Source organism: Lepeophtheirus salmonis, chromosome 13 (genome assembly GCF_016086655.4).
Source record: "Lepeophtheirus salmonis chromosome 13, UVic_Lsal_1.4, whole genome shotgun sequence".
Classification (NCBI taxonomy): Eukaryota; Metazoa; Arthropoda; class Copepoda; order Siphonostomatoida; family Caligidae; genus Lepeophtheirus; species Lepeophtheirus salmonis.
In genome coordinates this window covers 44,819,813-44,963,991 of record NC_052143.2, presented here as the reverse complement: position 1 = coordinate 44,963,991, position 144,179 = coordinate 44,819,813, and the positions used below count along the sequence as shown (strand labels likewise).

Below are 144,179 nucleotides of genomic sequence, written 5' to 3'. Positions count from 1 at the left end.
TTAAAAAAAATTATTTTTGGTAAACTTCCAGAAGGATCCTGTCAAATACGAATAAGATTAGGTAAACTTTAAAATTTTGTCTATCAATTAGCAAAATAAAAATAAAAAAATCTATCAACTGACCTAGACACTATTAGACTTCCAAAATTGTGTTTTCTAAATCACAAATTTATTTTGTAAATAGATATAAATCACTAATTTAAATATGGCTACGTATACTTTATTTTGTCAGCTACAACTCTGTGTAAAAAAAAAATCGAGTTATAATACTTTTCATACATTTAAACTCGAATTTTTTGAAATTGGTGATTAAAAAAAGTTAATTTTCGTCAAATTCTGGAAATCTCCCGTAAAATACCGGTATGATCCGGTAAACTTTAAGACTTTATTCATCAAATAGCAAATTTTTAAAAAATCGATCGACTGACATATGTAAACATTATTGGACTTGCAAAGTTGTGTTCACAATGACTGATAAACAAAATAAGAAAAAATGAAGAGACATCATGACGTCATCTATAATAAAACCTTCAATCGAAAGTGTGATGTTATATTATAATGAAGTGTGTTCGTTTGTTATGTTTTTAATTATAATTTTTCTTTTAATGGACATCTAGACGACTCAAATGCACCCATGTCCGTGGAAGCAGAGGTAATAGATTATCTTAAATCTACCCCTGAGATGGAAAGCCTGTACCATTTTCCAAGAGTTAAAAAAGTGGCACTCTTGTATAACGCTGCAAGACGTAATATAATTATTATAAACTAATAATTTTTGAAATAACCTTTTGATTTAATGAAAGGTTGCGTTGGTATATAATTAGTAAAATAAACGTAAACAGATGTGCTTAGCTATAGGATGTGGCATCTACCTATATAAACATAAAATTCAAAAGAACAAGTGACGTCATTTTCGGCTAAGAACAAGTGTAATAACTCGGTGTTTATCCAACATATGGAAGTAATTTGGTACATACATCAGAGGAATCTATTTAAAGTCCTTGATTCAGTTATTTTTGATTTGTTTTTAACCTACCTACCATATATTCATACTAACTAAATCTATTTCAAAACTTTACGCAGGCATAATAGCATCATGTCATTGGGGAAACATGAAAGTGAGAAAATTCAAGGGACCAAAGTTCGAAGCTTACTCACGAACCCTATTCAATTTAAAAATAAATAATTATCGATTCTTGAATTGAATTATAGTCAAAACAATTTCCCAAATCCATCATTAATGATTTAAAGGGGCTATATAATATTAACTATTGGATGTCAAAATAGGACCGACAAATAGAAGGACTTAAACCTTACTGTCTATAAATTTGCCTTATTTTATCATATATGACCAAAAATTTATTAAAAATACGTTATTACATCCCTATACAATCTGAATTTCATATACAACTGAACTATTATAGTAGAAGTAATAAGATATTTGTATCCAATTATCCTATTTTTTTTGTCCCTTACAAATCTAACAATTTTAAGGATTATTAGTACACATTACTTATGATTTAATCTAAATATCACAGTTTATCATTGACATGGAATATTGTTATTAATTAATTAAGTTAAGTCTCTTTATACATTAATTTATTTAGACATTTGATGGAGTTTTATCAACGTTGGTTGATAATTTGTACATTTTATGATGTAAAAATCTAAATTTCGACCCCCAAGGTGGCGTCTCCTTCAATAATGATGCAATTTATGACGTCAGTGAAAATACTCTATGTAGCTTTAACTTTTACCTATTAGACAAAGTGTCAATCGCTTAAAATCAGAAAACCGTATATTGTCAAGAAACGATCCCAGTGTCAATTTTGCCTAATGCATATTTTTGAATGTGGATAACTTCCCTGACACGAATATTTCTCGTAATATTATACATATACTATTGCTACAATGAATGAATGGTAAATTACTGTAATTATGATAATATTCTTGGGAAAAAGAAGGATTCAGATTGGTGTCAATTTGGAGATATAATTTCCAAAAAGTACTTATTTACATGTTGTATAATATATGTTGTACAAAACGACTATGGTACAAATAACATAATATAGAGAATATATAATGCCACATTCCAAGTCGGATATGAAAATTTAATAACTTAAAAAGGGGGATCTATGTGGTTATGAACATATGAGTAGTAGTTGATGAAAATACTAGGGGAATTGAAAGAAAAGGTGAAATGAAGAAAGAACCCCTTCTTTTTCATTCAAAACACTTAATTTTCCACTCTGAAGGTCTGATATATCAAATAATAGTGGATAAGAGTTAGAAGGAAATATTTATAATACTAAATATAAAACTAGGTAGCACCAAGTAGAACCATACACACCAAAATATTGTAAATCAGATGAAAAAATAAATACAAAAGTAATGTTTTTGAGACGATTAAGCTTACATTTTTCTTTTTCCAAGAGTCTACAATATTCAACGTACATTCAAACTCGTAGTGTTGTACAAGAGGACTATGATTTATGAGCGTTACAGCTTTTAGCACCACATGTTGATTACTTGTTTAGAAATACAATACATTGATAAAGTCACAAAGTTAATGTTTTGTTAGACCCCCACATACTCACTTATATGGTATCTCGCAATCTTTCCTTCAAAAATAAAGAGAACAAAGGCATAACATAACATTTTGTAGCTAGGTAATTCTGAGCAAATTCTTCACCATTGTGAAATAGTTAGTCAAGGAACAGTTGTCTAGAGTAATTAGGTGTCGACAAATAGATAAATGTTCTTTTAAAAATATGAAAGATAACTCCCCAAAAAAATCTTCAGTGTTAAACTCCATTTTTCATGAGCACCCTCGCACCTAGCTACTCGATACTTTGACGTTCTCTCATCAAGAATAGAGAATAATAATTATAACAGCTGGAGATTTTTTTAAATATGATATTTGATATATATGTCAAATAGCAATTTTATACAGATCTTTCTGTATATTAAACTCCTTCTTTATCTTTATACTGTATAGGTAAATAATATACATCAGTGAAGACTATTTACAACACACCTTGTATACACATTCAATGCTACATGCAAAACACCTGCGAGAATTCATTAATATTCATTGACATTGCTAATTCTTAGATACGAAATATGTTTATGATATGCATCAGGGATCACTATATACGGGGTTGTCCACGATAAATTGGAACTACTTTAAACTTTATCCAGATCCATAATGTGGATATTCGGGGTTAAATCATACTAATATAAAAGGTTGCGTGAACAATACACTATAACTTCCACCACAATTGTTTTGACAACAAACAATAGTCATCATGGAACAAGCAAGGAGAGACGCCATCCTCGAATTGGCTCACGCGGGACACAAGCCCTCTGCTATCTACAAGCTTCTTAACTACCCCAAGACCACGGCGTACCAGGTCTTCAATGCCTGGGAGGTTGAGGGGAAGGTCTGCTACAAGGCCCACAACATGAGAAGTGACCGAATTCGCACTCGCCTCCAGAAGTCAATTAAGGCTTTGCCGGGGGCTTCCTTGTCCAGGTTGGCCAAGAACCGTGGAGTGAGCAAGCAGCTGGTCTCCAAGGCTGTGAATGAGGACCTCGGGTACAGATCATACCGAATGGCTAAACAGCACATCCTCACGGCATCCATGAAGGCCACCAGGCTCACCAACGGTAAGCGTCTCCTCAATGACCTGAAGAGCCATGAAGGAAGAATCATCTTCTTCTCCGACGAGAAGAACTGGACTGTCAACAGAAGCTATAACGTCCAGAATGACAGGTGGCTTGCCAAGGAGAGAGAACAGGTCCCTGCGGTCTTCACCACAAAGTTCCCGGCCTCCGTGATGACCCTGGGTGTCATCTGCAGCACCGGTGAGGTGATGTCTCCTTTTTTCTTCAATCCCAAGGAAAGGGTTAACGCGATAAGGTACTGCGAAGTCATGGAGGAGTTGTCATCCCCTGGAGGAAGGATACGGCTGCTGGGAGGGAGTTCATATTCCAACAAGACTCAGTGGCCGCACACATCGCCATGAGGACCACTAACCTCTTCAACTCCCACGACATCACTTTCTGGGATCGCAACACCTGGCCCTCCAACTCACCCGACCTCAATCCGTGTCATTACTACTGGTAGGGGAAGTTGGAGAGGGAGGTGTGCAAGGTCAGCCACAAGAGCATCGCGTCCCTGAAGGGCTCCATTACGAGGGAGTGGAATGCTGTCGATTCCGCGGAAGTCATCAGGGTATGCAAATCCTTTAGGGGCAGGATGGAGAAGATGGTGGCTGCTGAGGGAGGACATGTTGAATAAATTTATTGTTTAATATCATATCTAACTTTTTCATATTAACAAATACACTCCAAATTCCATTTTTATCAAGCAGGTTGAATTTTAAGAAGGTTCCAATTTATCGTGGACACCCTGTACACTACACCTTTTAACCACGATCGATTCTACACACAAAATGCCTGCAATCGATTATATACATTAATCACGTCGTTATTTTTATTGTATCACGCAATCTTTCATCCAAAAATAAACAGAAAAAGGCCCAAAATCCTCTGGTAGTTAGCCAAATAAGGCAATTCTACCAACAGCTATTTATATGTTATATACTCGTAGACTATCAGTGTCATGTTACTTCTTCACCATTTTTAAAATAAATTACATACGTATAATCAAAATCTACATAGTATTTTATTCGATATTGTATTATAATATTGCTGAGTAATATTTGAGTAAAATATTATGATTAGTTATTTTATTATTTCTATTAAGAAAAAATCTTCATAGAAGAAATAAAATGGCCAAGATATAGAATATTATACAAACGACGAGGGATCAACAAGAAATTGTATTCCTGTTCTTTTGGAAACGGAGCATATGTAAAGAATAACTGATTACATTCTGTATTTATGAAAAATAATAAATTATGAAATAACCATGATGATTCAAGGGGCAGCTGAGAACAAAATGCAGAGGGTATTTTTGTGTTGGCAAGATAAACCCGCGTAACACGTTTCTATTTCTTAGTTCAAAAATGCCTTTCTCATCAAAAACCTAAACATACATTTATATGCTCTCGGTCATACAGATGAACTTAGTTTGATTAATATAGATAAATCAATAATTGTTAATAATCGTTCACAGTTTCATAAAAACGATTTGAATTTGCCGTTCAGAACGCTGATAGGAGGAATGGAAGTGGACAATTCGATAGCTAACAACAAAATACTCCAAATTTTGTGTGTTATAGTGAGGTAATGTGATGCTTTATGTGCGTACATAAATAATAGTTGTAGTTTTATGTCAATTAACCAAGGCTGTACATGGTTCAGGTCCAGCGGTTCTATAGGTCCCGATCTCGGTTCTTTTATTTCAACAGTTCTTGGTTCCTATTTATACAACCTAAGTTTAGTAATAGGCATTTAAAACAAGAGGCGTCGTTAGAAAATTCGGTGTCAGGAAATGATATTAGACACAAACAGGGCCGCAGCTATTTTATACACAGTCTGCGTTTTGCCCCAAGTTCCAACAGGGGCTCCGAAAACTAAGGTTGCTTATCAAGACAATGGTTTTCAATGTGGGAGACACGTAAGGGGAGGCTGGGGGCAGAAAGATGGAGAATGGATGATCGCTTTCAGTTAAAAATACATAGTATATATGTATTGTATAAAGATACAGGGAGTGGGGATCAAGTTGTCGCCTAATTTAAACTTTGATTACTTGAAGACAACATTATCAAATAAAAAACCGGTTACCTAATAGGAAAGCTATTCTTGTCAGCTAACGATACGTAGTTCAGTTAGCATCATGCCGTCATCATATGAGGAGATAAAGAGCTATAAGTGGAACGAGGAGCTTTCGAGATCCGCCGTAGTCATGGCATTGGTTAATAATGGAGGTGAAATCTCCAATTCAATGATTGCTTCAACCTTAGGAGTGAATTTACGGACTGTTCAGCGTATCCGTAAGAAGCTAGAGGACACTTGGGATGTTGATGCCACCATAAAGAGGGCACCCAAGGAGGAGGGCGCCGACAGGAAGGTCAGGGACACCGACTTTGTCGACAAGGTGAAGAAGATGGTTGAGGATGACCCTACCAGGTCCATGAAGGCCATGGCGAGGGAAAGGTTGGTTGGAGACAGGCCCTGGGTGTGGCAACATGACTCAGCACCCTGCCATGTATCCAAAATCTCCATGCAGTGGTTAACCGAGAACTGTTATGACGTCGTAACCAAGGATTTGTGGCCTCCTAACTCTCCTGACTTAATCCTTTGGACTATTTTGTCTGGGGCTATGTCGAGAGACATACCAACAGACATCCCCATAGCACCAAGGCCAGCCTGATGGACTCCATCAAGGTGGTATTCGTCAACATGGACAATGAGATGGTCAGAAGAGCCTGCGGCCGGTTCAGAGGCCGTATTGAGGCCGTTATTGATGCCAACGGTGATTATATCAAAGAATGGCTACTCTATACCTATATGCTCGTCATAGTTTTGATTTTCAATAAAAAAGTTAAAAAATGTATATTTTGTGTTGTTTTTTGTAGAAATATTTTTTTGGCGACAATTTGATCCCCGCTCCCTGTATATTAATGTAGATGGATCATGTCATAGTAAAGTTTGGGAAACCTGGGGTAAGAAATATTATAGTTATCATATTATAGGGGCCTGACAAGCTTAATAGCGGACCTGGATTCATAATATACCATTTATTCACTCATTTATTCTCTTTCATTTACACCGTCTGGTGCCTAATGCAACTTTGTGATCCATAAGAAGCCCTTAGCTATTTGTAGCTCAGATATAGCTGTATCACACTGGTGACGTAAAAAAATCATTGGAAAATTGTTTATTTTTTATAATAGATATATATTTTATTTTCTTTATACATATTCCCAAGTTCCATATGAAGTTATATAGAAGAACAAAATCACAAGAACCGAGACTGATAAGCTATATATTGGGGTCTTGGTTCGACTTTGTCGCTCCGGTTCTAGAATCGAAAAAACCCCTTGAACTGCAAGAAACTCTAGACCAATAAAGGCACAACCTTGAAATCAAGCGAGTCATTTATTTGTACATATTATGCATACATATAGAGAAAACAAATTTTTTCTTAACTTCACTTACTAGCTAAGTAGATTAACTTATCAATCAGTGATGCAGTATCTTGAAAATGGAATAAAATTACCTACATGCATTATTTATGTGTTTATCATTATATTTTAAATATAATTTAACAAAAGTTTATTTTGTTATAGAAGCTCATAAACTTTTCAAAAAAAATTTTATATCAATGTGTATCTTATCATAATATAACTTTCTGTAGGTATAATCCTATTTATACATATAGGTATATAAGCGTATAACGGTATACATTGGATATCTTATACTTCGTTATTTTTATCTTATTTTAGAAAAATCCCATTCTTATTGTTTCAAATTTGTACATAGATAATGGGGATCCAAAAGCTTGACTATATCACGAAAAACGTGATTTCTATGGAATCGAAAAAAGACAACTCATAACCAAATTGTAATATGCTTGAATAATATATATTTTATTTTATATAGCAGCGGCCTCAACATGCCGGTGAACACATTGGCTGCTCTTGACAATGAAGTCCGTATCCATGGCGTACCACGCTGTCATTATGGTAGGTCGGAGCTAATCCGAATATTGATGAGAGGCTGTGGAGACATTCTTCTCCAAGACGTGCTAAGCTTCCAAGTCCATGAGGTTGAGGTCAAAGCTATAGGAAAGCCATGTTGTGGAAGGCTAGAAGTCCGCCATATTGCTTCTAGAGAAGTTTTGGTTCTTCTTGGCTGTATTGGCCTGCAATGAACTTCTTGATGTTGTAAAATGTAGACAGTTCGGATGAAGATGTCAACACTCAGCTGAATAGTCTGCACAGATACTGGAGTGGATGATTTTACAAACAGGTTGCCTTTTTCTTATTTACTCCAACATCTTTACATTCAGAGACATGGTATAAAAACTGCATGCTGATTGGCTTGATTTTTCCGATTATTGAATTAAATACTGATATGCCTTTATGCCAAGGAAAAAAAATCGTAGCTAGAGTCAAGAAATTAAAAATATAGTAATCCAACAATATTTACAGATTCAAGTTTGTAGCAATACATTTTTATAAGCATAATATTATCCTACAATTGACCAATATATCATTCTATGTATGTACTTGTCCTTGTTGTGATCAACTCCTCGGGACCGTTTGTCCCTAGTTCAGGCAACATCTTAATGAGTATTTTTGCCTGTCCAGCCTTTTCGGCAGCCATCAGGGAGTCCTTACAAAGCCTGGAAACTGCTTTAGCCACTTCATCGAACATACCTTTAAAAAAGTAGTCTTTAGTAAAAAGAACATTTTAGAGTTTTAGTACGCCTTTTTTTGTAAACATCCCGTTCGAACTTTTTGCCGAGATAGATTTAGAAGTGAATTCAGTTGCTTAGTACAAATGAAATACTTTTAAGTGAAAAATGATGTTAAAGGAAAGACGGTTAAAGTTCCAATCCGTGCCGGTATGACCAACATCATAAGCATGCTCTCAGTCAGGGACTAAACGGTCCGGAAGCCTAGGAAACGATTGAAAGCTAGAAATAACATTAAAGAGTAACTTTGAAGGGGTCAATTAACAAAATTAACTCTAGAAGCTGTCCTAGAGGCTTTTGAAGCCTATCCAGGAATGAAAATGACTAAGCTGACCAAGAAAAAAGTGATTTCCATCTCCACAATGTCAGGAGTTATAAAAATTACTGGAGGTACCTCCTTAAGCCTTCAAAAACAACCTTTATTTAGTCAGTTCTAGAAAAATATTAATCTCCAATGCTGTAAACACATCCTGAATGATTTAATACATCATGGAAACAGGGTATTTTTATTCAGTGATGAAAAACCCTTCACTGGTGATCCTGTTATTAACAGGAAAAAGAATGTTTAAAAAACTCTTTATAAATTCTAGGAAAACAGGATTCCAAGAAAGAAACCCGTTTCCTGTCCCTCCAGACCGTCTGTTTGCTGACTGAGAGCAAGTTCATAATATTGGTATGACCGGTGCAGACTAAAACAGGAAACCTCCTTTCGTTGGCTTTTAAGAGTATTTATCTGATATAAATACCTGACTTCACTTCTAAAACTATCTCATCAAAAAGTCCGAAACAGATGCTTAAAAAAATGCCTACAAAACCTCATAAATTTTCATTTAATTGAACATTCCAAGATTTTTCGAATATTGTAAATATTTTGAGGGGGTCAGATCAGGTGAATAGATAGACCAAAAGTTTTTATCTCTTTGCACCATTAAGGGAAATAAATTGCTTAGTGGACTGGGAGCCATTCTGCCGTCGAATTATTTCTGACACGGGTAACAAAATCGCTCTACATAATTTTTTTAATTTAATTACGCTAAAATTAATGAGATTCTACTTCTGAACCACCAAAAAAGCTTTGAATCTCAATAAAATAAATTATTTTAAGAGGATAAGTAATTGAGAATCAATAAAACGATAACGAGGATATTATTGATTTTATTAGAAAGGACTCAACGTTTATTTTGAAATTCATCAATATTTAAGAGCAAAAATATATTTAATGGATGTATTTACATACATATATTGGGCAAAGTTTTATCCTTTTAATAGAAAAGTCTAATCTCCAGACATATAAAACATATCAAAATAAGAATTTTTTTGGTATGAATTTCTATGCATATCTTTGAAATGTATCAATATTGTCACTAGTAATTTTCATAAGTGTACAAGCAAATAGTCCTCTAAAGACATTTTGAATCTACATATTGTAAAATTATAAATTAATAGCTGGTCAAAGGTTTGTCTTATGGTATTAGGTACGTATATTATTTATAATATTAGTGGTTGTTTGGTTTTATATTGGATCTCTAAATCGTCAACAATATACTAATTGATAAGAAATACATAATTTCATAAAAAATTTTGAAAGTTACATGTCTCATTATATTACTCCTACTTGATATGCTTATTACGAATCTATAATAAGTTTATCGTATAAGCCTTACTTTTTCAAACAATATTTTTGTATATGAATAAAGAATCATTATTGAAGTAGTATAGAAGTCAAAGTTCTTTTTTGAATGAAAAATAATTATCTGCACTTCAAATGAATTCATTTTATTGAAAAACAAATGAAAAACCTAGACGTTTTTCTTTCCAAATAAAATCCTTCAAAAAAAGTATTTTTTTTTTCTCCTTCAAATTGCATTTTCTTAAGATAATTGCAGATAAAATATAAACCCCTTTTTAAAATAATCTTCAAACTTAGCATAAATATGTCCATGCTAATTTTTTAGTGATTTTTTAAAATCAAAAGTAGGCTCAAACCTATAAAATAAGTAAAAATACTCAAATATTTCAAATAAAAAAATCCTGAAAAACTAATTTGTAATAAAGCACTCCTAAAATTAGATATGGATCTTAAAATATATTATGATGTTGCTTCAGTATCGGACAAGAAACAAATATCGGATTTTATAGAGCTCTAACTAAAATTTACAATAGAAATACTATATTTTCCACTCTATTATTTCTATAATAGGTTTCCACTTCAGCAACTTAATGTAGATTAATTATGGTGACGTTTATCATAAATTTCCTTTCCAATATTCGATGCAGCAAAATTAGGAAAAAGAGATATGTATGCTTCGTGCTTATATCGCATAGTATTAATAGTATTCAGACTTCAAGGCCGCGATATCGCATCGGAAGGGGAAAAGTTGTATTTGGATATCACTAGTTTATAATCATTCCATAAGAAATTGGGACACTGTGATTATTTTGAAAGCTTTAAAAAAACCAACTTTATTAACGAATTGCATTTAGTATTACCATTTGTAGCCAATTTATTGGCATAATTTAAGGTATTATATTGCTACACTTTACATTAAAGCCAAACATATTAACGAATGGTGGAAAAATGTTTCATTATAGAGATGAAACTGTCAATATTTGCTACTATAAAGATAGATTGAATGGTGGATAATACGTCAATCATGTAGTTTATGGATTGTGTGGTCGATATATACAGAGTAGATAACTCTTATTATATTCAATTCAATTTAACAAAAAAAAAAAGTTTCTAAATTGATATATTGATAAAATGCCATAAAACTACATAATAAGTTTATTTATTCATACAGAATTGTGTTTTTATTTTTCATCTTGAGTTTGAAGCGCGTATATTAATGCATAGGCAACTCAAGAAATGTATGAATATTAGCCATTTTTAAGTATTTTTTCTGAGCATAAAAATATGTGCCCAACATATTTATAGATTTACACATCGAAAATTTGGTAACATTGGTGTTGGATCGGTCCTCAGACTGATTTCCTAATCAGCATATTCCCCTTTCAGTATTTTTTTATCGGGGCTTCAGTTCTATGATCCAAGGTATCAGCATATAATTTTAACTCCTGGCTAGGATTGAAGAATATCAAATCGAAGATAATAATGGATGATAGCCACACACCTCTTACTTTAAACCTAAGGTATTTTGTCTCATTGAAGGAGGTTATGATAAAACTTAAAATCTGAATTAGTCACTACGTCATTTCATCTGCAGTACTTAGTATAAAAAACTCATAGGGACCAGTCCTTTAAAGAAACGACCTGATTGGACTTATTTATACGGATCCAACACAAGGTAACATATTTCTTTACGTGTGAAAATAAAAATGGAATTAATTTTATTACCTTAATCCAATGCCAAAAAAGGATCGTAAAAATTTAGAAACTCTTTTTGTATAATCAAACCAATCATACAGTATTTATTTCTAACAAACTTTAAAGCATTTGAAAACTTTTTTAACCCATAATAATAAAAAAAAAAAATGACCGATTTCCTTTTTGAATTTGTTAGAAAAAACAAATATACTACTTGCAAATGATTTTAGGGGGAAATAAATATCCCATTTATAGAACCAAATAGTAACTATAAACACCATTAGCAGGATTTATGTATCCAAACATACTTTTAGTTTGAAATTATTTTCAGGAAGAGAGTACACCTCATTGCCTGTATTGTATCACGCTACATTTTCTTTAAAAAAATAATTAAAAAAAAATGCCTGAAATCATCTGGTAGTTAGCTAATGAGTCAATCCCACCAACGGCTATTCATAACTTGGGTACTCCCAGACTAACATTGTTCAATTATTTCTCCACAATTTTTTAAAATTGATTATATACTCGTATAAATATTTCATAATATTCAAATCTTACATATTGTAAACTGTATTATAATATTGATTTGTAATATTTAAAAGCGTAGCTATATTTTAACCAAAAATTATTAATGCACAAATAATAATATGTATATATGGATTCTTGTCCTTTTGAAAACGGACCATAAGTAAATATGTACAATTTATTACTTCGTATATATATATTGTACCCCTGTACAACCACATATATTTTTCTTAATAATTCATATTATTGTTACAATATATTTATAATATTGTTTATTGATATAACTAAACAATCTGATAAGGGGATTTTGGTACATCTAAATTTATAAAAGATAATTTGCAGTTTGGTAATGATACAATTCATTAATTTCCTTTCTGGACAGGTATTATTATAACAGAAACTATATTATGTTTCCAATATATTACTAGGGTCAAATGATCCCATTTTTGCCTGTCTGGATTCATTCATATAAAAAATATTTCGTGGTCTCTAGTTGCCTTCTGAAGAAAAAAACAGATCATGTTATTATGAGTCTTGCCGTAAATATTACCAAGTGACAGAGTACTGACAATTACCAATCCCTTAAACCATCCATCTTAAAACTTCGAAGACTACCCAATAATTGTGTAGCCGTGATCTTTATGTCCTATTAGTATCTAGTATCTATTTTCCAATCCTCTTATAAAATGAAAACAACAGGCTCATATTCTCTTATATAATTCCTCCGCTAAAACTCTCTCCCTCTCGAATCTTTTACAAAGATTAATATTTGATTTGTCCTGTAAGAATTCCCCCACAAAATCTATTTTGTCCTTAATTGACGTGTTAGCAAGGCATTGAAGCCTTTCATTATCTTTTACCGATTCGTACCATTCCATTATTTGTAGTGTCTTCATCGTCAACTCCCAGTTTACCTCTGAGTTTATCTTCGAAAGCGGAACTTTGTATATTTATGAAAAAAAAAAAAAAAAAAAAATATGAAATGACGTATCAAGTCATAAGTGTCAGCTGACAACATAATTCAAAGAGTATTTTTGTTCTAGGGATCTAACACAGTAAGCAAATGATTGACTTTGAATCATCAATAGTTTTGTTCTCTATCATTTGCCGTATTAGCTCCCCAAAGTACAAATACCCTTTGAATTATGTTGTCAGCTGACACTTATCACTTGATACGTCATGGCTATTTCATATTTTATTATTTTTCATAAATATTCAAAGTTGCAAAATTAATTTTTTTACGTTTTAATTCGATTTAAGAAAGTGGTTCGATACTGAATAAGCACATACTACAAAGTAAGCTGAATACTTTTGATAAAATAATGAATTGGTGAGAGTTATCATTTCAAATACATAAACATTTTTTATGAATCAAAAATAGTTTTAGATATATTTTCAAATATTCAGCTAATACATATGTATTAAAATAAATATTACTTATTTTCATATTTTAATGTCCTATCTGCATCTACACTAACTCTATTAATATATACTAAGCGGTATTGAGATAAATTATCTCTATTTTGTGCATTATTTTCATGTATATAATATATAAAAATATTTATAATGAATTCAAAATTATGAATTCATTATTTTTAATACAAATTGCTATCATAAAAGTATGTACCATTTGATCCCAGTTTAGGATTGATTATATTTATGGTAAATGAATGAATAAATTATAACATGCAGAATAGGATTTTTTCATAAAATAAAATAACATCGACAGATGATAATTAAATTTGGGTATTAAAAATAATTATATAATGTTACATATAATAGTTAATTCTTTCATATAAGACGTATTACAACTATACATATTATTCGAGAATAATTTTCAACGCTATGAAACATTCTCAGGATAAATCTTCAACGTGCAGAGAATTGTCCTATAACCATCTAAATCATCTTCCTCTTTGAATATTGAAGAATACCACGATCCCTATCAGAGGTGTGAAACAGTCCTAATACTACAAATCCAAGCCGAGCCTCATGTCTTTACTCACTCACAAGTCTTAGTCACACCTAGTTCCTTAAATACTTTCATCATTTCCAATTAATATTTTTAAAGAGCCCAGTTTAAGTCCATAATTATAATATAGGGTCCATAGCGTTAAGGTTTTTCCTGAGTTTAGTAGAAAGTAGCTTTCGAGTCGAGGTTGAGTCGCAAGTCCAAATATACCGAGTGGTCCATTAAATACGATTTTTTTATTTTAATTTTAAACTTTAACAAGATATAATTGATTAATTAACTATAGAATTTCAATAAAATTAATACTGTAAATAGATGTGTGTCCGAGCTCTCTTAATTATTAATGTAGCCACCCTGAGTGGCAATGATAGCCTCCATGTGGTGGTGGAAGGTCTGCTACCCTCTGAAGATGTAGTCCTCTCTCTCATGGCGTCCAAGTGCTGGCTGATAATGGCTTTGAAAGACTAGGTGTTTGGACGCTGGAAAAAAAAAGTATCAAAAGAACTTAAAGTACTTATTCAATGAGTCTTGCAATGTAGGTGAAGGGTTTCTTTCATTTCTGATATCAAAAGTGGGTCTCTAGTGGGACAGTCTGGAGTAAAACCCCAAGACCTCTTGTATGGGCCTTTATGGACTTGGGGGGGGGATTGACCTGGGCTGTTTTCTTTAACTTCTCTAGGTCCAGTTTGGCCTTTTTGACGCAGCCCTCCTTCTTCTCCAACGTTTGGATCTTGCTGATGGAATAGACGGCGGTTCTGGAGACGCCAACTACTTGGAGTGCGCGATTGAAAATTCATCGATCACATTCAAGTGTGTCCTTTTCTCGACTTGTACAGGGAGCGGGGATCAAATTGTCTCTTACTTTAAACCTTGATAACATTATCAAATAAAAAACCAGTTACCAAATAGGAAAGCTATTCTCGTCAGCTGGCCATACGTAGTTCAGTTAGCATCATGTTGTCATCATATGAGGAGATAAAGAGCTATAAGGGGAAAGAGGAGCTTTCGAGGTCCGCCGTAGTCATGGCATTGGTTAATAATGGAGGGGAAATCTCCAATTCAACGATTGCTTCAACCTTAGGAGTGAATTTACGGACTGTTCAGCGTATCCGTAAGAAGCTAAAGGACACCTGGGATATTGATGCCACCATAAAGAGGGCCCAAGGAGGAGGGCGCCGACAGGAAGGTCAGGGACACCGACATTGTCGAGAAGGTGAAGAAGATGGTTGAGGATGACCCTACCAGGTCCATGAATGCCATGGCGAGGGATCTGGGCTGCCATGAGAAAACAATAAGTGACTGTATATCTGAGGATTTAAGATGTCGGAGCTACAAGATGCAGATGGGCCAGATCTTGACCCAGAAGGCAAAGGACAACAGGCTGATGAAGTCAACAAAATTGCTCAACAAGCTCATGCACCCAAAGCAGTCCGAGATGCTGTGGTTTTTCTCTGATGAAAAGAATTTCTGTCAAGATCAGAAGGTGAACAAGCAGAACAACAGGTGGATAGCCACCTGCACCAGCCATGTGAGGAAGGTAATGAAGACCAAGTTCCCTCCAATGGTCATGGTGTTCGGGGTGGTCAGCAGTGAAGGTCATGTTATGCCTCCCCACATGTTTGAAACGGGTCTAAAGGTAAATACAGAGGTCTACCTGGATGTTATGGAGAAGGTGGTTCTGCCCTGGATCCAAGGGGTGGCCGGAGACAGGCCCTGGGTGTGGCAACAGGACTCAGCACCCTGTCATGTGTCCAAAATCTCCATGCAGTGGTTAACCGAGAACTGTTATGACGTCGTAACCAAGGATTTGTGGCCTCCTAACTCTCCCGACCTTAATCCTTTGCACTATTTTTTCTGGGGCTATGTCAAGAGACATACCAACAGACATCCCCGTATTGAGGCTGTTATTGATGCCAACAGTGATTATATCGAATGAATGGCTACTCTATACCTATATGCTCGTCAAAGTTTTGATTTTCAATAAAAAAGTTAAAAAATGTATATTTTAGTTGTTTTTTGTAGAAAAATATTTTGGCGACAATTTTATCCCGGCTCCCTGTACTTAAGCTAAAGAGCTCAAGTATGTTTTGTTTTGTAACTGTTTTTGTTTGCCTTTAATATATCGAACTATGAATTAATTTCAACAACTCAACCTTCATTAATTACTGAATTAATAAGTCTTCATATTTCAATTAACCACCCTTTAGTATCGAGCCTTTCATTGTGAAATCAAGTCAGGAGGCAACTCATCAGAATACAGACTCAAGTTCAAGTCGAGTCAGGAGTCTCCAACTCTGATCTCTAAGAAAAATATTGTAACCTATGTAATTAATTTTTTTTATTGTTTTATTTCATATACAGATACACTCAGCCCAATATTGTATTAACATATTTGAGTCAATTATAGGATTTGTACTCAAATTTGTTAAAGGAATTAAAATACCCAAGAATTTTAAATATATTTTATAACTTTCATTTTAATTTAAAATACTTATATTGGCCCGGATAAGGCCTTTCAAATAAAATCTTTCAATGTTTTATTCTGTTATTGTGAAAATCAAGTTTGGCTACTTAAGTTCAATTTGCAGAGCCTCCAAAGGCTTAGTATGAATAATTTGTTAAATATAAATTGGCAATAATACAAACTAAATCAATAATCAATTTTGAGAAAAATAATTCTACTTTACTTTATGTTCCTACGATAATAAAACAAAGCGATGTCCTCAATTTAACAATCAGTGATCATTTGATCGATGATTGGTACGTTTATATTGCTCAATAAGTGTAACAAATGCCGGATAGAAGGACTTGAAATACAATTTTATGTCAAAAAATATCAGTAAAGGGAACCTCTGAGTATAGAACACTAAATTGTTCAAAAACAAGGCTCACTGTATTTAAATGAAAATATATAAAAAGTCAATAATAGTAGAATCATCAACCATCATCTTTTTCTCTAATATTTTCTCCTTTAATATAAATTCAGGGTGTTTATGAGTTTAAACAATATTAAAATGTCCCGCTTAATGTGGGATAAATAGTTAAAAAATAACTTTATCGACTAGAACCCTTAATATCTTTGCTAAAAAAATTACCAAAAATCTAAATTTAATAATATACTTAATTCTTAAATTTGTTAAATTTAGTATTTTATTTTAAAATTTGCTAATACTTTCTTTTAAAATTTGTCGCTATTTTATTCTTAAATTTGTTTACTTTAAAAGCACCCCCCTTAACTTAAGAATCATAAACCAATATATCCTCTTTTTTTTGGCGATAAAAAAATGGTCATTTCAATTAGTTTGATATTCATAAGTAAACCAGGACAAAACGTTGAGGGGAAAAAGATCGAACGACCAATTATTATGAAGATATTTCGATATAAAATTAATTTATGCAAAAAAACAAAAAACAAAAGAGAGCATGACAAATTACTACAAAGTAATTGAATTTATATTTAAAAATAATCCCAAATGGCATTAATTTATACTATAGATTATTGTCGAATTTAACAAAAAAATATTTTATTTACTTTTTTGTTTTTCATGTACAAAATAAAAAATTGTAAATTTTTTAGTTTTTTAGGAACATAATCAAATAATTTTAATAATAATGGGCCTTTTTATTTTTTCAATGCCCTTTTTTGGAGAAGACGTTGCTCATTTTTTTTACAAATGATCTTTTTTTATTAGAATAATAAATTATTTATTTCATTTCTTAATATTTAAATACAATAAATTAAAAAAATAATCTTCCGATCTCTTGATTTTGCAATTTTTTTTGTCCCATAAATATATTTTATTTCAAAGTATCTTGCAAAATAATTTTTCTCATACTTGTATATTTTGAATATTAAAACTTGTTCAAGTCAATATACGCGTACTTTGATAACTTGATCTAGGGTTTACATTTCGATAAATTTGGTTGTGTCTAATATTTTCTTTGAAAAGACTTTTGCTAAAGTATTTATTGATTTACTTGCAAGCCTAAGCACCGAAAGAGTTGATGTTTAGTATAGTCACCCTACCTTTTCCCCTCCAACTTTTATAATTTCTTAGCAATGTCTTCAAGATACAACTTTGTATTCACAATGGTTCTAACAAACAAGAAGGTAATATAAATTAAGACCATATTACGTCCATTTGGAACATTTAGGAAAGTGCTCAATCATGAGTTTAATATATAAAAAAGATTAATTTGTTTGGAATGTGATTCATCAAAGTCGAATTCAAGAAGATGAATCTGCCCCATACTTACCTGAACTATTTGTTTTGAAACGAGATATTTTTGGACTCGATATTATAAATTAAACCCGAATAACCCTTGTATTAGTTTACTTTTTGCTAATTGTTCAATGTTCTGTCTGTTCTACACTTTGTACGTTCGACATTTTGTCTTTCGACGTAATGACCAAGGAACCTTTAAAAATCTGCATAAAAAAGGCAATACTATCATGATGCAGAAAGTATTTTGCTTTCTAATTTCCCAAATTTAATTACACCAAACATTTGAAATGACATTCAAATTATAGTTTCTTAAAAAGATGAATATGTCTCGATCTACAGTCATTTTTTTTGAAACTATCTTGATAAATATTTGGGTCGTAAGTATAATAAGAAATATAAATAGATTGTCCTAGAAGATACTTACAAGGAAAGAAGGGACAAGACTTTTGAAATAACACTCTAAAAATATATGTGCAAACTTTGTTCACTCACCCACTTAAATAGAGCACGAGGAGAATTTAACTTTACTTTTTCTCTACAAAAATCCCATCTTTAACAGTAATGTGAGTCAAAAGATCAACATAGTGCTGTAAAATAATTTAGACTTTCCCATTGATATGTTCGTCATTTCTTTTCTTGGAGTCTCTTTAGATTGTCTCATATACATACATCAACTTAACAACGAAAATAAATTTTCAAATATCAAGTCACTTAAGCCTCTTAAGCAATTGATAACAGCTGATACTTTTATGATCAATAATATATAAGTATTAAATATACAAACTCTATAGTACATACTTACAAGAGTCTATATTATTATTAAAAAATATTGGATATTGGATAACATACTACTAAGAATAAATTATGAGTCTTCTTATTGATTTATATCATACTTATAGACCATTAAAGATACTTAAAAACATAGAGCCCAAAGAACTTAATAATTCTCGGTACAATATATATATTTTTTATTTAATATATATTTAATATTAAATGATGACATTAAATATTAATAGTTTGTAACAAAAGATTTCTTAGGGTAAATACAGTTTCAACTTGTGCATATCTACATATACCAAATAAAAGAAAATATAATTTCTTCTTCGAAACTTTATTTTATTAAAGATGGATTTAATTAAAAACCACACTTGAATTAGTTTATAATAATGTGATGATAAAATTTTATGAGTAAAAGTGTATTAAATTAAACATTTAATGGCATTTTTAAAATTGTAGCCTCTATTTTTAACAAATTGAATTAATGAATCTTGAGTTGAGTATTTATATAAGATCTTATCTATTGATTGCATTAGTCTATTGACTTTTTAGGTATATTTAATTTTTCATTGGTAATGGGGTTATTAACAAAAACAAATAAATAGGTTTTTGAGGAGAATCCCTTTTTAGTAACCAAATAGTATTTTGGAGGAGAATAGCTTAGCTGTCATGATGTTTGATCCTAACAGCTACAAGAAGCTGTAACAAGGAGGAGAAGGAAATGAAAATCATCATTGACATAGGTATGAATTACTCGGATGTTGATCCTTAATTCCACTCAGAGTCCAAGAAGGACTTATAATTTTAACTCCGAAAAAAATCCTTAGTGTTACTTTAAGTCTTTTGTCAGCACATGGAAATGTTCAATCCGGTTTATTATATATCAATGACAGCTTGTATGTAGTAGAAAAGGACGTTCACTCCTCAGGGATTGAATAATAATTATAGAAGCTTAGAAATACACAATGAACTCTTTAAGTTTCCAACTCCAAAAATAGAGTGAGCTACAAAATGCAACCAATTGGCATCCGTAGTTATAATGCTGCAGAATATAATAAAAATGCAGATCGGGAGAAATATCAAGAAATGAGAACTAGTAATGGAAAAAAGACCTAAGAAATTGGTAACTCTAGCCTGTATGATTAAGCTTAATTATAAAGTACCATGGATCAATATAGAATGTTGAAAAACTCTGTTATCTAATTGTCTCATTTCAGCTGTTGGGGTGTGTGGGTACTTTTTCTTGCAACTTAAAGGTTAAAAGATCACCACCATATTTTAATACTTTTGCTTAAAAATGAAAAATTCCTCCGTTTTTCTTTTGATTTATGTCAAAATACCTTATTTCAAGCGTAAATAACTTGAGTTTATTTACTAAAGTGTGTTTGGTCTAAGAAAGATTTACAATATTCATTTTTTTTTTCACTTTTATTGAGAAAATAATTTTTGAGAAATTTTTATATATTTTTATATCAACCTCTTATTAATTAATTCAATTCCAATTAAAAAGCGCAGCTGAACTACACCTTTTAGAACAAAATATTATCTTGTAAATCATATCTTAATCATTTAATGCTTCGCTCTCTCGCCTATCGAGGGTAGAGCTGTGCCCACATAAATCATTTGAACAATTAATTTGAATTTGGATAGGTCTACTCTCTTTTGCAAGTTACATCCTCTCCAGGACTGACACAACATGTGGGATTGAGAGTTTAGCTTCACAAAGTTGGACAAAGAAGATTGATTTTTCTCCCATTCTATTCCCAAGATATTTACGCTTCAAACTACTTTACATCCTCCAATCAATATGGGAGGCCCAGCGCACCATCTACCAATAGGAAGAATGAAAGTATTTTCCGGATTGATTTTCATCTACAAAAATAGAGAATTTTTTTTTTCAAAATAGGAGAGTAAAATCTAAACTCTTTTCATTACTTGTCTGTCCGAGTTCCCCTCTACCATCAGTGTATGGTAATCTACATAAAGATCAATCAAATGTTTTTTACTTCCAATTGAAACAACAAATTCCTCCATATTTCCGCATAACTCTACAACTTAATTATTCCATTACATCCACAAACAGTAACAGATACGAGGCATCCTTGTCTACAACTACATACTAAGTTATTTTGGTTACTCCTATACTCCATCAATCACTATAGTTGAAGTTTTATTGAAGAGGAGGGCACGGATTGGATTAGAAAAAAAAACTTCTTGTAAGGTATTTTTTTACAGCATGTATGATAAAATTATTACTTACAGAGTCAAAATCTTTGCTGAAGTAAATGGCTCCAATTTTTTTTCTCATTTTAACGGAATGAATAGTTGCCCTGAATATTTTGTGAGATATCGTCAATATGCATTATTTAATTATATCATGGGCCATTTTGATTACCAACTATTAATTGATAATATCATTTCATTTTTATCTATTACAATTACATTGTTGTTATATATTGATGAGTAATAGAACTATGGGCATTTGAACTTCAATACGTGCAACAGATTACTTATATTTTAGTGATTTGTCTAATATTACAGTATTAATATATCAGTCATCCAGTTATTGTATGGTACTCATCCCAAATAATGTAAATCCATCATTTAAAATAAGTTATCTCATGTTTTGTTCGCAACTGTTACTTAAAAAAAAAAGTTGTCCGTCAAGTTAAAATAACATCAAGATTGATATTTGATAACCTATTTCATGTTCACTTATTAGGAGGAGTAGTAAAAAGAATTTGGTCCAAGATAAAGAAATAGCTTTCTACGCAATGCAAGAACTCTTGTTCTCTTTTTAACTGACCATATATTTTAAGGGATCTATGAGCTCTTTTAAATAATGAAATAAATTAGGTTTTTGAATTGTTTTATGTAACTCTTCTAAATAATTACTATTTTTAAGGAGTCCTATTTATACCTAATACAATACCAGCTGACACTTTGTTGGTATATGGCAACCTATATGCAAAAAGAGGCAAAAAAAAAGTTAGCTATGTGATTACATGTTCCTACAGGGATTTCATAGCTATTTGTCATTGTTTTTTAGCCCTTATTAGAACTTAAAATTTGATATAAGCAGTAAAATATATTTCTTTTGGTTATTAAGTCAAAATATAAATGAATCTAATCTAGGCTTAATGTATTAATATTGGTATATGTGTAATGTATATACCAATAAAAATCCAATATCAAAACGACTCTACTCAATTCCACAAATTAGAAGTGTACATACTTGATGAAGGGAAATACAAAAAAAGTAGAATCCGTATTTGGCAGCAAATACCTAAATTGAATTATCAGAGACGTGTTATATTATATTTGATGTATACATCTTAGAAAGATTTTCACTCTTTCTGCAGATCAGTGCCAAATAGATAAGATTGAAAATGTGTACAATGTGTGCATCTGAAGATTTCTTCCATTGCTCAGTTATATATCTATACTAGCAAAGGGTTACCCGGCGTTGCTCGGACAAAGCAGGGAGCGGGAAATCACATTTATAATGGTCAAAAAAATGTTTTATAAACTTCAAATAACATTCCGACATATATGCATGATAATTTTTGTCTAGATGAGAAGTCTATCTATTATTTTAAAGGAAAAATTGGAGCATCGAAATTCGCAAAAAAAAAATGCAAAAAAACGGATTTGTACTAATCTTCAAAAAAAAAAAATATATAATTAAATTTATCGGCAAAAATTATGTAATAAAATGTCTGGTAATAGATAATACAACATTGTTGTAATGTAAAGATTTCTAATTATATGCCCAAAATGCAACGTTTTTTGGAATTTCTTCTTAAAAATTGACGTAGCTAATGGAGAACGAGCTCGGGAGAAATTATTCTCTTGAACTCAACTTGCGTAGATTCGCACCCAGGTGATTCCTAGAGAGCGATGTATACTTTATGCTTATGGATTGTTTGAAAAATATTCCTTGGTTAGATGGAGTAAATGTAATACTATAATTTTTACTAATACTTAATCAGTGCAACTCAATCTAACCAATTAAAGGAACATTTAAAAAATATTCAGAAAATGAGAGATATTTCAATTAAAAATCAAATTTTATCAGTCAGATTTATAAGCAAACGAATCTCCAGACAATTTTCTTTATACTTTATTTTCTCTACGAATCCAATTTTTCATTAAAAAATCTTTTTTTTTTTTTGCACCTGACATACAACGAAACTGGAATTTTTTGACGATTTATTTTTTTCCCATAGTCATTTGGATTTAGAATAAATTACAAAATGTAATAATTGGTAATTAGTTTTTTTGAGACGGCAAAGATTTTTTTGAGATTGATAACTCTATTTATCTAGTCTCTTTGGGCTCCAAAAAACAATTTATATGTTATAGATATAGAATAACTCCCTCCCCCTTATATGCCCCCCCCCCTATCGGCACTCCATCTTAGCCTGACCATGCTCATAAGAGTTTAGCCTATTAGATGCAACAGTTGGGACACCCACAAAAGACACAGACAAACTATATTATATATATATATAATATAAAGATTATAATGATTATTTTGCAGTTTTCATTTCATACGACCTGTTGATTCGTTCATTATCTACTGTTTTTTGTTCGTAAGTACAAGCTTACAAAGTAAAAGATTTTTCAAATAAAAAATTACTAAAAATAGTATTCTTAAATAAATAATTCAAATTTCACAATTTATTTTCAAAATGGCACACACTACATACAGGGAGCGGGGATCAAATTGTCGCCAAAATATTTTTCTACATAAAACAACACAAAATATACATTTTTTAACTTTTTATTGAAAATCAAAACTATGACGAGCATATAGGTATAGAGTAGCCATTCATTCGATATAATCACCGTTGGTATCAATAACGGCCTCAATACGGCCTCTGAACCGGCCGTAGGCTCTTCTGACCATCTCATTGTCCGTGTTGCCGAATACCTCCTTGACGGAGTCCATCAGGCTGGCCTTGGTGCTATGGGGATGTCTGTTCGTATGTCTCTCGACATAGCCCCAGACAAAATAGTCCAAAGGATTAAGGTCCGGAGAGTTAGGAGGCCACAAATCCTTGGTTACAACGTCCTAACAGTTCTCGGTTAACCACTGCATGGAGATTTTGGACACATGGTAGGGTGCTGAGTCCTGTTGCCACACCCAGGGCCTGTCTCCCTCCTTCATGGACCTGGTAGGGTCATCCTCAACCATCTTCTTCACCTTGTTGACAAAGTCCCTGTTTCCGGCCTTCATGTACCTGGTAGGGTCATCTTCAACCATCTTCTTCACCTTGTTGACAAAGTCGGTGTCCCTGACCTTCCTGTCGGTGCCCTCCTCCTTGGGTGCCCTCTTTATAGCGGCATCAACATCCCAGGTGTCCTCTAGCTTCTTACGGATACGCTGAACAGTCCGTAAATTCACTACTAAGGTTGAAGCAATCGTTGAACTGGAGATTTCACCTTCATTATTAACCAATGCCATGACTACGGCGGACCTCGAAAGCTCCTCGTTCCACTTATAGCTCTTTATCTCCTCATATGATGACGGCATGATGCTAACTGAACTACGTTCAGACGAAAATAGCTTTCCTATTTGGTAACCGGTTTTTTATTTAATAATGTCGTCTTCAAGTTATCAAGGTTTAAAGTAGGCGGTAATTTGATCCCCGCTCCCTGTATACTACACAACTTTCAAATATAGTTGAATCAAAAGTTATTTGATAAATATGCACATAGGTAGTTCATATTGGTACCTGCTATAGTGATCAAGATATTATGCTGAAACACGTTAGCATCACAAAAGATGCTGTTGAACTCTACAAGTCTTACTGTATGGTGTACAAAAAAGAGGAGGACTTGTCCCAAGACAAGTGGTACAACCTGTTTTATCCGGGGAATTCAACTTGTGAGGTCAAGTATAAATTGTAGATCATCATCAGACTTCTCCTTAAGGCCTGTTCAATTGTATTATAGTTTTTCAATGGCATCAAAAAAATGTTTTTATAGGTAGACCCTGAACTAGCCTATCAGTTTCTGGATATGTTCCTTTTATTTGGAGCACCAGCCATCCTCCAGAGCAACAACAGTTCATAGTTTACGGCTAAACTCATCATTGAGCTCAAGCAATTCTGGCCTTACCTCATAATGGTTCATAGCAAGCCAAGACATCAACAATGTCAAGTATATGTTGAAAGGGTAACAGTCATATCAAGAAGGACTTCCTAACTGTTTGGGTCAAATAAAATAATACGCAGGAAGGAAAAGTCTACCTCAAATTTGTTCAGCAACGGAAGAACTGTGCTCATTATGCTATAAATAATCGAGCTTTATACAAAGTTATGTTTGGAAAATACCCTAATATTCGTTTGACATCATTAATTCTCACATATTAAAAGCTTGAAAGACTTCAATCCAAAGAAGATGATTCTTTTCATTTAAATCGAATACATGTACTCCTGAAAGGTAGAATGACGAGGTTTTTCTTGAGAGAGAAATATGAATATAGTCATTTTTCCTTTGTTTATTAACGGATTATTGAAATTTAAAATCGAGTAAAAGCTTTAAATTATACTGAATAATTGATTTATATAAAAAACGGAATAATACAAATTGTTGTTACAACCAAAATGTTCATAAAACTAAGTTGTCAGTATACACACAAAGTCATTATGATGATTATTAGGAGGAACATATTTTCTTTATTTCTTGACCAATTATTAAAATTGAAAATCGAAAACACGCTTTTACTCAAACTAAATATTTCTTACTGTATAAATAATAGCTCTATTATCATTTAAACTGTTCGTGAATATATTTAAAGCTAAAAAAAAATATGAAATACAATTTAAAAGTACATTGTGTGGATGGTATATATCCGGAACAAGTTTATACCTCAATAGCTCGGGAACTCTGAAATCTATGTTTATGAAAGTTTGCTCGTGAGATTCAGCTGATAAAATTAGAAAAATTACAAAATCCTTGAGATTTCGTCTAAATACGAACACTTTTAAATTGGTGGGTTTTTTCCAAATTGGGTAATTGGAACCGGATTTATTTGGAAAACCAATATTTTAAAAACTTTAATGTTTTGGGCCAAGGAAATGTGGCCTTCTAGCTCGCTCGCCGAATCTGAACCCTTTGGACTACTATGTGTGTTGGCGTCTTCGAGAGAGAGACCAATAAACGAGCACATAAAACTGTCTACTCCTTGTCGACTTCCATTCTCGAGGCAGTGACGAACATGGACAAGGAGTTCCACATCAAGGGATTCGACAGGTTCAGGGTAGGTTCACTATGTCTTCCGTCATGTACTAAGAGAAAAATATTAGTGTATTGTTGAATTTAAAATCCCAAACCTGTATATAACCTAAAAAAACTTCTTATCAAACATTTTTTTTTCTTCCCTTAAAGCCTTTATTCATTTAGAGAAGTTACATATATAAAAACATATTTAAATATACATTTTTAGTTTAAAAGTAACACCCTAAACTAAATTCATTACAACAGTTAATTAGCACGGTGTGTCAAACGACAATTAAAATACTCTGTAGTAGTTTATTACATTTCATAAAAATCTTCAATAAAATTAGTAAAATGATCAGGTAGAAAACAAATGAATAAAAATTATCAAAATGATACGACTAAAAAAACGTTGGATGGAGACAAAAAGACAACCATTAAGCATTGGATGCACTAAACTTTTTAAATCATCTGATGATGTGTATTAGTCGGCGAAAAAACGTCATATTGTCTTTCGAACCATATGGGTAGTAGCGTATCAAATCCCCCGTGTACTTCCAAGTTAGATGAAAATAATCCGGAATTTTAATAGCTCTAAATTCTTCATTTTGGATAGGGACGCCTTTTGTCAGCTTCTCTGCTATCCTACATACTTCTACAGCTCGTTTTCTTTCATTTGATTGAACATGTGTGTGTAACATTGTGATACGTTTAAGCTTTTTTTCATATGACATATTTTTAATTTGATATAATATCGAAACAACTTAATAAAACGAGCTTGCTCGCTTCTGTATCCCTTAAGTATGAAATGTGCATCATTTGTCTGTACAAAAAAAATAGAATCATGTAACTTTACTTCATTTTTTTTTATCATTTCATAATTAATGAACACACAAAAATCATTAATTACACATATTATCCTTAATTATAAATTATCAAAGTATGTTTTCCTTTCACATATTTAAAATTGCATATCTCTAATATTCTCAAGGGTACATAAATGTGCTTACAAAACTTGTTCAAGTCATTATTCTTCATTGATATAAATATATAACTCAGATAAGTTGGAATATCATTTAGTTTTAAATTATCAAATATAATATTAAATTACTGGTACACTGTTATACTATAAAGCTAACTTTAATTATAATTTATTTTTTATCCTTTTTAAAACGTCTCATTTTTCATTATATTTATGAAAAAGAGATAAAAAAAAGCACAGTTTTGTGTCGTATTTAGTACAAATGAGTAGAAGGACTCCATAGTACATTTCTCGGCATCAGCCACTCCATGCATGGACGTAGATACATTAAATTAATCTTCCTTAAGTCAAGTCTACTTGGAGTGGTGGAAAAAGTGTCGACTGATCTACCTTATCTCTAAGTAGCTTAATTATAAAGATTGGACCACACGCTTACAACGTCCTGGAAACGTCCCACTTGGTTAAGACCAGAATACCCTCCTTCTGTTCTAGCTCACAGGGATCATGTGGAGCTGTGGGGACCTTCATTAGAAACCCTTTCAACATTAACCCGGACAAAATAGTCTAAAGAGTTTAATTTTGAAAAGTTACGCAGATAAGAACTCGGCAGGAAATACTCGTAGATCACATTCTCTGAATTCAAAAAAATCCAGATTCTTTTGATAGTGTGACATGGTGCCCCGTCTTGCTGCCTGATCCAATGTCGATCTTTCTTGATGCTGCAGATCAAGAGAAAGACTTCAGTGTGCAGAACACTGTTGGAAACCTTGGTGTTGACCTTCAGGCTCTGCTTGAAAATGGAGGGCGTCAGAACATGACTCTCAATCCTAGCATCCCCAAAAAACCATAACCTGCATTGGGTACTTGTCCTTCACGATCCCAAGGATGTTATAATGACTTTTTTTAACCATCGTTTGCTCCTTCAATTATGCTTCTGGGCTTGAGAGAAATTTTTCTCATCTAAGAAGAACCAGACAATATCTTTCACGGGGGGCTTCTGTTTTAGGTTGATCATAGCCTTGGTTTGCGTGATCCCTTTCTCCCTGTTTGACGGGGTTAGGGGCTGAAGGGAGAAAATCATTTAGTGTAATAAAGAGTAGATCCTTCTACATTTAAAATAACAATAGTTCAGAAAATATATTATAGTTATATTCAAATTCATATGTACATTTCTTTTATTATGCATTTTTAGATCAATTTACACCAAATACAGATTCTTAATTTAAGTGTACCATATATCTCGCTCCCGCCTTCTCCTTGCCCTCTTACAAAAAAAATATATCTAATATTGAGCAACTGATGTGGTAAAGTGACAGTCGTACCGGACTTACTCTCCTTTAGTGTGTGTTTGTATTAAAATCGGTTTGTATGGGGATAGTATGAGGCAAGAGAAAATTGCGAACGTTTAAAAGAACCATCCTTTACATTATTTGAATATTGGAAATAGTTTTGTAAAATGACCAGAGAAGCCCACATTACTAAGGAGTAAACAAATAAATTGTTGTGAATGGACATCATTAAGTATTCTTCCATTGGTAGCTATACATATTATAAGTAGAAACTTTATTCAAGGGAATATTTATACAAACAGTTGAAAAATACTTGAGGGAATTCCTTACAATTATTTAAATGTTCAACACTAAAACAATGATAGCTACAGTATGCAAACGTTTGAAAGATAAACTTTTTGGTACTTTCACCTTGAATCATTTTGACTAAAGTATATTTTTGCCTTAACATATGAAGTTTAACAATGTTATGTTGTATTTTTGGTTGAAATTGATGTTTCTTTTCAACATTTAAATCAAAAATAAATGTAATGTTTATTGCTATAAAAACATTAATGGTTGTTTTTTATGTAATAATGATAGAAATTTCCTCCAAAAATTTTATGTGCACCATCAAAATCTCACTTATATAACAAGTTCGAATCAAAAACAAAATAAATATTGTAACTAAGGCAAAACAGTTTAAGGGTAAAGTAACTTGGGCCGTACTTCTACCTATTTGTTTGTGTTAATACGTGCAGCATACCAACTATATGCCTGCTTTTAAATGATAGGAAAAAACAAACAAACTACTAACCACATGCTAATAATTTATGTAAACATAAAATACTACAAATACAAGTAAGCTAATGACGAAATAAAACTTGCATATAGCTTTAAAACCCTGTACAAACATGCTAGCCCATAGCCTACAATGCTTTACTTGCTATTTGGCAATGAAATCTTTGCTTGCATACCTTTATTTCAAAAAGCAATAAATTACTAAGACGGGATTGAGTCTATTTATAGTATATAATAGTTATATCTATTTTTAAATTTATAACAATTCAATTTGATATTTAAAAGAAAGCTATTTTTTTTTTGACAAGGTTGAACACCTTTTTTAAAAAGTGGTTAAAAGCCAAAGTAAACAAATATCTGAAATTATAGGATCCATGATTGAAATTAACTTTTATACTTCGAATATTTTTTTATGATAAATTTTTTGTTAATACATGATATGAAGAAACAAATATTAATAAAAACAATGTTTTTATTTTTGATATTGTGAAGCTGTAATAATAAAAACGATTGCTTTGTCATAAGCTTTCATATTTTTTTAATTGATGAAGTTTGAAAAGTAGTTAATTATGGAAGGTTCTTAAAAAATCTCCTCAGCAATAAAAATCTGAATAAAAGATCAATAAAATGATAAAAAAGTAATAAAAAAGGGCTTCAACACAAACATAAATTGAATATATGATACAAAACTTATATTAAGAATTATTACCAAAAAATAAAAATATTTGTATAATTTAATACATTTTTAATTTAGCCAAAAAATAAAAATCACGTTTTTTTAAAAGAAATATCATTCATCCCAATTCTTTTGTAATTACAAAATACCCTTAACAGCATTTTTGAAAAAGATGTTAATTAAAAAATTATAGAATTACCAATCGTGTTTGCCGGAACTTATACATAAATATTGATATTGTGACAAGAGTACTTTTTTTTTTTATATGAATAAAGCAAACTATGTTTGTCTGTATCGTTGCTGAAATTAGTCATTTTTTAGTGTATATACTTAATCTAAAATCTAAGAAATAACAATAAAATTGATCGTTTGCTTCATGTTAAAAAAAAAAAAAAAAAAAAAAAAAAAAAAAAAAGATTATCCCAGAATTTTATAATATAACTAGATTCCTTCCTAAAAATCCCAAGAATCACCACTGAAATCCCAAGAATAAAACAAACTTTTTCAATAATATCTGCTGATTTGTATATATAATTTTCTGTTATTAAATATCTTCAACAAAAAAATCAAAAAGAATATTTTCACTAATTATGTTTAATATTTTTAAAATTTACAATTTTTCTTAAGCAATTGCTAGTGAAATTTTTACCTTTGCATTCACAATTCTCAAACATTAATTATAATACGTAAGTTTCAAAGTATTGTGTTTTAAACCTATTTTTGTGTTGCTCATAAACATTCCCCAGTTCAAGTTTCGTTATTAAGGCTATAGAAAACTGCCAATTCTTTATAATATATTATTTATATATAGTTAAAATCAGATTAAATGAGAACGAGTTAAAAACGACTAAACTCTCACACCTTCAGATAAAAAAAGTTTGAAGATGTAATTAATATAATTAAATCTTACGTTCTTGCGATATATCAAAAGGAAAAAAATGGCAAGACTTTATATGAAAGTAACTTTAGCTGAGGTTTAGCAACAAGCTTAAATATTGAGTGACTACGTGTGAGTGTGCAGGCAGAAACACAAAATATTTGTTTAGAGCATCGTCTCTATTAAATAGGCAAATTTTGTATTTTCGTCGACACATAAAATCTTTGAGTAGTACTGTCACTAGTATATTTATATTCTCCTAATTCATAATGTTTAATTTTTGATGGTTTTCAATAAAAAACTAGTTATGTCCAATATATCAATATTAATCGTCGTTATTTGCATATTGTTTTATGGATTACGAGCATATATTTTACATTGGCAAAAAGTATAGTAAATAAATAATACTCATTTTGACGTCTAGACATTGTTTTTATTAATCTATAGATATTAATATAATAATTGATGATCTAAGCATAGGAAAGTATGTTTCAATATTTTTATCAATATATTAAAAATAATTGATTAAGATATTTAAGGTTTACAATCAACAGAATGTAATCTATTTATTACAATTCGGCTTAATGGCCTTGTGTTTTTTGATCAGAGTTTTAAAAATATTTTCAACAAATGGATGCAGAAAATTAATGGTAATTCGTAGTTCTCCTTTTGTCTAGGGGTATTAAAAAGAATATGATAAAGGAAGAAATAGGTGTATACATATATTAAAATAACTTTTTTTTTTATCCATTTATTATCAGAATAATGGTTAATAGATAACGGTATTATAATTCTGTAAGGCATTCACGATTATTTTAATTCAATTCTCTTTTTCATTTGATAAATATTCTATTAATAGTAAAAAAGTCATCAATTGGTAAAAAAAAAAAAAATTGTGTATGGACCTCGGTAGATCATATTTTTGATCAATTCTCTAGTATAAAAAAGAATAAAAAATTAAACTGATGTTTTTTTAATTTTATTTTGTTAGTACAATGATTAAACTAGGAACATTAGAGCATGAGCTCTAATATTATTTGCAAGGTAATGTGACACTCTGTAGCGCTTGGGAGCGCAAATTTAATTTTTCACAGAGTTTTCAACAGAGTGTGAACTTAAAAATTACGAAAAACGTGATTTACAGGGTGTCCACGATAAATTAGAACTATCTTAAAATTCAAACTGCTTGTTAAAAATGGAATTTGGAGTGTATTTGTTAATATGAAAAAGTTAGACATGATATTAAATAATAAATTTATTCAACATGTTCTCCCTCAGTAGCCACCATCTTCTCCATCCTGCCCCTAAAGGATTTGCATGCCCTGATGACTTCCACGGAATCGACAGCATTCCACTCCCTCGTAATGGAGCCCTTCAGGGACGCGATGCTCTTGTGGCTGACCTTGTACACCTTCCTCTCCAACTTCCCCTACCAGTAGTAATGACACGGATTGAGGTCGGGTGAGTTGGAGGGCCAGGGATGACGAACTCCTCCATGACTTCGCAGTACCTTATCGCGTTAACCCTTTCCTTGGGATTGAAGAAGAAAGGAGGCATCATCTCACCGGTACTGCAGATGACACCAGGGTCATCACGGAGGCCGGGAACTTTGTGGTGAACACCGCAGGGACCTCTTTTCTCTCCTTGGCAAGCCACCTGTCATTCTGGACGTTGTAGCTTCTGTCTACAGTCCAGTTCTTCTCGTCAGAGAAGAAGATGATTCTTCCTCCATGGCTCTTCAGGTCATTGAGGAGACACTTACCGTTAGTGAGGCCGGTGGCCTTCATGGATGCCGTGAGGATGTGTTTTTCGGCCATTCGGTATGACCTGTACCCAAGGTCCTCATTCACAGCCTTGAAGACCGGGTGCTTGCTCACTCCACGATTCTTGGCCAATCTGGACAAGGAAGTCCCCGGCAAAGCTTTGATGGACTTCCGGAGGCCTTCAAGGAAGCGGGGAGTGCGGATTCGGTCACTTCTCATGTTGTGGGTCTTACAGTAGACCTTCCCCTCAACCTCTCAGGCATTGAAGAACCGGTATACCGTGGTCTTGGGTGTAATTAAGAAGCTTGTAGATAGCAGAGGGCTTGTGTCCCGCGCGATCCAATTCGAGGATGGCGTCTCTCCTTGCTTGTTCCATGATGACTATTGTTTGTTGTCATAACAATTGTGGTGGAAGTTATAGTGTATTGTTCACGCAACCTTTTATATTAGTATGATTTAACCCCGAATATCCACATTATAGATCTGGATGAAGTTTAAAGTAGTTCCAATTTATCGTGTACACCCTGTATATCCAAACAAGAAAATATTACTCAATACCAATTTCTTATATGTTTAAATACTATATTTGGTAATATGTTTTATTAAATATGTCCTACTTCACAAGCAATAACAGCCTCGATACGCCAGTGAATAGAGTGCATGAAGGCCGTGTCCATGGGGGTACCACTCTGCCATGATGGCAGCTCAGAAATAATCCAAATTTGGTTGAGAGGCGCGGCAGACAATCTTTCCTAAGACGTTCAGTTGGTTGTGTCCAGGGTTGGAGGCGGAGCTGATCAGAAGTGAGCCATATTGTTGGTTGTATGGTGCTGTAATGAACTTGTAGATGTTGTTGGCAGTCCGAACGGACATGTATATAAGTAAGCAACGCTCATGCCCTATTAGATAAATGGTTTTTAAAGTATTAATTTACTATAGCGCCAATGGAAGATATTCTACCCAGAAATGTGACAAATCACCTTTAGTGATTAAAGTTGTATTAATAAAATCACACAAATTTAAAGTTAATTTTAATTAAATATAAGTATGATATTTTAGCTTTGAAGCTCGAACAAAGAAAGTTACTTTTTAATTTGGTATTTTTATAAAAAATAAATAGTATCCCACATGATTATATGGGGAGATTTAATGAAGAGTGTGTTAGAGAAATGTTTTTCAATGGGTGGGTCTTGACCCAAAAGTGGGTCACATATCTCTAATGGGTATGTTGTAGAGTCTTAAATCAAAAATGTATATATAATATCTTATTATACCTGTTGTGTAGAATCTTTTAAGATTGATATCAAGGCATAAAAGACTTCACTTCAAAAATATTTTTGGAAAATTTACATATTAGTTAAATAGTTCAATATTTTTGTTCAAGATTGCTTTTTTATTTATTGACGTACTGCTTATTGACATATAAAAAGTATTAAGAGTCAGACGTAAAATAGCTCATAGTTGGTAAGATGGGTGTCATTTCCTTCTAAGGACCAAATTCTAAACTTTTCTTCCAAATAGTCAGTAGCTGTCATGTGTTGGTGTAGTGAGGACCGTGCATTTGTTGTCAAGAATAAATATTGCAAAAAAAAAAAAAAAAAAAATGAACTGACAGAATACTTGATAAAATGTAGCTAAGTGCAATTTAGGTCTAGAGTTTTTAAAGTACGATTTTTAAAAATCAGTTAATTGCTTCAATTTCCAATATACAAAAACGATTTTTTTGAATTGATTTTCATAATTTGAAATCTGCAAAACTCTTTGTATGTAAATAAGACCACAGATAATGATCCTACAGATTTAAAACTAATTTTATCAGATTAGCTACTATGTAAAAATTCTAAATTAGTGTAGTGTATCCAAGTCAGCTAAATAAAAGCAGATTTATTCTGGAAATCTCAATATGTTATGAGCTTTGCAAAATTGTAAAAAAAAGTTTGTTCTTCAAATTAAATAACCACCATTATGGAATAAGATATGTTGTTAATTTAATTTCGCACCTTTGAGTCTAAAAAACTTTCTCTTTAAATTATTTTTCAATGAAAAATAATTTAAAGAGAAAATAAAAAATGAATAAATCACTGTACATTAGTTCCGTTTATTCAATCATGGAATTCTAGATACCTGAAATAATCAAGCAGCATTTTTATTCTGACTTGAGAAGAATATACAGGAATTAAATGGTTTCATTAAAAAAAAAAAAGTAGACACCATTTTTTACCCATTCCTTCAAGTAAAGAATAACAGGCTTAGCTGCATGCGAGACTATTTCATTCGTCTAAAATTATATGATGCAGTGTATGGACAATAGGAGACGTTATTCATCATTTATCAGTAAATAGGGGATGTGCGTGAAGAAAAAAGTAAGTATTAATGCCCATTAAAAAAGCAAAAACAATTGATGATGTGTGTGTTTTTTTTGTTCATTATTTAATAAGTTCTTTTTGTGTTAACTTATTTCTCTAAAAGACGAATTCTCGCTTGTCTTTGGTTTAAATTAGTTTAAAAATGTATAATAAAATATATAGTTATTAATTTAAATAAATGGTGATTTTATAATTATGATACATTTCCTGCACCATTAATACTTTAAATATATAAAGTTCTCCATTTTATAGAAGTAACTCATTTTCTCTCTCCAAAACCATAAAAACAGGCAGTTGTTATTAACAAATGTCTTAATTCAGGTGTACCATATGTTTAGCTCCGACTTTTGGGCTCTTAAAAAAATCTTTACCTAGCAGATATGATTATCTAAACACCATGAAACAAGGCATGAAATATGTACTATCATTATTTAAAAAAATCTGATTTATAAAACTTGTTTTATTGCCTTTTAGAAAAAGAAAACTATGTTGCGGCAGCCTGTATAAAAATCCATTATTTTCACTCTAAAACATTATTACAGATGAAATGCTTATAAAATGAATCCTTTAAGAAGAGTTTCATATCGTATTTTTGTTGGAAAAGAGAGGGACTTAGGAAGAGCTTACATGAATTATAATCCTAAAGGTATCTGTGCATGTATGTATATTGTATATACAATATTAAAAAGAAGCTTATTCAGATAGATGTTGGAAAAAGTAATTTAGAGGATTCGCTTCTACATATTTATGTACCTAAATGGAAGTCAATATTAATAAGGATGCTTTCACTTCATCAAGAAGAAAATATTTATGTTTGTATGTAGTATATGCTAAATGCAAATGTATTTGTATATTATATGGTTTGTTTGCTTTCTCAATCAAGCAAGCAATAAAGTACAATTGTAATATGTTCGTGTACAATGTGCATTAGGACAGTTCGTTTTTCAACTTTCCACGAAAGTTCCATTGAAGATAGTGCGGAAAAGTTGTGAATGGGTATAAAAATAACCTATGCTAAATTTCTTTGTCCTATGAGGTCATTTTTAGGAGGCACATCTCAATCAAATTATGAAAAATACAAACATTTTTTTACTTAGTAAATATAGATCATTTTATAAATATTTTTTTAACTAATAAAAAGTGTTTATAAAGCTGTTGTTTTTTTCTAAAATTGTCCCATGGAACAAAAATATAAGAAGATAAGAAAATTGGATGATCCGCGTATAAGTTTGTTCTTATTTTGTTTGTTCATTTTACTCCAACGGGTAGCTTTAGAAAAAAAAAATTATTAATGTTTTTCATAGGTTAGATAATTAATAAATGATAAATAATAATTTATTCGCTATTTTAATCTTTATTGACAAAATAAATAACTTTTTGGTCTCCTTTCAAACTTTGAAGTAGATGTGCTACCTAAAGATAACATTATTGGGAAATGAAATTTTGCACATATTATTTTCTTACCTTATAACAACTTTTCCAAAGTACCTTTAATCGAAATTCGGGAAAAAGTTGGCATTCAAACCGCCCTAATATGCATATCTTATCCTTTTTTTTTCTCTTCGTCTTGAGAGATACAATACTATTAATAGAAGGACTTTTGTTTATGTGTGAGTCTTGCGCCTGAAGCTAGCCAAGACATAGGGAATTCACTTTTTCGTGATATTTACATTATATATATATTTAACTATGTACACATGTCATTCTCTAAAAATAGTCCATACAAGATACATATTTATATTAATAAACCTAATAAGACATGACATTGTTTCAACTTTCAGAATAAAGACTTTCTATTTATTAATGTGAGTTTTTCACCCTCGGTTAGTGAACTGGAATGTTATAAATCCCTAGGCGGGTACAAATGCTTCCTTCGAATCTACATTTCATCGCGCCAATACTGTATCATTTGCTCCTTACTATTTTTGCCATTTATTATTTACCTTCAGTATGCTTTATTTAGGATTTTTTCGTATATTTAACCATTTCTAATTGAAGTGTAGATAATTTAATTAACTCTTTTTACTTAAAAGTAATTACTTTTTGCCCTAATTATTTCTTGGATTCTTTTTGGTGTTTTTTTTTTTTTTTTTTCAATGAGGGGACAAAAGACAAAATATTATATCTAGTTGAAACTCCAAACTCTTTTTTTAAATTCATTTTTCCTGGATGTTTTATATTCATACTCCTATTTCTAGTATTTTAATTGATATTTACGAGTGCAAAATGAACGAAATAGTTAAAAAAAAAAAGGATACAAAATTTATAAAAAATAATGAATATAATCATTTAACTTTTTAATTAAAGCCGTTTTATTTTTTATACAGTTCACTAACTGCGGGATAAGATTATTTATTAATAAAATAATACATAATTTGCCTTTAGTTGGTCAGATTGAGTTGCACTGGTTAAGTAAAAGTAGTACTCCAATTATTCCAGGTAACTTATGAATTGAAAATAGATACTTGAACTATTTATAAAAATTCAAATCCCATGACATCATGAAGCTGCAATAAATCTAGAACACTTTTCAAATAAATATTCATGTGCAATTTTTCTTTCTTGTCCCTTATTAGTGCTCCGAACATTATATTGGTTGACTTTAAAAGGAAATGAGCAAACTAACAAAAAATATATTATCTGTAAGGTGGTGTGACTTTATGTAGCCTAGTCCAATCTAAGTAAAGTTTACTTGAGCGTGCTGGTGTTTCTTCTATGTGATAATGATAATAATTATCATGAAGGAAGTTATATTATTTTGTCACAATACGGTGCTACTCTTTGTTGCCCATTTACAAACTAAGTAATAAGTAAACAACGCTTATCCTACAGTTGAAAATAATTAGCTAATTTGATGCTTATTGTATTTATATTTTTAGAAGAAAGGCTAAAAGATACATTATAGGTTGAGTATTTATTTTAATCATTTATATTTATAACATTTTAAGTGAATAAAATTTACCATAACCACATTTATAACGCTTTATAAAAGCTTATTGGTTGGCAACAAAAGGTATGTGTCGGGCCACATGTCCTAATATCTATTTTTGGGATATTTTTTCTCGCATCAAATTCTTCAGTAACCACTTTTCAATGCAGTTTTCAATACATAATAAAGGATTTACACAAGTTTAAGTCATTTTTTTATTATTAAAACTATTTATAAATTTGCTTTCCAATGTAGAATTGCAGGTTTAAAGTTTGAAAATATGTAAACTTAAATATTTTGTAAAATCACTGATAAAAGTGTATGTTTATTTTAAAATAATGTTTGTACTCAAAAGCTATCAAAGGACTTTTCTCCTTTAAATTTCAATAAATACATTATTAATAAGAAATACCCCTGCGACATCTAACGCAGGAAAAATAAGTTTATTTTTGTTCTCTATGCTACGATAAGGATCCTTAAAAACAGGGGGTTTCAACCTCACTCTGACTGTTTGAAAAATAACTTCTTGCAACTGACATTTTAAGGAGAATTTAAGGAGAAACCCACTTTCATCTTAGATTTACACCTTCAAAATTAAGCCTTGAAAGTCATTTCACCCTATTAGGAACCCCTGTTATAAGTAAAACCCTTCTTTTATGCTCAAGACCATCTACTTTTAGGGCTACTAAAATCAGCAATTTTATTATGGTATAAGATAATTTTCACCAATGGATCCTACTTGTGGAATTTAGAAGATGAATTTAGTTATATAACAAAGTAAAAAAACATTTTTTTTTGCATTAGTCTCAACCAAAACTATTTTATTTTATAGTCATATGCAGTTTTTTTTGCACAGTTTTCAAATTTACAGTGACTCAAAAAATACTTATATTCATGGAAATGTTTAATGTGAATGTTCCTGACATTTCATCTAATGGGAACTTTTGTTCTATTTACTTTTTTCTACTTTTTGTATACTCGTACATAATTTAGGTTTATGTCAATGGATTCAAAACAATTCAGTAAATGAAAATTATTTTATTCTAAACAAACATCTATTAATGGATTATAATTATTTTATTAGCAAAATAGAAATAAAATTTTTGAGTAATGATAATAATTAATTATTTTGGTAGGATACAAAGAGATTACAAATTGATTTGGACAACGGATGAATTTATTGATATATAGTTTGATATATGTATATATACGTATAAATGAACAAGGATATATAAATTTACTCAAGTAACATTGATATTAAATAATATAATATGTAGAGTCGATAAATTGCTACGTATTGTTCTTCAGGAGCTATGATCACGAATCGTTTTTAAAACAAATAGAAAGTTAATCATAAAGAGTCCTCCAGTACAAATGGAGAGTCCGCCAAGTGCTTTTCCAGCAGGGGAGCCGTATTCTGGATGATCGTATGAATCGAATGTAATAATTCCAACTCCAATTAGCAAAGCACCTCCCACCATGCTCAATAACGCCTCCTTTAAAAGAAAAGAAAAGAAAAGAAAGATGACATTTTGTACATTAAAATTATGCTGTGCGTTAACAGAAAATCATTCTTTAACAAAGATAAAAAAAAGTCCACGAATTTTATATCATTTATACAATTATATACAACCCATTAATTCATGGACATATTTAAGTCAATTATGGGCCATGTTTTCGATTTTCTAAAATAAATTGAGATGTCCAGGTTTTGCTGGCATAACAGGGTGTCCCAGTGAATTGTAAATGGAAATTGGGAAAGGTTTGATTGACTGAATAAAATTTTTGCTGTATTTCCCGTAATATCAACTGATAATACGATAAAAAAAATAATTCTTGTGTGAAACAAATTTATTCGTCAGACCAAGAGCAACTGAGATAGAGGCCAAAGGAAATACTATCCACGGCTTGTTGACGAGAACAGGAGTTTTTTAAAAGATCTCCCGTATGGTCCACTGATTTTAACTTTTTTTTGGTTGAAGACCAACTACCCCATGGGAAATTATGTCCTCCAGTAATACTTCAACCGGCCACGAGGCCAAAAAAAATCAGAATTGGTATGAAAAATTTTTGCAAATTAAAACCTGGCTCAGAGTGGCCTCCACTCTTAGCAGACTACAACTATTTTTCCTACGGAATCTGGGGTGCCATCAAGAGAACCTTCCAAGTGAATGTGGATTTCCTAAGTGCTAGCGTGGTCAAAAGAAGTACATGTCGGATGAATACGTAAAGAAGACCTGCAATGCCTTCAAGCCCAGGATCGAGACCATGAGCAAGATTTAATAGTTTAATTAGGTATTCTCATTATCTTACTCCTTGTACATACTTTTTGAGAATCTTGAGAAAGTTGACATTTGTTCACGATTCGCAGGGACACACTGTAGTGTAATTTATGAGATTTAATTTGATCCCGATATGACCTTTTAAATGTGAATAATCCATCCATTTCTAGTTCTTTAATTGTGACAATGATTTTTTTTTTTTCCTTTAAGTACAATGAAGATGAATTACAATAATTCCTCGGAGAATACAAAAATAATCCAGACTCAATTTTGAAAAGAATAATTCTAGCTTACTTTTATGTTGATGGGGCACATATGTAAAATTAAAAATATTTATTCAATTATGTATATGGTTTTTTTTGGGGGGCAATTTAAGTTTAAAATATATGAACAAACTAGCATAAACTGTAGAAGTTATAAGCAAACAAGTTCAAAGGCCTATGGTTTTATATTTACAATATTGTATATGTGAGCCAACAAATAGATCATTGCTATATAATAAAATCATGCATTAATTAATAGAGACATGTTGCATAAATGTATGTACAATGTATATACCACACTCTAGGAGTGTAATAGCAACAAAACTTTGTGCCTTACTTTAAAAAGAACATTTTATTTTAGCTTCGTAGCTCATCAAGAATGCATTTTTAATTCATTAATTAAAGAATGCGGGAAGGTAAAAAGAGCAAATGAAATAATATAAATACCATCCCGTTTTTTGTAATCTTTGCGATGAAAAAGTTTATGCATTCACCTAAATACAATATACATAAAATATGCTGTTCACGTTTATTTGATAATTATAATTATTATTTATATCATGTCATTTGTAAATTATGATATTAGTTTTGAATTGAGAGTATAATTATATACTCTTATATTTAGATATTTAAAAATATAAAATATTTGGGTATATTAAAAGAAACAGACTTTTTTTAAGACGAATACATGTTACATTTATAATCTTGCTCATACGTTAGGGTTTATATTTATATCTTGATATTGTGGATCTTATTGAGGTTTCAATATGGAAAATTCAAATAAAATGCTCGCAACCTTTTGAATAAGAAAAATAAAATAACAAAGGCAGCATAAATTAATACATATATTTTGGCTAAGGGGGTTTGTGTCGGTCCTCATTTAGGATCAAAGACTGCGGTCTAATCCAGTCGAGTCCCACTTGTCGGTCGTTTTTATGTTATTTTTAATTTAAATCCGAACAGGCATTCCTTTATTTTTAATTTTGACAAAAAACAAACAGTTTAACTTAATATACATAGTACAATCCCTGTACCCTTGCCAATATCTGGCAAGGGTAAAAGAAAATACAATACTAGGGAAAACCGGACTAAAAATCACAACTTTTTTTATTTTTTTAATACAAAAAGATAAAAGTACGAATTAACGACCATTGTTGGATAAATTTGATAAAATGTCGAGTTCTTTCTCGATTACACCTTCTTAATTTGTTGAAATGGGTTTACCACTTGTCGGTCCTTAAAGAAGGTAAAATCAATCCCCGTGACGTCAACGAATGTTTTTTTTTTTTTTTTACTTTTTTAATTACCCCGTTATGTTATAGAATAAATTAAATAACTAAGCAACAATATAATGAAAAAAATTATATTTTTGCAAGATATGTCTACTGGACCGTGCAGAATTATTTACCGATTTTTGTTCAGAACATATCGCGGACAATAATGACATTTCGAATGACTTGAGAAGCAATTATTCATACATTTTTCGAATAATAAAACAGTTTGTGATCAAATTTAATCAATGTAGCCACCATTTGACTCAATGACACTGGTCAGGCGACGTCTGAAGCTGCCACAGACTTGCTGGATGTAATCGGCGTCCATGGAGGCCCAGGCCTTGTTGACAGCAGCCTTTAAAGCATTTATGTTCTTGTGTTGTTTTTTGCAGGCCTTGGTCTCCACGTGCGCCTAGATAGAGAAGTCTAGTGTATCAGATCTGGGATCTGAGGGGGCCAGTAGTCCTTGGAGCAAAAGTTCATGTTGTCCTTGAGCCACTCCTGAGCTTTCTTGGAAGCGTGGGCGGGTGCTCCATCTTATTGAAAAACACAAGGAGAGTTGCCGACTATGGATTGGATCCACGGAAGGACCTTGGCTTCATGGCCTTCCCGTTGGAGGCCACGAGACCCAACATCATCACCGAAGCAGTGTGCTTTGTTGTTGCCACATAGCGGTGCTTATCTTGCACATCTCCAAAGCTCACAACACGGTCATTTTGCCTGTTGAAAACAGGATGGACCGTAAAAGTTATCTCATCTGAAAAAATGATGATGCGTCCAGATGAGCTCTTGATATCATTCAAGATTTTCTGGCACGCTCAAGTCTGACTTCTCGCTGACGTTCAGTTAGCATAGGGCGTTCAGTAGGCCTCAGGGACTTTCTTCCAGCCCTTTCAATGCCCTTGAAACAGTTGATCTCGACGTTCCCATCTTTCTGGCCATGTCGGCAATGGACCTGTTGGGAGTCCTCTTGAACACTGCCTTTACTGGCTTTGTTGAGACAGTGGGCTTCCTGCCAGCCCCAGGGGAATGCTTGAGATCCCCCCAGCCTCCAAGGGCTTGAAAACGTTGTAAATTGTCTTCAACGAGGCCCCAACCTGTTCCTTAATGTTGTTATGAGGCACTCCCGCTCGGAGGAGGGCGCAATTTCGGTCCTCTTTGTTTCCTGATTGGACATGGTCTCACGTGTGGAAGTTGTTACGCTCTCATAGGAAGGATCTTTGTTTATTTTAACAGTAACAATACGAAACAATCAGATTGGTTGCCACCAAACTTCTTAAAAAGTATATTTACAGCATCCGTAAATAATTTTGCACGGCCCGTATAATCTTAATACATATTTTATATATCTTAATAAACCATCGATACTTTTATCCAAAATTCCAAAGACCAGTAGTTAAGGACACGTTTTAAGGACCGATAGTACCTGTTCTATTACTGGACTGGACCGAATAAAGAAAGACTTACACAACAATAGGTAGGATCTCGACTCTTTCGATTTTTTATTTTTTTTTCATAATTAGGTCTTGTAATGTGGTCACAAGTCCCATTATCTTGAGGAGAAGGTGAGTTCGTATATTATGATTAGGATTTGATCCACGGACAAAGAATGAGTCTGGTATACAATCATCTCTCATTATGAATTGTACTATTATAAATGTTTTTTTATGTCTTACCTTGTAATTGTTATGACATCATAATTGCTGATAGTCATTAGAGTGGTACTTTAGCAGAACCAAATCAATGAGATTGACAGATAAACATACCTCCAGAGTCAAACCCAAGGAAGGCAAAGAACACAAATCCTGAGATTAACATGAATGCTTTTAATAATCTCGGAAGGTATAAGATACAACTGTTACTGTGAGGTGCTATCAATCCCATGGATTTCTGGGATCTCAAGGTAATGATGACAACCAGTTTAGCTTTCCCCTCTACTTCTCTCTTTCTTATTCAAAAGTTTCAGATAATTGAATTTCAATTTTCCGTACTCAAAAGTCAACAAAATCGAAATAGTAGATAAATATTTTAACCAGTACTTGAGCTAAAACTTTAAACTTAGTTGCCAAATGTGTCTTTTAACTTGAGTTTATCCCTTTTCTTACTTATATCTGTTTGCTACGTCACGTTTTATGATACATTATATGACGTCACTTTATCGTTTTCTTTCCCTTTCTTTCATGGTGTATGTAACTTTTTGTTCCTTTCGTAGAATTCACATTGTTAATCAAGCTAAAAAGGCAAATTTATGAAGGCTGCTCAGTTATTTATTGAGCATTACTCTAGTTAAATACTCAACAACCCCTAGGGAGGGGGGAGGGGGAAATATGTTTTCTAGCCAATGTATTTGAACAAATATTAACCAAATGGTCTTCGTTTTGCTTTGACTTAAACTAGCTTTCAAAAACTCGGCATACTTTAGCTTGCAATAAGTTAGCATTGAGAACTGAAATGATTGTCTTGTGATTGAGTCTCTAAAGCAATTGCTCGAGAAAGAGTGGCGATCAATGTCGAAGCACCACGTTATCGACGTGTGCAATGCGTACTGGGGTCGCATGGAGCATGTGATTGAGACGGAAGGTGTTCAAATTCATAAATAATGTTCTTTAATGAGTAATAAACCAGTTCCAATTTTCAAAAAATCTCTAGAATTTCATTTAAAGCTGCTAGGTGCAATTAATTGTTCAACGATCATTATGTTCCATGACTTTTTGACGGCCCAGTAGATAGATAATTTTACTAATTAAACTTTCAAGTCTAGAGGTCTCATTTTTCAAGCAAGCCATTTCAATGCTCAGTCTTAATAGTATGTGAGAAATAATTTGTTAAAAAATATATTTTTTTACAGAAACGATAAGAGTTTAGATAACGTGGAACAAAAAAAACAAAAAACTCCTTGCCACTTTGAGCATCAGAAAAAGGTCACCTATGTTCAACGCAGTGTCTGATGAAAATCAATGTCAAAAATTAGTTCATTTTTTTAAGGCTATACTAAGTAAAGAGGCAAATATAAGAGTCAGAAAACGTAATACAAGAACTGATTATTCAATTAAATACATGTATGATTTAGTTCTCTGCATTACCTATGTAATAGAATACATAAATCATATTTTAATTTGTATATTTGTAGAAACACCATTTTAATTTTCTTTTGCAAGCAATTAAAATAAATAGAAATGTAATTGATATATCCTTTTATTTCCTCCATCAACAAAATTGAACACTTTGCTTGATTGTAAGCAAAGTTATGGATAAGTTACTCCTGAACTTTGGCAAAACTTTCTATGAAGATTATATGTGTGAACAGTATTTATGAGAAATCATGATCACTGTTAAAAATACATCATTTATCATAATTGTGTGAAAAATTAAGATACTCTACTGAAATGACTTCCATTTTCTATGTATAATAAATACATTAAATATATATCTTAATATAAAACAAGGTCAATATCTAAGTCACATTGAAGGTAAAAAAATGCTCAAAACTGCAAACTTTTGAAAATATAATATATATGAATGTTATTTTTTAGCAAAAATGATGTTAGTCGGAGGTTTGGGCTCTTCCAAATGCCCATTTTAGCTTTTATCTGTTATAACTCTCTGAGTCGAGAATATTTAAATATAATTTTGTGTAAAAGTTTATATAAATTAAATTTTAGAATGTTAAAGTACTGGTAAATATAATATAATAACTTTCATATAAAGTTCCCATATTTGAATGTAGATACATTAAGTTTTTTTGAATTTGTTAGTTTGATATTAAGAACATAACATTTTGGAGAGATGATGTTATAATGCTGAGCTTTCTAATTCTATAAAGGCTATATTTTTGTGTGTTTTTTTTTTTACCTTTTCTAAAAAAAAACTGGCTACACAATTACATACATTTGTTGCTTTTAAGCAAATGCAGTCGGATGTCATTAGTGACCCATATGGTGAAAAACGACTTGCATTAAAAAATAATGTACAAAATATATTTGTATATATTTGCAAATGGTGAAAATAAGGTCAATATAGAGCATCTCGTTAAATGAATTATACAATGATTGTAATTATTTGTTACATAAAACTATTAGAAATTGAATTGCACTTATTTTTTGTGAGATAATGAGATTACTTGTTCAACATAATGATTTTAGTCTGCTGAAATGTTATATTTTTGACCATTATACATATTAAAAATATCATCATTAATAATATGGATTAAAACTTAATGCTTATATTTAGTTATTGATTATATTTTCTCTAAAGCATTCGTACTAAATACATCAATTTTCATTCGGGCTTCACACGAAAACCACTTATATTGATTGACTTTCCTTTTCTTTAAGGTATAAAAAAACCAAATGACAAATAAATTTATTGATTTTCAATTAATTCTTAAAAGTTAATAATTTGAAGGAAAAAAAATTACTCGAGTCAATTCAAAGTTTATCGGTATATGGGAACCTTTGAACCAAATGAAGGTATTTTTGTTCTAAAACATAGCAATTTAGTCAAACTAGATCTCACAGTCGTTTAACATGTAGCATCAAGCGTTAATATAGATGGTTGAGGATGACCCTACCAGGTCCATGAAGGCCATGGTGAGGAATCTGGGCTGCCCTGGGCGTGGCAACAGGACTCAGCACCCTGCCATGTGTCCAAAATCTCCATGCAGTGGTTAACCGAGAACTGTTATGACGTCGTAACCAACCTCCTAACTCTCCCGACCTTAATCCTTTGGACTATTTTGTCTGGGGCTATGTCGAGAGACATACCAACAGACATCCCCATAGCACCAAGACCAGCCTGATGGACTCCATCAAGGAGGTATTCGGCAACATGGACAATGAGATGGTCAAAAGAGCCTGCCGCCGGTTCAGAGGCCGTATTGAGGCTGTTATTGATGCCAACGGTGATTATATCGAATGAATGGCTACTCTATACCTATATGCTTGTCATAGTTTTGATTTTCAATAAAAAAGTTAAAAAATGTATATTTTGTGTTGTTTTTTGTAGAAAAATACTTTGGCGACAATTTGATCTATTTCATATTCATATTATAATCTTTGAAATTAAAATATACTCGTGTAGATGAAATATTGAAGGCATGTAGATTTAACATCAAATATATAACATTATTTCTGTTTATATATGTTATAATTCTTAATGCATTTACAATTTATATATGTTAAGATTTGAATAAGATATAAACGCTGGTATGAATAAACTCTTGCAAGTGTTTGATTTATAGAATATAGAAAGCACTGCTTTTGTTAGTGAAGGCTCTAGAGACTAAGCTATTCGTCAGTCCTCACATCATATTTTTTTTACCAACTATTATTATTATTCTGTCATTCTTGAAGACATATTCGAATTGGTATAAGTATTGAGTATTTATGTGTGAGTGTACTCAAGAAAAAACAGAAAGTAACACCAAGGATTTTTTGGGTAGTTATCTTCCATAATATTGAAGCAAAAAATGTCGCCTAGTCAACAACTAGTTACTCTGGACTATGCCGGGTACTATTATTATTAGTTAATATAATGGACCAATTAAGTGATACTTTTTTACCAAGTTTAAAATGAACATTGGGTTTAATGATTTTTTATTCTGTACGCCGCCTCAAATCAAGAGTAAACTAATTGTATTTCTGCAAAAGTACAATTTCTTATATATAAGTTTAGAATTACAAAAACACAATTTCCTAACGATTTTACTTTACTACTAAGAAATATTGTCAGCTAATATGCAAAAGAATTAAAATTAATTTTTTAGTTAAAATAATGAACTAATACATATTTGTATTGCGGTCCATAAAAAAAAATATTTTGTCGTTAATGTGTTTAGTCTAATTAACCAAAAACTTATTTTGAGGCTTATTTTTTCATTAGAAATATAAAATCAATTTTTAATAAAAAACAATATTGGCATTTTTACAAAAAAAATAATCATTTATTTTTGACGTTTTATTCTGAGAAATACTTAAAATAAAAATTATAATTTTTCTTTTCTCTAAATGTTTCATCGTCCTATTCTATAAACATGGACCAAAAAATGGAGTTTTTTAAAACTTTTTTACTTCAACTCCGTTAAGGAACTAATATAGAATCCCCCCTCCCCCCTTTCTTTCATACAAAAATGTGAATTTTTAATCTACAGCTTGACAAGCACTGATTAATGTAAATGTTGATTTTAATTACTATTATCTTAATAAGTTGAAAATCTTGGGACAGTTATTTGTGATAGTAATTCAATAATTTACTATAATATTAAAAAATAAATTATTTCTTCAATGGTCAAAAATTATAATCTTTTTGGCAATAAAACACTTGTTTAAAGAAAAAACCAACATTTTCATAACATAAGTTATTTTATTATGATTTTCTAGAGTACACTTGAGATAAGTCGATGTGTCGGATCCCCCAAATATCACAATTGATATATTTTGAAAGCAGATAAACTTGCTCCATTTGTTTTGAGTAACTTAGAGTTTTCATCTAAGCGTATCTATTTTTTGTATACATATACACCTGATTCTAGAAACATGTGTTTTCGAGATATAAAAACAATTAAATGAAGCTTATAAGTAAAAAAGAACATATATTGAAGCAATCATGGAACATGATAACAATGTGTCTAAGCGAATTAATGAAAGTATTTGCACTAAAGCCTCCTATATCAAAAATAAATTGCGTACTTAAGAAAAATACTTTATAGTTATGATTATAGTTCGATAAGTCTCGTGCTGTTTACAAACTATAAAAATTATAAATATTAAAAGTTCGTAATTAAGAGTTCCAAAAGTTATTTTGAAAAGTTTTATATTTTTTAATGAAACGCTCTTAACTATTTTTTTTTAATTTAAAAAATAATGATATTGATGAATAACTCGTTATGGGGTCATTGCTCTATTACAAAATGTCCCAAAATTTCAAAAATCTAACCACATATGTCAGAATTAGCTTATTTTATAGAGAATATCGATACTCCTTATATAAAAATACATAAAACTTGAGATCAATTGATTCAATAGTTCTAGAGATATGGCCATATAAAGTTAGAATAATCAAACAGTATATGTTTTTCTCATTTGACCATCAATAACTCATTCAATTTTTATTCAATTATGTTCAAAATTATTGTGCAGATAAACTTAAATATATTCATTCCAAAAATATATATTGTATGTCTCAAAAAAAAAGAATTTAAGTAGATAACTTTAAGTCCAAAAACTAGCTTTTAATCATTTATAGGACATTTTAGGTTTGTGGTGAAGCAAAGCGAAGCATAAAAATTACATTCTCTTAAAAATATTAAAATATTTCAATAAGCAGAGCTAAGCTATTAATTCAATAAACGTGTGTGCCCATCAAAAGTTATGAGTAACACTGAAGATTATTTGTTTAGAAGTGTAAATCGTTCTACTCAAAGAATCATTTTAGATTTGGTAAGGACTTTTCTTGTATGTTTACTAAATATTCTTCTCATCTTAGCATGTAGATGACATAATAAAGCAAGACAACAGCTAAGCGGCTTTTCTCTCAAACATTCTTGAAATTGTTTGAGTGAATATGTTTTTTTTTTAAATAAATATTTCTTTAATCTTCCTTAAATTGGTTAGATAGAGTTGCATTGATTAAGTATAAGTAAACATTATACATTATATGTACTAGTATTACATATGACCTAGGAATCGTCTTTTAAGACCATATGGATAGAGTATATTTTCTTTTCTACGAGCGAATGGGACACAAACCTATAGATTTGAGTTTAAGATAATAATTTCTCCCGAACGCATCGTCATTGAGCTACGTCGCTCAATATATATATATTGGCAGTGCTTAAAATTTACAACTCTACAAATTAGGTTGAGAAAAAGTAATTTCTGTATTTTTCACTTTAATTCAATACTTTACAAGAAGTGTTACAATCATCCCATTTAAGTTAAGTATGCCCTGTTCTGTTTGATAGCTTGTTGCTAACGAGGATCCATTCTTCATAATACCCTTCTCGAAGAAGCCCTTGCCCCTATTGGCAAAAAACTCGTACAACCAATTTTCACAGGCCTCTATTGAAGTCAAAATGTTTACGCCCAAGCACATTGGCAATAGACAGACACATGTGGTAGTTACTTGGCGCCTGGTCCGCACTGGAAGGTGGATACGTAAGAACTTCCCATCCAATCTCACAGATCTATTTGACTTCATCAAAGAGGTGTGCAGCCTGGCGTTGTCTTGTTGAAACACAATTCCTCTACATTTCCAGTTTCTTTTAGTATCCAGCCTTCTGCAAATAGTTCAAAATGTTTTTTTGATCTATGTTCAGCTCCGGGATGATGTTACTACGCCTTCGTGACGGTCGGTCTATCAATATGTTGTTTTCCATGATTTTATCGACATTTTGGACGGGATACTTGCTAGTGCAAGGTGCATCAATCCAAACCCTTTTATCAGAACGAAATCGCTCCAACCACTGTTGTACAAAACGAAATGAAATAATATTGGCCCTGTATACATTGCAAATTTACTTATTTGCTCTTTACGCGTTTTTTCCTGTCAGATAGTAAAAATGTAAAATATGGCAAATTTCTTCGTTTGAGATCACTATTTAAGCTCAATACTTTAGAACACTTGAAACACTTAGTTAAAAAAAAGGGCGGGAAATATGAAATTACTTTTTGACCGACTTATTATATCAATCCTATAATTCATTACAATTGAGATACTGTGAAAAATATTTCCATTCTTCAAACTACAATTTTAATAACTATAATAAATAAAAACAAACCTGTCGTTAAATGAAAATTGTTTTGTTTTTATTAATGGAAAGAAAGGTGGACATATTGTTCCATTAAACATGATTTACTAGGTCAAAATATTATACAATTTATAAGTATAAATTATTATTATGAGATCCATGAACACGTTGAAATCTAATAAACATATCAACAAAGGCATTTTAAAATAAATTGAGTTGTGTTTTGTTGTTTGGTTATGTTTTTTAACAAGATTTTTTACTTTAAATTTATTTGTTATTCACAACTTTTTGTTTGAATATTTATTTATGTACATATTTATGAAGGATTGTATCTCAAACATTTTGTTTATACCCTCTATAAATATGTACATGTATTTAGTTAGATAAAAATGGAACTGGATTCATTCTTACCACGCAGGAAGTAATATAATAGATTATATTGTTTTTTGAACGTAATTTACATATATATACATAAAGGAGCTGAAAAGGAGTTTTTTAAGATTGATCATATAACTAACAACACATATATAATGGAAAAGACCTCTCGAAGATGTTAGGAAGTGGAGGGATATAAACTTCTTGTTCAATTTGGAGAAGAATATAAAGGAAGATCCCACAAAGTCGTTGAATAGCCTCGCCAACGACTTATCTGTGGCTCCTGTGACCATCAGGATCAGGAGGGCTATAAAACACAACTTAAGATTAATTTCTTTCACAATTATCCCACCTTCTCACAGAAGGCATGAAAGCTTGGGCGCTCAAGGGGTGTAAGAAAATCATCACATGGCAAATGAGACAATTGTGAAAAATTTCTCGTAAAAGAAATTGGTGGCGGTGGGGTTTGACCCACCTTGTGGACAAGGGGTGCACTTGCATAAACTGTGGGTGGGGTATATTACATTATTTTATTAGAAGGGGTCCTTCATACTCAGAATAGCGGCAGGTATATTTCATATTTTATTAACGTCTATGTTTTGACCACTTTTAGGGACCAGTATATTATGCAAAATAAAAATGGGGTTGTACGTGACTATTTCTTATTATACAGAAAAAGTGCACACAGTTATAAAATTGGCTCTAATGAAATTGTATCATAATCAAGTCTTTAATGATCAAATTGTTTGCAATGAATTGCTAAACAATTAAACATATATATTTTAATGAAAATAGTTTTAAAAATGTAGTCAGAAAGTTACGAGGGATATTAATCACAAGGATCCATTAAGAGCTGTTTTATATTCCTAGAAATTACTATTTCAAAAAATATAGTTAGATAACATGATTTTTTACTCAGAAAATATTAACATATTAAGTTACTTTTCTTAACAAGTGTTGTGTCAGTTCATATTTATTTGGTCTAATCCATTCTTAGGACTACTCGCTATGAGTCATTTGGACTCTCATCACTAGACCTGATAAAAACAGAAGAAATATATTAAGTGACGTCATGAAGGAAATAAATTTATCAGTATTAGGACTGATTTGTTGTACTGAACTGGATCGGACCGAGACTAAACTGGACGGGAAGTCTTAAATGAAGATTGACACACCACTAAGTACGACGGTAGTTTGAAAAGTCCATGCAAAGCCCGAGAAAGGGCAATACTGGCGTGTATTGATGTTATTTTTAATTAGTAATATCCCTTGGAAGGCCACACACCAACTTTTCGCCAGATCGGTCTATTTCCTTTTGTTTGGTATTCGTTTGAATCGGATATTCAAAAAAATGGACGGAAAATAATTCGTGTCTTGATGAAACATTACTTTATGAAAAGCCAAACGACACAAGAGAATAAAAAGAAGCCTTGGGAGTGACTCTAAGGGCACAAGTTACACTGAACGCAATGGACCCCCCTGTTGAGAGGTTACTACTCTATAAATCATTGATAAACTCCATGATATGGTGATGGATGACAGAAGAGTGAAGGTGCATGAGATTGCTAGTGCTGTGGGGATTTCAAATGAACGGGTACATAATATTTTGCATCAACATTTGTATATGACGAAGCTATTTGCAGGATATGTGGTCACTCTTGACCAAAAACGAAATCGTTTGAAGTTTCTCAAGGACGATTCGTAGCGGTTCCAGAAGAATCTGCAGGACTTTAATCGTCTTTTTGTCACTGTTGATGAAACATGGATAATTCACTACTCTCCTGAAACCAAACAATAATCTCAACAATGGGTTATCTAGGGGGAATATGTGCAAAAAAGGCGAAATCCGTTTCTTGATTCAAACGCATTCCGAAGAGAAAGAAATGTACCGATCTGGCTGAAAGTTGGTATGTATTCTTCCAAGAGATGCTACTACCTAAACATAGCTTCGATACGTGACAGTAGTGCCATCTCTCAGACTTTGGACGGACTTTTCAAGCAACCCTTGTACACACATAATTAATCAAAAAATTGACTTACTCCCGAAAAAAAAATTGAATTACTTTCTTTATAAAAAATCTTTATTTATTCAATTACTTCAAATAAATTTAAAGTATATATTGTCTATTTTGTATATATTAAAGTTGAATAATTAAATCAAATCAATACATCCAGCTTGAAGTGTAATGTATTTACGAGTGATAGGAGGAGTAATTGGACTTGAAGAGCTTGGTTCCTTTTCTGAAATTGGAATTGGCATGGGGAAAGTAAGGTGTCATTTCCGATTTTCATCTAGTTTAATGGTATTTAACTATTTATTACTTTTCTAAGCTATAAAAAAGATATTTCCGTTAAGATACAGGAAACGAACATTGATTACTGGGGTCTTATAATTTTATAAATGATCTTATAATCAATATATGCTCGAAAGCTAAGAAAAAATCATTTGAACAGCCTGATATACTTACCATAACAAAAAGAGAGCCTCCAAAGACATAGGCAATCAGGATCAATGGTACAACCAGCGCTAATCCAAGAGAGGCACCAACTCCCAGAAAATCTTCAACACCAAAACTAAGCCTTTGCCCATCGTTTCCATAGGAGGCGAGGAGCAAAATGGCAGTGAGCGTTGCCTAGAAGAAATAAAAATGTATTACTTTTTAGATTAATTTGAATATATGTATGACAAAAAGCTATTTAACCCACGTGTTACAATGTTGGACATGTTTTGTTACATTTTTTTAATATCCATGTATGTAAATATATTATAACATATTGTGCTAATTTATTTATTCAAATATATATGTATATTTGTATTAAGAAAAAACTGTCCTCGAGACAAGTAAGGTTTGAGTATTGATATAATCAAATTATAGTATGGAAAAACATATGTGGATACGCTGTATAATTTATTTAATATTTACAAATAGAATTTGAAATGAAGAAAAATCTCATTTGAGACTTACATACACACAAATGAGTCCATATTTTTTAAATAGAAAAAAAATAAATAAATTTGTTCGTATAAAACTATCCTTTCTAACTTGGCAATCATTTTGACAATGAACTAATCAAATCATCGTTTACCCATCCAAATAAGCTCAGTTGGTAAAGGCAGGGGAGAATCATATTATTTTGTGTCTTTATTTATATATATATATATAAAAAAATAGAGTGGGAAAAGAAAGAACAAAAAAAGAAGAATGCTTTCTCAATGTCTATAACATAAAATTTAACCAATTTTATTATATGTATATAAAAGATATTTATTATAGGTTGGGGAAAAAGTAATTTCGTATTTTTTGCTTTATTTTAATACTTTATAAGAAATGTTACAATCATCCGATTCAAGCCAAGTATGCCTGTTGTGTTTGATAACATGTTGACAATGAGAATCCTAATTCATCATGCCCTTCTTGTATTTAGAAGCCTATTAACAAAAAACTTGGAGAACCAATTTTCACAGGCCTCTAATGAAGAGAAATTTGTACATCATGCACATTGACAATATGTAGATAAGAACAGGTGGTAGTCACTTGGTGTAATATCCGAACTTCCCATCCGAGCTACTGGAGATTCATGTGCGTCATCGAAGATGTGTGCGGCCTGGGTTTGTCTACATAATGTCTTGTTGTCTCCTATTTACCAATGCCGCTGAATTGTCAACTTTAAATGGTCAAGTTGTTGGTATTAGGAAAACAAAAATCAGGAAAAAGATAAAATCCCAATTTTTTTAATTTTTAGTTTCATATACACATGTGCAGTCCTATTTTTCGAAGGCATATTTGAGTCAATTATTGGTCTTTGTATTCAAATTTATGGGAGGACTTAAAATGCACAATAATTTCAGCTGTATTTGATTTAAGAGACTAATATATGCCCCGATATGGTGTTTCAAATTAAATCTGTAAATTTCTGATTTTTTTATGTATTCTGACAATCAATTTTAGCTACTTAAAGTAAAAAGGGTTTATAAAACTATTTAACAATAATTCACCGAGGAATTTAAATTAAACCATTGCTGTTGGGCGTCTTTAGGACTACCTTCTACGCCGTCAGCAAGTCGGAAACGTTGAAAAGGAAGAAAGGCCTGTCAAAAAGGCCAAACAGGACCCAAAGGAGTTAAAGAAAACAGCCCAGGCCTCCAATCCATGAAGGCCCGTACAAGAGATAACGAATAACAGGCTTTCACAACAAACTGTCTAGAGAGCTATCAAAAGAGTGAGTTGAAAGAGCCTTTTGAGGGCGGAGAGACCACTTTTGAAAGAAACCCATCCCCTCCGTTGCAAGACTCTTTTAAATTAGTCTATTGAGTTATTTTGAACTCTTTTGAGACCTGCCCCTCTACAACCCTGATAATAACCCCCTTGACCACAACTTTTTGGTGCAGTTCGAGGGGACGCCCTGTATTGTCTGTCAGCCAAACACCAAGGGCCTCAAAGCTACTGTGCGCTAACACTTGGACGCCATGACAGAGGACTACATTTACAGTGATACTAGGCCTTCCGCCGCAGCCTGAAAGCTATCATTGCCGCTTAGGCTGGCTAGATTAATAATTAAGAGGCCTCAGGCACACATCCATTAAAATATTAATTTTGTCGAAATTCTATTGTTAATTAATAAATTATATCTTGTTAAAGTTTAAAACTCAAACTGTTCATATTTTAATACCCCTCGGTATATGAAAAAAAGACAACCATAATATTGTATATAGATTTACTAATTACAGCAAGAAAGTCTTGAGGGATTTCGATGTTTTAAACATAAAGGTTTTACGAGAAACGTAGCAATTAATAAATTCATAACTTAGCATTAATATTGTCATTTTTTTAGCTGGTCAATGAAAGTTAAGTATAGTGGCAAGATATTTAAAAAATCCAATAGTACTCCACATTCGTGAAAAAATATTGAATCCCTATTTTAACAAAATGATTTTAATTAATTTGTTATCGCAAAAAGTGTATGTATGTAAAAACTTTTTCAATTTTAAAAGTTAATGCATTTTGACTTTCACATTTATGTAGATACATGCGTAGGTATGCATGTATGTATATAAAATAACTTTCTTGCAATAAAAAGTAAGGTTAAAATATTTTGTTTGATAACTTTTATTAGTACATTTAAAATTTACTCTTTTTTTTAAAACTTTAAGATAAAAATTAGTTTATATATATTACAAAAGCGGAAAAGAAAACACAGCTACCCACTCTACAAACAGGATTATTATTATACCTTTAGTACAAACATTATATTCCATTTCGTTTTGAGTTTTCTCATCTTAATATGTAAGCGTTCTAGAGTTTAGTTTCCCTAAGGGTCAATTAAGTTTTCATTGCTCCTTGAGGAACTCGGATAAATTATATCACTTATTTTGAACATTTTTACAAGTTGAATGATTCATCATACTGCATTAAACTACTTCTTTGGATGGGTAAGTACCTCTGCGATGCAAATAATATGAAACGCCGGTATATTATTTTTAAAAAACGAAAAATTAATTTGGTCATCCTGATAATTTGTTGATTGGTTTAGATGGCTCAGTTGTCATTACGTGTCATTAAATTAGCTGTGAGCAGGTATGAGACGAAGAAATAAACACAATCCCCACTCCCATTTGTCCAAAAATCTAGGTAGCAATTACAAAAAGAGCGCGAATTTCAAATTTTGTTAAACCCATGTATTAATAATCTTGTGTGTATTTTGGCTATGCTAAAAATCAAAATAAACCGAAAATCAACATAGTAACCCGTACAGTTTGAGGAATGTTTTTTTTAGGAGAGATGCTTAGTTGTTATGACGTTTTGTTAGATCAGCTACAATCAGTTGTGACAAGGAAGGAGAGGATGAAAGAAATCTACAATGTTATTGTTAATAATTATTGCGATGTCGATCCCTAATTTTACTTTGACTCCAATAAGCACTTCAAAAAATAGCTCCACAATAAATGTTCATGGTTACTCTCCGTCTTTATTGAGCACACATGAATGTTCAATTGTAATGATAAAACAAAGCAATTATAAAATTTTCTTTTATAAGGTTATCAAATTTCTAAGCTATCACGTCACAAACAAAATAATTGCATATGAAAACGACATCTTTGTTATAGTACATACATTTTTTGTCGAAAAAGTATTTAAATATTGAGGCTATTTTTGTTGTTGTTTTATGTACTTATAATTTTGGGTATATCAAATATGAAATAGATATTTAAATTTAATTTATTGGAAAATTATTATTGAGAAGATAAATTAAGATCAAATTGTTAATGAATTATATTCTTTTAATTTAAAATATATTTATGTTTGTGTAGACAAGGAGCAAGTAATGTCTTCATGCACACAAATAAATTTCGGACAAGTTTTTTTGCCAAAGTTATTCGACCCTAATTCAATATTTATCCATCGAACTTATGGACTAGAAAATTAAAATATATCAATTTTCTTTTATTTGGCAGTCTTTATGTATATAAATATATGATATCTGAAAGTTATAGGTAGACCAAATTTCCTTTAGAAATATATATCTTTTGGACCCCTTATATCTTCTAGACAAATTTGTCACAAACAATATTATTATATATGTACAGTGTGTAACAACGAAATCCCGAGCTTCAGATTTCCAGATTTTTCCGCCATATATGATGACGAAATGGAGCTATAGATTTTGCGGTGAAGTATATTTATAAACGGCTAACTTAATAACACCAGAAGATTTAATTCCTATTATATTTTCAGAGAGATCGACGGGGGAAGGGCTTATAAGTACTCAAGATTGGCTCCCGGAGCTTCACTACGACTGGGTGAGCAAGGATATTTGACCTCCTAGATCCCACGACCTGAATCCCATTGAATATTTTGTCGGGGGCTAGATTGAGTCAAAAGTAATAGATTTGCTCACACCAGCAGAAAGTCCCTGATCGACTCCATCATCCTGGAATGCAAGAATTTAGATCAAGCACGTGGTTCAAGACCCAAATCGAGGCCGTTATTAATAGCAACAGAGGTTACATTGAGGGAAATATATTATGAATGATTAGATCTGCCACTCAGTCTTTTTATTTGAATCAATCTTAAAAAATAACCATTACATAGTCACTTAAAGTAAGGATACTTAAAGCGCCGAATTTTGTTGTTATAACTTAATTTATGCATATTGTGCGAAATGGTTCATTTATATATTCTTCATCTAAAAAAAAAGGTTTTATTCATTTTGTTGAATACCTTAAAATGAAGGGCTTTCATAAGAAAGAAAGAAATATTTATATGCTACTTTTTTTGTTTGTTTTTTGACAGGCAATAGCGTTCTCGTGTAAAATGTTATGTCCATCATATACATATATATATGAAAAAAGTATTTTTAAAGAAAATCTGGGATGCGGATCAAGGGATTACAATATGGACACCTTCCACATACAAACATATATATTATAAAGAATAAAACCTTTAGTATAGTATAAAAACATTGAGTACTAAAGATGAAGCATACGTACAAAGGAAATCAAATGTCCAACATATTTTTCATTCCTTCATTGTGTTTATACCCATTCATATCAAGTGATTTTTCATGTAAATATTTTAGGTAAAAAACTTTCATGAATTAAAGAGCTTCAGTTTATTTTTGATTACAACTTTCTTTTTGAATAAAGAACAATGAATATCGTTTAAGATTTGTTTTTGTACGTCCTTTAATCCATTAAGTCAAGGATTTTAAGAGGGGGAGGATATAATTAATGTGAGTTTTCTACATACAAAGGTACTCTCATACACACAATACTTTTCTCTGATTAATTATATCAATAAAAACACATACATTGCTACAGCAACCGTAGAAAACATTATAAATTCTTACAACTAGTTTAATAAATTACAAACATTAATTAGTGTGAATTATTTTTACTTGTGGTTGAACGGATAATTTCTAGGAGAGAAAAAACTTCACAGATATGAGTAAATAAGTATATTACCATAAAAAGACCCAACGACGGTATTTTCAAGTGGAGGGATAAATTATATACGGGGGACAACATCAGAGATGTCCACAAGATTTTTTTTTTTTTGGTTGAAAATTTTGACAGAATTTTTCTTAAATTTTTTATAAATGCCAAGTGAAAAAAAAAAAAAAAATACGAAGCAAAAACTATTTTTTTTAAATTTAAAAAGTTAAAAATTTTAGAAAGAGATTAAATTTAAACGAATTTTTTTTTAACAGGGACATTGATTTTTGCTTTTTTGAAAATATTACAATCAAATTTTTTTTGAGACAGGAGTTTTTATTTATTTTATCACTATAGAAATCTTGTAAAAGTTGGGCCGGCTAATTCCTCCTTGGTCCCTATGGTTCAGGCGCTACTGATACCCAACAAACATTTTAATACTCAACGCTAACGTATTCTGACCATTTGGAATGTAGTTTATTGATAACTACTAGTGGTTATTATTATTAAAACTCTATGCAAAAAACTACTAACTATATACTTAGTCCAATTGTAGTCCAATAAAGATTTACACTTATAACTCCCTAGGACAACAAATCATTTTTGTTACTCTCCAGCTATTGATACTAATTGGTGGCATTTTGACATCTTGTAAAACAATGAAAATCAAAATGATAACCCCGAGAATTTGAAGTATGTTTTGGAGGAGAGCAGCTTAGCTTTGATGACGTTTCATTAGGTCAGCTACAAGTAGCTGTGACAAGGAGGAAAGGGAGAAGGAAATAAACGAGAACATGAGCCTGAGTTACTCCATCGTCGATCATCTCATCTATTCAGAGTTGAAGGAGTACTTAACATTATAACCCTACAACAAATCCTCAGTATGTATTTTATGAGCTCACGTAAATGTTCAATCCGGTTTCCTATATACGGAGTGGTCCATTAAAATATGAAAACTATCAACTTTAAACTTCAACAATATATAATTTTTTTTTATGAACGACAGAATTTCAACAACAAAAATACAATAAATAGATATTTGCCTGAGCTATCTTAATCATTCATGTAGTCACCCTTAGAGGTAATGATGGCTTTTAGGAGGAGGTGGAAGGCCGAAGATGTATTTCTCTGTAATGGCGTACCAGTGGTGCTGGGTGAAGGTTGCTTTGAGAGCCTCGGTGTTTGACGGACACTTATGGCCTTCTCCTCGACATTCACCCAAAAATTGTAGTCGAGGGGGTTGGAATCAAGGCTGTAGGGGGGGGGCAGTGTCCTCTTCACCCTCACAAGAACCTTTCCACCTAATTTTGTAGTAGCTCTCTGGACAGTCTGTTGTGAACATAGTCGACGTTGTCTTGCTCTCTACTTGCGTATAGCTTGCTATATGCCAACAAAATCTTTGTTGAGGACGTACAAATCCCAAAATAATATCTTGTATTTACCTTGTACGCAAGACATTTCAAAATAAGTACTTTTATTTTACTTTGGTTTGCATGTTTCTATCTCATGTTCCTAGATTTAAAAACTTACAAACGTGTTACATAAATTTGAATGATCGGAATAAATTTTTTTCATTCAGCATCGAATTTGATGGAAATATAGTATATATTATATTTTATCAACTGAATACTTTAGAGTAAACATAAACTTATTGATGAAGAAACAAAAAGATTATTCTTTGTATAAATTATAATTTTTAGACTGTATATTTATTTGTGAAAAGGACTTCATTTGCAAATGCATATATTTTGGCTATGAACATTTCCTATTATACTGTGACAATAAATATATATTAACTTATTTTTATTGTGTATTCATAAAAAAAATAATGCTGCTTAAAGGATAAGCATGAATAATGCTAAAATCAAAGCAATTTTTTTTGTCAGATGGAACTCACACTTTGATATGAAAAAAAAAAAAAAAAAGATCTTAATCATACTCTTGATTTATTTTTGTGTATGTAACGTCGTGACCTTTCATGTATCAATTAAACTTTCATAAAAAAAGAAGCAGAAAATTACTTTGTAGTTATCCGAATTCGTCAATTACAAAAAATTACTTATTTATCTCATAAGTACTCATGGAATATCATTTTCATATTGTTTGTCCAGAGTCTTTCAAATGAATGACGAATATATATTTAAAAATATTAAAATCTTACAAAGTATGATTTTTCGATTACATAGTATTATATTATAACTATATAATATTTTATTATTAGCGTTAAAATTTCTATTTGGTACTAGAAAAACTGCCCTGAAGAAAGTTACGATGTAGGAAAATTGCCCGTATTTTGTGTTCAATTGCCCGTATTTTGTGTTCAAACTTCATGATGAAATTATAAATTTCCTTGTTCTATTTCTTGCAATTTTTAAAATTCAATCCAATCTTCTAAAGAAGATCTTTGAGAGAATTGGTAAGAAGGGGGGGGGGGTGGATAAATAGCTTAGGGTCCTTAAAATATAGTTGAATACCCTCTGCCTTCGGATCGGCCCAATAGTAGGATGGGATTGCTAAAAACTACCCAATACATCCAAGGAACCCCTCTAATGCTAAACGTGGTTACGTGGGATACTTGGGGTATACCTAGATACGTAAAAGCAACCGCCAATTCATCTAATATTCATCCACTATTCCACCATATTTTAAGAGCCCATGAGTTATTTAGTACGTTGTAACAATATTATACATACTTGAATGTACTCTCTCAGGGGGTGGAACAAACAAATATGTTTAGATACTTGTCATAAATAATTGTAAGATAATTTATATTGTGTTATTATTCATCATAAAGTTTGTACAAAATACGAGCAATTTTCTCTCTGGCAATTTTCGTAACTGACAATTTTGCTCCATGGCAATTTTCTCCAGTGTACAGGGTGTCCACGATAAATTGGAACTATCTTAAAATTCAACCTGCTTGATAAAAATGGAATTTGGAGTGTATTTGTTAATATGAAAAAGTTAGACATGATATTAAACAATAAATTTATTTAACATGTCCTCCCTCAGCAGCCACCATCTTCACCATCCTGCCTCTAAAGGATTTGCATGCCCTGATGACTTCCGCGGAATCGACAGCATTCCACTCCCTCGTAACGGAGCCCTTCAGGGCCGCGATGCTCTTGTGGCTGACCTTGCACACCTCCCTCTCCAACTTCTCCTACCAGTAGTAATCACACGGATTGAGGTCGGGTGAGTTGGAGGGCCAGGTGTTGCGATCCCGGAAAGTGATGTCGTGGGAGTTGAAGAGGTTAGTGGTCCTCATGGCGATGTGTGCGGGCGCTGAGTCTTGTTGGAATATGAACTCCCTCCCAGCGGCCGTATCGTTCATCCAGGGGATGGCGAACTCCTCCATGACTTCGCAGTACCTTATGGCGTTAACTCTTTCCTTGGGATTGAAGAAAAAAGGAGGCATCACCTCACCGGTGCTGCAGATGACACCCAGGGGCATCACAGAGGCCGGGAACTTTGTGGTGAAGACCGCAGGGACCTCTTCTCTCTCCTTGGCAAGCCACCTGTCATTCTGGACGTTGTAGCTTCTGTCGACAGTCCAGTTCTTCTCGTCGGAGAAGAAGATGATTCTTCGTCCATGGCTCTTCAGGTCATTAAGGAGACGCTTACCGTTGGCGAGCCTGGTGGTCTTCATGGATGCCGTGAGGTCCTCATTCACAGCATTGGAGACCAGCTGCTTGCTCACTCCACGGTTCTTGGCCAACCTGGACGAGGAAGTACCCGGCGAAGCCTTGAAGGACTTCCGGAGGCCCTCAAGGAAGCGCGGAGTGCGGATTCGGTCACTTCTCATGTTGTGGACCTTGCAGCAGACCTTCCCCTCAACCTCTCTGGCATTGAAGACCCGGTACACCGTGGTCTTGGGGTAGTTAAGAAGCTTGTAGATAGCAGAGGGCTTGTGTCCCGTACGAGAGAATTTGAGGATGGCGTCTCTCCTTGCTTATTCCATGATGAATATTGTTTGTTGTCAAAACAATTGCGGTGGAAGTTATAGTGTATTGTTCACGCAACCTTTTATATTAGTATGATTTAACCCCTAATATCCACATTATGGATCTGGATGAAGTTTAAAGGTGTTCCAATTTATTGTGGACACCCTGTACTTTTCCGCACACGTTTGTATTTTTATATGATGGCCAAAATTGCTACATATATATAATAAGATGGCCAATATATATGCAATCAAATCTGGAGATTAATAAAAGTCTTTAGATACCAGTTTTACTACATAAATTACGTTGCATAGAAGAAACATCTAACAAAAAATCTTCATCCTCATAAAAATGAAGAATTCTTATAAGAATTTTGTTTGTTATTGGTACAAATTATGAGCTGGGGCCAACGTTTTTGATCTGTATGGTTCTTTTTAAATTCATTTGACATTGCTTTTCAATCAATATGGATACATATTGCCGTCCAAAAAACACTTTTACTAAATAAACTACAAATCCTTGACAATCTGTCAAAAACATTAACTAATCAATCACTGGTTGCCTTGATTTATAGAGTTCTAAAATTACTTATTTACAAAAGTATACAAAAATTGTGGTTTTTGACTTCGGATGTAAGAAAAATCCGAATATAGTCAAACTCTTCCTCTGCAGTTTCCGTTACTCGGATTTGATTCTATTTATTAATGACGAGAGATCAACAAGAAATATACTCTGTTTCTTTTAGAAACAAATCATAAGTATATCCTATGGAGTGACACATGGTATTACTGAATTAAGAGCATTGTTACTATGAGATGCCTGTCATATGATTTTTTTTGTTGGGGGGAGGGGGAGAAAATGAATTACTGTTATAAAGAGGAGAATCTTTTACATTTAAATGTGCATAAATGTTTGGAAAATATGATAATTATATTTTATTTACTATATATTTATTTTATTATGCATTAAAAAAACACAGCGTAACGAGAATGTTAACACAACGACCACCTATTAAATAATTAATAAAAAGAAGAAAGAGTATACGCAGCAACAACCGTTTTTCCTTTTCTAATTTTAAAGTACAGTTTTTTTCGTTACAAACATTTGAAGTATACTTATAAATTCCTTTATATATCAAAAAGATGAATTATGAAATGGTCACAAAGTATTAAATGAGACAAGGGAATCGACATTTGACAACAACATAGACTGGGAATTTATGTCTTGATGATGTAAGCCGTGATATTGTATATTTCTACATGTAATACATAAATTATTCATTAAATTCTTGAAAAAGAAAAAAACCAATATGGGAAAACAAAATAAATAATATTTTGGATCCCCCCGCTTCAAAGGTACAGCATATATTATAATCATGTCAAAATAAAAAATCAACGAAAGAAAAAAATAGATTGATTCTAGGTACACATTTACAAGAATAAAAAATGTCATGCAATCTGACGTGTGAGTCCTTAATGATTGACCTATTTAATGCCTTCTCTTCTTTATTATGACTTATTTATAAAAAGAAAAAAGTTTGAAAGAAAATTTTATAAATATCTTTGTCTTTCTATAATTGAACATTTTATTTGAGAAATTTACTTGTATTTTGTATAGTTTTTTTTATTTTTTATCAGTTATTATTTTCTTTGATGTATAAGTTATTACTTATAAATATTTTATTCTTTGATGTGGTTTTATTTGTCAGGTTATATCAACATTCATTTGAACCTCTTTTTTCCTCCCTTCCTTATACTTATTATATAAATATATTTCTGCCTGAATGAACAAACAGGTTGTTTCCTTTCTTTTTACTATATAAAAAGAGATGAAATGCTTAAAACGTACTTATCGAGTATTAAATAAAATAAAGTCCAATGAAAGGGACTTGAATAAAAGTGAAGTAGTACTTAAATGTCTTTTTTATAAGTATGTACATTCGTACTAAATGTATGTTTAATTTTTATATAATATATTAACCTGTTTTTGAGTAAATTTTGCAAAAATACATGATGTCATTTTTGGCATAAGATTACAACTTAAACTATGACAAAATGGTACATTTAGGATCACTAATTGTCATATTTAAAGCTATGTATACAGAACGGGGATCCAATACTTGAAGTATCATGAGTAAATTATCATTAAAAAAAAAAAAGGATTTTTATAGAATCAAGAAAAGGCAACTTTAAAACAATTTTTGAAATGCATAAATACTATATTTTTCATCCATTATCCTTCACAAGCAACAAAAGCCTCTACACGCTGGCGAACAGATTGGCAGCATACGATTAATTAACAAGATAATTCATTATATCTTCTGAATACGTGGTGCAACAATTCAGTTACAAATAAAAAAATTGACTATCAAGTGATAATTTATTTTAAGATTTGTATAATTATAAAATGACTCAACAACTCCTGCAAAATACAATTTTTCTTCTTTTTGAAAGTGTTTGTGACTTTAACAAAACTTAACTTGCATGATATGATCAAATGGGTCTTATGGTTTAAGGTAGAATCTAAATTATTAACTAAAAAAGAACCTACTGTAAAATAATTAAGTAAAAGTTTAGCTATCAAAGTAATATATATTATCTAAAAAAACACCTTCGTTCCCTACTGTCTGTGTAAAAACAGTTGCTAATCAGATAGTTTGACATGATAAAAAATATAAAAATTTGATTAAATCGTTTTGCAAGAAGTTAACAGGTTACTAAAAAAATACTGATTCATCTATGGTTGGTTCACATTCTTTATTAGATATTTTATCATGCAAATGTTGAATTAAAAAAAAAAAGCTAATAGTTCTAACTCTATTAATCTATAGTTATTTTTTATATTGGCAAAATGGTAGTAATGATAAGTTTACTTTAATTGATTCTCATGAACATGGCTGTCGTCAGAGCTGGTTTTACATTGAGTGGTACCTTCAATAAAGATAAAATCCTAGGTATATTTTACGTAAAAGCGCGAGGTCTACGGTAATTACCCCCTTAAAACTGCACTTAAAATCATAAAAACAAATACGGGTATTACTATATTAAATCTGAATGGTTTTTTTTTTTTTTTTTTTGATCAATTTGGCTTAAAACCCTTATTATTCACAATTCTATTTTTTACTCAAATAAATACTATTTTATAAGAATTTACGTATGATAGATGTATTCATTGTCCCTAAGTATTGAGTATGGAGACAGGTCAGCTACACTCTGATATATCTACAATTTGACCAAAGGATATTATGAATATAATTAGCAATAACCTATAAAAATATTACTAATATTTTTGTGTTAAATATCTTGTGATACAATCACAGCGGTGGTGTTCTGTATAACGTATGGCGCGAGGTATTCCGGGTCAGCTCTGTCTAGAGGTTTAGAATTTTGGTGTTTTTGATGAGAGAGGAGCAACTGTGGGTTTGGAATTGTAAAGGAAAAAAATAATAATATTTATAAACATCTTTTCTTTAGAACTGATTCGTGAGCCTCTCTGGACCTACAGGCTCTCCTTTTTCCTCCTCGTTTCCTTGTTTCTATTATCTTATTCTTTCATGAGTAGTGGAAATGAATTAATTATTGTATACAATATGTAAATGATAATTTAATGAAGCTTTACGATTTGTATAATTATAAAATTATTACAATTAAAACTCCTGCAAAATGCAATTTTCTTCTTTTTGAAAGTGTTTGTGACTTTAACAAAACTCAATTTGCAAGATATGATCAAATGGGTTTTATGGTTTAAGGTAGAATCTAAATTATTAACTAAAAAGTTGTGGTGGGGTATATATATGTACATATATATGGACGGTTATTGCATGGAATAAATTATATTAATATATATAAAAAAAATAATAATGATAAGTATATTTTTTTATGTATTAAAAGTCAGGATTTTAGCAAAATTTAAAGATTTAAAATTTCAATCGAGTGTCATCAGCTAAAAATGATATTTTTCAGACTTGAAATTTTGCATACTGTTTCACAATAGTACGTATCAAACTTTTTATTACTAGCCATTCATCAATTTCTAAAAAAGTGGTTGTACACCCTCTAAGCACCTGCCCTAGTGTCCATGGCGTACCACTCTGTCAGCTCAGAGCGAATCTAATTTTGTATGGGAGGTGCAACATATATTATTCGCCGTGATGCACTAAACTGCAAAGGGTTAGGGGTTATGTCAGGGATAGAGGAAGGCCCCAAGAAGCAGGCTAGAAGTTAGCCATATCGTTACTGTATAAGTTTTGATTCTTCTTGGCTGTATGGTCCTGTAATGGACTTTTTAATGTTGTAGATAATCTGGATGGAGATACCAACGGCTCAGAAGGCTTTGTGGCCCCGATGTAGAGGAAATTGTGCGCGCGTGTCCCTTTTTTTTTTGTTGCTTCGACATTTTTAACCTGGGTATTTTGACTCCGTATTTTCTTCCAATACAATCTTGTAATTAGCTTTTTGAATAAATTATGTGTAATTGAACGTCAAAACAATGAAATGGTACATACATACATAATTCAATGATTCATAGAAAACCTCTTTTGTGAATCCAAAAATAAGTTAAGCAAAGAATACAGGAATGGTCAATTCACAACGGCATGGTATCACATCAAAAAGCAATATTAATTAAATTAATGATGGGATATGAATTTTTTTCTAAATATGTACTTTATATGCCTCTACTAAAATTTATATTATATACAATACATAAATATACAGTGTGCAGCGGCGAATCGTGCAGGAATTGATTCCTGAGTACAATTTCGACTATATTTTCGAAAATAAAAGAGGCAAATAATTGGAAACTTTACTGGTCATTTGGGTGTTCATTTGCTATATGAATTTCTCAAGATTCCTCCTCACGAAGTCCTCGCTCATGTCCGCCCACTCCATGTCCACCGCAGCCTTCAGGGACTCCACATTGAGTTGAGAGGTCGCACAAGCCTTCCTCTTAATGTCGCCCCACCCCCATAGTCCAGGGGGTTCAAGTCCGGGGTTGACGGTGGTCAAAAGTACTTTTTACCAGAATCCCTTAAGGGTGTCTCCAGTATTATAATTTATAGGGGCATGGTTTTACAAAAAAAAATTCAAATATAAATGTTTTTTAAAAATTCATAGCTATTCACACCACTTTTTTTTTTTTTTTTTTTGGAGATACAATTAAAAATATTATATTAATTTTTTAAATTTCAAAAATTGGCCATCTTTCAGAAGCTCTTCATGGGGATCCTGTCGATCATCTCCTTCTCCAAGTCGGAAAAGGCCATATTTCTTATGTAATTTAGATCTAAGAAAAACATACTTTTTATTGAATATGTACTTTTTATATGTACTGTCTAATTTATAGAAAGTTGATAAATGCAAGTGCAATTTTGATTGTTCAGCCAAAACTTTCTAAATATTTTGTATTTAGAATATGAATGATGAAATTTTATTTCAATTTTTTGACATGGGTAATTTTGCAAATAAGATTTTATTCAAATGTTTAAGTGTTTCGTAGAAAACTAAACTTTTTTAGATACAACCATTTTGGAAAAATGTAAAAAGTGAGATTTAGAGATATGGAGTTATATTATTATAAAAAAAATCTAAATTATGAATATATTTTGCTTTGAGCCAGGAATCAAATACAGTTTATTTTATAGTAAATAATTATAAACATTTACTTCATCCTACTTTATAAATTAGTCCCTTTAAAACATAATATTAAAATATAAAATACTTAATTAAATGTCTAATTCAAATCGAAATATCTCCAAAACAAAAACTTTTAACCTTTCCCTATTAATATATATAATAGATTACATTTAGAGGTAAACAATAGATCGAATTGTAGTAAGATAGAATTGAATCTACAAACTAATTTAAAAATAAATAAAACATATAACTTTATTTCACATATTTTTACTCTTCAGAAATATTTTGTTTTTTGAAATTGAACCTCAGGCTAAGAAATTAAAAAATTTGAAATTAAGTGTACATCCTAATTTTTGCTTAAACTTTGTTAAAAATAAAGGACTCCATATTTCGGAATTTAATCATTTGATTGCAAAAAGTTAAAGTTTGCAGGCTACAATTTATACGTATACTAAAGTTCTTCAAATTCTGAAGTGGTAGGGTGATAAGTGCCCATTTTTTAGGACGATTTAATATGGAGTTACACTATCAAAAATAATTATGCATTCCATGTTCAATTCTAGAAGTACTTGACAAGCTAATCACAAATCGATAATTAGATTGCATAACTGGAAAATTTTGAATATTTAAATCAATATTACATCTGAGCCAGACCTTCTACAATAAAATACTCTTTTGTAAAATAAACATTAATTAGTCATGTCTCAAATAAATATCTTTGACGTCATAACAATTGATAAATTGAGCCATTATTCCTTTTCAAACAAATACTTTAAAATTATGATTGTTTTTTAATTTTTAAATTGTATTTTCATATCTTTGAATGATTGCATATAATATATAAGCACAAATTTGAAATTAACAAAAAAAATTGAAAAGAAAAAATCAATTTTTATATTTGTCTGTTTGAAAAACAGTCAAGGGGTGCACTGAATTTAATGATCCTTGATGTTTATCATAAACATATTTTGATCTAAGAAATAACTATGTAGTCGCAATTATGAACTATTGAAGGCGTATATATATATATCATCAAACGTGTATACAGGGTGTATATAGTGATCCCTGATGTATATATTATACATATTTTTGATCGATGAAAAACTGATTAGTGTTATTAATTAAATATTGCAGGTATGTGCATTTATACGTTTTTGTTATAAGTCTCTAATGTATTTAATTCATATGATTTTCAGTATATGTTAGAATTACAATAAAATATGTCTCAGGGGTTTTGTATTTTTGTATTTTTTTGTCAGTGAGCGCTCGAGAGACTAAAGTACTCATCAGTCATCCCGTTATATATATTTTTTCTCAAAGTCTTATTATTGACTTTCATTCTTGAGGAGGGAAAATGTCTTAAGAATTGATATAAGTATTGAGTAGTTACGTGTGAGCGTGCCCGTGAAAAACGTAGAGTAACCTTACAGATTGTTAAAGAGTTATCATGGATATTATTATACCAAAATGTGCTTGTTTACGGAAATATAATTAGAGATTCGTGATTTTCTTACCATATACTAATAGAATTGAATATAGAACTGAAAGTATTTTCCATTCTTGACTTGTGCTATCTATCAAAGTTTACACTAATTTTAGAGATGTGTATATTTATCAACTTTGTGCTTTAATAAATAGCACAAACAAAACGCCCCTTACATTTCTTATTTGGCTCAAGTCTACATATTCTGAAACCGGTAGTGATATAAGCTCAAATAGGTATATATACACAAATTAAGTTGATGTACATATATTGTAGACTCTATATACATCAGCGTTACTCTTTGATAATGTGTTCACATATTAAAAACCATATCTGAATGTAAAAAGATAAATAAACATATATTTTTATATATGTTGACCCAAAAACAAATATATAATTTGTCATAAATAGAAAAAGGAAACTTGACTATAATTTTTTAAAGTTTTTTTTTTTTTCTTTCTTGATATAAAATAAAGGAAGTTTAATTTATATTTTATGTGTTTAAAAAAACTTTCAAGGGAAAGAGGGAAAAATTCTCATTTCTTTTTAATGATATTAGAATATGCCGCTTATTTATAGAAATGGCTTTAACGTGACATGCCTTTACCATTTATATTTCTTATCTTTTGACTATCAAATAGCTTCTTTTTTTTTTTTGTAAAAAAAAATTGTTTCTCTTCTTAAATAAATTGTTATTAACATGTGGGATTTATTTTATTTGAATACTTATAGAATATATATCTTTTGACAATAAAATAAGTTTGGACTAATAAATTTATTCAATATTATTTGTATTATAATCCTTAAAATAAATAAGTTTATTGTGAAATAAAATGTCAAAAATAAATATTTTCACTAATCTTTTTCTGTTTTAAAATAAGTTACTATGTACAGGGAGCGGGGAGCAAAGTGTCGCCTACTTTAAACCTTGATAACTTTAAGACGACATTATTAAATAAAAACCAAAAACTAAATAGGAAAGCTATTCTAGTCAGCTGACGATACGTAGTTCAGTTAGCATCATGCCGTCATCATTTGAGGAGATAAAGAGCTATAAGTGGAACAAGGAGCTTTCGAGGTCCGCCGTAGTCAAGGCATTGGTTAATAATGGAGGTGAAATCTCCAATTCAACGATTGCTTAAACCTTAGGAGTGAATTTACGGACTGTTCAGTGTATCCGTAAGAAGCTAGAGGACACCTGAGATGTTGATGCCACCATAAAGAGGGCACCCAAGGAGGAGGGCGCCGACAGGAAGGTCAGGGACACCGACTTTGTCGACAAGGTGAAGAAGATGGTTGAGGATGACACTACCAGGTCCATGAAGGCAGGGATCCAAGGGGGGCGGAGACAGGCCCTGGGTGTGGCAACAGTACTCAGCACCCTGCTATGTGTCCAATATCTCCATGCAGTGGTTGACCGAGAACTGTTATGACGTCGTAACCAAGGATTTGTGGCTTCCTAACTCTCCCGATCTTAATCTTTTGGACTATTTTGTCTGGGGCTAAGTCGAGAGACATACCAACAGACATCCCCATAGCACCAAGGCCAGCCTGATGGACTCCATCAAGGAGGTATTCGGCATCATGGACAATGAGATGGTCAGAAGAGCCTGCGGCCGGTTCAGGGGCCTTTATTGATGCCAACGGTTATTATATCAAATGAATGGCTACTCTATACCTATATGCTCGTCATGGTTTTGATTTTCAATAAGAAAGTTAAAAAATGTATATTTTGTGTTGTTTTTTGTAGAAAAATATTTTGGCGACAATTTGATCCCCGCTCCCTGTAATATGCATTCAATCAATAAAAATAAAAGTATCAAACACATTACTTATGTGTATGTATATATCATACCTTGTAAGAATTTTCTAATATTTTAGCATAGTGAAATTTCCATGTTAATATATTATTAATAATTTTCACAATTTTTTTAAATCTAATCTCTATCATGATTAAATAGGATATTTTTTATTTATTTAAGCACTAAACTTAAAAAAAATATTATACAATATGTACTTAAGAAACCTATACTAAAAAAAATTAACTTCTCACCCTTTAAATGAATTTATTTTAAAACAATGGTATTTTATAATATCTGAAAAATGATTTTTTGATCTTTTCATAGCTAATTAAGATTGAGATCATCCATTTTAATATGGATCAAAATGAAAATAAACCCATTCCTATTGTAAGTAAGCATAGGATTTTGAAGAAAGTAATTCATGTGTATATTTATGTAATTTTTTTACTCACTTATAATTTGGCACAAATCTATAAAAAGGATAATGAATAAGATTTTATATATATCCCAAGTTACCTGATTGGCCCACTTTTGAAATGTTCTATATGTAAATTATTTAAATGATAAATCATTATAGCTACGAAGGAAAGCTCCGTTTAAGTCAAAAATAATACTGATTTGACATAAATTAGGTATGTAGTATCGGAGGTAACAGAAGTAGCAAACCTAACAAAGAAAACGCAAAAAATTTGGGGAAAAATATTTATTTTTCAAAATAATCTCCTTTCTACTTTTTCCAGCAATGTTCAAAAAGATACATATCCTTTTTTATAATAATAAGAACTGATTTAATCCTCAAAAAATATATTATAGCATAAACTGCCAAAATCACTTCTGTATTATTAGAAACTCATTGACAACTGAGCCACTTTTTCAAGTTTGGGAACAGAAAATAATCCGAGGGGGCTAAATCAGGCATATGGGCATGCACGTAAATTTTGGGCATAATAATAACACATTTGTGAAATAGTCCATTATTGTCTTGATGAAATAACACTTTATAATTGACCAAATGTGGCCGTTTTTCTATGATTTCTATGCTCAAACGTTACAATAAGTTCGTATTATACTCGCTAAAGAAAGTTTTTTTCTTTTTCAAGATAGTCAATGAAAGTTATTACACGTTCAACCCTAAAAACGAACACCATGTCTGCAAATTTCTTTGGTCTAAGGTTTGAAGTACTTAATAGATCCAAGTTACTTGTATTATTATAAAACGGCGCAAAAATTATGATTTCATGCTGTGAAACTTTACTAAGCAATTACTTGAAACTTTTCCACATCTCTGTTTTGTGTTTTTCCCCCCAAATGTGAACAAACGCAGCATCCATCTTCCATACAGTTTGTTCGTGTCCAAATTTACAGATAAAGTGCGATCTACCACATTTAAAAAAAAAACTTTATTATGTCTGCTAGCTTGTGCACTTTCATTCAACGATCGATCATACCACTTGGTGGATTTTATCTCTAGTTGTTACCTTATTTGGCCAAGAACTGCGCTGCACGTCCTAGCAGCTTGTATGGCCTTGTTTAAACTCAGTTAGACAAAATTTTACTCTTGTAAACAAAGGAGCAGGCTCATTTAGATTAGAATCAAGTTCTGCTTTTATATTGATTCAGCTGAGTCCTTTGAAATGAAAGTGTTGTATCCCATAACAATGTTGACTTAAAAAAATAGGTAAAAATAGATTTAATCGAACATACTAATGTAATAAACCACCGTTGGATAGTAATTAAAAGCGTTTCTTCTTGACAATTTGCAATGGAATATATATTTGGGTGCATCAAACAACCCAGGATTTTTAACTTTTGATGGATTTTTGTGCCTATTCTTTCATACATGTATATTACACTTGGTAATAGAAACATGTTTACAAGAAATAAAGGAAATTGGAAGTGGTCCTGGGTAGCCAATAAGGGCTTTTGTATATATATAAATAGGTTGGGGGAAAATAATTTCGTATTTCCTGCTCTTTTTTTCTTTCTTTTTCAACTAAGGATATCTTGCTCATTATAAGTCACATCGGATCAAAAAATATAGGGCTGTAAAGGTGTAAGTATAAACTACAAACATATTTGGGATATTATCATGCTTGGCAGGTTCAGTCGTCGAATATGGAGGTCTCAAAGGAAGAAATTTGACTTATGTTGTATTTTGACTATCTGAGAGGGAAAAGCGAATCATTTCTGAAGCGAACTGTGACTGGTTATGAAAAATGGATCACTTACGTCAATTTCAAGCGATAAAGATCGTGGTACAAAGCCAAAAAAACTGGCCCAGATCATGACCAAGGCAGGATTAACTCCAAGAAAGGCTTTGCTGGGTGTTTGGTGGGATTGGCATGGAGTAATCTATTATGAGGTGCTCCCTAATGCCCAACGCTCAATTCTGCCCTCTACTGTAAACAACCTCGGCCGTATGATCGAACAAAAGCGGCCAGCAATAATCGATAGAAGACATCATCAAGAAAACAGCAAGCTACACACATTATGCATCCACCCCACAGTGCAGAACTCACATCAAGTGACTACTACCTGTCCCTGGTCAACGGGCTTGATGTACAAATTTGGCCTCAATAATTGGAAGGAGGGACAAGGACTTATACGAGAAGGGAGATTCTCGTTGGCAATAAGTTATTAAACAGAATGGGACAAAATTACCTTAAATGATTTTAACACTTGTTATAAAGTATTAAAATAAAGAAAAAAAATAGGAAATTATTTTTTTCCAACCTATAAATATATATTAGGGTGCATCAAACGCCCTATGATTTTTAAACTTCTGATGGATTGTTTACCTATTCTCTCAAATGTTACACTTCGTAATAGAAGCATGTATTTTAAAATAAAAGAAATCGAAAGTGATCCTGGTTGGCCAATAAGTGCTTATGTATTTTAAACCTATTAGACTAAAAAACCTGACAGTTTTAGAAGAGGCAAACCTATACATATTTTAGATTATAACTGAAAAAAGTAATTTTGATAATATCATTAGTTCAGAATCGCATTTGTTTTAGCCATAATGAATATAAAGGGTCAGATTGGCTTCAATGAGCCTGTTGTATCATGGTGAAGAAATGAAGACTACATTAAAGCAGATTATTTTGAATATAATTATCGGGTATTGCAGAGTGAGGAATAAATTTCCAAGGTAAATCCTGCCTTTGATACTGTGAAGTTGTCCTTTCCCCTTTGAAAATAAATGCCCCAAAATATCCTATTTCCACCCCCCATGCTTGACGATTGAGATCACATTCTTAGGTTAATCTCTTCCAGGCTTCATCCTCCAAACACTGTTTTCGTTATTCGTATAATATATCTCACTGTTAAAAGAAACCTACCGTGCAAGTTGTAGACTGTTCTTTTCTTTGTCAGTGAACAAAATCGGCAAAGGATCCAATACTTATTTTCTCCACTTTAGCCTGTGCAGGTGTTATAACATTTACAGGGAGCGGGGATCAAATTGTCTCCTACTTTAAACCTCGATAACTTGAAGACGACATTATCAAATAAAAAACCGGTTACCAAATAGGAAAGCTATTCTCGTCAGCTGACGATACATAGTTCTTTTAGCATCATGTCGTCATCATATGAGGAGATAAAGAGCTATAAGTGGAACGAGGAGCTTTGGAGGTCTGCCGTAGTCATGGCATTGGTTAATAATGGAGGTGAAATCTCCAATTCAACGATTGCTTCAACCTTAGGAGTGAATTTATGGACTGTTCAGCGTATCGGTAAGAAGCTAGAGGACACCTGGGATGTTGATGCCACCATAAAGAGGGCACCCAAGGAGGAGGGCGCCGACAGGAAGGTCAGGGACACCGGCTTTGTCGACAAGGTGAAGAAGATGGTTGAGGATGACCCTACCAGGTCCATGAAGCAGGGAGACAGGCCCTAGGTGTGGCAACAGGACTCAGCACCCTGCCATGTGTCCAAAATCTCCATGCAGTGGTTAACCGAGAACTGTTATGACGTCGTAACCAAGGATTTGTGGCCTCCTAACTCTCCCGACCTTAATCTTTTGGACTATTTTGTCTGGGGCTATGTCGAGAGACATACCAACAGACATCCCCATAGCACCAAGGCCAGCCTGATGGACTCCATCAAGGAGGTATTCGGCAACATGGACAATGAGATGGTCAGAAGAGCCTGCGGCCGGCTCAGAGGCCGTATTGAGGATGCTATTGATGCCAACGGTGATTATATCAAATGAATGGCTACTCTATACCTATATGTTCGTCATAGTTTTGATTTTCAATAAAAAAGTTAAAAATGTATATTTTGTGTTGTTTTTTGTAGAAAAATATTTTGGCGATAATTTGATCCCCGCTCCCTTTATATACAAATTGCACAAATTAGAATTATAAAATGAAATATTAACTGTACTTATGATGTATGTAATGCCCTGATTAAAATTCAATTAGATGTTTGATGTTAGCTATGTCAGTCTTGACTCTTTTTTAAGGGAAAATTACTAAATATACAACATTCTCTGGCACATTTTATAATTATGGAGTCCAGGGTTTCATTACTACTAAATATATATGAAGTTTGACATTTAAAATATTATAAATGAAATGCTAACATCAATTAGTAGTCGGTAATTAAAATGACTGATGTTGTAATTCTGTAAATAAGTCGTTATGAAAGGAACAAACTGTAGCTTGGCTGTCAATATGCTTATACAAGCTACCACTTCCACAAGCATTGTATATTATAATCATTGTTTAATGATTAAACTGCGCATTATAAACCATTTTGTTGTGGTTAACCAAGTTTTATACATTAAGAAAATAAATGAAATTCGGTTTCAAAACAGCAAAAAAACAATATTAAAAAAACTTCTATTTCTATGCATTTTTTCTTAATTAAAAAGTTAACTGATTCGTAGAAAAATGTCTTTGAAAGAAGATATGATTATTTTTCTAAATAAAATTATCTTATCTTTTATAAAATTTTGAGGCAGGAAAAGAAATATGAATAAAATATTATTTAATGAAGATTTTTATAACATCTTAGTCCAAGTGAATGTAACATTATAGGGGTGATAAACATTCACTATATGCAAAGGAAAAGATTGAAAATTACTTTGCAAGATATTTTAAAGAATCGTTTTTGATAATCAAAATGAAAAGAAAATATTTTTAATTTAAATAATTTATTTTTTGTCCTTTTCATACAAAACATTTACAACACCTAAAGAAAAAAAAAGAAGATATTTATGAAGGTAAATATTATATAATTAATTATTCTCTAAAAAATAATGCATTTAATAAAAAATTGTTTGATTAATAAGGTAACTATATTATTATGATGCATCAACTATAAAAATAGTAATACTTTTTAATAGAATTTGTTGAAAAAATGCTTTATATTTTTATAAAAAAAAAGTTGTCACAAAAATACCTTAATGGAAAATTGTGTGTGTGGTTTTTTTGGACACATTCTAAAAAGTTTTTCATTGTATATACAATGTACATACAATTAATGAATGAAAAAAAATAGTTGATATCTATATTTAAAGTAGAAATGGAAAAGATCTCAGATGGTACTTAAGTGATATTAGTGTCATCAACTGTAAAAGGTTTTTTTTTTCTCCCTCTCGGTATTTTCTTAGTATATATATATATATATACTAATACGGATAGATAAATATAGAAAATAAAGAGTTGAGTATACATACTGCATACCTATATGTATTTGTGGGTAGAGGCAATATATAATGTGTATATATATGTAAGTACATTTCTGTATCCCCCAAGTGAATTTACGCATAAGAAGACTTAAGCCACGAACGAAACAAAATATAGCAAATATACACATATTATTAACTAGGTCTTTTGTTTGTATACATATAGAAATAACCTTTTATTAGCATAAGTTTTGTAGGGCGTACCAACAATAAACTATTGTTCAATAAACGATGATAATCTGGAATGTATTCATACGTATTTATTCAACTAAGATTCCAAATGGAGTTGAAGAGAAAGTAAAAAGAACCTACCTTACTGAAAGAGGATATTTACATGTGTTGGGTTGGGTCTGGAAATCTTAGACCGCTATGAGACCGTTATATTTTTTGTTAAACCGAACTAATTCGATCAAACAAAAAAGTCCGTTCTGGACTGGTCTCATAGAACTATTTGGTTTAGATTAGTCCAAAGGAAAAGTTCAGTCGGTCTAACGGGAAAATACGGTGTAGACAGCCCAAGGGAAAAGTTCGGTCCAGTTCTTGACCATAAAAATCGGTCTAGACATATTTTACAGATAAAATGTAAATAACATGGATGATCAATTAGAAGTATCTTCCTTCGATTCCCTCTATCTTCCTTTGATCCTAACTCTTGGAGAATATAGAAGTCCACTTCTACCAGTCTCAATGAATTAAGAAAAATCTTAGACCTTAGAAATTGTATCTATCATGTACTTTCGAGATTTTTTTATTAATATCAATGACGGTTGATCTTGAAAAAAAAAATTGGTCTCACATAATATATGACACGGGAAAAAATTAGTCCATAGAATAAGACCGGAAAAAGTCGGTACATAAATTGAGAATGAAAAAAATCAGTTTGGACAAAAAAATTGGTCCAAATCTGTCTAAAAAAACCACTTCACTCACTATGGCCTCCCTCAGCAGCAATCACAGCCTCCAAGCGGCGGCGGAAAGCCTTGCAATAATTGATGATGAACTTCTCAGACAAGTTGTTCCACTCCTTTACAACGTCCAGGGAGTCCATGTTCGGATGAGATGTCCGGTTAGTCTCTCTCTCCAAAGTGCCCAACATAACAAAATCCAACGGGTTCAAATCCGGGGAAGATGATGGCCGCACGTTCTTGACCCAAAAATCAGCCATGTTGTCGGTGCAGAACTTCTGGCATTTGGCCGAGGTGTGTAAGGGTAAATCCATCTTGGATCCACATATAGGTGTTCTCCGGGTAGGTGGCCTTGAGCCATGGCAGTATGGTGAACCTCAGCAGCTTGTAGTAGGCCTCCTGACCTATTTTCTCCCTAGCCTTAAAAAAAGGGAGGTGTCTTCTTGTCATCGGAGTCAACGACCCGAAAGACCATTGTTTGGGCTGGATGTTTTGTACGGAACACCCCCTTCACCTCCTCTGGTGATCCCCCATGCCAATGGTCGTTTCCACGGTTGTAGTCCTGGTCCGCGGTGAAAATTTTCTCGTCAGATAAATTTTTTACTGTGGATCCATTTGCCTTGATCCACGCACGAACTTTCTTTCCCCTCTGCTGTCTCCTTTCCTTCAGAGTGTCTGTCAACTGTTGGCTTGGGGTCCTTGTGTAAGAGGATAACTCCGAGTCCTCCTGATTGTCATCTCGTCCACGTCAAACTCCATAGAGAGGCGATCCATGGATTTTGTGGGGTCATCCTAGATCTTTTTCTTCAGGTCCCCCAGACCCCCAGAAGTTGTGTTCCCCACTTCCTTCTTTCCTTGAGAAGTCTTTTCCATCCTTTTTCATATTGTCCACCTTGAAAATGAGGCTCCTGGATCACTTAAGAATGTCTATAATCTCTGCCACTTCAATTTTGGCATCCAGAAGGTCTGATATCCTTTGCTTTTTTGCTTCTTGCTCACTCATGATGAAGGATTTGAGAAATATTGATAATTGTTTACTTATGCAGAAAGAACAGGAGATTCGGAATATGTATGGAAAAAATCACAAAATATCTCTATTTTAATTACATAATTAGCATTTATTAAGAGTCCATGTTTTGCTTCTGAGCCCTGTCTACAATCAACCAAATCCATAAACTGTACAGTTTTTTAAAATTACAAAAAATAAATTAATATAAATTGAGCTTTCTCCTGTTATTTAAAAACGCATGAAAGATTTGAAAGTTGTTAAAAGCTTATACAATAATAATATGAAACCATGTAGTTTAAAAGTCCATAGATTCCACAATTTTTTTTTGGTGAAGCATACGGGAGTCCTAAATAATCTTCATACGTAAATTATCGGTATTAAAAGTATCCCTCGATCACAGGATTAATTAAATGGAACGAAGATTCTATAGCTTCTTTGTTGAAAAACTGCAACGGTCCTTTTTATTCGACTTGCTGGTATATATCCAGAATGTCGTCAACCTGTACCAAAATCACTTCTGTGACCACGTTGTAAATGGATGTACGTTACTTATTATCAAGTTGATTGCTTCTTCTTCCCTGTTCAGGTTCTTCCAACACATTGCCACCAACAAAAAATGTGTTTGTTTTTTGTTTCTTTTACTGTGATGATAGTTTTTTTATATATATTCAATATGTTTTCCTTCACAAACAATAACAGGTTCGACACGCCGGTGAAGAGATTAGCAGCTCTTGCAGATGAAGGCCATATTTATTGCGTACCACATTGTGATGATAGCAATTTGGAGCAAATACAAAATTTTATGATAGTTACAGTATAGTTGTCAACCATATTTTTACTGCAGAAGTTTTGGTTCTTCTTGGATGTATGGGGCTGTAATGGACTTTTTGATGTTTTAGAAAGTCCGGATGGAGATGACAACGATCAATATATTGAAACAGATTATATTGGCATGTTTTCTTATAAATTGTCCTTCTTAAACTCTTTTTTTGGCTTATTATTTTTTAAAATTAGTTAAAAGGTAACTATATTTTAAAAGCCAGCTGAACGATACTTTTACGTCTTAATTATTTTAAGAAAAAGTTGAAGATTTAATACTATTATAAAATCTAATCATGGCCTTCTGAAAAATAATGGGTAACATATATTTATAAGTTTGTTGTTCTTTAATTTTTGGACTTTCCCAATAACATGTGATTTGACATACCAATTTTTATTCCAATCCGATCTAAAAATAAAATCGCCTGTAAATTTTTCAGTGAGTATTCCCTATACAAATATTGTTTTAATTGTATTCTATAAAATTTGAGGTATTTAAGTCAATTAATTGAAACTGTTTTTTAGTTTTTTTAGATTGAAAAAAATATTTATACAATTTTGTTTTAATTAAAGATATATATATATTTGTGAAGTCCTAATATTATTACTCTGATTTTAATTGTATAACAAAAACATGATGATCTTTTATAAATATTTATTAGTTATAATTAATAAAGAATTGATAAATTTTAACAGAACAAAATTGCTCTAGGTCTCAATACCTAAAAAGTGTTGGGTTTCTTATCAAAATCATGAACAACGTAATTCGATAAAAAAAATTCCCTTTCTAAAAGGAATAACTATGACAATATTTGATTCTTGGTATAAATCCCTCGAAGTCATGCTTTCGAATAAAGTGGTCTTAAATTCAATAAAAATACACACATGTAGATAGTTTGTTATATGATAGATGAACATCAAAATATAATTGTTAAAAGCCTACAATATTAACTTTCAATGTGTCATTTGATATTGTCAAAAAAAAAAAAAAAAAAAAAAAAAAACACAGTTATATACATATGAATATATTTTTTCCTTCTCGTAAAAAATATATTGAAGAAGGCTTTCACATATATCGATTCAACACATGATATATTAAATAATTCATTATAATGAATAAAATATTATTTATAAAAAAATATTCATATAAAGTAAACAATTTATTTCTTACACGGTAATTATAATACAATCATTCTTAAAAACCTAATAACTATATATGTAAGAAAAAATTTGGGGATATAGTTTATCTGTTTATGATTCAAATAAGGGATTGGCATATTTTTTAAATTTAAAAAGACCACTGTAGGGGACAGGTTAATTAATTAACCTCTCGTCAGTACCAGTAGCATTTAGATATAAGAAGAGATAATATATGATTTGGAGACATATTTTTTATTTAATTATTGGCAGAGCGTTAGTCCATTAAAAAAATCCTGAGCTTGCTTCCGCTCTTATTCAATTAAAAATGAGCGGGGCACAATTTTTTCGCTTATATTGGTGTAAATGAATTCGATAACACTTTATTCCGTATGATTTGATACAGCCATACATTATTTGCAATAATCCAAATAATTTGTTTCATTCAAATAGGTATGTCAAAAAATCTTTATTTTTCTTTTGGTGACCACTATTATTCTGTTAAGCCTGATAATTAGCTTGAGATTGAACAAAGGTTTCTCAAATTTTGAAGTTATGTTTGAGTGAGATTCTCAGATCTTATGTCAATTTACTACATAAAAATATTAGAAAATCGTATTTTAGTGGGGAAATTCGTATACAAATAAGAAAGGTTTATCTTCCAACGGTATCTCTACACAGGCAGGAGCTGGTTGTGTCTCTGAGGGAACGGATATCGGAATCTTCTTAATGTGGCCAACTACATGAAAGTCAGACTTGTCAACCGAAACAGTAGAGAGTTACAGGTACGGCATGGAAAAAATGATTATAGCTTATCTTGAGACTATACTTCAACCGACTATTCTTTCAATCTTTAAAATTATTCTTTATCTCTCAAATTTTATTATGTTAGATCATAACAGGTAGAAACAGAAAAAGTAGTATTGCAAATTTATATACTTGAGCTCAAATACCACCATTTCCTATATCTAATTATCCTTTATAGACAGCTGTTATAACATTCAAGAGATCAACTCCTCCTGTGCCCTCGTTACATTTAGGATCAAGTGCAATCAGTACCTTAGATGTACTATCTTTTCTACAGTCACTGGTATAACAAACGACTCCATCAGATTTCTCCTTAGCATTTTTAACTACATTCTTATTTAATGTATAATATAAGTAGAATGACTACATAATTCCCTTTATCTCAAATTTCTGTTTTTGAAAAATGAGAACAGCATATGCTTATAAGTGTATATGCTTGCCCTACTGGCGAGAGGTTAAATTTTTAATGCCCAAATTTCCAGAAGAAGAAAAAATATTAAAAAAATGAATGATAATCGATAAAAATTGATCTTGAGCAACATCAAGTATAAAAAAAAACATTTCCAATTGAATTTTAATATTGAGATCTTATACTTAGCGAAATATTTGCCTTTTCCTAGAAGCCATAGTCTGGAATTGAACAACACCCTCGATTCGAGTTAGACTCTTATAAAATGTGATGGCTCAGTTAATAGTTTATATATTAATTTTTAAATGATATTATGTACAGTACGCCAATTAAATAAAAGTTAATGAATATCCGTTGCATATACATTGAAAAATTCCTAATTATGGGTTAACAAATAAAATGTATCCATTAATATTTCGGATACTGAATAACTTGGCTAAAACAAATGTCACTACCGTATTTGAAATTTCAAAAAGGGATTGTGAGCAACAAAAGTTGCTCACGATCCCCTCAAGAAGACCAATATCACCTTAAAAAAGAGAAAGATTTTTTCGAGTCATGTGATTCAAGTAGTTAGACTCGGGTACAAAACTCAAGTCATATTTCTACTTAAACAAATTACTTCCTATTCATTTTGGAGTCTAGTCATTTGACTCAAGTCACAAGCAGGGCTGTGGATTTACCCTAGAATTTCTGGGCAAGTCCAAGTCCTTAGCCTGACTTGAGCTTCAAGACCGAGTTCCGAGACCAAATTGCAATTCATAATCATAACGGGAATTCAAGGCCGAGCCCCGAATCTGGCAAGTCACACACATGGATAGATATGTGTAAACGTATGTTGTAATCTGTCTATCATTCTTGATGAACACTACGACAAAAAGATGGAAAAACACTATCATACTCTGCAATGTGGTTCACATAAAAAAGTATATGAGTAATAGAAGCTTAAGAATGTAGCTTTGATTTTCCTTAAAAACGAAAGGTAATCGAAATCTTCAAAACGAAATATTTTGTTTTTTATTATAAATATTTACAAATACTATATACGAAAAAATAAAAAAACGTATTTTGCTTTTAAGAAAAGGATTTGATTTAGAAGATCAACGTCTACTATCCCTAAGCTAACGAAAAAAACAACAGCTGTGTAAATATAAACAAACTTTTCAACGCCAGACTGACAAGAGCCTTTTATGAATAATACATGAAAGAAGGAAGGACTCGGGACTCACAAGAAGTTTATACGAGTCCAAGTACATATCCCTGGTCACAAGTTGTTTATCCGGGTTGAGTTGTGCAACTCAAATAGTACATGTATTACTTAGTCAATTCATTTACTCTTGTTTTGAGGTATCCCTGTTCGGCAGCTGATGTGAAAAGAAGAAGAAGAATGCGTGTATTTGAATAAGAGAGAAAAGAGAAGAGTCATCCCTGATCGTAGGATATTAATTATTATGTTTATATTAATGTGGATTTGTTTAGTTATTAGTTATATATTTGTTGCACTTATGTAAATTGTAGGTACGATATATTTTATTAATTTAATGATGTAGTTGTAGTTTATATTTTCTATTTTTATATTAGCAATAATCATCTTGAAATACACATACTCAAAAGGCTTTTTATTTAATTATGATTTGTGTTTACGAGTACTTTTATAATACAAATTAGTCTCGTAATCCAAGTTATTACACCATTGCAAATACAATTAACAATGTCTTACTTGCATTTATATTAATATAATAATAATTATGTACTTTTTGTGGTCTTAAATCTGATTAAATTAGATCCTTTAATTAGTTTTAATTTAATTTTCATAGGTATATCTTACATAGAATATACATTCTAAAATAAAAAGTTAGGACAGTGTATCCCTAGTTAATAATTGGATAAAATCTCCGAAGAGAAAGAATTAGTTATAATATAACTAGGTACACATTTAAAAACTATTTTCATACATTATATATATATATAATACGTTCTATTGACCTTTCACGATAAATTATATGGAAGTTCATATGTACACAAAGCCATTAGACGTACATATACCTATAGAGTATGAGGGAGAAAAATAAAAAAATATGGAACAAAATTAGGTATATCCTCTTTTGGGAATGAAAGAAAATAATATAAACCTCATAATTATTGATGTTCACGGTATTTCCAAATAAATCAATTTATGTTTGTTTGTTATACTCGATTCTTACTGTGCTATCATTTTCCTTAGAGGTACTATTTATTATATTATGTATGAAATAAAGAAGGCTACCTAATGATTGTTTTACAGTCTCATAGGAATGGGTATTTTTTCAAAATCTTTTATGTAGAGTTTGAATATAGTTTGATTTAGAAAGTTATTTGAGATAAAAACGTCACGCATAAAAGCTTTTTAAATTTATGTTATAAGCTTATATATGTTGTAGTTTTGGATTAAAATTATTTTAATACAAACTTAAGTGTAACATAGTTACAAAATAAAATACAATCCTTCAAGAATCCAAACTAGTTGTAAAATAATAATGGAATAGAAGGAATCTCTGGAATTAGTTATCTTTTTTACAACAGGATTTGTACAATTTTTTTATTAATTTTACCCTTTAAAATATTCAACACAACGTGATGAATGGATATTATATTTACATTTTTGATCATATCTCTATGACCTGCGTATAAGAGATTCGTGGCTCACCTCTTGAAAAACATTTGTCTAACACACTCCTGTGTGATAGATAAATTTATTATATACAGGGTCCTCCATAATTCAACAACAACCACCATAAGTATTTAATATAGAAGCATGAAATCCCATACATACAAAATTGGCCAAAATACTAAACATTTTTTTTTACTCTAACACAACGTTACTGAGCTAGGCCAAATCAAATTCGGCAACCAGAAAAGCTCAACAGCCGGTCTTTCCTGATAACAAAGCTAATATTATTTAAAGAAAAAATAGTTGGCTTTCAAATAACCCCTAGCAAATCTCTCTATTACCAAATTATGCCCGTGGCAAGTATTTTAGTGATTTTGGTCTACCAAGAGTGAACAAGGTTAGGGCTCCCCCGATAATCAAACAGGGCACTATGTATTTATCAAACTACCGATTCCAAAAATAAATATATTTGTAAAGGTCAAAATATTACGCTAATATTTATTACTATATTCATATCAATGACATTTCAAGTACTTTATGGATTATATTTTTTTTGTCATTTGAAGGTAAAAGATTCTCAATTGAAAATGTAGAAAATCAATTTAAAAAAAAGTTATTCCCCTAATGTACATTTGTATAAAAGAGTTCTCCAATTGGAATCAAAGAGGAATGTATAGCATGTGTATATATATCATATGTATATAATGAGACACATCAGACGATAAAAAGTCAAGTAAAAAAGTTAATAAATAGTTCTAATATTTTCTCATTATTTATATGTAACATATGATTTTGATCATTGAACCCTTTTGTATTGTTCATATGAGACATAATATCGTGCAAATTATATAGTTGACTTATAGATTTTCATGTTTATAACAAATATAAAATATTTTATATTAAACTGTTATTATTAGTAGTTCACAAAATATGTGGAACGTCAACATAAAAACTATATTGAACGAAAATCAAGAAAAAGCTAATATTAGTACACTCGCCACAAACATATGTATATATTTACTATTCCTGCTTAATAATATGTTTACAACGTTTGTGAGATGCGTAAAGGTTAAAAGTAGTTTGTATGTTCTGGGAATTTTTGATATTGAAAAAACATGGATCAAAGAATTTGCATCATATTATGTTTAAAAAATGAAATTAAGTGCTCCTAAACACTTAAAAATTGACAATTGCATACGTTGAAACTGTTGTTAGTACAAAAAAATGTTTACATGTCGTACAAAGTCTGTTTAGATGGCTGGGAAGATGTCAATGGCCAGCCTCGCTCCGGACGTCCAAGCACGTAAGATGCAAACATTGAAGCAGTGAAGAAAACTACTATCAGAGAAACTGCTGAGGATATTGACTAATCGGTTGCCTCTTGCCATAAAACTTTTTATGAAACGAGTGGCAGTTAAGTTTTCTCCGAAACTGCTTGATTTTTACTAAAAGAATATGTCCATTGCTCGTGAGCTGTTGACGGACGTCAATGATGATCCTGATTTGATCAAAAAGGCCATAATTGGTAACAAATCATGGGTGTATATATTTATGACATCGAATCCAAAGCCCAATCATCCAAATGGAGATAACAAAAAATCGGCGAACATCCCAAATACTTTCTAACCGTTGTATCTTTCACAAACAAACTAAACATATGATATGGGTAAAAGAGTAAGTATATACTCATGCCAAGTGTACATAGAAAATCCAGAATACCAAATGTACATTGCCCGCAAAAGTTAAAAAGTCACTTTAATTTTGAACACACCTCGTATTTAATTCAATTGTAGACTTTGAATGAAAGTATGTGGTATAAGATAAGCCATAATTTTAACTATAGGTTAGAACTTTTATTTGATTTAATAGACATAATGCCACAAATATCGGCATTTCCAATAAAGTATATCAATTTATAATTATTTTATTCAAACAATCAATTTTGTTTCCTTAAAGTGTAATTTGTGAGACGCCGCCCACAGGGATCATAAAAATAATGGGCCTTAAGAAATTTACTATAATTTGTAGAAAAATACAATAAAAAAAACAAATAAAAAAAAACAGTTCTAACTTGCTTTAGTGTTAACTGGATACTTATGTACTTGTTTTTAATCCTCATATATTTTCCTGGGATATTCCTATCCTTCTTCTTTTGCTTCTTCTTCAACGTAAATCCCTACTTTATCTTCAATATTCTCTATCTAGTTTTTTCAGGTCTTTACTAGAATATTATTTTTGTTATTATCAATTATTCAATCTTTTGGCTCTTTTTGATCGAGGTTGTGTGAAACAAGGATATAAGTTTTGCATAATAATTACCCTTGGAGATATAAATATTTAAAAAAAGGAAGGAAGAAGAATATACACAAAAGGGTTCGTACCACAAAACCTCATTCCCAATTATGAATTTGTTATTTAATACACAAATTCATCATGGGCTCATGAGAAATTTGTTTTCTTCTCTATAAAAGTTAAAAATGCTCCTTTTAATAATATCTATTGATTTACACAGAAAAATACAATTAATGCTATGAAATCCAAGGCCATTGTAAATATGAAGCTTAAAAACAAAATCCGATGAACAACATTAAATCGAAAAATAATTAAAATACACAGTTTAAAATGCTCAAAGTGTTTATCAATCCTAATCAATTGATTTGGAATATCAATGTAAAGGAGAAAAACTTTTTAAAATGTAAATAATAAACTTTTTGGAATTTTTGTGTCCAAAAACTAACATAAGGAGTATTCGTATAAGGGTTTGAAGATAAATTAACAAAGTTTCCAAAAAGATTTGGCGGTTTATGTATATTTATTTTGGTTGCACACTTATTGCAAAGTGTATTTGAAAGCAAATTAATCATTATATACTTATTAATCAAAATTATAGTAAGAACTCAACCATATTAAATGCTTCCTTTTCATTAAAAAAACTATTAATATTAATGAAATGTATATATAATTATACACAATATTAAGAATTCACCACTTAACAACTAATTCCTTTCTTTTTTTTTAAATAATCCAAGTTCATTTACTTAATTTAATATAAATATTCTCCAAACGAATTATAATTATTCTATAAAAGAATAATTAATGTTAAGGATATAAATTGTATATTTCATATTTGACATAATCTGTTTTATAAATTGTCAATATTTATCTTTAGCTCCGCCAACAAAGTTGACGGATTCCAGTGTTTTTTATTTTATTTTATTTATAAATACTGAGGTTAAGGATACATGAGCTAAGCAGTGCTTTCTTTTATCGTAAAACAATAAAAATGTTCTACCAAAGGACGGAAAGACATTAAAGTTTTCCCTCCAGATATACACATAAATTTATTTATTCCTATAAAATGTTCTGGGATGTATTGATACACATAAAGTTAATACATTTTCAATGGATTTGATAGCGTAAACTACGTGTATAAAAGAGGGTAATTGACCTTGGTTAAAATATTTTTTTAACAATAAACTTGAAGATGGAATTTATTCGATACCAGAATAAAAAGTTGTATAAACGTTTTATCATTTATTTAAAATTTACATAGTGACTTTTGGAGTGGTTTATGTACACAACTACAAAAGTAAGAGAACAATGGCTTAAAAGTTAAAGTCAAGTAAGTAGTAGAAAATAAATAAATTAAGATAAGACTGAGTTACCTTATCATTTCAAAATATTTAATAGGAAGTAAAAGCCTTTGTAGAATGTTGTTCCTAAATAATACTTTTTTATATACCTATGTACTCGTATGTAAGTGCTTTTGCAGATAAGCATTGTCTAACTTATATATTTATCTACAAACGTAAAAGCTCTACATATACCCTGAGGAAGTGTTCAATTTCCTTTTCAGTATATTACTTCTAGTATGAATTTGAAGAAAGTTACTTGAACCCAATACCTATGTACACAAGTATTTTAGGTATACTTTGAAGCGTCATTGTACATGTCCGTCATATGAATGCTGCATGATGTGGAATCTTTTTTTCGCAGGTATGTTTATTTCTGCTCTAAGATGGGAAAAATCAGTCAAGGAGATCCTCATTGAACTACTCTTCAACACCGAGTCCGAACACTCATCAAGACGCAGACTCTTTAAAAATGGATTGAAGGCATGGGGGAGGGTAATTTCACTCTTTAGAAGAAGGGTTGTCTAGGACGTCCTCAGGGGACCCGTAGCCTCGACAATATCATCCGTATTCGTGACGTGATCAACTCCAACCCTCAGTTGAGCACTAAACAAGTTGTAGGAGACGTTTGTCTAATACAAAAAACAAGAACAAAACAAACACGTTTATTGGATCCCGACAGACGATCTAGCGTACAAACAGCTCTTAAGTATCTAGATACCCCAAAAATAGTTGACAAAGAACAAAACAGACAGAGTGATACACAGGATTTCCTGACTAGTATAGGCGTCCGGAGCATAAATAATCCACATATAGCCCGACCAACACCTGAATTACTATTTACTGTTCATAAAAGTCAAAAATCTACTCTGAAAGGACCATTTTTACCCCCCCTAAAAAGTTTTTGTCGGCGAACAGTGGTGATAAAGTAGATGACGGAGAAGGAACTCTTGGACCGACTTAAAAGTTACGAGACCACTGCCACGATGTAATAGCATCTTAGAGGTACTACTTAATTTGATGGTGCAGTCATTTGAGCATTTAATTATGGAACATGCAAATTATTTATGACTCAACTTCATATAAGTATGAATTTAGGAGCCCAGGCTTGGACCCATTCATACTTTTTTTTCGGTCAGACGCTCATTCGATAATTTCTTTATAAATGAAAATACGGTGTTTTGTTTAGCCTTCAGTTATTACTTAATAATATAACTTCTCGTACAAGTATAAAAGAATACATTCACAACTTTTTATTAAATAAGTACAGAATGAGAAATTGAAAGTTTCTTTTAGAATATATCAAATGACAGAATATCATTCAATATTGTGGATGTTAAATAATAGGTATACAAATATGTTTATAATAGATTACTCTTTGTAATTTAATATAGGGTATAGACATAATGGTCCTATTATTCCTAAATTGCACTATTGGGGAACTTATCCCCAGTTTTACATATATGTGTTTTTCCCACGTTGAAATCCCTGAAACTCCTTTGTTTCATAAAAATTATTTAACATACTAATGAAATAAAAAAAATTACATTACTTATTCATTTAATTCATTCAAATTTCATTGTATGTAAGTTGAAAAGTTTAGCGCTAAAAAAATGTTATAACCTTAACAAAGGACGAAATATTCAACCTGAAAACGTATAATAATTAAGTTATGTCATAAAAAAAAAGCTGAACGGAAGCACACAGCAATTAACTGGGTATAGGTACTACATATCAAATTCGAATTGAGAAAACTGCTATTTTTCACATGAAAAGTTGACTATATTTTACTTCTATCAGAAGTTTTTTTGTGGACTTATGTCAATAAATAAATTTGATAATCCCTATTTTGAGACAACTATTGGTTTATTAGAATCAGGTTTTGACAGATTATCAAAGTTTTTTAGCTGATATTTCAGGGAAAGTTTTTTTCTGTGGTCATACATGATATGTATAGATTGAAAAGCAATGAGAAATTAATTTAAGAGGAAACAACCAGCCAAGTTATGATTTGTGCCTATAAAAAAGGAAATATCCTAAAGGAAAATCTTCATTCTCATATTATATGAATTTCTATAAAGTTGGTTGCAAAACAAAAAGAGAAGAAAAAGTGGGGTTTACGCGGATTTTTTCCTATATGTCTCTTCAATAAAAAGTATTTATATAGTAAAAAAATGGGGCCTGAGAAAAATATAATCGTATTTTTATTACATACAAATTTGTTATATATGTGACTGTATTTTTTTTCTTTTGAGAATTTCGTCATATTTTTCTAATAATTGTAGGAAAATATCCACTCGTTTTAAATCAATCAAATCATGCATATTGCAACAGTTAGCATAGATTTTGACAGTTACTTTTTTTTTATATGGTTCAAATATCCAAAACCATTTTTTTGTTTTATTTATTGTTATAATTTTGGGAGTCTCTTCAAACCCTTTTATTAAGGCTTGTTCAACAATTTACGATAATCAAGGACTTAACCAAGTAATTTTTTTTTTCCCCAAACCTCTTCAGTCAGAATAATTCGTTATAATCTTGTTCAACTGCCAATAATTCCTTTCTAAAAGATTGGGTATATATACGAACTTGTTCTGTATTATACATATACCATAATTAAAGTTTATCCCTCAAATACAAACATTCCTATTTATTATTTTACCTTTATTCATTAAGCCTTTATGACAAAAATAATGGTATATAAAATATTTGTTTCTATCAATTATATTTTGAAGCGACTCTTTTCAATTAAATCTATATAGGTTTTACCTACAGTTTATACATAACACAAATATCCTCCTTTGTACCATGGATGATAAAGTAATTTCTTCATCATGTCTATATTCTACCCTCAATCAAGTTTACTTTTTCATTAAGTCTATCATTACCAAATGAGATAATAGAATATATATAGAGACGTATGTAGATTAGAGTGGGTAGAAAATCAAAGTTTTAGAAATCGATAATGGGAGATATTGACATCTGTGTACTTTTACTAAAGATGATATATCCATACAAAGTTTTTGAACGACTCAACGTATTTTCAAAGTTCCCCAATTCTTTATTTTATATCTTTATATTTGCTTGAAATAAAGTCACGTCAGCTGGACGAAAAACAAGCATTCTATCAAAATTTTCAACAAAGTCAAATAGCCATGCCCTCCTCCCAAAAACACACAGGCACATGCAGGCAACCCTGATGACGTCACCTCATATAATTTGCGCTTCCCACTTGCAAATACACCCTGGCAACTTGGTGTCAGAAAACCAACTGCCTCATGCTTACTTTTTACACAAATTATTTTATAGCAATATAACTTTTCCCCATTCCCCGTTTTTTAAAATCCGAAAAAGTTGATGGAATACCCTTAAAACGACTCACCCTAATTGTATATTCAAGTTGTTTTTGAAGGGGTGGGAGTTGATGTAACCTTCTCCCTTGTCTGTTTTTCGTTATGGAAAAGAATCACACAATAAAGAAGAAGAAGAAGAGGGGGTCATCTGACCAGCTCTCACATTCATACCAATAGTACATAGTCTACCTTTCCCTCCATTCCTTTCTCTTTCAATTTATGTGTTTATTTTCATTGAAAACTAAAGGATCTGGATATTTTTATTTGTGTTTTTTTTTTCTCCTTGCCATTCTTGAGTCTAGATAGCATCATCTATGAAAGTAAATACATTCTTTTATTTGAACAAATATAGAGGAATGATAATAATATATGGATATCTATAGATGGAAATAGTCGAATTTATTTATTCGCTATTCAAATATATATCTAGGGATATGAATAAATAAATTGAAATTGATGTTCTCCTTCGAGCAGGTTTAATTATTAATCGAGGTAGAAAATTGGAAATACCTACCCAACAATATTAATATATTGAATGACAGTATGGTGAAACTCAGATAAATCCATTCTTTATCACACTTTTATTATACATTTTGAATTTATCAGACAAGGAAGAGGTAATCTTGAATGTTTTTATTTTTTAAGATTGGGAGTACAGGAATTACTGCCCCCATCAATTTACAAAGAAATTGTGAGGTTTCAAATATGTTCCCTCGTCCAAATTAATAGTAATAATTGTAGGAGATGCAGTGGTCCTAATGACAAAAAATCACCTACTTTTTGCATTCCTTACCAGACCTTGGATCCAGGAGTTTCAGAAACCCAAATCTGCTTTCAACAAGAAGGAACAACTGTTCATACTTTCAAAATTATCTTAGTTTGGTGAATGTCAAATTTTGGAAATTTTTGTTTTCGTCTCCTAATTCCAGCCCTCTGGAATTGGAAATCTAGGATATCTACGAGAGGAAGACCAATGCTGTTTCAAAAGTCAATAAGATCAGCTTAAGGGAGCCACTCAAGAAACTGTGCCTGCTAACCGTACTAGTGTTTTTAAGAGGCTTAAGGCTGTGTTTCGTACAAAAGTAAATTCTTAATATTTATATTACAGTTTTTTGTATTTCTTTTTCGAAAGTAGGTATCAACGAACTCTGATGGGATGGTAAAGTAAATGGGTCATTACACCAGAAATTTTCATTAGGAAACGAGTTGGACTCAGATATCTGGAATTTAAATCAAAAATTCATCAAAATGAGAACGTCTTCATTTTTAAGACCTAAGAGCTCAGAGTTGGATGGAACTAGAAATCCAATATTTCATTTCTTAGTAGAACTACTATCAATAATATTAGATACTAAAATTCAGTCAAATTCGTTTCATCGTAGAATTTTTATAGATATCACAATAAAAAAATATCAAAAAATGGTTATTCCTTTAAATTTAGTCTCAGTCCAAAATTTTTGACACTGAAATTTAAAAAAAAAAAAAGTTTTTTGTTACCTTGTTATTTATAAAAAATGCAAATCACAATATTCAAAAAAGCCCCCCACCTTGCAAAAAAATATCATCGTGATGACGTAACCATTACATAATTTGTCCCCTCAATTGCAAACCCATTCCGGCACCGTTGACCCATATATACAGGCTAAGGATTTTAAATCCATAAATTTTAATGATAATGGATATTACAATATATATGACAAAATTAATTCAGCAATTCACAAATCTTTTGATCTTTCATCTAGGGATCCATAGTGAAGTCAATCACTCAAACCAATCCTCTCCTGCTTCAACCAAAGTCTCCAGCATGGCCCTGAGCCCGGCGTAAGCCTACATGAGGAACATGTTGGTCACTGCCTCGTGGATGAAAGCCTGGAAGGAGACAACAGTGTTATGTGCATGTTTATTAGACTATCTTTCCAAGACGCCCCACAAATGGTAATCGAAGGAGTTCAGATCCGGCGATCTAGGCGGCCACATTTCCTTTGCCCTTTTGCTTCAGATGTTCTGCATTTTTCTCTCTGAACGATCATAAGTATTCTTTGTAGATGTTTCCGACCCATATGCCACTGTCTATCCTCAAAGGTATTGGTAACATTGCCAACAGTTGGTAGCTCTGTAAACTCAACAATATCCTTGGGCATGTTCCCTGGATGGAGGCACACACTAATAGCCGCACGGCGTTCCTATTTGGAAGACATCTCAAGGATTTTTTAATTTTTTTAGAACAGTTTTTTCAGCGTACAACATAGATCTCAGGGCTGTCAAGATATAAAAGTATAACCTTGTTCCGGATTACAAATCCCCACCCTGTACATCAAAGATATATTTTTGAAAGTACATTCCAGCAAAAGTGGAAATAAAACGTAGGGCGGAGGTAAATAAACATATTGAGCGAGAAATCGAAACAAAATATAGTATTTTCTGCAATTAGCTTAAGTGAATTTCTACCTAAATACAATTAAGTATATTGTTTCAATTGTAATACTTTGCATAGGACTTGTTATTTGACATTGTGAACATAAATGGCAGTTGTTACAATACCACAAATATATAATATCGTACTGTAATGACAAACGTTCCGAATTTTTTATTGAAGGATATTTTTGATTTGGGATTTTATTCATCTAAACAAAAAGTAATTTTTAATTCCCCGAAAAAAAGGTCTATCATGGACGCGTTTTGATATGAAATTCTGTAAAATATCGAGAGAAAAATGATTTTTTCATGCTGTTCCTTTATAATTATTGTGTTGACTCGAGATACAGGATTTATATACAAATTGAACCATGTAGATCATACGTGTATATTTTCACAATATTAAAACAAATTGCCCGAATTTGAATCACAGTATGAGTATTTTAGTCTTAAAGATGTCGTAAGTAAATAATTGTAGACTTTTGGTACTAAGCACATATAGAAAATATTATGATTTTCATATTCATTATAGGAAGGTTAAGTGATTATTTTGACATTCTATTCAGACATCTTTTGTGCATAAACAAACTATTATAAATATTTTGTCCTCTTGTCATCATGAGGGAGCAAAATGCCAAAAGTCAGGGCATCTCAGTTTTCCTAGATGCTGAAGTTGAGGTGGTGAGGATTATGGACATTAGAAGGGCTCAAGAAGCCTGGTTTTCAAGGTGGTTAAGATGAAGAATGATGGAGAAGACCTGTCCAGGAAATAAGGAAGTGGAGTGCACAATTCAAAGAGGGATCCGGATGTCCGGTCCAGCTTTGAGAAAAAGATCGGGAAGGACCCCACCCAATCGATGAATCACCTCACCAAAGACTTCTCCGTGGCTACTGGGACCATCACGAGGGCCGTGAGTAGCAACTAGGGATTGTCATCATACACGACCCCACTCTACCTTCTTGCAGAAGCACTGACGTCTAGAAGGGTGTCGAGAGTAAAGAGGCAAAGAGATGTGGCCCTCTACCTCGCCAGATTTGACCCTACTGGACTTTTCTGTGTGGCACTTTGGAAAGGGAAGCCAACAAAACTCTACAACCGAATGTGCACCCATGTGAAGGCCGCCATAGTTATCAACTCCTACAAGGCCTTCCGGTGACATAAAATAGGCAGTAATTGATGCTGAAGGTGACGACTTCATTAAAAAAAGGATGGTTTTAAGAAGTAGAAGAAGAAAAAGTGCATGGGGCAACACCCATTTGAAAAGAATAATGGTGCAACAATAACCATGAGGGCACACTAACTAAAATAATAAAAAACCAGAGAAACCAGAATTTTGAGGTATTTTCGCTCGCGCTCAGTACTTTTAAACCATGGAGATGGGTCAACTTCGTTTCATGGCCAATTACAGCCTATATATTTCATTATTGAGGATATTGAATGCGCAAGATTGCAAAGGCCTTGTTTACATGTTTTCTAGAAATGTAAACTTTTTTATTTGTTTTGAAAATACAAATAAAAAAGCAAACTCTCGAGTTCCCAACCTTGTAAACCATCGAGCTCATTTATGCCAAATACGAAACACTCTTATACCTACTCCTAATTTTGAACCACAAAAATTACTGTCTTTTAAACTCTTAAAAGTACGACATTTAATCATCAATTGAACATTAATGCCTGCTTTGAAATCATTGTGAAAGATTTCTGTCCGCACTACAATACATACATTATATAGTGATCTCAATCATTTTTGAGGTTGTAGATAGCCTTTGGTTGTCTGTAATTGTCGTATTTTTCTACCAACCCATTGAATATGAATACATAAAATAATTACAGACCAATGAAATTATAAAAAGCTCCATAATGGATAAAGTAAAGTAATAACACACATTAAAAGATAATGGGACTGTATATTATTTCTACCAGAGAAGTAGAATTCACATTATTTCTCATGGTGAAATGTATGTATGTATACCTAATAAAAAAAGGCTTCCTAATTGGAACAGATAGGGGAAGAAAAAAAGTGAAAATAATATGGTAGTATATAATTGACCTTCGATATGGGGACGTTTATCTATGTATATCAAGGAAAATAGACTACTTTGGGACTTCCATATACGTGCTACTAATTGATTTTACATAATGTACAGTTTGGGTAATATTTTTTTGGGTATAAGTGTGAAATTTGAGCAACATGCAAACAAATTCAATCTACACACCTAGTTAATTTATAACCGCAAGTTTTTCAATCCCCAATTATCAATTGGTTTTATCATTTCCTTTTGACTCATTATTATTGCTGATCGGTTTTTGTTACCCAAGCAAAACTATATTTCAATATATTTGCATCATCAATTATATAAATGAGGAAGTAAAAAACAAATCAAAAAGGAAAAAAAATAATATTTTTTCTTAGAATCTAAAATTTTATTATATGTTTTAATTATATATTTTATAAAAATATTTTTACACATCCTTTAATAATTTGACATAACAATGGGATGAAAAGTCTCGGGTTTCACACATGGATGACGCAATTTCTTTTTCTAATTTACTTCATTTTCAATTATTACCAGCCTTCAAAAGACAGCTGTCAAAATTTCATGGCAATTTGTGATTTAGTTTGTGAGTTATTGTGCTAAGTAGGACGCGACTTTTGTTATTTCCAAAACAAAGGATCAAAAAATATTTATTATTTTAATTTTACAGTGCTTCTTGATAGGAAAAAATACTTTTAATCTAAGTAATGGCTTGAAAAGTGTTATGGGAGGTCAGCTCACTAAAGCGAATAAAAAAACAATTGTTTAGAGGAAAAAAATCATTCTCTATGTTAAGCCTCAGAATTTTTAGACCATGTGTATTTATGAGACAATGACCTTCTAGTGGATCTGAAATTGTATAAGAACTTTTGTGGTAATAAAATTATTTTTAAAAATATGTAAAATCTTTAGTATTTAATAATATTTTAAAATTCAAATAAAAAACACACCTTTATTCATCTCAGACATTTGCTATATGCTCACATCCAAATAAAAAATGCCTAGCCGTTTACTTTGACCCCTTACAAAAGAATCACATTCTCTCTTCATTAGTCATTCAGTACAGATTATCCAGAGATAAGGTGTTGTATATTATTTTATATTTCATTCAAAAATTGTAAATGATCCAACTAAGAGTTATCCAGGCCTTTCACTATAACTTGAACCAAAGCATTTATATTTAACCCAGTTTTCCTTCTTTCAATTTGATTCAAAAGTATAACTTATTTTTTAATAGTTATATACGAGATATCGAACTGGGAATTCTTTAAATTTTTTTTTGTGTTTTATGGAATTACAAGTAAAGGGTTACTCAACGTTGCTCGAGCCAAGGGAGAGCGGGAAATAAACATATATGCATCAAAAAAATTGATTAAATAGGATTTTCTATCTTTTATTTTTATTAAAAAATTGTCAAATCTAAATTTGTAAAGAAAATTTGAAAAATAGGATCTAATTTTGCAAAAAAAGTAGTAAATAACATTTATTCACATTGTAAGGAGCAACACAAACCTACTAATATTTTTTTCGTACTTGCAAAAACAAAAAAGGTTATGAAAAATAATGTCGTCGAAAAAGTTACCCGTATTAACTTGTTCTTTTTCGCAAATATTGCAGAAATTATGTAATAAAATGATCCATAAATTGAAAATATTTATTAAACCGTTTAGGGTCATAATTTTATGTACAAAATACATTGTCTTGTATAATTTCTTCTTAAAAATGGAAAATAGATGTTTGATAAAAAAAAGGGAAAATGAAAAGTTGTTCAGAAAAGGACAGATGTTTAAGTTGGATATCACTTATTATGTACCCAATTTATACGCAAACGCGTCTCCAGACAAATTTATAACAAACTTTATGTTATCTACAAATCTAATAATTCCTCGTCTTCTTGCATTTTTTTGCACTAAAAAAAATCTTTTTTGTGTTTGGTGCATAGAATAATCCCCCATTATATGGACCACCGAGAATCGGCACCCCTTCTAGTCCTGACCAAGTTCAAAAAAGGCATCCATGCATAGTTTCAGCCTCCTAGCCCCAACAGTTTGTGCACCCATAAAGGATACACAAACAAATTGTATTATACCGCACACATTATATAATTCTAATGTTCACAACTCCGTCACCCCCATTAAATATGTGTACTTTGATGGATCTAAATGAAAGGATATAATCCATCAATAGTTAATAATAAAAGTGAAAATTTGTACATATGCTTAAACAAGTTGTAACCTGTACAGACACTGTGAATTGTACAAAACATATTGTGAAATATACTAATATATTGATAAATATACATATAATATAAAATTATCAATGATCACAGTCTATGCACATCAGAAAAGTATTTTCAATGGGAAAAACTTTCCGACTTGAGGATTTATTTTTACTATTTTTATCAAAATATTTTTTAGATATTTTTATTAAAAGTGAAATATCATATTTTAATAAACAGACTTTCAAAGGATTTATTAAAAATAATATTTTTTTTATTCTCTTTTTGTAAGTATCATAGTTTCATAACGAGACGTCTAAGTCGAAAAATTATTTTTCTTATTATATTTTGATGAACAATAATCCTTTGTTCATAGAATGTAATTAAATAAACATGTACCTTTAATATAAATATGTTTCCCTGGAAATAAAGAATTTCCATTATATAACAAATATACTAAAAATCAAAACAAACTCTTATCAATGTAATGAAAAATATCTAAGATTTCGTTGCTTTAGATTATGTGTACGAATGATACTTGAGACAATATTTAATAAATCTTTTTTTTTTTGTCAAAAAAAAAAATATATTTATTGCTTTTAATACGAAGAAGAACCTACTGCAAAAAAAAAAAAAAAAAAGTCTGCTACGAAGGGGAAAAAGATTAACATTTAGATTTTTGAATGTAACAGATGTTGAATCTGCTTTTCCTAATACTTTGGATATTAAAAAAGTTTAAAAATATACCTATATATGAGTTTATATTTGTTGAAGGGAAACATGGGGTTTTTTATTTATTAAAGGGAATATTAAAAAAGAATATTTTGATAAAAATATGATATATCGTTATAACTTTTCAATATTACTTTAATATACTATTTTTGTAAAAATATATAGGTATACAACTTTTTTTAATTAGACACATACACAAATGCACTTTCCATAAATATGTTTATAGGTAAGATATTTTGAATTAAAAATTCCCTATTTCCAACCTACGATAGAAATTTTTTGATTGTGACCAATTTTCACGAAAAAAAATCACATTTTTGTTCTTAGATATTGACAAAGACTCAAACGTAAAAAAATCAGACAATTCCGATCAAGCATTATAAGAAAAAATGTAGATATTATAAGCAGAAAAATAAAAACAAAGGCCTTCTAAATATTAGTATACAGAATATAAGCAAATATTTCTTTTAAAACTTTAAATGATGTCAATTTATTAGTAACGACTCTAAACATGTGTATACGAGTATATTTATTCTGTATACAAACATATTCTCATTTTATTTACAATGAAAACCATAAATCTTCCAAGAGACTTGATAAATTTGAAACAGCAATGTTATTAATTTAATTGATACTTTGTCTGACTAAGTTTTTATAGCATAAATCTTTTTGAAAGCCCCTTCAAAAGTACGTCTCAATATATATTTATATAAATGTAGTTTGTACTTAATTTCAGCAATATAATATAAATTAGATTATTATTATTATATATATATTTTTTTAGGCTTTGTTAACTATATATATTGTATTATTATGTAAATGAAGCCTGAAAGAATATTTAACAAAGCAAGATTACTCAGGGGACACTAGAAATGGTCTCAAAGACTTTGAACATTGCTTAAACTTCAAAAAGACTACAGTCACAAAATTTACATTTCAATTGTAAAGGGTTTTTTATTAACAACGCTTACATTTTTTTTTTAAATAAAACGAAAACGGTTTGAGATATCGACGATTTCTTCATTTGCCGTAAACATACATTCAAGTTAATTTATGAATGAAATTCGATGTTGTTTGAATAACCCCCACGTGCACGTTTTACGAAGTCCAATCCTTGAACCCAATTTTCGACTACTTTTCCGCATAAATTGGCTGAAACTGCAGCAATTTGGCGTTGAATATTTGTTCTGAGCTCTTCTAATGTCGACGGATTATTGGTGTAGACCAGGGCTTTCACGTGACCCCAAAGAAAATAGGCTAGAGGCTTAAATCGCACGAGCGAGGCGGCCAATTGACTGGTCCATTTCTGGAGATAAGACGCTCACCAAACTTACTTCACAATAAATCGATTATAACATTTTCTGTGTGTGAAGTCTTGTTGAAACCACATATCGTCCAAGTCCATATCTTCCAATTCAGGCAAAAAAAAATCGGTTATGATGGCGCGGTAACGATTTCCTTCACAGTAACGTGGCGATTGTCATCGTCGCCTAAAAAGTACGGCCCAATGACACCGCTAGCATGAAAATCCACACCAAACAGTAATTTGTTGGGGATGTAATGGCGCCTCATGAATCACGTGTGGGGTTTTCTGGCCCAATAGCGCATATTTTGCTTGTTAACAAAGCCATTGAGCCAAAAATGTGCCTCATCGCTGAAGATGATTTTACGTTGAAAATGAGGATCATTTTCGAATTTTCCTTCAGCCCATTTTACGAATTCCCGACGTTTGAATTGGTCAAGCGGCTTCCGTTCTTGTGTCAAGTTGATCTTATACGGGTGTAGGCCAAGATCTTTTTGGAAAATTCGCCACAACGATGTCACAGAGATGCCCAACGATTGAGAACGGCGCGTAAGAGACAAATTTGGGTCATCTTGAATTGATGCACTTGCGGCAGCAGTATTTTTTACACTTGGTGTATTTCTTTGTCTCACTGGCACAGGAACATTATGTAGCGTGTATGTGGACTCAAATTTTTTCACCAAACGTTGAATTGTTGATTTTGCAGGTCGATTACGTTGACCATAAATTGACGTTAACGCTCTTAAAGTTTGGATCATTGACTCACCACTTTTGTAATAAATTTTAATAATTCGCAAGCGTTGCTTGAGTGTGTACTGCTCCATGATGAAACTACAATTATTTTTGAGCACAGTTGTCAAAGAAACAATCAGAAATATGACGTCATTTTCGAAACCTATCAACGTAAAATGTGAGCGTCCTTATTGAAAAACCCTTTGTAATAGGTATAATAAGGATTATTGTGTAAACAATTCATATTTAAAATCAAAAAAAGCTTTTCTTCGAAATAGTGAATAAAAACTGATTTGGAGGGATATAGATAGAATTTTATACTTTCCCTATATTCCCCTTTAAAAATCTCAAACTCAGCATTGAAATCCCAGGATATAATAACAGTTGACAGAATATCAATACAATTTGACACTCTCCTTAAGTAGTTATATTTCTTATCCTTCTTCACTTTCAAGAATAATATCTGCTGATAAGTGTTCAAGTTTCATTATTAAGGCTACAGGAGGGTGCCTGTTATTTCTATAATATTGTTGAACTGCAGTTAAATTCTTAAAAAACGAAGTTAACGAGATGAAAACAACTAAACGTGTGCTTTAGATAAACAAATTTTGAATAGAGGTATTAAAATACAATCAAAAGAAATAATCTATTATTGTTGCATCTATAAAATCCCAAGATTTTGATATTTTAATACAAATAATTCATAACGTAACGTCAATATCACAAGATTTCGGGATACATCCAAGGGAGTGGCATCACTGGGTATAGTTAATTTTTTTGGCGATAAGGAAGTCAGTTTTTCATTGAATTTGTTATGATTTATATTATTTGAATAATTGATTATTTTCTAATCTGTTAAAAAAATTTAATCAAAATTCCAAAATCAATCTTGAGATATTGTTCCAAACAGTAGATACAGAGGGAACAGCTACATCAAGTGTCATATTGTTTATCTTGTACATATATTATTATATACAGGGGGCGGAAGCCAAACGTGGACTGTTAATAAATGCTAATTATTAAATTAAAATAGAGAGGTTTTGTGATTTTCCCCTGCATATTCCGAATCTCCTTTCTTTTCTGCATAAGTAGACAAAAATAAACATTTCTCAAATTTTTCATCATGAGTGAGCAAGAAGCAAAAGTTCAGTGGATCTCAGACTTTCTGGATGCCAAAATTGAGGTGGCAGAGATTATGGACATTGTAAAGTGCTCCAGGATCCTAATTTTCAAGGTGACCAAGATGAAAAAGGACGGAAAAGACCTCTCAAGGAAAGAAAGAAGTGGGGGACACAACTTGAAAAGGGATTCTAAGTTTCTGGAGGACCTGAAGAAGAAGATCAAGGAGTACCCCACAAAATCTATGAATCGCCTTTCTAACGAATTTAACGTGGACCAGGGGACAATTAGGAGGACTGTGAAGGATTACTTTGGGTTTCCTCTTACATAAGGACCCACGCCACATGTTGACAGACATTTTGAAGGAAAGGAGACTGCAGAGGTGCAAGAAAGTTCGTGCGTGGATCAAGGCAAATTGATCCACAGTAAAAAAATACTCTGACGAGAAGATTTTCACCGTCGATCAGGTCTACAGCCGTCAGAACGACCGTTGGCTTGGGGATCACCAGAAGAGTTCAAGGGGGTGTTCTGTACAAAACATCCGGCCCAAACAATGGGGAGAAATCAGCCAGGAGGCCTACTACAAGGTGCTGAGGTTCACCATACCCGAGGACAACTATATGACCCAAGCTGGTGCACCCTCACACACAGCGGCCAAATGCCAGAAGTTCTGCCGACAAAACGACTGATTTTTGGCCTAAGGACATGTGGTCATCGTCTTCGCCAGATTTGAACCCGTTGTACTTTGTTGTGTGAGGCACTTTGGAGAGGGAGACTAACCGGACATCTACCCCGAACGTGGACTCCCTGAAGATCTATAAAACTGAACAATGATCTATAGTATAAATGTTATCAATTATTAATCTACTATAAAATATTGAAAGTTCAGAACTAAACGCTTATATTAAGGTATATTTATTTAAATTTCTAACTTTAACTTGATTTTATAGCTGTTTCAACCATCCTTAATTGGATTGCATTCAAATACATTTTTTGGAAAAGCATCGATTAGTATAACCTCTTAATAAGTTCAAACTATTACAAATATATATAAATATGTGTGGGCTAATTTTGACGTGTCTGTGGTTTACCAACTTATAGTAATTTAATCAACAGCAAAACTAAAAAAAATGTTCAAAATATTACTGGTCTCCCCTACGTAGTTTATAATTAAAGTAATTGAAAATGATTTACTTTTACTCCATTTAATCTAATCATAGCTATACATAATATATAAGACGTTTTTATAATCATAAGGAAAACTGTTTTAAGTTTATTTATGAACGAGTTTTGTATTCATATAAGTAGGTACAGTTCTATCCGATTCCATTGCAACATACGTCATCTTAACCCAAGGTTTTACAGACAAACAATAAATTTTGTACACACCTTTTTGGAAATGTTGACAATTACATATTCTTAGATCATTTATAAGTTTAAATCTAAGGGTTTGGAGGACAATGACTTATTAGTGAATACTTATTAAGTACTCTCAAATTCATCTTATGAAAAAATAAACTTGGTAATTAAAGGTTCTTTTTTTTTTAAATTGAAACATTCATTAATCAAATTTTTGTGCACACAAAAAAAAGTCTAATAATGATGTTTTAAATAATCTAATTTCAAAAAGAAATTATTGTTTTATCCCCTTTCCATATTTTCAATTACTAATATTATAAAAATTATTATGTTCCATCATTAAAATTATATGGGTTTCAGAGGAGCAAAAAAAAAAAAGATTTATAAAGAAGGTGGCTAGAAAGAATTTTCCGCTTAAGTAGTTAGCTTTTTACACTTAAAATAGATTATATTCTTCTAATTTATTTAAATCCTTGAAATTCTTAGATTTTAAGCTTTCAAAAAAGGCATAGCACGTGAAAGTTACTCTAAAGCTCTCGAAGCAACAACCCTAAAGGAAACAAATTGTTGATTTACCCTACACCGATGTGGGCATGGACAAGAAGCTTTTTAACGTGTAGCCGTCTTACCACATGAGTAGCGACCAGTGGATTTCTGAGTCAATTGAGAAAATGGAAAGAGTACTCCAAACCAAATTTTCAGCCTCAAAGATGGTTTTGAGTGTCATCACATCAAATGCTAAAGTCACTTATATCCTGTCCAATGGCCAAAAATTGACTCCAATTCCTACATCCAGGTGATCCAGATCTTTGCCAAGCTCTAGATTAAAACCAATTATCCAACTGCAGTATATGTTTGGCAACAGGGCGGTGCTTCTTGTCACACCTCAAAAAATCTCAAGGTGCTGCTCTGAACAATTTGAAAATTTTTAGAAAAAGGAAATGAGTCTCTTTTCATCAGCAGATCTAAATCCTTTAGTGGGGGAGGGGGGAGTACTCTCTAGAAGAAGGTTTGTCACGTCCTACATTCAATTGGCAATACACTAAAGGACCCCATAATCTGGGAATGGGACAAACGGGATAAAGAATATTTCCATTTTTGCTGTTATCTGGTAAATGCTTGAAGATGAGGGTCAGTTTTGGAGTTTTTATTTAATTATGCATTTACTACTAAATTTATTTTGAATATTTATATTTAATTAATTAGATATATTGCTTCATTTATTAAATTTTAAAAACCGATTTTTTTTCTAGACACGCTGCATGTGTGTTCTAGTGCCTTCGGTACACAAATCGCTAACATTTTTCGGTACTTTTTTAATAAGAATATACGCAAATATCGTTGAGACCCATTCACAGGTGATTACAGAGACATCCACAGTATTTTGTTTGGGATGGGAACTAGCTCAGAAATTTGAGGACTTTTTTATATGAAAAAAAAAAATAAAGTGAGAATGGGTACCTGAGATATTTGGAAGGTTACATCATCAGTAGATCATTTTTATGACGTAGTAACGCCTCAAATTAGTAGCCCTCCCAGTAACAATTAAGTAAACATCAATTTTAAAGGTTTTAATTCCCCATTGCAACCAATGTGTGTACAAATATATCTACACAAAATCTGTAAAAAAAGTGTTTTTTTATAATTCACAAGAAATTATTTTTATGACAAATTTTTACTTCATTTTCAAAAATAAAAAAATATATATAAACATGTTGAGGATGAACTTTGAATAACATTAAAGTTTCACATAATATATTTGTATACATGTATATATATTCCTTTTAAAAAAATTATAAAGATTTCACTGATAAAGATTTATGGATAAAAAATATCTTTCCTCGTGTTGATATTTATATTAGGAAAAAAAATTTATATTCTGAGCAATGATACGTATGTACCTTATCATGTTTAGATCCCTCATAAAAAATCTTTATAATGGTGGGGTTATGTTGTATTAATATATGCGTGCACCTTCTTTTGTTTTCTGATGTATTGTATGTACATGTACTTCAAAAAATGTGTAGATATATTGCAGGATTGTTTTTTTTTTTTTTTTCATTAATCAATCTTGATTCCCAAAAATTAGTGAATGAAAATGAAATATGTATGTACGCTTTAATCATAAATTTGTTAAAATGTTCAAGTTGTAACTTGTAAAGAACAATTGTACAAATTGCAACCAAGAAATAGGAGGAATACTTTTAAATGAAGGATTTATATTTATGCTGTAATTTTGCCTATTATAATTATGTGGCACATTATTAAGTTTAAATGCTCAGAGTTCCATTACTCATAAACACATAGTACCCATGTAAATCAAATAGATCCAAAGTAAACGATAGTATCAATAAATAGTCGATAATTAAAATGACCAATGTTATAATTTAATTATAACATATACAAGTTGCAACTAATACACAACATATATGCTTAAAAAAAAAAATTATTTTTTACCCATTGTTAGGATAAATTTTATATTTTCATATAGAACAGAATATTAAACTCCACCTATTGCAATTTGTGATGTATGTATGTTGCAAAAAATGAATAGAAAAAGTAGATAATTTGTTTTTATCTAGTATTTGTTTTACAACATATCAATCAAATCCATATATACATACATATAGAATGAACAAGCATATATTGTACACAATATTGTATATATACATAAATATTCACTTAGGATTTCTGATATTTAAGATATATTCAATTTCATAAACCATAAATTTTACTCCATCATAATAGGTTGATACAATGAGCAAGTATCATCAGTATTATTCGATAAAGAGTTATAACTTAAGGAAAAACTCTCATTTTTGTTCGTTAGATAATTGATGAAATTTGTTTAAGTTAATTGAATTTCAAATACATCATTTTCGAGGGGTTGGTACAAAAGTGACGTCACTAAAAAACAGTTTTATCTGACTGTATAATCAATACCGTGCATATTTATGAACAGTAAACATTTAGTCAGATTTTAACAGTGTAAAGCGAAGTAACTCCCAGGCTCTCATAAATTTCGAGTCAATTTTACGCTAACTGCATGGCACAATTCAGAAAATAGAAAATTTGATGCAAAATCGATGTAAATGTGTGTAAAAATTGCAGAAAAGATTCAATTTACGATGCAAAAACGTCATAAGTCCCTTTCTTCTAGAAAATATTTGCAGTTTGACTTTTGCATCATAGACCTGATGTATTCATTGTTGAGTAACTTGGCTTTTTGGAGAGAATATACCACCGTCAATACACACTAAATATACTTATAATAAACATATCCAGATTGAGAAAAGGGTACGTTACATCTTTTTCGCAAAAACCACACAATATATTCATAGGCAAAGGAGAGTTTATTTTTTACCTCCACCAACGAATTTATTGAACTGGGGGTAATGTTTTTCCTTTGTTTATTAGTCACCAGGATTAAGGGCAAAGTTACCCATAAATTTTAATCAAACCTGTTACAAAGATTATATATGGTCACACTCAGAGGCTGTTAAATTTTGAGAGGTCAAAGAAACACAAAACGTACAAAATCCATAATCGAACATAACTTTTGAACAAATTGAGACACATAACTAAATTTGATTTCAGGTGGAGGTTTTACGCTCTACCGATATTTTTTTTTAAGGGGGGGGGGCATTCAAATTTTGCCAGAATATTTGTGACTAGTATTTTTAAAACATTTTATTGACCTTTTTATGTTTATTAAAAATTAATAACGAAATAATTTTCTTTCAACTTCTACTTTCTACTCTCAAATACGGTCAACTCTTTCTATATTTTTCTAAAGCCTTTTTAATGAATAGTTCTTCTTGTTACTGTGTATGTTTAAAGTTTATTTTAAATTATATCCATTGGGGACGCAAAATGTACTATTAATATTGATAATATTCAGAGAATCGAGGAACCAAGGCACCCCAACCCGGCTCCAGCACCTATGCATATATCTGATAATTATGTAAAAGTCATTGAGTGTAGGGTACAGAACTAATAATATAACTTATTCATTGACCTGAATCATTTCTTTATCTAGTTTCCCTTCTCAAATGTGTGCATATATATATATGCTGTATAAAACATAATATGTAAGTCTTTGGGATTCTTATTAACTCCTATCATTTCAAATTCAGATCACATCGGAGTAACTCAAGATTTATGTTCCTTTTCAGACAGTATTTCACATTTTTTCAGTGGAGCCTTCCCTTTTATTTTTTTATCGGAGTAAATTTGAGGGAAAATCATCTATTATCATTTATTTATGGAAAAATATAAGCTCAAAACACTCTTTACTTGAACTATCTATAATTATTCAGAGTAGATTATGATTAACTGACCTTTAATATTCAAGGTGAGTAAATACTCAAAAAATATTTGTTTTCTTATGTGATACAAGCATTCAACTTACCATTTAAGAATTTGCATCTTTATTTCGAAGATGCACATATATTCATGTATATTTATCTACAGACAAGTTAGACACATTAGAAAATAGGGTTCCTAATACATGATGTAATTATTGACTAACATATTCACATGTCTCACTGATGAGTGTATCCTTCTTGAAGTAATCGAATGGATGTGATTAGGGTGCAGTTTTAGTTAGACAATGAGTCTTTAATTATTTGTCTTAGCAAACATACGAGTATGTGTTTTATCAGCAACGAAAAAATGCTGATAAAACTTTATTTTACTTCAGGTTTTAAGACACTACATTGGTGACAAGACAAATAATTTAAGGATAAAAATGCTGGTATTTTGAAATATATGTAGAGCGAAGGTGTAGGTATATACTCAATTATATTATTGAACAAGAAACCGAGAGGTTTGAGAATGGATTTTATCGAGTCTGAGTACACAATTTTAAGTTACAAAATTTTTTGAACCATATAAGTTTGTTTAAGTACAATATTATTTTATTGGATATAAACTTTTTTTTGCCATTTTTTGGATGTGTCTTTTAAGTTATTTTTAAGAATTTATAATTTATTTTACAGAAATATGAAAACTTATTAATTGATTTAAAGGTTTCATTAATTAAAGTAAATTTTTCAGTGCTTAATCAATCAATTATCAATCTGATTGGCTCAAACTCAATCCAAGTTCTGTTTTGTCAAAAGTTATAAGGATGGGTGAACAAATCAATCCCATATTCACTCATCATGTAACCTTTAATGAAGGTACAGTATAATATTCACTAAGTACTCACTAAGAAGAGAATAAGTTGGTCTTCAAAGTCCAAGAAAAAAAATTAAAACCGTATCATTACAATTATATGACAATAATGCCGCCTTATATGTGCATATTCTTAATAGCCAGAAATCAACAAGTATATATGTTTCAAATATCATATTTGCTTCAAACTACATACTTGTGAATATATTTTTGTATTTCAAATATCATTTTCGACTTGATTCTCTAGAGGTTTATTATATTGTGTAAAATATAACTTATCCAATTCAATAAATGGAACCTTTTTCAATCGTCTAATATATTGTAAACATCTATAAAAATGGATTTAAACAACAACACTACAACTTTATTATGTTAAAATAAACATTCCGAAAGACTAGTTTAATATGTAGAAAAATAATATAGAGAGTTTTTTACATATTTTAAATGGACCACAGAAAATTTGTACATATGCGTAACAATTAAAATATTTAGTGGTTAAAATAAACTCCTTGTAGTTGTAAAAGATAATTACATTTTACACTTAGAGAGTATTAATATGACGTCAGCTAAATTAAAAACTTAAACAATCACATTCTTAAGAATCAAAACACTTTATTTCATTAATATTAAGGAAAATGATAAACTAAATACTGCCGTCTATTTGGATGTCACAAAGAAAATGGATGCCACGAATAGAAAAGTTAAATTCTTACTCATTACTGTCTATCAAAAATATATATCGCTAACGTCTAGCTATATTATATGTATATCAGACCCTATTTAACATTAAAAATATGTTATTACAACAATATATATTTTTATTTACTATATAGTTAAAAGTATGTACATAATTGATCTGTTTGAACATTGTTACTGATATTTTGATAAAGTAATTATGACTTTTTTATTTGGTTTATTTAAGTACTTTTAAATTATATCAATATAATATTATAATAACACATAATACTAGGACGTATTAATAATTATTTTATTAATGCCTTAACTAAATCCAGAATTTAGTTAAGCTTGTCTATAAGCAACATAATAACAAAAAATATGTTACTTCTTATTCCAAAAATAAAGATAGGCATACTAAGACTAACTCACTACTCACCTTCCTCATTACCTTTATTAATTCGTACTCAATATACAATGTTTTTCCTTTAGTACAATAATTCGTGGTTTTTTTTGTTTGTTGTTGTTGTTTTTTGCATTTTGGAATCGACAACCTAAAAATCCTTTGAGACACGGGGATTTGATCATGTTTTATGAAAAAATCAACTTATTTGTTGAAAAAGTTTGGTCTGATCAGAATGAAATATAGCTTTCGGTACGTAACTCAAAATTCTGAACAACTTTCATTATATAACTGAAGTATGTATGTATCTGTTTCCGTTTTTGAAATAAACACCCTATGAGTTTTTACCAGGGGACATACAACTATAATATTTTATTGTAGTATTTAATTTATAATATTTTATAAAGTTTTTTTTTTTTTTGGAAATATATAAAAACTTGTATTAAAAATTATCTATATATGTAGTTTATTTAATATGTTAATTATTAATACTAATTAAAATAATAGCTTTAGACGTAGGCAACACCTTGAAATTGTAGCCTGACGTTGTATATCGTTAAAAAACAATTACCAAAATCTAATTATAAAATAATAAATATATAATGTGCACAATATTAACACCATTTACATATATATATATACTATCATATAGAGCAAGATAATTATTCTAATATATAGGACTAAGTTATGCTCCTGTATATATCTAACTATAACCGAGTAGAACCCTGCATAGGTTAATGGAAATGTGGTCCTCGAAACAAAAGCAAATATTTCTTTCAAAAATGAGAATGGATTACATATTTGGTATTCTTTAACTAATTTATTATTGTTCATTTAATCAATGTGTTTGATTACTCCTTTGGAGACACTGCAAATTGTAGTTACTGGTTATAAAAAAGAATGGGCACATCCCAACAAATATTTCAAGGCTCTATAGCTAGCTAAAACACGCCAAGTTTTGAAAAGTAGAAGATCTGCTTGACAGTGTTAAACTAATGAGAGAAAATAATACTAATTATAAGGTAACATTTATATGTGAAGTAAAACAAACTGCTAAGTTTATTCTAACAATAGTACAAATAAGAATCAGCTAATGGCTAAATAAAGCCATCATATAGCTGCAAAACGCATGCTCTCTACTTGCATATAGCTAATTAAATAGGTAAGTCACATAAAGATTTTAGAATTCAGCCTACAGTTAAAAAGCACGAGCATCTCAAACCATTCCATTATAAAAAATTCAATATAGAATTTATAGTTATGATAAATATTGGGTCGTTTATATTTATGAACTAAAAAAAATAGTGGCCAATTGCATATGTGTCGAATCACCATTTATATATCAACTGATCATTGTATTGTTGATATACATACAATGATCAGTAATATAAATTATTGCATCTAATTCTCCTTACACAAATGCAATTTTGATAAATATGTATGGCAAATGATATTTGTATCATAGTATCATATGTATTGTATCTAGCTTCCATTGTTTTTTTATATATAGTACTACATATATGTCATATATACATTTGTAATAACAATCTAATTAAACAAAATAAATAAACTAAATTTTGTATCATTTCAACAATTTACATACAACAAATCTTATTTTTATAACACGTTGCTACCTATAATAATGATTATTCAATCATTGTGGAGAATTGTTCACATTGAGAACTAATTAATATTCAACCAGCAAACATTGTTCAGATCACTGATTAGGTGGGAGGAAGTAGGTGGTACATCGACAGCTGACAATAAAATACATTATATATTTCTGAGTTAGTGGGGTAATGCCAAAAAAAAACCTATTCCTTTGTATATTGTATACTATAGGGTAGTACTCGGCATTGCCGGAGTAATTAGGCGTCGACTAACAGACATATTTTGCTTTAATAATCTAGAGTATAACTCCTCTGTTCTTCATGAGCACGCTCACAGATCCTCAAGAAGGAAAGAATAATAATAAAAGTTTGACATAAAAAAAATTATATGTTGCGATGACTGCTGAGTACTTTAGTCTTAAGAGCGCTCAATAATAAAACCATAACAAATTCATTTTAACAGACCAGCGTTTAAATTTAATTCAAATCTTAACCTACGCGCACATGAATTATGATACTAATAAGAAACCAATAAAAAGAACAGTTGAAGGGTGCTCTTATTATACATGGACATGCCTTCAATACTTTATTTATATGGCTGAATTATTATTTCTAATATCAAAAATATTTATCTTATTAACATCAGGGTACACAATATATCATTGGATGATATATGGACACGCCGACAATATTTCATTAATACGACTACATTCTTATGTCTTAGATCAAAATATGTTTATACCTCATGGAGCACTATCTATAGTACACCCAGTGACTCTTTTTCCTATATTCATACAGACAGATTCCAGATTTTGCGTTAGTAACATGGATAATTAAAATTGGAGGACTTTGTTACTGGTTCATAAAAGATAGATATATTCTAATGTGAGTCTATTTTGTCTAAACATCAACTTATATACAAAATAAAGATGTATACCTATGTATATACAATGTGCAAGGGATAATAGCTAAGTAGATGCATTCCCCCACATTTCCCGAGTTTATTACAAAATGAGTTTTAAGTTGAATGATTACAACTCTCAATCGTTATGTATAGAAAAATAGATTTTTCTTTTTATGTACATAGTTAATATACAAATTATATTTATGCATTTGAAATAAAAAACAAATTGTAGATAAATATCCAAATATTACTTACGCTTATAAGGATTTTAAGAAATGCCAGAGGGGACTTGAGAACTGCTACATTAGGCATCCTTTGTTTGTAACAGGTTCAGCAATTTCTACATATAAAAATAATATTTATATCTTCTTCAATGTTATTCTTTTATACAATACAAACATGATCATGCCGCCCGAAAGAGAGAAAGGATCATTGTACATCATACTGTTATCACCTTACTCTATTCTCATCAACTGAATAAGCAGCGTGTCTCCTTTAACTTATTTTATTTATTATTTTTTGGTGTAATTTTTGGCGGTGGTTATACTAAAAGAGAGGAAAAGACACGTAAAAGTGAAAAAATCGACTTTGCTCATATATGTATATATTCCATCCATATATGAAAAAGTAAAACAGAGAGAGAAACAGTGCTGTACAGCAAGCAATAAGGTGTTTCTTCCTTTTCCACCCTCTTTCAATTCAATACTTTCCTCTCTCATTTCTAACGAACACACTCTGTTAAGGTAGTCTGATCGAGTACTACCAAAGATGATCTCTTCAAAATTAACTTCATTTTGAAGATACTCCCATAATATGAAGAAGAAAAAAAATGAAGCTTTGAATGAAAATAAATTAATCTTAGTTAACAAAAAAAAAAGCACCGTCTAACCAATTGATCTTTATTTTACATTCGAAATCATGAAAGAAAGTTTTCAAACTACACATCTTTATTCAAATACCCAGGTTCAAAATATACATCTCTTTGAAATGGTTGACCCTATGGATTACTTGCTAATATTTCAAATTTCATTTGATAAGAAAAAATATTTTTTTAATTAATTATCTATACATACATTTTATATATGCTGATTCACTCGCAAGGAATGAAGAATCTTTAGAGGAACTTTCCATAAGTGCCATATTATTTGAAAGTGATAAGTACATAGGATAGACTTGGAAACATAATGCATTGAGGACAAAACATGTTGACAGGCAAAATTCTTTTTAGACGGTAATAGTTTGGAAGTGGAGAATTTAAAAAAAGGGAGCATTGATAAGAATTATAATTGGCTTACTAACAGGGCTTCCCTTAATAAAGCATCTAAAGAATATAGGAATGGAGGAAGATCCATCATGCAGACTTTGTGGAGATCGAGCAGATACTCCAATTCCTTTATAGGCTGAGTATGATGATGCTCTGGAGAGTATAAGGAGGAAAATATGAAAATATCGGCTGAATAAAAAATAAATCTTACTCTTCATAGATGATAGTACAAATATTAACTATTTCAATGACGTTTTTTATCGTTGCTATTATTTTTATAGGCAAATTCAGGATCTTGTTTTGGTTTTATAAATTCTTGTTGTAACATACAAATATGATTTTAATAGATGGAAATATATCCCAGCCTTAGGAGTATACACTGGTTGTCCTATTGGGATTTATGTGGCTTTAGGTGAAGTTGGCTATCCCGTCAACGTACGCTTAAGACATGTATTATCATTTTTTTAAAACACATATTTGATAGGGGGAGAGTGTGGTAAGTTGGTGTTCTTCGATTTATCGCAAGTTTCTACGATTTATGCTCCAATATTTTCTTGTTATAACCACCTATTAGAGGTACGTGAGCATCACCAATTTAAGGTTCGTAATGGCATCTATTGCTGAGCTCACACTTTTCATTATTTTCTTATGAAAATCAAGGATGGTAGCTGGCTAATGCTGTTTTGGGTGTCAAAAATAAACAACAACGAAAAAATAAAATGAAAAATACGGATTTTTGATAACATTTTAATAATTTTAAGTTTAATATCTATATTAAAAGTGTAAAGTTTAAAATATATGTATGAATGAAAAAATGTCATAGGGTGCACTTGAAATAAAGAAAAAACGTAAATATAATACAGGGTGTCCACGATAAATTGGAACTATCTTAAAATTCAACCTGCTTGATAAAAATGGAATTTGGAGTGTATTTGTTAATATGAAAAAGTTAGACATGATATTAAACAATACCTTTATTCAACATGTCCTCCCTCAGCAGCCACCATCTTCTCCATCCTGCCCCTAAAGGATTTGCATGCCCTGATGACTTCCGCGGAATCGACAGCATTCCACTCCCATGTAATGGAGCCCTTCAGGGCCACGATGCCCTTGTGGCTGACCTTGCACACCTCCCTCTCCAACTTCCCCTACCAGTAGTAATCACACGGATTGAGGTCGAGTGAGTTGGAGGGCCAGGTGTTGCGATCCCAGAAGTGATGTCGTGGGAGTTGAAGAGGTTAGTGGTCCTCATGGCGATGTGTGCAGGCGCAGAGTCTTGTTGGAATATGAACTCCCTCCTAGCGGCCGTATCCTTCGTCCACGGGATGACGAACTCCTCCATGACTTTGCATTACCTTATCGCGTTAACCCTTTCCTTGGGATTGAAGAAAAAAGGAGGCATCACCTCACCGGTGCTGCAGATGACACACAGGGTCATCACAGAGGCCGGGAGGTGGTGAAGACCGCAGGGACCTCTTCTCTCTCCTTGGCAAGCCACCTGTCATTCTGGACGTTGTAGCTTCTGTCCACAGTCCAGTTCTTCTCTTAGGAGAAGAAGATGATTCTTCCTCCATGGCTCTTCAGGTCATTGAGGAGACACTTACCGTTGGTGAGTCTGGTGGCCTTCATGGATGCCGTGAGGTCCTCATTCACAGCATTGGAGACCAGCTGCTTGCTCACTCCACGGTTCTTGGCCAACCTGGACGAGGAAGTACCCGGATAAGCCTTGATGGACTTCCGGAGGTCTTCAAGGAAGCCTGGAGTGCGGATTCGGTCCCTTCTCATGTTGTGGGCCTTGCAGCAGACCTTCCCCTCAACCTCCCAGGCATTGAAGACCCGGTGCACCGTGTTCTTCGGGTAGTTAAGAAGCTTGTAGATATCAGAGGGCTTTTGTCCCGCGCGAGCCAATTCGAGGATGGCGTCTCTCCTTGCTTGTTCCATGATTACTATTGTTTGTTGTCAAAACAATTGTGGTGGAAGTTATAGTGTATTGTTCACGCAACCTTTTATATTATTATGATTTAACCCCGAATATCCACTTCATGGATCTGGATGAAGTTTAAAGTAGTTCCAATTTATGGAGGACACCCTGTATACAGGGAGTCCCGTAAAAAATGCATTAAATCTTACAGACGTTTAGTTCATCTCATTTTAAATCAGAAAAAACAGTAATTTATATACAAATTTTAAAAAATGAATGTGATTTTGTTTTTTTCATAAGCTGTTATTTATTTTATTTTTTTTTCTGAGGAGAGAACGTCTAAGTATTGATTGAGTAGCTAAGTGTGAGTTTGCTTGTGAATAATGAAGAATAACACCAAAGATTTTTTAGGGCAGTTATCTTATATATTATTACTGACAAATTTGTATGATCGTCGATACCTAATAACTCTGGGTAATGCCGGGTACTGCCGTTAGTATTTGATAAGTTTATAAGTAATATTTCAATAAACCTTCTACGCATTTACAGGGAAATATCATACATATGTTTATTAGCTAATTAAATTATTATAAATATATATTTTTATTTCAAGTATACATTGAAATACTATTCTTTTCTACCTTTATTCATCGAATATCTGTTTTGAAATAAATTGCTCCATTTTATGGGGCATTATCAGTGATGATATTGTAGCTAAACTATGCCATGAAATTTGTGCCAAAAACTGCATATTGTTTAAAACTTTGTAACAAAAAATTTCATGTTCACTTCTTCAAGCTGAGTAATATGCCAAAAAATGGCAAGTGAGCCAACTAGTTCGACCCTACTAAACCCCAAAAACTAAGTAAATGAGAAGTATATTTTTAAAAATGGAGGGTTTTTTAACAAAGGAAAGAAAATGACTGGTTTTCAAATACTCTTAAATAACAAGTTGAGGACAAAGTAATTTTGTATTTTTCCCTTGATTTCAATGCTTTATAACAAATATTACAATGATCCTATTTAAGCCAAGTACGCCTTTTCTGTTTGATAACTTATTGCAAGGAGAATCCAACTTAAAAATGCCCTTATCGTAGAAGCCCTTGTTCCTATTGGCAAAAAAACTCGGACAACCAATTTTCACAGGGCTCTATTGAGGCCAACTGTGTACCCCCATGTGCGTTTTTTATAAACAGGAGTAGGTAGTAATCCCTTGGTACTAGGTCCAGATTGTAGGGTAGTTGTCTTGATGATGTATTGCCATCTCTTATTCAGCAATGCTAGCCGCTTCTGTTCGATTGTCTGCTTCAAACGATCAAATTATTCACAATAGAGGGCAGAATGTAGCGGGGGGGAAATGGCTCAAACCACTGTTGTGCAATACTAAGCGAAAGAGTATTGGCCTCATATACAGGGAGTGGGGATCACATTGTCGCCTACTTTAAGCCTTGATAACTGAAGACGACATTATCAAATAAAAAACCGGTTACCAAATAGGAAAGCTATTCTCGTCAGCCGACGATACGTAGTTCAGTTAGCATCATGCCGTCATCATATGAGGAGATAAAGAGCTAAAAGTGGAACGAGGAGCTTTCGAGGTCCGCCGTAGTCATGGCATTGGTTAATAATGGAGGTGAAATCTCCAGTTCAACGATTGCTTCAACCTTAGGAGTGAATTTACGGACTGTTCAGCGTATCGGTAAGAAGCTAGAGGACACCTGGGATGTTGATGCCACCATAAAGAGGGCACCCAAGGAGGAGGGCCCCGACAGGAAGGTCAGGGACACCGACTTTGTCGACAAGGTGAAGAAGATGGTTGAGGATGACCCTACCAGGTCCATGAAGGTCGGAGACAGGCCCTGGGTGTGGCAACAGGACTCAGCACCCTGCCATGTGTCCAAAATCTCCATGCAGTGGTTAACCGAGAACTGTTATGACGTCGTAACCAAGGATTTGTGGCCTCCTAACTCTCCCGACCTTATTCCTTTGGACTATTTTGTCTGGGGCTATGTCGAGAGACATACCAACAGACATCCCCATAGCACCAAGGCCAGCCTGATGGACTCCATCAAGGAGGTATTCGGCAACATGGTCAGAAGAGCCTCCGGCCGGTTTAGAGGCTTGATTGAGGTTGTTATTGATGCCAATGGTGATTATATCGAAAGTATGGCTACTCTATACCTATAAGCTCGTCATATTTTTGATTTTCAATAAAAAAGTTAAAAAATGTATATTTTGTGTTGTTTTTTGTAGAAAAATATTTTGGCGACAATTTAATCCCCGCTCCCTTTACATCAAAAATTTTCGTGATCGCGTTCAACGCATTTTTCCCTTTGAGGTATTAAAAATATAAAATATGGCAAATTTCTTCTTTTGAGACCTCCATATTCGATGCAAATAATTCACGATTGAGCCAAACAAGCAGATTACTCATCAAAAAGTGTTTGTAGTATACACTTATACAAAGATTTAGGGTATAATTCGATGTTACTATTAATGAACAAGATATACTTATTTAATAAGGAAATGCAACATTAAATTTTTATCCAATCTAATATTAAAAAATTAACTCTGGAGCAAAACCTCTAAAAAAAATAGGTTAACCATTAAAAAAATTATATAAAATATATTTTATGTCGGTTGATTTTATATTTTTTTACGATTCGATAGCTAACTAATTAGGAGGCATAAACTCAGAAAAAAAAAAATGGAATTTTTTTTTTTACGGATCTTTTTAATTTTAATTATTGAGGGGTACGTAGCTATGTATCAAAATGGTTAAGGTGTACATGATCAGAGAAAAATAGGTTGGTAAACCCTGCTTTTGAGGATCTAAGTGAATAAGACGTAATATAAAAAAATATAGATAAATAATCTATAGATAAATAAAGATTTAATATTTGAAATTTAATTCAATTGTTCATATTTGTTTTCCAAAAAATGTAATTTTCTGAATAATGAAATATTTGATGTTTTTTTGAAATATTTAAAATTTCATGTTTTTTTCAAAAGTTTAAACTTTCTCTGAATAGCTGTAGTTTTTTTAAATGTCTTTCACAAAAAATTATTGTTTCTAAATAGCTGTGGATTAATCATTTTCTTCTGAAAAATGTAATATTTGATTTTTTTTTCCAAAAAATGTAATTTTTTGTAAAGGGTTATGAATTTTTAATGTTTTTTCCCAAAAAATATAAATTTTTGAAAATGGCTATCGATTTTGGAAATTTTTCCAAAATTGGAGTATTTTAAATTATTTTCAAAAAATTTAGTATTTCAAATTATTTTCAAAAATTTAGTATTTCAAATTATTTTCAAAAATTTAGTATTGCAAATTATTTTCAAAAAATTTAGTATTTAAATTATTTTCAAAAAGTTTAGTATTTCAAATTATTTTCAAAATATTTAGTATTTCAAATTATTTTCAAAAAATTTAGTGTTTTAAATTATTTTCAAAAAAAAAGAATTTCAATAAATTTATCATTTAAAATATAATAATAGAAATTTTTTTCCAAAAAAAATTTATTTTTGCCTTTAATTCAAAAAAAAATTCAAAAACCAACCCCTCTCCCCAAATATAATCCTGTGGACGCCCCAGATATACATATAATGAGTTATGCAATTTTCTATACGTTATTTAATAGATGATGAAGTAATTCTCGTTAAATCGAACATCATTTCATACATTGTAGGTATAGATTTTAAAATAAATAGTTACATATTGAGTACAATATGTAACTATTCTTATTGCAAGTAAAATATGTATCTAGAGTGAACTTTATGAGAATATGATCCCCAATGGTTCTATCATAGGGAATAAATTTGAACTATTACTTTTATTTATGTTTTATTTTAACACTATTCCCATCGATTTTTATGTTCAATATATGTACGTTTTATGTTCTACAAGGCGCAAATAAAATAACCATTAAATGTATTTATTTATATCCTTTAGATCTAATTAGAATATACCCCACGTTTAAGCCATTTCTATAATACTAACAATTATTATTATTAATGATTACTATCAAATATTAACTGTAAATATATCTAGCAACAGTTGAGAAAGGAATGGAACTCATCAAATAATATATATTTACGTACTAAAGGAAGTCTCTTCTTGGAAAGCATACAGTTATACATTCAGGATCCACGGAAAGTTATGTTAAAATTTTGTTTTTGGTTTAATGACATACGGGGATCAAATTGTCGCCAAAATATTTGTCTACAAAAAACAACACAAAATATACATTTTTTAACTTTTTTATTGAAAATCAAAACTATGACGAGCATATAGGTATAGAGTAGCCATTCATTTGGTATAAGCACCGTTGGCATCAATAACAGCCTCAATACGGCCTCTGAACCGGTCGCAGGCTCTTCTGACCATCTCATTGTCATTGTTGCCGAATACCTCCTTGATGGAGTCCATCAGGCTGGCCTTGGTGCTATGGGGATGTCTGTTGGTATGTTTCTCGACATAGCCCCAGACAAAATAGTCCAAAGGAAAAAGGTCGGGAGAGTTAGGAGGCCACAAATCCTTGGTTACGACGTCATAACAGTTCTCGGTTTACCACTGCATGGAGATTTTGGACACATGGCAGGGTGGTGAGTCCTGTTGCCACACCCAGGGCCTGTCTCCCTCCTTCATGGACCTGGTAGGGTCATCCTGAACCATCTTCTTCACCTTGTCGACAAAGTCGGTGTCCCTGACCTTCCTGTCGGCGCCCTCCTCCTTGGGTGCCCTCTTTATGGTGGCATCAACATCTCAGGTGTCCTCTAGCTTCTTACAGATACGCTGAACAGTCCGTAAATTCATTCCTAAGGTTGAAGCAATCGTTGAATTGGAGATTTCACCTCCATTATTAACCAATGCCATGACTACGGTGGACCTCGAAAGCTCCTCGTTCCACTTATAGCTCTTTATCTCCTCATATGATAACGACATGATGCTAAAAGAACTACGTATCGTCAGCTGACGAGAATAGCTTTCTTATTTGGTAACCGGTTTTTTATTTGATAATGTCGTCTTCAAGTTATCAAGGTTTAAAGTAGGAGACAATTTGATCCCCGCTCCCTGTAATTAATTGTTTGATTACCATAAAACTTAGCACAGTATAGAAAAACAATCAAGATATATGTAGTTAAACAAAATGTCATTCAAAAAAGGTTTCCTTTTCCTTCATAATAGTTTTAATTCAACATAAAGATTACTTGCATGAATCACGCACTATTTCAATTAAACTACCAACTTGCTTTCAAGAATTGATTTGATGGACTAATCAATCACATTCAATGAGGATCAAACTGCCTTGTTCGAGACATCATTAATGGCCTCTTTCTAGACTTTTGTTGTAGATGAGGAAATAAAATATATTAAGATTTTTCTTCAGAAAGAAGAGGAGGATATTTCAACTGCGTTCGCCAAAAATCAGACATTGTCACACTAACGGTTAAATTTAGTCAGCATTTTTACTGACGTCATAAATTACATCATAATTGAAGGAGACGCCACTTGGTAGGCTTAAAGTTGATACTTTTCCTAGAATAAGTTGACAAATTTCCAATAAAAACCTTCATAATATCCATCAAAGGACTTTATGAATAAAAAAGACTTAATTTCTCCATTGAATTCTACTTAATGTCAATAATAAAAAGAGTTACTATAATTATACCAAAATAACATGTGCTAAAAATCCCTCAGAATGGTTATTTTTCACTTTTTTTGTCTTGTTATTGACAAATCTCTTATTATTTACATTATAATAGTTAATTTGTAATAACATTTCTAATACTTATTTGTTGATCCTATTTTGACATTCAATCGCTCACTATTTTTTTAATATTATTGAAAAAAGGGTTTTCCTTATTATGAAACTTGTAAAATTTAAACCCTTAAAATGGAGGACATCCAAATTGTTACGTCACGAGAAAACGCTATTTTTTGATATCCACAATTGATTGGTTCCCTTTTCCTCATGATCAAAAGTGTTGTGAACGTTAATTAAAAGAATTTGAATTATCTTTTGTCAAGCTATAAAATAATTACCAACTGATTTGACATTTTTTTTCTTTTTCATTTTGTAAGAAAGTTATGGAGACACAATAAAGTTAAAGACGTGTTGTATCAATTAAAACCAATTAAATGGAACATTTTGCAGACTTTGAATACATATAAAAGTACGCTATCAACTTTTTGCAGACTCTCAAATGAATCTAAAGTAGTTATATTAGCAGGTATATATTTAGGGTGTACTGATGCTTACGGAATCAATATTGGCCTTTTTTGAAGTATCGGAACCTATGCATGCATTCTTATATAGATTATTTGACTTATTTGACATCATTTTCGAAGACAAAATTAAGGTTGCAAATTAATTAAATAGAAATCATCCAGACAAATTCAAAAAAAAAAAAAAGAAGGCCGAAAGTACACAGAAAGATTATACAAATTTGTAGTTTTGTACAGCAAATCTACTTAGAAGAAACAATTTAAAAATAATCAAATTTTTAGTGCCCATAAATTTGAATTGTATAATGACTTATTTAAAAATTGCCTATTGTAAGGAGCTGGGTTGAGCGGTTTACTCTGAAAACATAAAGTAACTTTTAACTAAATATTTATTGTTTGTTATAATATTGTTTTTGTAGGCTGGATACATTATATAAAGCTTATAACGGAACGGATGTCAAGCCCATATTTTCTGAGTCAACTATGATCATCAGTATCCGTCCTGGGCCCATAAAAAAGACACGAGTCCGGACTCGAAAAAAAAGCTTATACAATTTAAATATAAAGTATATAAACTCAGTTAAGAACTGGAGACAGTTCAAGACCATTTGTTCTCAAGTGGGCCGAATCAGTACTATAATAGGAAAAAACCTATTGTCAGTGTTGCAAGTATTTTTTTAAATTTAAATGTATTAACAACTAACTATGATTGATAAATTGATCCATTTCTTTTCCTAGCCGTAATTAATAAAAAGTTAAACATAAAAAAAGTAAACCATTATGTTATTTGTTTATGAAATTCCTTTACATCTAATAAGAAATCCATAATTCATAAAGATAGTATTGGTACATCCCTATTATATATATTTACCTACGTATAAGGAGCCAATATTAAAATAATTAAATTATATATTATGTTTACAAAAAAATTTATAATTATATTTTTATTACTTATATTTACTATATTAAAATAACAATGTGTTTGTTTTTATTTTCCTTTACATGAAATTACTTTTATGAACAGACCTCTCTTTTTTCGAAAGTAAACACAATTAAGAAACAATTATTATTTAGGTTTTTTTTTAGAAAAAAGAAAAGAAAAAAACAACATAATATACTTGTGTATTATGCCATTAAGGAACATCTCAATCCTTCCAAAGCATCATTAGACTAATGAATTTAGCTTTTATTAAATTTTTCTACTGAACAAAATACACAAAGGAAAAGAATTATAAATACGTATTTTTCAATGCTGTTGATTAAAATGTCGCAATCCTAAAGATCAAAGCCAAAGAAATAACAACAACATTTGGGGGGATTGTCATGTGGATATTAAATAAAGAACTCCGAGAAAGGAATTAATCCTGTACAGTCAATTGTACAGGGTGGTTCAGATTTATATTAGAATACTAACAAACAAATTAAATTACTTACAGCTCATGGATTATATTAGAATACTTTTTTACAAATTTAATATTGTCCTATAATTAACAAATATGGAATTCAATTTACTTTCCTTTGTTTTTAAAACCCTCACCGTAATGTCTCTTACTTGGGTAAAGATATCTGTAGACTCTCATTCTGGAAAACCCTCTAACACCCTTTTCAATTATCATTTAATCAATAGAACTGTTTATAGGATTGTTAAAAGATTATCGCTACTTCATTTTGTTTCTCATTATTTATTTTTTGTCAATTTGGAACAGTGTAACTATTATAATAAGCAAAGGATTTACTGATTTTATTGGACACTTGAAAAAAAAATAAAGAAACTCACAAAAGATACATTATTGTGTATATATATTATTTTAACTTCGTTTATTTTTCAATTTTCAATTTTGTTTATTTTTTTCCTTTTGAGGACAGTTTTTTTATTATTTTTTTAAGCAATTTCAAGTTTTTTAAGGAAGAGAGTGAAGCATAAATATATTGCCTATCTTCAGAGTCTATAATGCACCTTTACATTGTTATAAATGTAGATAGAATGAAAGATGGTTCTTTCATCAATTATCTGACCTATTTCAAAGTGTGTATGTGTGTAATTTAAAAGCACTCACTATAATATGGTTTACCTCTATTTCTCTCTTCTTGTTGAGCTCTTTATTGGATATTTCTTCGGGGGAGTAACATTATTATAACAACAGAGCAGACCCTTGTTACATATATTATAACATTATCTTTTGTGTTTATTTCTTCTTCTACAGAAAATGTGTAGAGTTATTTTATTTTCTTCATTTCTATATTGGAAGAAATAAAACCAATATTTGGCCATAGTAAATACATTGGACATGGGCTGCACTTATAAAAATATTTTCCCATCCGATATTTTACAAATGGTTTCGGTGTTTCTGTATCCCTCAAAACAACTGTTTATTTTTGTCACAATTGCTTTGTATCTGGTTTTATTCCTTCTTGCTGAATTCTTTAGACGATCAAAAAGGCTACATTGTAAGATAAAAATACAGTCACATCCATAAGTAATAAAAATATGCTTATAATAAAGGTTTTCTCAGATAACAATTTTTTTTTTAAATTAATTTTAAATTGTTTTTTAACCAATATGGATGTGTTTTCCCAAAAACCCCTTTTACTGAAAGATATACTCAAGATCATTGATGATGTGTAACAAACAGCATATAATCAAAACACTAGTTGCCTCGAAAGAGGAAATTTCAAAATTATTTATTTACATTAGTATCCAAAAGCTACGATTTTTATTTTACTCCGGATAAAAGAAAAATCCAGATAGAGTAAACTTTTAACTGACAAATAGTAGTTTCCGAATTTGACTATGTATATTTGATACAAAATATTTAAGTTATAAAGTAAGGATTCATCAATTTGATCCGGATTTAGTTATATATAAGCAAGATGACCATTGAAAAAGAGAAAAGCCATTTTTATGGAAGACAATCCAATAATTAATCAATCTTTTCTTGGACTTTTTACCTAATGAAATGACCAGGGAAGTAATCTTTATGGCGTACTCTTTTTCAGAAATACTTAAGTTATAATAAATATAGGACAAAACGTCAAAAGCAAAACGGGGGAAGGACAAAATTTCTAATGTCCACCCGTTGTTTAACAGCATACAATAAGCTCCCTGCAACAGCTGTGCATGCTAAGGTAAACTGCTGTTTTTTGCTTTAGGAGCTAGCTTGAATGTTTGGCATCAATTAAAAATATGGCATCGATCCAGGAAGTATTTATTGTACAATTGTAAAAAAAAAAAAAACAGCGTGTCCTTGTTGTTATTATTTTATTTTATTTTACTTTTTTGGACCCGATGCTTAGCCTCCAAGATCATCGGACCTCAACCCTTCTTTGTTTGAGGCACAGTTGAGCGATACACCAACAGATTCTCTCGCAATACAACATCCGGACTGATGTCTATGATCCAGAATCTTCCAAAAATGAATCCCGTTTCTGAGGTCAAGTCGAGGCTGCTATTGATGACAAATCCAATTATAATTAATATTATTTTTTGAGCTTTCATTTGGCATTTGTTTTTATTAAGACCAGAGGATTAGTTTAAAGAAAATCAATTTTAAATTAATCGTGTTAGAAGTCGTAACTTGTAGAACGTATACAACGTCAAATTGACAGTTTTTATTGATATTTCGAAACAAACAAAAGAAATGTATAGAACAAAAAAATTCTAAAAACAGAAAGATTCGAAGGCATGATGAAATTACAATCAAACAATGTATATTTAGGTTTTAAAAGTTTCCTTATTTAATTCCTAAGCTAATATACAATATCATTTATTGTATAAAGTATTTTCTACTCAAATGCAATAACAAATTATACCTAAAAGTATTGATATATATATTCCATATCTATAAATTTAACAAAAATAGTTTTGAGAATTTTATTTAAATTTTCAAATAGCTTATAAAATGTCGTAAATTGAAAACCCATACTGCAGTTTTGATCAGCAACTTTATCAAAGGCCATAAAGCCCCCTATACTTGCCTGGACCAGCTGTTTGGGAAATAGCTAATTTAGAAGTTGTTGTAAGGATTCATACTCAAACTAGCCTTTTGTTATTTTAATTTTGAATAACTATTCGACGTTCTGTACGGTTGACGTTTTGTCCATTTTACATTTTGTACTTTTGAAGTTTTGTCGATTCAACGTTTTGTATGAAAGACATTTTGTAAAATCGACAGTTTTCTATGTCCATGTTTTGTATTTTGACATTTTTTGTTCGATGTTATGTCCGAGTACCAATCATACGAGATACATTCATGCATATTAGGGTGACAATAATATCATTTTTTTATTTTAAAGTAATTGTCTTCGATAGAAAAATGGCTCCTAATTGTACAAAAAAACATCTAAGAAAGATTCAACAGTACTGAAAAATATTTAGAGGTAGTTCAACGGCCCTAAAGTATTGAAAACTTACATTTTAAAGAAAACACTCTTTATTTTCTTCAATAATGTTCATATACTTCAAATTAAAGCTTTTTTTTAAAAAACAATAAATTGAGCTTTCTAAATTTACAATAAAATATATTTTATAATTATTTCAACAAAAATAATATTTATTTGTTCAAAATAACGTCAATTGAAGCTGATTGAAATTAATTCCAATACTCGTTTTTATTTTTTTAGCAAATTACAACCCAAATGTTGAACTGATAAACTTGAAATTGGCAATTACGTTTCAATCAAATTAAATTCAGCGAAAAAAATTTAATTTTTAATAACCATGGGCTTAGTGAACTTTCAATAACCTTTTCATTTTTTAATGTAATTTTTACACATAAAACCAGAAATAAAAATCTAATTCATCCTATTCGAAGATGTTACCTACAAAAAAATATATCATTTCCATACATTTTTTTCTTTCTTGACAGGTAAAATAAATTATGAGTGAGTTTTAAATTAAAGAAAGAGGGCATATTTATATGTTTAGTAAAACAAAGAATTGTGTTTTGACACTATAAGTTCAAATACGGTCAACAATAATGAAACTTTTCTTTTACTAGAAAAATGACTAGACAAAAAACTTCTACCATTTGCTTGAAGACACCATATAATAGAACTAGTTATTGGCATTGTTTTCCAAGAGTGGATGGTTGCCACATCGTCAACAGATGTTCCTTTGTGTATAACATTTAAAGAAAATTGGTCATTCATCAAACAAAACTAACTATAAACCTGGAACTGCAGATGAGGAGAGGCCAGTCTTTTGGAAGGCATACGAGATAATACAATTGATTTTCCAATTTGAATTTGATGTTTGTGTTTTCATTGTAAAAGTATGTATCATTGCAGGCCTCCAATTCTTCTTTAAACAATCTCAGTCTAATGAAGTTGTTAATCAAATATTCTTCAATTAATAGACATATTTACAAATCAGCCTCTTGCAAATTTTTCAAACATTTATAGTATTTGTCGGAAGAATTTGTTCGACTCTCTTTATTCGATAATAGATGAAGCTTAACTTCAAACAGAAAAATGCTAAGCTCTCTTGAAGTTATGCACAGGAAGACAGCAAATTAACCAGAAAATTTTATATATAAAAATATTGAAGACTTTGTGACGAAGAAGTCTTAAAAAAAAGTCATGAAATTTTGGAACTGCCTGACAGTTTCTTAAACGTTGGCCCAGCACTTTGGAATAACGACATAGAGGCATCAGAAAAAGTTCCTCCGTTCCATGTATGCAATGGTGTTGCTGAAAAAGAAGTGGCGCTCATCACAGAACAAATTGTGTTAATAACAAATGACGATTCACAACTTCGATGGTCTTCTACAAGTCGTAGAAGACCATCGAAGGATCTACCCCAACACTAATAACAAAAGATGTAATAAAAGTAAATAGCGTTTGTCTAAAACTTACAATAAGAAAATACAAATGATTTATATCTATGGTATTATAAATAAATATAAATATACTGGTTTGAAAAAAAAAAGTTACCTAAAAAATTTAATAATTTGAACGGAATAAATCTTATATCAAAATATGTAAATGTAAACAATGTAAGTACTGGTTCATTTATTAGATATATCATCAAGAAGAAAGAAGAAAACTGTATCCAAATGATTTTTTTTTGTAGGTAATATCATTATCTAGGGTGGACGAGATTTTTATTACTGGTTTTTTGTGTTAAAATTGAATTAAAAAGTTTAATTATTTGAAAAGTCATTAAAAAGTTTAATTATATGAAAAGGTCATTAAAAAGTCACTAAGGTCATAGGTATTAAAAATTTTATTTTTTCACTGAATTAGTATGATTTGAACGTAATTGCAAACTTTCACGTTTATCAATTCAACAGTTGTGTTGCAATATGCTAAATAAATAAAAAAAGTGTCATAACCTAAATTTCAATCAACTTCAATTACTTTATTTTGAACAAATAAATATTAGTTTTGTTGAAATAATTATGACATATATATTATTGAAAATTTAAAAAGGTCAATTTATTGTTTTTACAAAAATAGCTTTAATTTGAAGTGTATGGACAGTATTCAAGAAAATTCTCAGTTTTTTACTTTAAAAATCTAAATTTTCAAAAGCTTATGGCCGTTGAGCTAATTATTTTTCCAAACTGTTGAAACTTTTCTTAATTGTTTTCTGTACAATTAGGAACTATTGTTTAACATTAGCTATTTACTTTTCCAAAAAAATGATTTTATTGTCCCCCAAATGCATATATCTAAGTTTGAACACTCTGTGTATGAAGTTTTCCCTAGTAACAAACATTGAACAATTTTTCTTATTCCCTACTTTTTCTGATTTTATCATATAAAATATCAAAGCAAGGATCATAATTTCTAAGAATTTTCTCCAATACTGATACAATACAGATTTTGAATATTTTGCCTGACATGTTGGTTTTCCCATTTCGATCCAATAAATCAGCCCACGTCGTCTAATACATATGAGGTGAAGACCATCAACAGAAAATCAGTCAAAAGCCATAAACAATATTTTCCAATTCATAGCATGTCACTTGTTCAGGTCATGGACAAATGATCTAAAACAATTGACTATAACGCCAAGCACTTCAATTTAGTCCAGGATTGTATTTATATTATGGATGAAAACAATGTTGCAATCAAAAAAGAAAAAAATGTTTTCATCCACTTTTGTGAGAAATAATATTTATTCAACGAAATTTGATTTCAATCCATGTAACCATTAAAGCATTGAAAGAGAAATTGCCGCAACTCTCAAGTGTAATTATCCTTGAAAATCTATGCCATCCTTTAAAAACTAAATGTCAGGTGGGGATAGAGAAAAACAAGGGATACATGAAATTGAGAGAATGACCACCTGAAATCATCAATCACGATAGCGAGTTTTTTTTAAATACAAAAACACTTCTATTTTCAACTTTGATTCCAAAAGGGGTTTCAGTAGGATGTAGGACATAAACGTACAAAAAAGTGCCATCTGACAGAGGTTAACGTCAAGAGAATGATAATCTGACGAAAGATTGAGATTTACTATTAAGATAGCTGAATCGTTCTAAATGTAGTAATATTAATGAATAATCAAAAAAAATCAACTTTAATTTTAAATATTAGATACATATTACAACTGGCAACGTCTATAATGACCAAACGTTCATCCATAATCGTAGACAACGATTCCAATAGCCAAATTTAAATACCTAAAAATGTAAAAAATTAATAAATACTAATAATAATACTTGTATGATTTATTAGATCATTTAACTATCTTCAAAGTAAATCTCCAGCGTTTAATAATTCAATGTTCCATTTCATGGTCATAATATCTTTCACGTCACTTTGCGTCAAACGGTACCTTTTCGTTTATACACAACATCACACCAAAAACTCTTTCAGAATCATAGTTAAAAATAGATATTTAAAAAACTCGCTATCGCAACTGATGGCTTCAGGTCTTTCGCCTCTGAATATATTTTTTTACAAAAACATACTTGTAATCATTTAACTGTCAGCTTTCCTAACATCTTCCAAGTTAATGAGATAAAGACGACCCAAAAAATAGCTATCCAAATGTTCAACCAACATTGCAGTCATAGATTGCTGTCGAGTGTCTGTAGTTTCCTCCAATATCAGAACTAAACCGTTTCTTTCAAGTCCTTTCTTTATCTTGGATAACACTTCTTTACTTTGAGACTCCATTAACTTAGTGATGAAGAAATATAAACTTCAATGTACTTAACAAAATTTGGATGATTCACAGTATGATGTTTAAATTTGCAGGAGATAAGGATCTTGATAAGTAATAAAATTGGAATGTTCAGAATTGGAATTAGTTATGTAACATGTATACATTACCAAAGCCCTTTTGTTAACCTGAGTTTTACTGTGTTATTTTACTTTAAACATCTTTAAGAGTATAGTTCTATAATTAAAAAGACGACATGACAAAAAATTTCGAATTCTCTTTGTAATTCCATACATTTTTACGATCATTATGAGCGATCGAGGATTCAATATCAATACACAATAGGCAATACTATGTCTCGAAATTTATCGCGATACAATTTTACACGTTTCTAAAAGGTAGTGAAATAATAAATACGTAGTTAGTAGTTAAAGTAATTTATTTATATATGATTCATGATTATGAAAAATGAGAAAATAATGGTGATAGGTCGACTACTGGTCTAACGAATTATATGAATTACCAATAGCAAAAAGCCTTTTTTAAGGCATATAATATACATTTATGTTCATGACCCTCCGATACGTAGCGTGTTGGTACAAAAATAGGAGTTCTCACAACCTGGAGTGAAAAAAAACAATACCTTGAAAGACACTTTTTCTAGTATACATAAGGAAGTAAAAACTATAATTATGGAATATAACGCTGTTTCTGTTAAGTTTTGGACTAAACCTCAAACACAAATCATTAAATGAGGAATGAACACTGTAGGTTGAATATGTGCAAGATGGTTTGCTGTTGGGACAACACATCCTTATAAAATCAAGATCACTCTCTATCCTAAAACAATTAGATAATCCTTTCGAAAACTACAAAACACAGAATGAGTTCAAATAAAATTAACCTTTAAAAAACTTCCAACACACACTTGACAAGAGATTTATAGCATACATAGATAAAATTTGGTCTACAGTACATAAGTATATATATCAGTACATACGATGGAGTTATATCCACATGATATCTACTAGTATATACAGTGCAGACTTGTTAAATCAAATTAAATTAAATGTTACATTTTTGTTGTTCAAAAATACATCGAAATTGTAGGTAGTTAAATAATTATTTACGGTCTCTATCTTATGATGAATGATTTTAAATTTATTAAGTATCGAAATGAATTATGGAGTTCATTATTTAACATCTACATAACTTCTAATATCCGTTAACTTTGATATAATTATGTAACATAGCATTACTATTTACTTTAATAATTTTTTTTGTTGTCGTCTTCCGTCTTTAATTACCCAAAAATACATGCCTAAGGAACATATCTTATTACAATTAGTCAAATAAGTCAAAAAATAACCTTCCAATCTGTAGGTAAATGCAAAATTTTAGTCTTATCTAAAAAAATATTTAAAAGTCTTACGATTATACCCCCTTTATTTTTAACTACGAGGTTTTACTGCGCAAAGAAACAGACAGCAGAAACAAGAATAAACAAGTTTTGGGTTCATTTTATTGTCAGAGTTACAACAAAGAAGGCAAAGTTTGTGGAATCTCCTCTGTTCCAGTGTCAGTGGCAAAAACGTTGCAGACACCGTTGCCATCTCTATCCGGACTCCCTACAATATAAAAAAAAACCTTAGTCCCATACAGCCAAGAAGAATCGAAACTTGTACAGCAACAATATGGTCTTCCTCCAGCTCTGACGTCATCCCCCTGGTCTTAACAATTTAGGGAATCTTGAAGAAGAATGTCTGCTGTACCTCTCATCGAAATTTGGATTTGCTTCAAGCTGCCATTTTGGTACGATATGTACACGGTCTAGATCGTCAAGAGCTGCGAATTTGTTCATCGACTTTTACGGCTAATATTGCTCGTTAAGGAAGATATATTGAATAAAAAATATAGCTAAATATAGTATTGAAACATATCACAAACTGGTTATGAATTGGTTTTTTTTATTCCATAAATTTCCCATTTTTTTGTAATTTAGTCATGCTTCTACAAATTTTGATTATACACAGTAGTCCCGCTACTTTCCTATAAATGTATCCCAAACACTCTGTTTTTCAAGTATTCAAATTATTACTAATGTAAAATAAGTATTGCAATATTTTTGTCTTTTGCGGATAAATATACAAAATATTTTGCAACTGCATATATTGAATGGATTTTTGCAAAAAATGATCTCAAAGTATATAACTTTTTAAAATGCGAGTTACTCATAAATAAAAGTAATTTTAAATTTCCATTCAAGCTTAAAAATTTGAAACACTATTTTGCGAGAATTTAGTACAGACAGATTGGTTTGGAACTACAAATTTGGTGTATGTGAGGGAACTTTGTGTACCCAAAAGGTATAAGAATATGTAAGTTTACTTATGAGTTCCAGATAAACCACACGTAGATTTATAACTGGATTTCAAACATTAGCATTTATCATAACATAAATTACATGCCCTTAACTAAATATATAGTCTATTTATGATTTATAACTAAAGTAAATACCCCACTCTGGTTAATCAGTTAACCTTATCTACTCAAAAGTAAGTTTTGTTTAAATAAAATAATACAAACAATAAAAAATTAAAAAAATAGAAATTTCTAACTTTAAAACATTATTTTCTCATGATTGGATCATTGCAAATAAAGTATAAACACACATTTGAAATCAACATAAATTTTGCAAAGAATACACATTCATTTTTATGAGAATTACTCTTTTTTATGCATAAGTTGGCTGTAACTTATAGAAAGGGTAAAAATACAACAAAAAGTAAAATCAACAGTTCTCGCAAAAATTCAACTTTTATACGAAAAACTAATTACAGATTCGTAATCAGTCGCATTATTTAATGCTATAATTGAATAAGCAATTTAAAATATTTTAGAAATCATTAAAATTTTGTTGACTTTTGTAACCATTTTTTTTTTTTTTTAATTTCAATTGATTCACTTTAAAGTTACATATTAAAATAGGTTTAATAGATCAAAGATAAAAAATATGTCTTAAATTCAATGAAAATATATAATCACTCTAATTTACAAACACAAAAAGAATAGCTTAGGTATGTACAAGTTATGGGATATTATAAGAAATGTTTTATTTTATTGATCTATCTATGCATATAACATATATGCTGTACAATAAACAAATAATGCAATTTTAAACCTATATTTTCCTTTCTAAACTCATTTGTTATCTTACTATTGTAATAATAAAGTTTAAATAGAAGATGAAAATATATGTGGAGTTTCCCACAAAAATAATTTCACTTCAAAGAATACCTGGAATTTATTTAAAAATTGAAATTTAATAGAGTAGCTAGACTTGCTTACTCATCATGATACTTTATTCTATAAAACACTTGAATTATAGTATTTAATTTGGTCGTTTTACATTGTTTACCACTTTTGATCAGGTATACGGATCCAAAACTTGCAGTAGTATTTAATTAAAGTTTTACCTTTCACAATAAAACGACTGTGGAAACAAAAATAAACAAGATTATTTATATCCCATGTCTCTAGGTATACAAATATCGGAGCATCAAAAAAAAGTCAAGGGGAGTGAGATCTCTATTACATCGGTGCAAGTACCAAAAACGCTCTAGAGACCTTTGACATCTCCATCCGGGTTGTTGCCACGGTATGCCACGGACACTGTCTTCAACCTCAAGAACTACAAATCTGTTTGTCGGCGTGTCAAGACTGTAATTGCTTGTAAAGGAGAACAGATTAAATAAAAAATATAGCTAAATATATTACTTTTTCATGTCACAAATTGGTTTTGAGTATCTTGATTCCTCAAAAATCAAATTTTTCGTAATTTAGTCATGATACAGTAAGTTTTGGGTCACTACTCCGTATAATTTAGCTACTTTTATGATAATAGAAAAATCCCGTACAAATATGTATTGAATACAAAAGTTGTAATTTCTAATTACAACCGAATTGTATTTAATACAAAATTAAGAATTACTTGATTTAGTGATACACAAATGATCAAAGTTGATTATATTTTTAGCATTCCTTTTGAAAATCTTGAAGAAGATTTGTTTTGTTAAATTGTACATTGATACTTTTACAAACACTCAATTATAGTATCATTAAGGAATATGAGATCTTATATGATTCTCTGTACAGTGGTCGGCCATTATATATACAGGGTGTCCACGATAAATTGGAACTACTTTAAACTTCATCCAGATCCATAATGTGGATATTCAGGGTTAAGTCATACTAATATAAAAGGTTGCATGAACAATACACAATAACTTCCACCACAATTGTTTTGACAGCAAACAATAGTCATCATGGAACAAGCAAGGAGAGACGCCATCCTCGAATTAGCTCGCGTGGGACACAAGCCCTCTGCTATCTACAAGCTTCTTAACTACCCCAACACCACGGTGTACCGGGTTTTCAATACCTGGGAGGTTGATGGGAAGGTCTGCCGCAAGGCCCACAACATTGGAAGTGACCGAAACCGCACTCCCCGCTTCTTTGAAGGCCTCCGGAAGTCCATCAAGGGTTGGCCAAGAACCATGGAGTGAGCAAGCAGCTGGTCTCCAAGGCTGTGAATGAGGACCTCGGGTACAGGTCATACCGACTGGCCAAACAACTCATCCTCACGGCATCCATGAAGGCCACGAGGCTCACCAACGGTAAGCGTCTCCTCAATGACCTGAAGAGCTATGGAGGAAAATAATCTTCTTCTCCGACGTGAAGAACTGGACTGTCAACAGAAGTTACAACGTCCAGAATGACAGGTGGCTTGCCAAGGAGAGAGAAGAGGTCCCTGCAGTCTTCACCACAAAGTTCCCGGCCTCTGTGATGACCCTGGGTGTCATCTGCAGCACCAGTGAGGTGATGCCTACTTTCTTCTTCAATCCCAAGGAAAGGGTTAACGCGATAAGGTACTGCGAAGTTATGGAGGAGTTTGTCATGCCCTGGATGAAGGATACGGCCGCTGAGAGGGAGTTCATATTCCAACAAGGCTCAGCGCAACACCTGGTCCTTCAACTCACCCTACCTCAATCCGTGTGATTACTACTGGTAGGGGAAGTTGGAGAGGAAGGTGTGCAAGGTCAGCCACAAGAGCATCGCGGCCTTGAAGGGCTCTATTACGAGGGAGTGGAATGCTGTCGATTCTGCAGAAGTCATCAGGGCATGCAAATCCTTTAGAGGTAGGATGGAGAAGATGGTGGCTGCTGAATAAATATATTCTTTAATATCATGTCTAACTTTTTCTTATTAACAAATACACTCCAAATTCCATTTTTATCAAGCAGGTTGAATTTTAAGATAGTTCCAATTTATCGTGGACGCCCTGTACAAAACTGTCTAAACCCAAATGACAGTTAGTCCGAGTTCACAAAAATGAACAAATATGGACTCAAATACTATATCTATGAAAAATAACAAGAAAAGTTTTTTCTTTGTTAATTCTTGTGACAAGTTGTCAGCGGTCCAGTGCTTCAAAAGACTACACATAAAAAAAAGTATAAAATAATACCAACAAAATACAATACCACTAATTGGTTTTTACAAAAAAAAAACTGTTTTATCAATAATTACATAATTCTGTAAAAAATTAGTAGAACTAATTGCTCTTTTATAGTTTTTGTAATTCTTTCGTGCTATTAATTAATTAAAAGAAAAGGATTATCATATATTTGTGATACTCGTCTACTTAACTTTGTTACAGGAAGGGTATATCACAATGAAACCTCATATTGAATGCGTTGTCTATTGCAACTGAATACAATACTTTACACATTATTCGTTTCTAACATTTAGAGGAAGCTTTTAACACGTTTAAAAATCAGAAGAAATAATCCTGACCATGGATGTAAGTTGTAACTTTCTCTTCCAATATACGTACCTATGTAAATATATTGGATTTTTCTTGAAACACTTTACATTTACAGAATGGTAAATGGGTCACATATTTTGAGCATTCTAAGAGCCTGAAGATGATTATTTTTAAAGAAATATGGAATTACTTTTAGAGAAGGATCTAAATACATGTACATACAGAACTAAAATTAAAAGAAACTTTTCACATCAATTCATATTTTACTTTTTTGAAATATTTATTTTATTAGTTTATACTTTGATGTACTTAATTAGGTAGCAAATTATTCCTCACTTTTTTCAGTTACTTGAATATTTTTTAATATATCAAGTAGTTCTAATTAGAGATGGTAAATATATGAAAAATTATGTATGATATTCATTTTTATTTTCAAAGATCCATATCTACGAGGGTGGTCTGAAAGTTTCCAACCTCAAAATGAAGACAGCACTTTTATCCAGCATTTATTGACAGTTACTCATCAAGGATTCAGGAATTTTGGGCAAGTAGTTCTAATGTAACAGTCGTTTGAGTGAGTTACCGTGAGTAATTTTGTAAAAATGAAGAAAATCGAGTATCCAGCTGTCATTAAATATTATTTTTTGAAAGTGTAATCTTTAAATAGATTCAAACAATAAGACACATTTAAAGGTTTGCTGTGTTAAAATTGGACGTGTCAATTCAACTCGGAGTAATTCTGGCAAAAATAAAAATTTGTCTCGTCAAAAAAATATTTTGCAGAGAAAAAAGTCGAGTACTATTCGTACAGGTTACGGAGATGATAGAATCTCTGTGAAAAGTGTGTAGAATTACAAGGAGACTGTGTAGAATATTTTAAATAAAAAGTCATAAAAATGTATTTTATCTGTGTTAGGAAAGAATTGATATATAGTCGAGTACTATTTGTACAGGTTACGGAGATGATAGAATCTCTGTGAAAAGTGTGTAGAATTACAAGGAGACTGTGTAGAATATGTTAAATAAAAAGTCATAAAAAATATATTTTATCTGCGTTAGGAAAGAATTGATATATAGCCAACAGATAATCATTATTAAGGACGTTTGAAAATGGTTTTATTCTGATTAAGCTAGTTTTGGAGTTTTTAAGGTTATAAAGCTAATTTTAAGGTTTTTAGGCAATAAAACTATTCTCATTTAAAAAAATATTGTCAAAAAAAAAAGAAGAAAATTCAGACACTTATCGGTAGATTATTGTAAATTTCATTATAAAAATGATAAACTTCATAACACAAGAAAAACCTCGAATAAATAAAGAAAGGGGTAGTCTATGAGCAACAACTTTTTACAGCTGTTATGAAAAAGTCTCCTTTTCCCACTGATCTAGCTAAAATTATGGTGCCCTGCAATATTTCCCTTCATAAAGTATGGCATCCATCCTTAATTCAATTCAAAGAGAAATATCTCGAAGTGAAACTTTCTATAATATTTGCTTTCACAAAAAGCATAAGGGAACTTAGTCTTTAACTAATTTCTAAAATAAAAGAAAATTTCGTTGGAAGAAATATCTTTCTCAAGTCGACAAAACAAAAGAAGTCTAGGAAGATAGATGACTATGATTCTTGCTTTCCCTTTAGACGGTAAATATTTGGAACGAACGAACCTACATAATCAATATTTATGATGAGAAAAATTTCCAATAACATTACTATTCAACAAGCAGGGATTAATTGCCTTAACAAGATTTTTGTGGAATATTTTGAGTTCAATAGGGTCAAATTTATTTCTAAGGATAGTTTGCCCTACTCTGTGAAAGCTGTTTAAGGGCTTAAAATGATTTTCCTTGAAATGGAAAATCTGACTTACTTGAATCAATTAGCTAAAATGGACTGAATTTTATATTCAAAGGGGAATCAACTGATTGCTGAAGTAAACACGATATTTGTTAAATCATCGAACTGTATAAGAGAGTTTGCAGCTTGCTTCCGCGCCCCCTTACCCCCGCAAAACTTTAATCACAAGGAAGGGGACTTGGATGAAAGGTGCATTTTATCATTGTTAATGCCAAAGATATTTTCCAAGATGCAAAAATTCTTTCTAAACGTCAACAATAGATGGAAAATTGATGCTCCTGGTATCCATGATCACTATATTGGAAGAACATATCCCTTTTTCCAAGAATATTGAATTTCTCGAGTCATATAAATCAAAACTTAAACAAATTTTGGGAAATAGTCTTGGCTTTAAGAAAATCCACAAATTCTCACAAATCCTTCGAGATTCCAATGAAGTCCTTAGAAAAAATGCGTCAGACAAAGTTACTAGGTGTGCTACTGCCCCAATTGTTACCTTTGATGCTGAAAGAAGTTTCAGCTAATTACGAAGTATCGATACTTCTCAACGCTCCAACAAATCACAGGATCATGTAAATGATATTATGATTATTCACTGGAATAATAATCTTATTTCAATTCGTATTATGCTTAAAGCAATATAAAGATGAAAAATAAATAAAATTTAAGCTAATTTTATGGAGGGGGAGGGTTAACTATTTTTCACCGTCAGTGATAATTATAAGCTAAAATAGTCATTTTTATCATTAAACGCAAAAATTGTTATGGAAAAGTTCAATTTTTTTCAACAAACAATTTTGTATAATTATATCTAATAAAAGTTGAGATCATTTTCAGTTAGATTTTTATTAACTTGGCACATATTAGTACAAAAAGAGTCTATTAAAAATATATACATTTTTTTAAATAAATCAAATTATAGATCGTACATATTCAATTTGCAAAATTTATGACAATGTATTTAACCATAAAGGAACAATCACTCTTATAAAATAATGCATAAACAATTTTTTTTCAAACAGTCATAATCAAATAATGAAAATTTAACTTTTCATACCTTTTTCTATCATGACAACGTTTTTTAACGTAGTTGTAGACTATTTTTAAACTATTAAGGGATTTTCAAACATATTGTGGGAGCTCGCCACAGAAGATTTCACCCCATAAGGTAAAGAAGGTTTGACCCCCTGAAATTATTTATGTTACCTAAAACATTGATTTTTTTTTTGTCAGACAGTTATAAAGGGTTTTTCATTAACAGCGCTCACATTTTTTTTTAAATAAAACGAAAACCGTTTGAGATATCGACGATTTCTTTATTTTCCGTTAAAATACATTCAAGTTAATTTATGAATAAAGTTCGATGTTGTTTGAATGACCACCACGTGCACGTTTTACGAAGTCCAATCGTTGAACCCAATTTTCGACTACTTTTCTGCATAAATTGGCTGAAACTGCAGAAATTTCGCGTTGAATATTTGTTCTGAGCTCTTCTAAAGTCGACAGATTATTGGTGTAGACCAGAGCTTTCACGTGACCCCAAAGAAAATAGTCTGGAGGCATTAAATTGCACGAGCGAGGCAGCCAATTGATTGGTTCATTTCTGGAGATAAGACGCTCACCAAACTACTCTTCAATAAATCGATTGTAACATTTGCTGTGTGTGGAACCACATATCGTCCAAGTCCATATCTTCCAATTCAGGCCCAAAAAAACCGGTTATCATGGCGCGGTAACGATTTCCATTCACAGTAACATGGCGATTGTCATCGTCGACGAAAAAGTACGGCCCAATGACACCGCCAGCATGCAATCCACACCAAACAGTAATTTTTAGGGAATGTAATGGCGCCTTATGAATCACACGTGGGGTTTTTCCGGCCCTATAGCGCATATTTTGCTTGTTAACAAAGCCATTGAGCCAAAAATGTGCCTCATCGCTGAAGATGATTTTACATTGAAAATCAGGATCATTTTTGAATTATCCTTCAGCCCATTTTATCTTGAATTGATGCACTTGCGGCAGCAATATTTTTTACACTTCCTGCATTTCGTTGTCTCACTGGCACAGAAACATTATGTAGCGTGTATGTGCACTCAAATTTTTTCACCCAACGTTGAATTGTTGATTTTGTAGGTCGATTACGTTGACCATAAATTGGCGTTAACGCTCTTAAATTTTGTATTTGTGTCAAAACCAAAAAAACTCCAGATACCTTTGCCATCTCCTATAACATCAAGAAGTTCATTATAGCCTCATACATCCAAGAAGAACAAATAATCCTTTTGCAGCAACAATATGGCTAACTTCTGGAATGCCTACATGCGACCCTACTCCAGCCATGACCTCAAACCCCTGGTATTTATAGAGTGTTCTTGTGTTCGGAGAAGATGTCTACAGGATTTTTCATCCAAATTTGAATGCAAATTCAATCATGATGGCGTTGTACGAATTGGACACACCCTTCATTGACAAGAGCTGCTAAACTTTCCGACTGCGTGTCGAGGCTGTTATTACTTTTGGGGGAGGAGGGGGGGGGACATACTAAATATAAAATATAGCGAAATATAATATTTGAACCCATTGTTTTGAGGGTTTGGTTTTTTTTCTGCATTCCATAAAAATCACGTTTTTCGTTACTTTGTCATTCTACGTCAAGTTAAGGGTCACAACTCAGTAAAAAAAATATATTTATTTTGTAACCATAATGTATTTTAATCTAAAATTTTATTTTCAAAATTGGAATAATATGTATGTATCTATAAGATTAAAAGATCAACTTTGTTGTACATTGTTTTATTCCGTAAAAGTATTTAATAATTAATATACTTATCACAATAAGTCAAGGATATGTATGTATGCATTAATGTATCTAAATACCCTAATCAATAGTGATGGTAAAATTTAAAAAAAAATCCCGAAACCGGTTCCGATTCTTGTAAAAATTCTAGATTCCGACTCCAATTCTTCAATATTTTAAACGATAGTTAAAAGTACAATTTTGCTATCGGGTGTGTCCACAGGATTATATTTTTTTGGTAGACAGGGGGACCTTGGTTTTTACAAATTTAATTTCTTTGAAAAGAATTTGAATTTTCAGAAAATTAAATTTATTTGAAAAAAATTTTAAAAATTAAATTTTTTGAAAAAGAATAGTTTGAAAAATTAAATTAAATTACAAATATAAATTTTTTAAATTTAAAAAATTAGATAAATTAAACTTTATCTGGAAAAAATCCCAAAAATTCCCGGCTATTCTCAAAAAAAATTCAAATTTTGAATTTGTAATATAAATTTTTTTGAAAAAAGTTAAAATATATTTTTTTGTAGGGAAAAATCTCGAAAATAAACAAAAAGTTAAATTTTTTGAAAAATTAAATAAAATTTTTAATATTTGAATTTTTTTTTTTCAAAAAATTCAAATATAAAATTTTCCAATAAACATCAAAAATTCCATAATTTGAAGGGGAGGGGCTTTTTTTTTCAAAAATTTGAAAAATAAAAATAGTTAAATATTTATAAATAAATAAGAATCTGAATCACAAATTAAACATCATTTTCCAGATGTCAATCCCGCTTCAGATTAATTTTCCCATCACTATTATTTTAACTTCTAAATACAGGGTTAGCATATATATAATATATGTATACATACTTACATAACTTTGTTAATCCTCATAATGGTTTTTTCTCGTGTATTTCTTCAATTTGAAATGATAATAAAATATAATTTTAAAAGAACATAATACATTTACTTAGATATAAAATATTGAAAATAAAACTAATTATAAATATTACTGATTATAAACGAAATATGTTAAGGACAACAGAAAATCTTTTTATATGAGACTTCTTTTAAGCCAGGTTATGGAAATAAACAATACTTTCTCTTTTCTAAAGATTAATAGTATACTTTTTCTCATTTATTGATTCGGAGGGAAAAGTAATTATTAAATCAGAAAGAGTCTTTAGAAGCATAAAAGAAGTTACATATACCTATTATTGTGCACTTGCTTTAATATACCTATATATTATGCATATTAGTGTTGCGTTTTGGTCTGAAAATCCTAGACCGATCTAAGAGCAGGTCAATATTTATGAGTCTGAACTAATTCCGTCCAAGTTTGGTCTTAAACAGTCTATATAAAAAATAAGTCTTGATCAGTCCTACAAAAAAAATATGATGTTTTTTTTGGAGAATAAAAATTTATGTCTTGAATTACTTAAGACTTAATAGGGAAAAAAATCAATATCAACGTTGATATTTTTATTATATCACGCAACCAGAAAAAGGGCCCAAAATCAGTTGGTATATAAGTCAATCATACCAACTGATATTTGCCCATAAAGTACTCCCAGACTATCATTGTCATAATATTTCTCCACAATTTTTTAAATGAATTACAAATATATTCCATAATTTGAAGATTCTATAAGGTATTTTATTTGATACGGTTGCTTAGTAATATTTTATTAAAAATGTAGCTATACATTTGTATATGATGGCCCAAATTACTTCATAGAAATAATAAAATAGCCAATTTTTATATATTTATATAATTGAAGAGGGATTAAAAAGAAATTGTATTCTTATCGTTTTGGAAACGACTATGAGTATATTATAACTAGAGTTGACATGTTTTTTATCAAAAAGCTACCTTTAAAAATTAGAAAACAGTCGTAGCAAGTGCTCTTTTTTCCATTTATAAAAAAAATATTTGGTAATTATTTAATAGTTTGTTTTAGCCTGAGCAATTTCCTCTGAAATATGAATTTTTACATATCTTTGCTGTAAATAGGTTTAAAAAACACATTAAAATAAATATACTTGAATTTAAACCTACCCTACAATACCCTATACTTTGTTTTTAATATAAAAGGTTCTACTCATTATTGAAGTAATTCATTTTATTCTCGTAGAATCATACAGGGGTCAGCTGATATTACCAAGGTCCTTAATTCAGAAGTACCATATGTCTCATTCCCACCTTCTCCTTGGGCTCTTTTTTCCCTTGCAAAGATATCAACTCTAATTACAAAGTATTGCTTTATTTATTTATCAAAAATAATCAATTATAAAATATCATTAACGTATCAAGTGAGACAGCTGACATAGAATACATAGAGTGTTTTTGTGTTAGCAAGGTAACGCCATGACATTGTATATAAATCTGGTAAATGTTTAATAACTTTAATATGAACAGTAGCTTTGAAGTGGAAGTGAAAGATCTTTATCAGCGTACTTACAACAAATATATATATATAAACTCACGCTTCAGGGCTTAAGGCACAAACAAGAAAATATATATTACTCAAATTAGAATATTTATTTCTTTTTTCGTCTAATAATCATATGCTTATTTTGTAAATTAAGAAATTTTTTATCTGGATCTTTCTATTTAATTGCCTTTTTAATATATATAGAGGGAGCGGGGATCAAATTGTCGCCTACTTTAAACGTTGATAACTTGAAGACGACATTACCAAATAAAAAACCAGTTACCAAATAGAAAGCTATTCTCGTCAGCTGACGATACGTAGTTCAGTTAGCATCATGCCGTCATCATTTGAGGAGATAAAGAGCTATAAGTGGAACGAGGAGCTTTCGAGGTCCGCCGTAGTCATGGCATTGGTTAATAATGGAGTTGAAATCTCCAATTCAACGATTGCTTCAATCCGTAAGAAGCTAGAGGACACCTGGGATGTGAATGCCACCATAAAGAGGGCACCCAAGGAGGAAGGCGCCGACAGGAAGGTCAGGGACACCGACTTTGTCGACGAGTTGAAGAAGATGGTTGAGGATGACCCTACTAGGTCCATGAAGGCCATGGCGAGGGATCTGGGCTGCCCTGGGTGTGGCAACAGGACTCACCACCCTGACATGTGTCCACAATGTCCATGCAGTGGTTAACCGAGAACTGTTATGACGTCGTACCCAAGGATTTGTGGCCTCCTAACTCTCCTGACCTTAATCCTTTGGACTATTTTGTCTGGGTATATGTCGAGAGACATACCAAAAGACATCCCCA

At 31.3% G+C, this 144,179-nt stretch overlaps 1 protein-coding gene across 2 annotated transcripts; it reads right to left on the bottom strand.

Moving 5' to 3' along the window:
- Positions 1-39,129: 39,129 nt before the first annotated feature.
- On the bottom strand, positions 39,130-113,422 carry LOC121128495 (uncharacterized). 2 transcript variants are annotated; one of them, XM_040724081.2, is made up of 4 exons: positions 113,339-113,414; positions 113,195-113,279; positions 53,515-53,679; positions 39,265-39,602 (listed from the first exon to the last, which is right to left on the bottom strand). In XM_040724081.2, the coding sequence occupies exons 2-4, from the start codon at positions 113,249-113,251 to the stop codon at positions 39,411-39,413; spliced, it is 414 nt and encodes a 137-aa protein (XP_040580015.1). In that variant the 5' UTR covers positions 113,252-113,279; positions 113,339-113,414; the 3' UTR covers positions 39,265-39,410. The 2 variants fall into 2 exon arrangements, with proteins under 2 accessions (XP_040580014.1, XP_040580015.1); XM_040724080.1 differs by having other exon boundaries at positions 39,130-39,602; positions 113,195-113,422.
- Between the last annotated feature and the right edge of the window lie 30,757 nt (positions 113,423-144,179).

Excerpts from the sequence above, each read along its gene's own strand:
- LOC121128495 (XM_040724080.1), bottom strand. The coding sequence starts at position 113,251 with ATGCCTAATGTAGCAGTTCTCAAGTCCCCTCTGGCATTTCTTAAAATC. Across the intron at positions 53,680-113,194 it reads TTCTTAAAATCCTTATAAGC|GCAACGCTCACTGCCATTTT; the intron begins GTAAGTAATATT and ends TATTTCTTCTAG. Across the intron at positions 39,603-53,514 it reads GAGGCTCTCTTTTTGTTATG|GAGGCGTTATTGAGCATGGT; the intron begins GTAAGTATATCA and ends TTTCTTTTAAAG.